This window comes from Rhipicephalus microplus, chromosome 1 (genome assembly GCF_043290135.1).
Source record: "Rhipicephalus microplus isolate Deutch F79 chromosome 1, USDA_Rmic, whole genome shotgun sequence".
Taxonomy (NCBI): Eukaryota; Metazoa; Arthropoda; class Arachnida; order Ixodida; family Ixodidae; genus Rhipicephalus; species Rhipicephalus microplus.
Genome location: NC_134700.1, coordinates 280,705,419 through 280,849,597, shown reverse-complemented (window position 1 = coordinate 280,849,597; position 144,179 = coordinate 280,705,419). Strand labels below are relative to the sequence as shown.

At 45.3% G+C, this 144,179-nt stretch overlaps 5 protein-coding genes across 13 annotated transcripts; 3 read left to right on the top strand and 2 right to left on the bottom strand.

Moving 5' to 3' along the window:
* Positions 1–43,769: 43,769 nt before the first annotated feature.
* Positions 43,770–95,735, bottom strand: LOC142817950 (major facilitator superfamily domain-containing protein 12-like). Of its 2 annotated transcripts, XM_075896016.1 has the most exons (13): positions 95,342–95,734; positions 94,185–94,347; positions 74,199–74,336; positions 71,589–71,830; positions 69,715–69,922; positions 67,272–67,407; positions 65,546–65,722; positions 58,670–58,762; positions 54,101–54,193; positions 52,442–52,624; positions 49,356–49,450; positions 46,970–47,118; positions 43,770–46,263 (listed from the first exon to the last, which is right to left on the bottom strand). In XM_075896016.1, exons 3-13 carry the CDS (start codon positions 74,261–74,263, stop codon positions 46,139–46,141), a joined length of 1,566 nt encoding a protein of 521 aa, XP_075752131.1. In that variant the 5' UTR covers positions 74,264–74,336; positions 94,185–94,347; positions 95,342–95,734; the 3' UTR covers positions 43,770–46,138. The 2 variants fall into 2 exon arrangements, with proteins under 2 accessions (XP_075752131.1, XP_075752136.1); XM_075896021.1 differs by lacking the exon at positions 94,185–94,347 and having other exon boundaries at positions 95,342–95,735.
* Positions 75,522–79,630, top strand: LOC142817945 (uncharacterized). Its single transcript, XM_075895968.1, has 3 exons — positions 75,522–77,054; positions 78,032–78,418; positions 78,905–79,630. The coding sequence occupies exons 1-3, from the start codon at positions 76,821–76,823 to the stop codon at positions 79,304–79,306; spliced, it is 1,023 nt and encodes a 340-aa protein (XP_075752083.1). The 5' UTR covers positions 75,522–76,820; the 3' UTR covers positions 79,307–79,630.
* Positions 95,736–96,972: 1,237 nt separating the features above from the next.
* On the top strand, positions 96,973–99,831 carry LOC142817949 (polyubiquitin-C). Its single transcript, XM_075896006.1, has 2 exons — positions 96,973–97,129; positions 98,098–99,831. The coding sequence occupies exon 2, from the start codon at positions 98,108–98,110 to the stop codon at positions 99,707–99,709; it is 1,602 nt and encodes a 533-aa protein (XP_075752121.1). The 5' UTR covers positions 96,973–97,129; positions 98,098–98,107; the 3' UTR covers positions 99,710–99,831.
* An 854-nt stretch (positions 99,832–100,685) lies between these two features.
* Positions 100,686–110,432, bottom strand: LOC119188267 (DNA repair protein complementing XP-A cells homolog Xpac). Of its 5 annotated transcripts, none has more exons than XM_037436227.2 (6): positions 110,285–110,432; positions 108,926–109,059; positions 107,942–108,151; positions 105,230–105,392; positions 103,703–103,820; positions 100,686–100,907 (listed from the first exon to the last, which is right to left on the bottom strand). In XM_037436227.2, the coding sequence occupies exons 2-6, from the start codon at positions 109,054–109,056 to the stop codon at positions 100,756–100,758; spliced, it is 774 nt and encodes a 257-aa protein (XP_037292124.1). In that variant the 5' UTR covers positions 109,057–109,059; positions 110,285–110,432; the 3' UTR covers positions 100,686–100,755. The 5 variants fall into 5 exon arrangements, with proteins under 5 accessions (XP_037292124.1, XP_037292123.1, XP_037292122.1 ...); XM_037436226.2 differs by having other exon boundaries at positions 110,214–110,414; XM_037436225.2 differs by having other exon boundaries at positions 110,064–110,412.
* On the top strand, positions 109,407–141,090 carry LOC119160140 (zinc finger protein 532). 4 transcript variants are annotated; one of them, XM_075895984.1, is made up of 12 exons: positions 109,407–109,567; positions 109,669–109,824; positions 109,891–109,948; positions 110,015–110,119; positions 112,110–112,154; positions 113,212–113,541; positions 115,735–115,869; positions 118,666–118,875; positions 121,132–121,237; positions 126,278–126,672; positions 137,576–137,797; positions 140,621–141,090. In XM_075895984.1, the coding sequence occupies exons 1-12, from the start codon at positions 109,407–109,409 to the stop codon at positions 141,005–141,007; spliced, it is 2,310 nt and encodes a 769-aa protein (XP_075752099.1). In that variant the 3' UTR covers positions 141,008–141,090. The 4 variants fall into 4 exon arrangements, with proteins under 4 accessions (XP_075752099.1, XP_075752105.1, XP_075752109.1 ...); XM_075895990.1 differs by lacking the exon at positions 112,110–112,154; XM_075895994.1 differs by lacking the exons at positions 109,407–109,567; positions 109,669–109,824; positions 109,891–109,948; positions 110,015–110,119 and adding an exon at positions 110,702–111,211.
* Positions 141,091–144,179: the final 3,089 nt, after the last annotated feature.

Below are 144,179 nucleotides of genomic sequence, written 5' to 3'. Positions count from 1 at the left end.
TCTCCAGAAGTGACCAAGCTTTGTGGCGCAGACTTCAAACGGCCACAGTAACGACTCCTTTTCTTCTCTCCCTTTTTACACATGGCGAAACCTCGCCTCATTGCAACTTATGTCCTAGCACCAGAGCCGACTTCCAGCACATATTTCTGAATTGCCCAAACAAACCCAAGCCTCCGTGGCAAGGGTCAGAACACCAGGAGCGATGGGAGGCTGCTCTGCGCAGCTCGCAACCGGGTTTACAGCTCCGGACAGTGAGCTGGGCCAGAAGGGTCGCCGAAGCACAGCAGTGTCCGGCCACCTAGAGCGGCCCGAGGGCTCGTCGTCATCCGATCCCACTTCCCCAACCACACCCCCTCCTCAAATTATTCCTTCGTGAATCAATAAAGTTGATTACCTACCTACCTTGATGAGAGACGGGAGACAGCGGGCCGAAGTGTCGGACGCAGGCGAGCCAGGTTCCGGCCAGGGAACGCGGCCGTCCACGCTGCTGCCGTCCAACCACCGGCTGGGGCGGCATTACCGGCACGAGTACTGCATCTCGGGGCGCGGCCTGGCCTGCTGTTCTCTTCCTTGCCGAGGGCATCGCGGATCTCGGCGAGGCGTCTCCACGGTCAGCCGTTCGACACAGCGATGAACGTGGCCTGGCTAATGGTCACGGCTGCGTCGAGCATCGCGTCTCGGCGCACGCTCTTCGCTGGACGGGCTGGCTATCCCCCCCCCCCCCCCCCGCATGGAGCATTGCGTCTCCGATGCGGGTTGACTGCTCCGTAATCGCACCCACGCCATCAAGCGCCGGTGTCACCAGAGCGTCGCACATCGGCAAGGGACGAGCGAGACGTTCTGCCGGGCGAGACGCGGGAGTGCGCACAGAGGAGCACGGAACCGGGCGAGGTCCAGGGTGGCCGAGGATCCAGGTGCCAGGGAAGTTGCTGGCTGAATCGAGGATCGCAGAGCGGTGCCGAGTGACGCGCCAGACTCGGACGTTGGCCGCGAGCTCATGAGCTGCAGTGTGCACCCAAGGGTACCTGGCGGTGCCCTGGCCAAGAAGAAGGAACGTGCGGAAAAGAGAGCTCGAGGGTTGAGGCCACGAAGGCAGAGGAAGCGGTGTGCCGCTCGAGAGGACGAGTTCCTGGCAGCGTTCCTGAGCCGGACGTGAGACCCGTACGTGTCGGCCAGGTCGAGCTCCGGTGTGTCTGTTCAAGGTCCAAAGCCGAGACCTGCTGAACGGCTCCTGCCTGGGTGCAGTGGCCGGGAGCAGGTTCGTGGACGAGGCCTACCGGGTGTGGTCGTCGTGAGCCGTGGCCTGATCCTGGACCTCCGGAGTTGCGACCCTGACTGATGGGTTGACCGCGACGTCCGACTCAACGGCGCTGCACACGGTAGCGTATCCGTGCGCCGTCAGCCGTTCCACCCATGCCATGAAATAAAAAGTTCATGTTAATCCTTTCCCGTCCGCTATCAACAAACATGATGACGAACGTTCGTTAACCATCACAATAGATGGCGAGCCTGCCATTCTGTTTGGAAAACAGGTGGAGACATGCCAGTGCTTCAAACTGTTGCGTAAAGAAAAAAACTATAAGAATGTGATGTAGCGAGAGCTCGGGTCTCCTTTTAACGCAGGTAATACTGAGAGGCAGGGTCATAGAATCACACCAGCCGTCAATCGTGCAAATCGCGTAACCAGCAAATCGCGCAACAAGCATGCAAGCAGTTTGAAACTACCCACCATTACAAAGTGTGCAGCCGCACATGTGTGTGTGGCACCTTACAGGCACGCAACGAGTACTTTCCTCATTAAAAAAAAGAAAGAATTATGGCGTTGGAGGCATTTTGCAAATGCACTTGCAGTAGGCACTCTCCGATCGCCTGAAACAAACATTTCTGCTGATGGTCTCTGTCCTTTGCCCTCTGCTATTTCTAACGTACATTAATGACCTTCCCTCTGTTGTTTCCTCGCACATTTTTCTTCCGGGGGACGATTGCGTAATTTTATACGAAATTAAGGCAAATAGCGATGCTAACGTTCTCTGATCAGATCTATATGCTATATGTAATTAGCGCCATCGATGACGAAGTATTATTATTATTATTATTATTATTATTATTATTATTATTATTATTATTATTATTATTATTATTATTATTATTATTATTATTATTATTATTATTATATTAACCCCATAAGAAACACAAACCTAAGGTCGAAGGGTTAGTAAGCAAGAGAAAAATATAATAAACACTAAAATCAAGAGTCTACCGGGATTGATTGATTGATTGATTGATTTGTGGGGTTTAACGTCCCAAAACCACCATATGATTATGAGAGACGCTGTAGTGGAGGGCTCCGGAAATTTTTGATCACCTGGGGTTCTTTAACGTGCCCCCAAATCTGAAGAGTACCGGGAAAGAAAACTACAAACAAAAACACGAACATGTAGAGAGAACATGCCAGAACACTGCAAAATGTTCTAATTGTACATGGAATGTGAAGAATATATATATATATATATATATATATATATATATATATATATATATATATATATATATATATATATATATATATATATATATATATATATATATATATATATATATATATATATATATATATATATATATAGTCAAGTAGATCCTCCGTGAGTGGTCACAACGTGGTTTATTTCGACGTTTCAGCCTAGAGTCTGGTCTTGATCAGGACTCTAGGCCGAAACGTCCAAATAAACGACGTTGTGGTGACCGCTCACGGAGGATTTACTTGAATATATGCAACGCTACGGCCACTCAACCACCATGCCTGCATATATAACAGAGAGAAAGATAATTGTAATGATATATTAAATCGAACACATGAAAGCATGAAAGCAATAACTGTGAGCCGAGTACAGATATCGAGATCAGGAAAGTAAGAATAATAAAGACTCTGCATCCTCGTGGTTCAGAGTTCACGGAGGTGGGCGTGCACACGTAATGTTCTGATCGTACACGGAATTAAAAACTAATACAAATTAGCAGCTCAGGGCACATTATGACACCATAAAGGAGCTTAAAAAGAAATAGCAAGTCATCACAGTTTTTTTTTACAGAGAAGTTATCGCAACGACAGTATACCAACAGTCCTAAAACGACATTCGCAGTTATTAGTAGTAATGCGGTGGTTGCATCTGCATTAGGATTTTTTTGTTTGTTTCTGGAACCCCTCTAATGTGTTACTGTTGTATTCTAAAGTCTCATCACACATCACTGATGCATATTCAAGTTGGAGAAGACAAAGTGTTGTGTATAATTTGCGGTAGGGTGTAGGATACAACTGAATTCTCTTTATTTTCCGCAGAAGGAGCCGTCAGAACGAAAACGCGCTTTGTGTGGGCAAAAAAGTGTATGTTTTCGTACCCGCCTCCATGGTCTAGTGGCAGTCGCGCTCGACTCGGCCGACTCGAACGTCGAGGTGTCAATATCCGAACGCGCCGGCCACATTTCGGTGATGGCAAAACGCCAGAGTCCCATGCACCTATAAAGTCACGTGCACGCTGATAAACACCAGGTGGCCGAAGTTTCCATTACGTCGTTCCTTGGAATAATATAACAGTGAAAGACAAAAAAAACGTCAAATAAAATTTGTCAAAGACTGTCGCAATCATTGGTCTCACAAAGCTTGCACAACAACACGTAAATAACAGGATAGCAAAATGTCGCACCAGATTTACGATTGGTAGGTAGGTAATCAACTTTATTGATTCACGAAGGAATCATTTGAGGGGGGGGGGGGGAAGTGGAATCAGGATGACGATAAGCCCTCGGGCGGCTCTAGGTGGCCGGACACTGCTGTGCTTCGGCGACCCTTCTGGCCCAGCTCACTTTCCGGAGCTGTAAACCCGGTTGCGAGCTGCGCAGTTGAAACTGATGACTTTGGCTTCACCGGGACAAATCTGACTGCGGCATACATGCGACAGTCTTAGCTCCCAGTAATATATTGATGTCTTTGACACATAAAAGGACAGAAGAAACCCGAATGGCGAAAGAAACGTCATAAACGAAAATTTCAAAAAGTAGTTATCCTAATATGAAACCTTGAAGTACCCGTTATAGCTGCCCACTACAAAGAGGTTTGTCCACAGGGTCACCAACCGTCCCTAATTTTCCGGGAACAAGCCACATCTTTATGTGGAGTTTCGCACTCCGACTTGAACGGGTCGGGACAGTGATATGACCCGAACTGAATGAAGTCTGGATTAGTTCCGCAGATTATAGCGCGGCGCGGCGAAAATCGCTCGCACTCTGAACCAAACGCGCTGGTCGTGATGTGCAAGTTCATTGGGCAAATCGTGTAGCTTAGCACAAGTACCACAGGCCATAACATGGCATGGCGCGACACCTCTTGAAGCTCTTTGCATTTGTTTTTTTATCCCAGTCATTAACGTCGGGGTGGAAAGGGTATTATTTGTAATCAAGAGTTTGCAGAAAAAAAGAACAACAGGATGCACGTTATTGAGCTTGTGAAGACAGAGCTACAGATGAAGCTTAACTTCGACATGAAGTGCAAAAAACTTGTACGAATACACCTGAAAGTTCTAGAAGCCACGAGACGTCAGCTGCAGTTGTTTTGAGAGGTCGTATAGGACAGCCTAGCTGTGATTAGAAAAATGAAAGTTAGCTGCTTTACCTAGCCCCCCTCCCTCTTTTCTGTCTTGACTTCGTAGATTTGGGATTTGGTAACCCTATTTGGTAATTTACGCTTTTATGACATAACTCGTCAAGAAGATCCATTTGTCCAGTTTAATCGAAAGACTTGCTAATGTCACAGTGAAAATTGTATTATTCTGTTTTCTCTGAAACACAGGCTTGGAGATATACGTCACGAAACTAGCGAAATGTGGGTAAGTTGAGTAGTCACTGAGAAACCAATGTTGATTAGGGATCGATGAGTTCATCACAACAGAAATAAAGCAATATTTGGTGATAAGCCAGCTCAAAGACGCTTGGTGCAGCGCAGTGAAGAGAGACCTAAATGCAGAAAAAAAACAAGAGCATTTTTTTACATGCTCGGAAATGTGGAGGTATATATATATATTTCTGCTATATAGTTTTCGGCGTATGAGAGAAATGTATCAAAATAAGCTCTTATAATGGCAGTTGGGTTAGCAGCAGTGTCTTCATGTTGTATGGTACATTGAATTACTGTAACCTACCTACCAGAGCTGTAATATTTCGTGACAAATTGTCACGTGGTCTAAAGTAGCTCACAAGTTAATATAATTAAAGAATGAATGCTGTAAGCCCGTGTGCTCAGATTTAGGTGCCCGTTAAAGAACCCCAGGTGGTTGACATTTCCGGAGCCCTCCACTACGGCGTCTCTCAACTGTTACATGGTCACCTAAACATAGACAAGTCCCGCTACATAAAGCTACCCGCAGTTAGAACTACCCGCCACAAATACTCTCATACCCTTGCCCCTTACAGATTTCACACAGACGCCTTCAAATTCTCGTTCTTCCCGCTTGCGATCAGAGAATGGAATAACCTGTCCCCCTCCATTACAAGTAGCACACCCATAGCTACATTCACAAATCTAGTAGAAAGCGACTTGATAGCCTCGCAAACAAAATATGGTGCTATGTGATCTTTCTTGTTATTTAAGTAAAGTGCCAATATGACTGTACTTTGACAAGTGTGCTTATATGTTTTCTTTTTTTGTTGTTGTTTTGTTAATTTTTTCTTTTAATTTTTCCCTTTCTACTCACTGTACTTAATCACTGCCTTAGATTGTCCACCTGTTATAATCCCTCTGGGATTGACAGTATGTATAAATATTAATAATAACAATAGTCATATGGTGGTTTTGAACGTTAAACTCCACCCATCAATCATCATGAATTCAAGAATGTAAGAGTTTGTCGTGAATTTAACTACAACACTAGAACTGTAAGATTCCACCTCGCTTTCAACAGACAGTCATTCCCAGCTAGGCCAGATAGGCACATCATCCGCACATCGCGAAGCCATACCAACCCCACATAGCAATCATCATGAATTCAAGAATGTACGAGTTTGCCGTAAATTTAACTACAACACTAGAACTATAGGATTACATTGCGCTTTCAACAGACATTCCCAGCTAGGCCAGATAGGCACGTCGTCCGCACATCACGAAGCCATACAAACACTGCAGCGGCTTCTGACATCGCGTACTTCGATGACGACATCATTCAATCATTTTCACGTCACATGCCTACGTCCCTCTGTACGGGCCGTCTCGGACCCTCCAACACCCGCGCATGCGAGGCACCGCTAGAGGGTGAATAGTGGGTTGGTGCACTCGATATCCGGCCGCGCCCCGTTCCGAGCACCGCTAATCACCCCTAATCCCCGCGCGTAAATCGCGCCGCAAACAGGACCGGCAAACAGCAGCTCTCGCGCGTCGCCCGCGCAGGGTGGCCAGAGCAGGCGCGCCAATCGAGCCGCCTAATAAAAACGCGGCCGCGAGCCACGCGAGAGGGCGCGCGTCCTGCGCTTCAACAACCGATCGGCGGCGAGCTGCGCACGCTCAAACAGTGGCTCTTTCAGCGTCGCCGGCAACTCTACAGCCCTCCTTTTCTCGGCCTCAGCCACTTGTGCGCGCGTTGTCTCCTTCGGCAGCCCCACCGGCGCCTCTTCTACCCCACGGCGTCGACCCGGCAGAGTTGGGCAATAGTGGCGGAAGGACCGCGCAGTCCAAAAACCCTCCGAAATTATGTTTACACAGTGCATTCGCCACCGCCGCTCAACGCCACCGCGATGCGGGGAAGAGGAGAGCGCGCGGGTGGTGGGGAAAGCGGCGCACGCGAACCCCGAGTGCGTAGTGGAGGGATCACAATGCTCGAGGGGAGAAGTTGGCTAGAACGCCCGGGCCGGAAAAGAGGGGGGCAGCGCGGGAGGAAGGGCACTAAAGCCGGTTTGAGAAGGCCAATTTCAATATCTGCAGCCCTTTTGGCTATACCACCGCACACGGCGTGGCATGCTCCGCGTAGGCGAAGCAATGTAGCGCCACAGTATAGAGTATAAGGCGCCGCGCGCTCAGCACACACACACAGAAGCTCGTCCTTTTTCGCCCGAAGCTTGTGCTCGACTCGGCTTCAGCGTGAAGAAGGGGAGGGGGGAGCAAGCGGCCCCATTTTTATTAGGCGATTGACCAGTTAGATACACAAATGCGCGCGCAGGTTAGGAGGTGCTTGGACTGGGCCCGGGCCGCTGCCTACCTCCCCCCCCCCAAGTGCGTAGGGGACGGAGAGTCGCGGCCGGCCCGGATTGAGATACGTTGCCCTCGGGGCGGTTTGTTCGCTGCCGCTCGACGCCGGGGTTGTTTGGGCCGGTGTGCGCTGAGAGCAAGGAGCAACACCTCCCCCTCCTCCTCTTTTTGCGACGCTGAATTGACGGGAGAGGAAACGCTTATACGGAGCGACCGCCGAGCGCCACATTCACTCTACTTCGCTTCTCAGTATACTCACTGAACTGCGGAGATATTTGGACATTTTTTTTTTTTTTTAATGCAGCCGTTTTTTATGTCTCCCATCTTCTCCGGTCGTGGCTGTGTGGCGGTGATGCTCTGCTACTGAGCACGAGTTTGTAGGTCCAGTACCTCGTCGAAAGATCCTTAGGAATGGAACAAAACGTTGAAAAAAAAACAAAAATTCAAGCTTATATAAATTTAACATCAAAGTAAAGGAGGGTCCAACTTATGGCCGCATTCCTCCGCGATGCCGATAGCAATGACCTCGTGGTCTCGCTGCCGGGAGACGCACCTACACGTTTCGGGAGAACTGACGCCACAAACCGGAGGCGGACGTGTGAAATGTGGGAGATGTCAGGGCGGTTTGCTGACGTCAGCACTTCGTATTACATGCGGAGTGTTACTTTCACGTGAAATTAACATCATCACACGGGGACTTCTATAGTCCTCACGAGAGTTATTTGAGCATCCATAGATGATTTCTCTTCATAGGCGTCCAGAATTCAGTCGTCTCGATATTTAGAGGAAAAAAATACTTCCTGTGTTTGGACAAACCGTTCGACTTGGAGTACATGCACCTTACTATGGGAGATCGTGCTGTTTGGAAAAAGTTGTTAACGATTCAGAGTACCTGGTACTCTACTATGGGAGAGCAAAGAGCCGTCCCGTGGACCCCACCCACAACCGCTGCCGCCGGCGTCGGCCTCGTTGGTCGGAGACCGAGCTGGGGGGGGGGGGGGGGGGGGGGGTAGAAAAATGGGTAACAATTTAGAGTACAGGGTACTCTACTATGGGACAGTCTCGCCAAAACGTGCACCAAGCAGCCGATTTGGCTGCTTTGGATCGAACTCACTGTTCAACGAGGATGTACTTCGATGGAGCTGAGCCAACTGGTAGGCGGCGCAGGAAACATGTCTTTTTTAAAAGCCTCCGTGCTAGCTCTAGTTATGTTTCAGAGTTTGACCACCTGTCCGAAAAACTTTGCTCGTAATCTACACAATAAAATGTATTCCAGATTACAATTTAGGTTTCAGTTCCACCCTTAAAACGAATGTAAGATACAGAAAATCCTTTGACGAGCGCACTCTCGTTAAAAAATAAGAAAAAAAATGGCGGCATATCCACGGAGTGAATGATGGATAGAGAGGCGAAGCATCCGTCCGTCCATTCATTCTTGCTTCCGTCCATTCATGCGTGCGTCCAGCCCGTGCGTCCATCTGCCCGTCCGTGCGTGCGTCTGTTCGTGCGTCTGTTCGTGCGTCCGCACGTTCATCTGTACGTCCGTCCTGTTTTCGTCCATGCATCCGCTCCTGCGTCCGTCCATGCGTCCATTCGTCCGCGCAGCCATCCATGCGTTCGTCCATGCAGCCATGCATGTGTCCGTCCATGCATATGTCCTTGTGTCTGTTCGTCCACCTGTTCAACACTTTAAGTACCACCATCTCGCATCTTTTCATCATATATTCCTCATATAGAAGCACCACCATCCAGCGGACATTCCAAGGACTGAACGAGAGGAGGTACACGCACACTTTCTTACGGCTTGCGCTTCGTGTCTACTTCCCACCTTTAATCACATCGAGTTCATGGTATATACTAGTTCACTGTACTCATGGCACTGCGGCCCAGCGCTCGCTAAACCTTTCTAAAACCTAGGAGGTTACGCCCAGCGAGTATAACGTAGCAACCCTTTCTTGTCTTCTGTGCGTTGTGGAACAATAAAAATTCGCAGTGTGCGCTTTAACTAAAAGCCGAATTCTCCTATCTCTCATTCTCCCTTAGCAGTCATTGGCATGTACATTGAGCACTATCTTTTATTGTTCAACGAAGCACAGAAGAAATCTCTCACCGGCACCACCTTGGAGGTCAGAATGTTGTACTTGTTACGCACTACTACAACGGCTACGAGGGACGAACGGGTGCCGCTATAAGAAGCTTTAGCCCCTAAAACTGTAGCGTGCATGTCGAAGATGCGGCTCAGGGGACCATCTACGAGCCCAGTGCACAACACCGTATTGTGGTCACTGCGGTGTGCACGGTAACGTTAGTGAAGGATGTGACCGCCCGTGTCGACGCTGCGGGGACGGCCACCCAACTGTGGTTTGCCCTGTCCGCCGCTCTTACTCAGACGCTGCCGCTGGTGCCTTTCCACCACTGACACCGGCAACGGAACCAACTACCGACTCGGGGGACGCAGAGGAGGTCACCGACGCTGTGCTGGCCTCACCCCTACAAGTTCCTTCAAACGAAGCGCACAACGAAAGCACGATTGTCGATGCGACGCTTGGCGCGTCGGCCTCCCCGCTGGTGCAGGAACCGTGCGCTTCGAAAGACGCAACGCACTGCCCTGAAAACGGCGTCGGCGTCTCTTCTCTGACGCCACTTGATGTTCAGTGAGCAAATGACCCCAGTTCTCAGGCTGCTGCTGTTGGAGTTGACCCTACGACCCCTGTTATTTCGCAGAACAGTGGCGAAAATACCACAGGATCTTCTGTTGCGGCCGCTCCGGCCATTTCGACATCGCGTCGTACACGTAAAAGATCGCCCACACAAAGGGCACCTACACCGGCCTGCCGAGACGTGGACAGTGCTGCCAGCATCGAGGATGTGAATCCAAGCTTGCCGGCGGCTCAGTCCCTGCCTCCACAAAACACGTCTTCGGAAGACGTCTTCAGCCTGGGACTAGATAGTAGCATCGGACTGTCTAGCCTTGCCGATTTTGATGCCGACATGGGAGCTCCACGTGAAACAAAGCGAGGGCACACTTCCAGCTCTTACTCCGATGAACGCAGTGATGGCCGTGGTAAATCCCAACGGTCCAAAAAACCTCGACCCTCTTCTGGAGGGTAGAACAGTGCGTTGTAATTTGGTTGAAGAAGTGTCCCCTGGACACTTTCCAGGACACCGTCTAGAACTATGCGTTCAGGTTAGTCTTTACTTTTTATTATGGCTACTACACTGCATGTTATTTCAATGAACGTTCAGGGTTTTCGCAGTCCGGCAAAGCAGGCTGAGGTGATTAGTGTCGCCCACGCTGCACTGCAAATTGTGATGTTTTGTGCCTCCAGGAAACAAATTTCTTCTCGCTATCCGACGTGCTTGCTTTTAAACAAAACTTCAACCTAAATTGGGATTTCTCTTTCGCTATATCTCGTTTTACGGAAGTGGATATTATTATTTTTAATCGAGCTCTATTGAAGGATCATCAGGCTTTTTACGACGGCGTGGGCAGGGTTTTGGCTTCAGACTGTAGCTACTTTTCTTTCAGATTACGGATACTGTGTCTGTATGGGCCAGCTCAAGCTGGACAGTCTAATGACTTTTTAGAGACCTGGATGTGTTTTTTTCTTGGCGGTGGTGATGTCATTCTGATTGGCGACTTCAACTGCGTTCTAAATACCGATGTACAAGGTCTGATGTACAAATACCGATGTACAAGGTCCGGTCCGGTGGGGTCGATGTACAAGGTCCGGTCTGCTTTGAATTCATGCGAGCTGCGACGCCTTGTCCACCACTTTTCATCACTGGACGCGCACAATGTAGTGCACGGAAATACCTTTGTTTGGACATGGCGACGTGGACGATCCTCCAGCAGGCTCGACCGGGCTTATATCCCACGAGCGTTAGAGGCGTTCGTCTCCGATTTAATAATCGTCCTTATCACCTTCTCCTGTGTACGTATCCGATCATCGGCCTATTATCTTGAAGCTCGAAGTTCCATTTTCTTTTTCAAAAAAGCCATGGCGTCTTGATGTTCGCGTCACTCACGGCGTCTGGTCCTGAAGATCGGGATGCGCTTAAAACACAGTGGCGCCTGCGCTGCATGCGCAGTGGAGGGGCGTTCGCTTCGTCGACGCGTTTCTGAAGAGCTTGCTGCTACTGCGATGAAGTTACGCATTACTTTGCGCGCCGAGACGCCTTCTCCTCTGATGTGAGTGTGGCAGCGTGAACTGCGTGAACGCTTTCAGCGCTTGACTGCTGCTTCTTCCCTGGCGGCAGCAGCATGGCAGCAGCATGACACAACCCATGTGCACATCCCGAGGTGCTGCGCTACGCGAGACATTCGTTTTTTTTGGGCAATCACAGCCATCTGTCTCTATGACAGCACAAATACCACCTGCACAGCGGCTTCCTACGCGTGATCGATTTGTTTTCTTGGCGCATTTTGAAGCAATGTCATGTTCGGCGATGCGGACTAACTGCGATGAAACACCGCCACTGCTTCGAAGTTTGCCCCGTATTCCTCAAGAAGCTGCGGATTGTCTGCACATCCCTCTGTCGGCTGAAGAGGTAAGAGGGGCACTGAAATCTATGAAACGTGGAACGGCCCCTGGGCCAGACGGTTTTCCTGATGAGTTTTACTTGACATTTTGAGATGAGATTGGTGCTACCATTACCGCGGTTATCTGGCAATGCTACGAGGACGGTGTCTTTCCATCAAGCTTTTGAGATGGACGCATTGTGCTTATTTCAAAGGGTGCATGATGCATCCTCTGTTAATCCTGAAGATTGGAGACCTATCACGCTCCTCAACGTTGACCATAAGATATTCGCGGCGGTAGCCGTTTAACGTTTGAGGGGTCTGTTGAACACCCTGGTAGGTCATCACCAGACTCATCAGTGCTTGGACGAGAAATACACAGCTTGTCATTCACCACACGGGATATCATAGCCTACTCTCTGTCGCGATGCTGCGCGTGGAATCCTTGTGTCTTTGTACCAGGAAAAAGCGTTTGACCAAATAGAGCACGCGTATATCCTTAATGTGCTCACAGCCTTCGGCTTTTCTCATTCGTTTGTGGAAATGATTAAAAACACATACACTGGCCTGAAAAGCACACTAGTTCTGGCTGGGAAAGTGCCGCCTTTTCCATAACACGTCGGGTCCGTCAGGGATGTCTATTGTCTCCTGTGCTATTTGTCCTCAGCCTTGAGCCATACTTGCGTGCTCTTGACGCGGATTCACGTGTCCGGGGTCTTGCGCTTCCTGGTATCGGTGTCGTGAAAGTCACAGCTTTCGCTGATGATATAACCTTGTACCTTTCAGATGAAGATAGCCTTTCACGCAGCCTGCGTGTATTTTCCCAGTATGGCGACATTTCAGGTGCCGCGTTGAACATTTCCAAATCCTGGTATTTCTTCATTGGCTCTCCAAGCTCCAGGCTTGGCGCCGGTTTTCCTATTCAGCCGGCCGCGTCCCTTCGCATTTTAGGTATTTTATACAACCACTACGGCATTTGCGAATCCGTTTGGTTAAACGCTCTCGAAGAAGTCAGGATGCACGGGATTTTGACTTCCCGCTTCTTGAGCGGAGGTACCTTGCGCAGACTGCATTTTGCGGTCGCTATTGGTACCTTTCTCACGTCATGCAACCATCTTTACGTATCGTGCGATCACTGCAGTCTGCTTTGTGTTCCTTTTTTTTTTTGGTCAGGCGGCACTGAGTTGGTCTCTCGCGCGGCACTGGGACAGCAGCGTTCTCAGGGCGACTTTGCTTTCCCTTCAGTGTCCATGGAAGGAATTCAGTGTCCAGGGAAGGAATCTCCCGCACGAACGCTTGCATATTACTTTCTGGGTACTCACCTTGGGCATTTGATGCCTAATGCGCAACTTAACAGGCGGCCGCAGTCAATAACACTTCCTGCGTTTTATGCAACAACTGTTGCTTTTTTTCGCCATGTCAGGTCGAGCTGTCCTGGCATAGATGTTTTGAACAACCACATAGTTGAGACAACTGCTGCTTTGTTGCTTCCGTTGGTCCCGCCAGCCCGCCATGCTCGCTCTAGACGGGTGTCTTGGAGCACGTTAACGGCTTCTTTTTTGCCTGGACACCTCCGGGACTTCATGTGGCGCCTGGGTTGGGGTGTGCATCCCACTCTCGACCACCTCGAATGGTGGAGAATGGTCCAGTCAGCAACATGTCCGAACTGCTCCCTTCGGGAAACAAATCACCATTTTCTGAGGCATTGTGTCATTTGGAGAGCCGTACATGCCGGATTTCGCTGCCTCAGAGTAAATCGCTTCGTTTCTTCTGGGCGTTGTTCGCGAGGCCGCTTCGCTTGTCTTCTCATTGTTGCCAGCTCTTTCTGCCTCTGGCGCAACCGCTGCGAGGCGGTTGCAGCGGGCCGCAGCCGCCGCGCGCTCTACCCGATCCTAGAACGATTGTACTCGGAGCTGCTGTCTGTTTTGTCGGAGGAGCTCTTCTTCCTTGGTGAAGAGGAATTTCTTCGGCACTGTTCTTGCCATTTGTGTCGGTCTGTGACGGACGAGTTAAACTTGTCTTTCGGCCGGCCTGGTATTGGTAGGCTCATGTGTCGATGCGCCGGCAGAAATGGCAGGCCAACATGTAAATATGCAAAATGTACATATTTATGTTTTATTAGGGGCGAAGCTCCTTATGGCGTGGCTTGGGCGTCCCTCGTATGTAACCACCAGTGGCACATACCCGAAATAGGTATAACACTTGACCTCCAAGGTGGTGCCAGTGAGAGATTTCTTCTGTGCGTTGTTTAACAATAAAAAATAGTGCTCAATGTACATGCCAATGGCTGCTAATGGGGAATGAGAGACATGAGCATTCGGCTTTTAGTCAACGCGCACGCTGCGATCCCCATTAGCAGCCATTGGCATGTACATTGAGAACTATAAGACAAGAAAGGGATGCTACATTATACTCGCTGGGTGTAACCTCCTTAGCTTTAGAAAGGTTTAGCGAGCGTTGAGCCGCAGTGCCATGAGAGAGAGAGAGAAAATTTATTGCGGAAAGGCAGGGAGGTTAACCAGAAAACATATCCGGTTTGCTACCCTGCACTGGGGAAAGGGTAAGGGGAAAGGGAGGAAGAGAAGCACAAACACACATACACACACTCGCACACAGTAGTGTCACAATCGTTCAACGAGGCGGGTCGCTCGCAGAAACTTCATCAGCGCCTTCGTTGCTTTCTGGCGTGAAGCTCGATCTTTCCGACATTCCAAGATTGACTGCTCAGAAAATGGCTGGTCGTCGAGGCGAGCAAACACTGCTGAGAGGGACTGTCGCTGAGAGCTGTACTGGGGGCACTGACATAAAATATGTTCAATTGTTTCGTCATTGTCGCAATGATCGCATATAGCGCTGTCTCTCATTCCGATGCGGCAGGCAAAAGCGTTCGTGAAAGACACCCCAAGCCACATACGGCAGAGAAGGGTCGTCTCGGATCGGGGTAGGCCAGATGGAATAGTAAGTCGTAGGCATGGGTCCAGGCGGTGAAGACGGGTGTGGAGAAAACCGGGCGTATTCCGCATAGACCTTGCGACATCCTGCGCAAGCGTATTAATCTTTGCTGCTGCGTCGCTTCTTGATAGTGGAATAGGTTCCATCACTCCATTTTCGTGAGCATTCTTAGCTGCATTGTCGGCATGCTCGTTACCGATGATGCCGCAATGGCCTGGTAACCACTGAAAAGATATGTCATGTCCTTCGTCTATTAGGTGATGGTACAGTTGTATTTCGAGCGCCAATTGATCTTGAGGTCCACGACGTAGAGTATTGTGTAGACATTGGAGAGCTGGTTTCGAATCAGTAAAAATGCTCCATTTTTGTGGTGTCTCTTGGTCAATCCTGCGGAGTGCGCTGCGGAGTGCCGCGAGCTCCACGGCTGTCGATGTCGTCTTGTGTGACGTTCTGAACTGGATGGTTTCGGCTCTTGCTGGGAAGATCACAGCTCCTGCAGATCCTCCAACAGTTGTCGAGCCATCCGTGTAAAGTTTGACATGATCTTTGTATTCTTCGTGTAGCATGAGTAGAATCATCTGCTTTAAAGCTGGCGCCGAGAGCTCCGCCTTCTTGCGAATCCCCGGCACTGTCAAGCGCAGTTTTGGTCGGTCCAAGCACCAAGGAGGTGTTAGTATCCGTTCCGGAGGTGTGTAGACTGTTGGAAGGCACTCACGGAAAGTCAATACTCTCTTACAGAAGGAGGCACTCGGTCGATCTTCTGGAAGCGAAGCTAGGTGGTGGGCAGGGGCGCGAGCAAGGTGTCTAATATGAGCTCTAAGCACCTCCAAAGTAATGTGCACAGTGGCCGGATGATCTTTGGCGATTGCGATGGTTTCCGCTGTTGATGTACAGCGTGGTAATCCAAGACAAACTCTGAGTGCCTGGCCCTGGGCGTTTTCTATTGTGCGTATACTGCTTTTGCAAGCGTTCGTCAGAACCGGCAAGCTATACCGCAGGTACCCCAGAAACAGCGTTTTGTACAAATGCAACATCGCGTGCACTGATGTGCCCCACGTTTTGCCTCCGAGGAACTTGAAAAGTTGTGCGATGGCCGTTAGGCGCTTCTTTAGAGTGGCCACATGGGGACTCCAGCAGAGATTTCGATCGATCGTGACCCCCAAAAACCTGTGGGTCCTGGCGTAGCAGACACTGTGTCCATTGATGGCGATGGGATATGACGTCATTGCCTTCCGCGTGAACGCGACCAGCGCCGATTTCTCAGGAGAAATCTCGAGGCCTTGTTCTCTAAGGTACGCCGATATTGAATTCGCTGCTTTCTGGAGTCTCGCACGTACCTGAGGACGTGTTACACCTGATGTCCAGGCACAAATATCATCTGCATAGAGAGATATCTGCACGGAATCTGGTATGCGTTCAACGAGACCGATCAGAACCAGGTTGAACAGTGTGGGGCTCAATACACCACCTTGAGGAACACCACGGTGTGTATAATGTTCAGAAGTCGGCCCATCATCAGTTTGCATAAACAATGATCTCATATGTAGGTAGCATTGGATCCAGCGGTACACTCGCCCACCCAAACCAACTGACTCGAGGGCGTCAAGTATGGCTTCGTGAGAAACATTGTCATATGCTCCTTTGACATCTAAAAATAGTGCGACAGATAACCGTCTGCTCATTTTCTGGTGTTGTACGTAGGTCACCAGGTCAATGACATTGTCAATGGAGCTCCGAAGACGACGAAAACCGGCCATGGCGTCTGGATATATTCTATGGCGTTCTAGGAACCACTCGAGTCTGGCAAGGATCATTCGCTCCATCAGCTTCCCTACGCAACTAGCCAGCGCTATTGGGCGGTATGATGTCAGCTCTAGAGGCGATTTTCCAGGTTTGAGAAGTGCAACCAACCGGCTTGTTTTCCACTCTCTGGGGACCGTTCCATCTCTCCAAGACTCATTGAATACTTCCAGCAAAGCATTTCGTGCTCGATCACCGAGATTGCATAATAGGCGGTATGATATGCCATCCGGCCCAGGCGATGACGATCGATTGCATGAAGCAAGAGCCACATTCAGTTCTTCCATTGAAAAAGGCAGGTCCAGGTGCGGGTCAAGTGAATGTGGCGTGTAATCAGCAGTAAGGGCTTCTGTGCAATTTGGTGGGCCCGCAATCTTCCTACAAAAATCTTCCGCTACCTCGATATCCCTTCTATTTTGGAAAAGGGCCAAGGCTTTAAACGGAAAACGTTGTTGGGGAAATGTGCGTAGGCCTCGCACGGTTCGCCATATTTGAGAAAGCGGTTTGCGAGGGTCTAGACTCGCGCAAAATTTCGCCCACCGTTGAAACTCCAGTTTGTCTATACGACGCTGGATCTTCTTTTGCATGCGCCTGGCCATCCGTAGATCTTGAATGGATTTTGTGCGTCGATATCTACGCTCCGCACGCCGACGAGTCGCACGGAGTCGCTCTAACTCCATGTCCGTTTCTGAGGGCCTTGAAGAATATGCCAGCGTGCGCATCGCACTCTGCGCTGCTTGTTTGATCGCTTGCTCAATGCCAGAGGTTAAGCCTTTTTCACAAGCGTGTTCAATGTTGGTTGTGAATGCTGAAAGATCGATCCTCCGTACGGTTTTCGGCGGGTGGTCGCTAGCAAAGCCTTCGATGGTGAGATAACTGGGGATGTGATCGCTACCATGTGTCTCGATGTCTAAAAACCACTTAACGCTTGTGGCGAAGCGACGTGACACGAACGTCAAGTCCAAACAGCTGCTGTACGTTGATCCTCGCAGAAATGTAGGGCTCCCATCATTAAGTAGAGACAGTTCATGAGTCGATACAAATGAAGCCAGCCTCCGGCCCGTGGTATTGACTTTTGAACTTCCCCAGATTGGGTGGTGGGCGTTGAAGTCCCCTATAATTATCCACGGATCCGGGACGCTCGAAAGAATGTCATCCAGTCTTTGGCAATCAAAACGGGCTGAGGGAGATAAGTAGACACCTATTAATGTGAAGGTGAGGGTTTTCTGCTTCACAGTCAGGCAAACATATTGGTTCTCATCATGAGGCGACACAGGTTGAATGATGTAGGTAAGCTCCCGACGAATATACACAATGACCTTGCTGCTTTCGTTTCGGGTTTTGGACGGGATTGATTCGTAGCCAGATAGCCTGATCGGGTTTGATAATTTCGGTTCACATATTACGATGATTGGGAAAAGGTTAGAAGACACGTACTGACGAAAATCGGAAATCCGTGATCTAAGTCCTCTTGCGTTCCACTGGATGACTGATGCTTCTCTGACGTCTTTTGCGGAACGATTGTTGATCTCCTGCCATGACTCTACGCGAGGGAGGCGAGGACTGGGCTCAGCGCGTCCAACACCTGTAACCCGCTTCGAGCGGTTGGAGTTCCCAGGCTTCTTAGTATGTCTGCCATGACAGCGACGAGGGATCGTAACATCGGGATGATCTGTCGATCGACCCTTGACACATCCTCAACGGAAGTAGACTCGGTGGAAGGTGTAGGGCGGCGAGGCCTCGCAGGAGGCTCCTTTGCAGGCTGTGTACGCGGAAGCGTAGGCCACTCATCCGCAGCTGTGAGCTTCTCCACTTCTTTTCGCTTCGTGCTTACTACTTCACTCGTGCTCGGAGGAAATGGGTTATGCGCAACACTCTGTCCTACACGCCTCCGTCGGCGACTACGTCGCCGCCGTACCCTTTCAGCAGCCTCTCTGTGGGTTGAATTGTCCCTAACCATTTGTTTGATAATGGCGATTTCCTTCTTAATCCGAGGGCATTCCTTGGATGCAGCATCATGCGGACCATCACAGTTTCTGCACTTCAGACTTGTTGCCCGACATGCGTCTGCAGTGTGCGGCTCAGCGCATCGGGGGCATACTGTGGTGTTTGTACATACACTCTTGATGTGACCAATTTTCATGCAGTTATGGCACTGGAGTGGTTTAGGGACAAATGGTCGAACAGGATGTCGGAAGTGTCCCACTTTGACATGCGACGGAATGGAATCTCCTTTGAACATTATCTTTACACATCGGGTGTTTCCGAGGCGAAGTACATTCGCGATGAGAACTCCTTCGTTCGCTGGTTTTATGAGAGTTGGGAGGTCCGAGTTTGCTATGGCCAAATCAATGTCGTAGATTACTCCCGCCGTGCAGGCACCGTCCATTGGAATAACCGGTCGTACTTTGATGCCTCCCAAATCTGATACTCTGCGAAGCTTGTCTATGGCGCTGCCAGTCATTGTGTCCACAGCTAGAATATTCTTCCGCGTGTTCACCCGGATATCCTTAATGTCGTTTGGTGCTACCCCCTCAAAGTACATAGAGAGAGCTTGCCTGTTTACTGCTCGAAGGCTGATGGTGGAGTCCTCGGGCATGAAGAGGATGGTGTGCGGCCAGCATTCTCCTTTTGACTGAGACGTTAATGTCCCTGCTGGTGAAGACGACTTGATACTTCTTCTTTTGGCCTTCCTGCTTCTCACGGTCTCGAAGTCGTCATCCGACGAGTCGTCGCCAGTGGCCGAGTACAGTTCCGTGTCCTCGCTGGTGCTCGAACAGGTGCTTCGTTTCCGCGACGAGCTTGCCAAAGGTGGTCTGTGGTCGGACATAGCCGCAGAAGGCTCCACGTCCACAGCCATGATGCAGTGACTATCACCGTTGGCCTCACTGGTTCTGGGCCAGGCGCGCTGATTTACCGAGGTGCTCGCCATAGCAGACCTCTGGCTGGGCGGACCAGTGGATGACTCCGCGTCCGTCGCCTTGGGGCAGGGAGCAGCGTCTCCCGTAGAAAGCGAAAAACTTGATAACAATGCTCGGAGCCGAAAGCAGAAGCGTTCTATGAAGAGACACTTCGTCGTCGTCCTCCGCAGTGCCATGAATACAATGAACTTGTATATACCATGAATGAACTCAAGGTGGTTAAAAATGAGAAGTAGATACGAAGCGCAAGCCGTAAGAAAGTAAAAGCCGAATTCTCCTGTCTCTCATTTCTCATTAGCAGCCATTGGCATGTAAATTGAGCCCTATCTGACAGGGAAAGGTTGCTACGTTATACTCGCTGGGCGTAACCTCCTTGGTTTTCGAAAGGTTTAGCGAGCGTTTGGTCGCAGTGCCATGAATACAGTGAACTAGAATATACCATGAACTCGAGGTGGTTAAAGGTGGGAAGTGGACCCAAAGCGCAGGCCGTAAGAAAGTGTGCGTGTGCCACCTCTCGTTTAGTCCTTGGAATGTCCGCTGGATGGCGGTGCTTCTATATGGGGAATATATGATAAAAAGATGCGAGATGGTGGGACTTGGAGTGTTGAATAGATGAACAAACGGACACACAAACAGATGCATGGATGGACGCAGGAACGGACGCAGGGGCGGATGCATGAAAGAACGCAGGGATGGGCGCACAAACAGACGCATGGACGGTCACACAGACGGACGCATGGACGGACGAATGCTTCGCCCCACTCTCTATCATTCACTCCGTGGATATGCTGCCATTTTTTGGGTCTCTTGTTTACCTTGAAGTATTTTTTGTGGTTGTGCTTGGGTGAACCATCGAATGTACATGTTCTTTTAACGTCATCTCATATCCATGTTCATGTAAATGACGTCTGTTTTGTCATCATCGTTAGAGTATGTCTAAGAAGGAAATGTTCTGTTGAGCGTTATTGACGTTTGTGGCAATAATTTTTTTCTAAACAAAACTGTGGTTGATCCTTCCTTCTTAAGAATCGGTATAACACGAAAATATAACGTTTCTTTACAGAAGTGGTTTAGTGCTTGCTGTACATTCATATAAGAGAGGGGTCTGTTGGTGTTTGACAGCTGAATTTAAGCACCATTTTTTGTAATTGCATCCACGTTGACGCTTAACAAAACATCTTCATCCCGACGACTAGCATCCATGATTACTGACTGATTAATGATTAAACATGCTTTTTGGTCATGGATGCCTGTGGTAGCAGTAGTAGCAGAACCAAAGAAAATAGAGTGAGAGCCTCATTTTGTGCCAAACTTGGGCTATAAGGTCACTTACTTACGGCATGTTGGAGTTGTTGAACACCACTGCTCGATTAGAGGGAGACGCAACGCCCGTCGTGCCTTCCCTCTTGGCGAGCCACGACTTATCATGCCGCGAGCGTAAGCGGGGAACACGAAGTTACATCCAGGAGAATTAACTGTGTTGCTTTGTGTGCTGCAAAACTAATGTTGGTATGGTTGAATGCCATAACCCACGCCGACGCTTTGGGTAAGGTCACCACCTGGCAGTGTGCTAAGCCGTTGACGAAATTGCGCTTCTAAAGACAAATTCCACCGGACTTACGTCATGAAAAGGCGGTGGCGCTGTCTTGGTAGGCAAAAGACGCTCTGCCTACCACAGTTTCTGCTGGCTTTTCAACGGTGCATGTGGCGTTCTCAGTCAAGCAACAAGAAAAAAAAAAGCACGCCAACGAGCTGCGTCGTGGTTGGATGCGAGTCGCGTCTCACAACTTAGTTTTGTTTGTTGGCGCACATCACAACCCTCAGCGCTTATGGCGGAAGTTACGTGCGGACGTCGCTATAGTTTTATCCATAATGGCGACGTCGGCCTACCTGTGCTTGCAAACATGGAATGAGTCTATTGCGGAGGCATCGAGTAGAACAGACGCGTAGAAACGACGCGCTGAAGAAACCAATAATCTATTCAACGGTGAGATGCATTATTACATTTTACCAAGAGAACGGTGAGGGGGCAGTGGTAGGTATGACAGGCGTTTTTCATAGCCCTTAAAATATATGCGACCGTTGTGCAGTGCATAGCGAGCTCGGCAACTGTTGTCGCCGACCGATTGTTCGTGGATTCGACTCCTGTTGGCGGAACATTTTTCTTTGCCTTCTAAAAGTTATTTTTAAGAAAAATGGTGATTTGGGCTAGTTGGTTTGAATTCATGATAATGAGGGTTGCAGCGCGAGCACGAATGTGCTAGAAGAAACAGTCGAAAGTCGAGGTACGGAAAGCACCTTCCTCGACTTTCGTACCTCGACTTTCGTCTGTTTCTTCTTGCACATTCGTGCTCGCGCTGCAACCCTTATTATCATGAAGTTATTTTTAGACACCATTTCCGTGACGGAAGTACGTCACTGAAATCTTGGTGGACCCCGGCATAAAATACTTTCGTGTTTAAGAAAAGTAATTTCAATGAGCTATGCAGCTGTGCATCTAGTAAAGTTGGCATTACACAAGGGGGTATCACCGCTACGTAGGAACAAAACCCGGCGGGAAGATATTATCGGAAACATCTTATAGCTCTCTGAAAGGCTGCTGCTCGAAAGCCGCGACGGGAAGCGAAGCTGGTATCGATTAAGCAGTCAAAAGAAGCTTCAGCCATGCCATAAGTCGGAGGGCAATACGCTATCTCAGGTGTCAGCAATATTTTCTCGTGGAAGGTCAAGTTGCACGAAGCCGACACAGCGGGACCGGATGGCAAATCGAGGGGAGTAGAGGGGTGGTGTAGGAGAACCTGCAGGCGAAGAGGGAAAATTTGGCGAATCGACAATATTTTACAAAGCTGAATTAAAAATCTCGTTTATTTTCAGAACGCATGTGACAAATTTGCAATCAAACATACGTAAGCAGCAAATATGCCATTTTAGGTCATAACTGCCATGTCATGTGGTGTTTCATGTGGTAGGAAAGGGGGAAGTGGTAAGGGAAGGTGGGAGGGGTTGATTGATATGTGGAGTTTAACGTCCCAAAACCTCCCTATAATTATGAGAAACGCCGTAGCGGAGGGCTCTAGAAATTTCAACCACCTGGGTTTTTTTTTAACGGGCATCTAAATCTGAACACACAAGCCTACAAAGGTGGGTGGGGTTGTACATCATGCCGAGGGCCCGTAATACTGCCCCGTGGGCCGCACGTTTCCGACCATTGCGCTATCTTATATGCAGAATTGCCGATTACGAATTTCCTGCATTATCCCTTCGAAACGACGTAGGCCTACTTACACTTCATGCACATTTTCAACGAAGACGTTCCTGGTGCTGCCTCAATCACTTCCGGGATGAGATAAATATGCGTGACCCCCCAAAATACGTTTCCGAGGCAGTGACGTCACCGTTTGTACTCCCGTGGCACAGTTCAGTGAGGATGTGATCCTCCACTCAGTTTAAACGGTCCATACGTCCACTTAGTCATTTAATCGACAGTCCTCAAAACGTTTCTCGTACCGCTTTAGCCAGACCCTGCTCCGTGCGTTCGACAAATCTAAGTACAAGGCATGCAGATAATCATCTGATAAACACTTTCAACATGGACATTAGGCAACCCATAAAGATACAGAAAGTGCCTTCCGCACTCGAGAAAAGTGCTGCTGAACTGTCGAATGCGTCGCTATGTCATTGCATAGCGCTGAGCTTTGTCGTTGTTAATTGAACAGGTAGTAAACGTACAAACCAATAAATAAGTGGTGCATTCACTTCTTGGTAGAATCAATCAACAATGATAATGGCGTCGCACCACATGATCTATAGTGTGTAATCGCAGCCATGAACGTGCTTTGCGGCCAGTTGCAGTTCTTCATGGCGCTGATGCCACAAACTACATCATAAGCTGCCCATGAAATAGCGCAAAGCACAACGTGTTTTTGTCATCACAAGGCAGTGGTGTGGCCAGAAGGTGGCATCCAGGCAGTACCCTGGATGCCACCTTCTGCCACCCCCCCCCCCCATCCAGCCCCCCCCCCCCAATGTATTTCGCCTCACCATACAAAAGAAAAAAATTAACATTTTATAGTAATTTTCACCCCCATAAAGTGACCATTTTATGCCCCTTCCCCCCCCCCCCTGAAATCAAGGGGGTGCCCCCCTCCGAAAAAATTTCTAGCTACGTGCCTACCTCAAGCAGACCAACTGCTGTTTAGAATACAGCAATGCAGAGTTTTCTACATCGGTCTATACTTGTCCGATACTTCGTTGAAAGAACAATCCCGGGTGCTGCACTGCAGCTGCCGCCAGCGTAAAGAAGGAGAAAGATTGGGTGACCAGCGCGAATAAAGAGAATGCCGATCCCGTGACCCGCGAGTCTGAATTCCGCCCGAGCCAGAGTCGTAGGTTTCGGGCGACGGCTAACAAGCGCAAGTGCGTCCAACAAGAGGTCTTAATTGGAGGCACCGACTAGGCTTGCGGCGGCACACGTCGGGAGCGCACGAAACGTACACAGTGCGCAGACGCTGTGCATACGCACGCACGCACAGAGAAAAGGGCGCGCGTCGGGAACAGACGACAAGTTTCCTCCGCGCCGGAGTCGCCACCTGTCGAGAGCACGGCCAACCTTTCAATTACGAAGAACGGGTGACGGGGGGGGGGGGGGCAAACTCGCTAACGAGACTGCTTCTTGGTGCACAGTGTGCGGCAAAGGCAGACTACGGGGGAAGGGGCGTAATTTCCCGAGCATAACAACGATAAAAATCAGGCTGAATACCGGTATAATTAGGGTCTGGGTACATTGAATTGGTGGGTAGTGCGGCGGCACGACCGTTTTGGCCCCCCAACGGGAGAGAACGCGGCTGGAAGAAAACGTCAAGCGCAGGCGACGGCCTAGGTGGCCTGTGATTGGTTCAATTAGGGCGCCCCAGGAGGGAAAAAACGAGGGGAAAAGAGGAAGGACGGGAGGAGAGCCCCCTGCCGTCTCATTAGACTTCAATTTTGGTTCTCCGCTAAACTTGGAGAACCGGCTCAAAGGAGGCACAGAAAACTCTGTTGCCGCTTACTGTCGTCAAAGCGCGCTGCGGGAGTGTTTTCTTAGGAGGAAGAGACGTCTCAACGAGTCTTAAGCAAACGACCTATCAAACAACCAGCGCGCTTAATGGCGATACACACACAGTGTGGCGTGCAGCGGAGTGAAAGAAATAACCCCCGATGCTTCCCTTTTGAATAGGAAGGAACGAGTCCAGCGGTTCGCGAATACTCGCGCAAGAATGTAAAGGAAATCGGGCACTCTGAGCCGACTCGAGAAGGGAGCGAAGTAATTTTCTTTTTAGCGCTGCAAAAATCAAGAAGACAAAGAATAAAGCGAGCAATGAAGTTTCTTTTGCCCTTAATGACTGCGAAAGCAGCTTGAACTTATTGCGTTGGTCGCAAGGCGATTTAATTATTTGACGATGCTTTGTGTAGTTTAGTTCACAGAGTTCTTCGTAATTTCGCCTGAAAAATGAACTGGAATCTCATTACACGTCTCGAAACTTGAGTTAACTAATTTCATTGAACCGCGGAAATGTTTGTATGAATAGCGAGGGGTACAAGAATGTTGCCAAAGCTATTGCACCACTTATTATATACGTGCTAGACGAACATTGATATATTGTTCTTTCTGTGCAGATAGATAGCGCTCAAACGTGTATTTTACACAGAAGGACTAAACTTTGTAACGCGATATTGGTGTTCCCTATAGATTTATTCTCGACACATTTATCATGAACAAAAAGGCGAGTGAGTTCAATGCTCAGCAAAGGGTCGGAGCTAGAAATAAGCTTCCTAAAAACATAAAAATAGCGCTTCATTGTTAAAGTTCCACCTATTTATACGCTTATATTACATTTTATATTATACGTTATAACAAAAGTGATACTGTTGATGATAACCGTCAAGAAACATGTACGATGAATATGCACCACCCAGTTTGCGCGGGAACACGTGAAGTTTGCCGCGCAATTCCTTAAGAACGTGTCGTATTCAAAGCTGTGCACTTGCGCTCAGACTATCGGGTCACCCTGTGTTTATACACTGTATAATATTTTCTCAACTTTATTTAGCTATCCAGTATGTCATCATGTTATAATAGCTGAAATAACTGTCAGCTATACGTCGTTTGAAATTAAGTTTTATTTTGTCCTGTAAAGCGTGCTCTACTATTAACGGCCCTATACTGCGGCAGAGCCCACTTCACACAAACACACACACACACACGCACACACGCGCGCACACACACACACACACACACACACACACACACACACACACACACACAAAGAAACGCAATTTTGAAGGGTAACTTTATAGATTACGGCATGTGAACTCAGAACCACATGGCCATATAAAACACTCGTACATAGAAGATGATTTCTCAATACTATATGTGCAATTCGTTCAACAAGATACATTATTTCGAGAGCTCCAAGTTAATGCGAATTGACAAATTGATTATATCGGCAAACACAGCCCAGAACTTAATGACTGACAATATCGTCTTGCCACGATGTGACAAATGTCACATTCAAAACAGCGACTACGTAGAGTGGTTACTGGTATATATTACCTAAATGTTCCAACTAAAGCAGTTATAATCTTGACCCCGATTTCAATTTCGTGACTGATCGGGTGCTGAAAGAAAAATCGTACGTGCAGGTCGGCGCACATCATTTTGAAAGACACATGCAACACTTTTTGACCATGTTCAGAAAACGCTGTCAATCGCTGGTCGTAATTCCCGAAAACAGACGAGCCAAATAATGTTCGCTATGCCCACGTCCTATAGGTGGCGCGCCGTGCAATCCAAGATGGCTGCGGTGGGATTATCAACCCGTGAACTCGCATAGGAAAAGATAGAAAGCACGGACGTAATCCCCGTGCCGCCTTCACCGGAGGAACTCTTGATCGTCAAATGAATGTATATCGGACCAAAGTACTTTCCCAAACGATAGAAACTGCTGAATGTCCGCTACCTCATTTCTTGCCGCAGTGCGAAGGGTGGTGGTATCAGCTCATCGACCGGGCATCAACGATGCTTTGCGTAATCCTGTGCGTGCTACAGAAAACTGCGCGAATTTTAATTCACGTGTGAACTGAACGGCACTCTGATATAGTTTATGCAGTGCCTGCCTATGACGCAGGCACTGCATAAACTGTTTATGCAGTGCCTGATATGACGCAGTAGTGTACGTCACTAGCGTGCCGTCGCGGTTGCACAGAACCGAATGTTTAATGTAACGATGGTTTGCAAACACATTACGCCATCGTCATTACTTGCGCTGTAAGCAGCATGCTGATCAGTCTTCTTTAACGGAACACAGACGTTTAACTTCCCATTAGGTAGCGATTGTGTCACAGCCACGATCAGACTCAATCAGCAGAACAGTGCGGAATTCACTGCACTCAGTTGCAGGTTCTATAAGCGCGATCGAAACAAGGATATCGAAACGAATACACGCGTACACTTTTTCGCAACGTCAAAATTGTGAACATTCGTTGAACAGCAACGTCGTTCGCACGGCACCAGTGAAGTGACGGGGAAGTTAGCGTGAACTGTTCTCGTAACTGCATATTTCATTGCTCTAATCATTTGAGTTAGCCGGTCGAGCTCGAGCGTGTTGGCGGCATGCGGCGCTTTGTAATATTCTTTGTAATTGGGATACATGCAATGCACAAGAAAAACTACGCCTTTGTTTGGAGCTCGCTGAAGGATACTATATAAAAAATATAATGAAAGTGACTTGCGAGCGTGAAAAAAAAATGGCAGCATATCCACGGAGTGAATGATGGAGAGTGGGACGAAGCGTTCGTCCGTCCATTCGTTCTTGCTTCCGTCCGTCCATGCGTCCGTCTGTGTGACCGTCCATCCGCCCGTCCGTGCGTGCGTCTGTTCGTGCGTCCGTCCCTGCGTTCGTCCATGCATCCGCCCCTGCGTCCGTTCATGCGTCCATCCATGCATCTGTATGTGTGTCCGTTCGTCCATCTATTCAACACACCAAGCACCCCCATCTCGCATCTTTTCATCATATATTCCCCATATAGAAGCACCGCCATCCAGCGGACGTTCCAAGAACTAAACGAGAGGTGGCACACGCACACTTTCTTACGGCTTGCGCTTCGGGTCTACTTCCCACCTTCAACCACCTCGAGTTCATGGTATATACTAGTTCACTGTATTCATGACACTGCGGCCCAACGCTCGCTAAACCTTTCTAAAACCAAGGAGGTTACGCCCAGCGAGTATAACGTAGCAACCTTTTCCTGTCAGATAGTGCTCAATGTACATGCCAATGGCTGCTAATGGGAAATGAGAGACAGTAGAATTCGGCTTTTACTTTCTTACGGCTTGCACTTCGTCTCTACTTCCCACCTTTAACCACCTCGAGTTCATGGTATATACTAGTTCATTGTATTCATGGCACTGCGGCTCAACGCTCGCTAAACCTTTCTAAAACAAAGGAGGTTACACCCAGCGAGTATAACGTAGCAACCCTTTCTTGTCAGATAGTGCTCAATGTACATGCCAATGGCTGCTAATGGCAATCGCAGCGTGCGCGTTAACTAAAAGCCGAATGCTCCTGTCTCTCATTTCCCATTGGCAGCCATTAGCATGCAGATTGAGCATTATTTTATATTGTTCAACAACGCACAGAAGAAATCTCTCACCGGCACCAGCTTGGAGGTCAAAATGTTATTTGTTACACACTACAACGGCTAAGAGGGACGAACGGGTGCCGCTATAAAAAGCTTTGCCCCTAAAACTTTGTCTAATTTTCTTTGGGTGGCGTTATTTCAGCACCCTCACTGCTACGAAAGGAGAAAGAAAGCGCTTCAAGCGCGCAACAATTCCCGCAACTACGCTCGTACTGCACGGATTCTAAAAACGCCAGGACTGCGCGGTATAGGCGCAGCACAGTCACAGCGAAGGCTAGAAGAGTAGCCTTTCAGAGCCTTTTCAAAGCACTCATTCGATAACTGCTGCAAGCACACTTGCTTGATACTCACTACGGCATGTTTATTATAATTTTTTGGTAGTATGCCGGCATTCGCTATGCTACCTTTTGTTGTTCTTCTAAGAAGCGTGGTATTCGCTAAATGCTTGCAAGGAATTTTGTGCTAATTGTTCATGCAGTGCCTGACGACGACGAGGAACTTTGCCTGAAGTGTGTATGCGCCACAGTTAATTGGTGAACAAGAACAAACATTTGTATTAAGTTGGAGCATTGGACGGCCCACTTGTTACGCTATTCGCATTATGCGACGACTGCTTGTTCTTTTGTTGTTTTAAAACGCTTTATAAGTCGTATTAACGCGATTGCTTTACCGCCACCAAACCTGCATAAGACAAGTTTGCCAACAGGCCCGGTTTGCAACCTTCTGGCTACGCCACTGCACGCGTGACCCAAGTGTGTGCAGGCACCGGCAAAAGTGACGAAGTCAAATTGCTATCATGCCGGAAATCAGCCATAGTAAACAGGTGTCCCATCTCGTAGCGACGAGGGTACCGCTCACCCACCACTCACCTGAACCTTCTGAAGCCAGGACAGGGTTCCAGGCTATAGGTTCCCGCTTCATGAATTGTCTCCATGATAACTTTGCACTTCGGGGTGTGCACACTGTCAGAGTCAACCGAAATGAGAGTAAACGTATAAGATTGTTTTAGCACTGGGAAAAGTAAAACAGAAAATTCAAGCTTTCTCACCCGTCTTACACTGCAACACCTGCAGGTGTGCGGCGCCGGTCACGCTCTTGCCGATGTTCATCATGCCAGCGTTGTGGCACGCTTTCCAGCTGATAGCATGCTGATTAGTCTGCGCAGCAGCAGTTAGTCGTCTCGTGACTAGCTCGATAGCAACGCTAAAATGTGTTATCGTTATCGCGACTTGGTGTCGGCTAAAACTGCTACATACAAGTGCGTAGAACAGGGGCGAAACTCCTTAACACCCGTTCGTCCCTCGTCGTAGTTGTAGTACGTAACCAGTCTTACGTTTTGACCTGCAAGGTGGTGCCGGTGGGAGATTTATCCTGTGCGTTGTTGAACAATAAAAAGTTCGCAGCGTGGGCGTTAACTAAAAGCAGAATTCTCCTGTCTCTCATTCCCCATTTGCAGCTATCGGCATGTACATTGAGCCCTATCTGACAAGAAAGGGTTGCTACGTTATACTCGCTAGACATAAACTCCTTGCTTTTAGAAAGGTTTAGCGAGCGTTGGGCCGCAGTGGCATGAATACGGTGAACTAGTATATACCATGAACTCGAGGTGGTTGAAGGTGGGAAGTAGACCCGAAGCGCAAGCCGTAAGAAATTGTGCGTGTGCCACCTCTCGTTTAGTCATTGGAATGTCCGCTGGATGGCGGTATATTGCTACCTGTAGGCTGCCACAAACCATAGTGCGAATGCGCGTGTGCGCCCGACGAGGAAGATGAGGGCTCGCTGGCTGCTCGAGCTCGGAGCCAGACTGGCCAGTGCTGCAACCGCTCTTGCAAATATATTTTTCGAATATATTCGCAATACTTTGTCTCGTTACTCACGTAACATATTTGGTGGAGGTGGAACGATCCCCGTCCTCACCACGCAGCTCCGCAGTGGCCGCATCCTCCAGCTTTCCGCCATGGCTTCCAGTGACAACGCGTCCGCTTCATCATCTGCGGCTTCTCCGACAACCTTTGTCGCCGTCCAAACACCACGTGATCCCGGGACATTTTCTGCGCAACCTGGCCTCGACGTCGACAAATGGCTTCGCCTTTATGAACGGGTCAGTCAAACTCACCGTTGGGACCCTACCATGATGCTCGCTAACGTTCTCTTCTACTTGGACGGAACCCCGCGTGTCTGGTACGAGACAAATGAGTCCGAACTCACCAGCTGGGACACGTTCAAGGAGAAGCTACGTGACATCTTTGGGGACCCGACCGGTCGCCACGCAGCTGCACGACAGGAGCTGGCTACCCGTGTCCAGTCGCCAACTGAATCGTATGTGTCATACATCCAAGAAGTTCTCGCTCTTTGCCGAAAAGTGGACGAGGCGATGTCTGAGGCTGAAAAGGTTGGACACGTTTTGAAGGGGATCGCGGACGACGCCTTCAATTTGCTGGTGTACACTAACGTCTCGACCATCGACCGTGTAATTCAAGAATGCCGCCGTTTCGAAACAGCAAAAAGCCGTCGGGTGCGCCCTCCTTTTTCTCGGTTGCCAAACACGGCGGCTACGTCCACCTGCTCCGATTCTACCGTCACACCGCCCTTTGAGCAGAGTGTAACGCGTATCGTTCGACGGGAACTTGAAGCAGCAAGTCCAGCGCCGCTTCAGCCCACTTCTTTCGAACATACGATACCGACAACCCCCGCGATCTCCGTTATTCAGGCGGTCGTACGACAAGAATTCGCCAACCGCGGGTTCCCTGATGCTTGCCCCATCTCTTGCCCCTCCTCCAGACCAATTCCCACTAATGCACCTCGACGTGACCCATTTGTTGCTCCACGATCTCGCAACCCGGCGGAATGGCGAACTCCTGACGACAAACCGATCTGCTTCCGGTGCCACCGCGTTGGACATGTCTCCCGCTACTGCCGTGCCTCCTGGACGCCGCCACATAGGAGCCAGTTTTTCGCACCTTATAGCCCATATGAAGATCTTCGCCGGTATTCGTCCAGCCGTACCGCCCCTGCTTTCGACACGTCTAACAGCCGCCTTCCTGCTCGTTCTCCGTCCCCTCAACGCCGTCGTTCCCCGTCGCCCCAGCCACGCCGCCATCACTCGCCGCCTAACTTTTCATCGTACCCGACGGAAAACTAGACAGTGCAGCCCCTGGAGGTAGTGCTGCATCATCCCTGTCTGAACCAAACCCTCCATTGACGCTTCATACGAACAAAAATCTTGTCGATGTACACGTGGACGGTATTTCTCTGTCGGCACTAGTCGATACTGGCGCTCATGTGTCCATCATCAGCGTTCATCTTTGTCGCCGCTTAAGAAAAGTACTCACGCCCCCTGCTACCGAAGCTGTACGTGTGGCCGATGGCGGCACTGTTCCTGTCATTGGCATGTGTACGGCTCGCATACGCATCGCCGACCGTTACATCCCTGTTCTATTCACGGTGCTCCAGAACTGTCCTCATGACCTCATCTTAGGGATGGACTTCCTGTCGACCCATTCTGCTCTCATCGACTGTTCCGCTGGTACTCTTTGCTTAGACCTTCCTCTTCAGCCGGATATTCACCCTGAACCTCAACACGGCCTTTCTGCCACAGACTTCCTCCGCTTACCGCCTAAAGCCCTCACATTCACCGAATTTGCCACGACCTCACCCGTATTGGATGGGAATTACATCGTCACGCCGATTCCTGATGTCCTACTGGCACGTGACGTCACCGTCCCTCACTGCATCGTAACTGTAGCCTCCAACCGGACCCGTCTACCCGTCATAAATTTCGGCTTCACAAAGCAAGTCCTCCCTGAAGGCATCCTAATTGCCACGTTGCGGTCCTTAGCCGATGATCACGTCACCACTTTCGCAGCCGACGCATGCCCCAATTTTCCTTGTCGCCCACTCGATGCCACATGCCTCGACATGTCAATACGTCCCATGATCGACCCTGACCTTCCCCCAGCGCAATCAGCCGCTCTCGCACGCCTTCTAGCTTCCTACCGTGACATCTTCGACCTTGACGACCGCCCACTCGGCCAAACTTCTCTTGTAAAGCACCGCATCAACACCGGTGATGCTGCTCCCATTCACCGTCGACCGTATCGCGTGTCCGCGTCGGAGCGCCAGATTATTCAAGCTGAAGTGAATAAGATGTTAACTAAAGGCATTATTGAGCCCTCATCAAGCCCATGGGCGTCACCCGTCGTCCTGGTTAAAAAGAAGGACAACACATGGCGTTTTTGCATCGATTACCGGCATCTAAATCGAATCACCAAAAAGGACGTGTATCCTTTACCACGTATTGATGACGCCCTCGATTGTCTCCACGGCGCACGCTACTTTTCATCCATCGACCTTCGTTCTGGTTATTGGCAGATTGCCGTAGACGAGAAAGACCAAGAAAAGACCGCCTTCATCACTCCAGATGGCCTATACCAATTCAAGGTTATGCCCTTCGGTCTATGCAATGCCCCCGCCACGTTCGAACGTATGATGGACTCTCTGCTACACGGGTTCAAATGGTCAACATGCCTGTGTTACCTAGACGACGTCCTCGTATTTGCACCTACGTTTGAGACCCACCTTGAGCGTCTGTCGGCCATTCTCGACGTCTTCCGCAAAGCTGGCCTCCAGTTGAACTCCTCGAAGTGTCACTTCGGCCGCCGACAGATTACCGTGCTGGGCCACCTTGTCGATGCTTCTGGTGTGAGACCGGACCCTGAGAAAATTCGTGCCGTCACGAGTTTCCCAGTACCCCAATCCGCCAAAGATGTCCGGAGCTTTGTGGGACTTTGCTCCTACTTTAGGCGGTTCGTGAAAGATTTTGCGGCAATCGCCCAACCACTTACCGATCTTTTGAAGAAAGGCGTTCCATTTTCGTGGGGGTCCACTCAAGCTGCCGCCTTCTCTCACCTCATAACACTTTTGACGACGCCCCCTATCCTCGCCCACTTTGACCCATCTGCCCGAACTGAGGTCCGAACTGATGCCAGTGGTCACGGTATCGGAGCCGTTCTCGCCCAATGCCAACAGGGACACGACCGCGTTATCGCGTATGCTAGCCGCCTCCTTACACCTGCAGAGCGTAACTATTCGATCACGGAGCGAGAATGCCTTGCTCTTGTCTGGGCGGTCTCAAAATTCCGTCCATATTTATATGGCACTCACTTTTCCGTCGTCACCGACCACCACGCGCTCTGCTGGCTTTCATCCTTAAGAGATCCTACAGGTCGACTTGGTCGCTGGGCTCTGCGACTGCAAGAATACACCTTTTCTGTGATATACAAGTCTGGACGCCTGCACCAGGACGCCGATTGCCTTTCTCGCTATCCAGTTGACCCATCGGCCACCATACCTGACAACGACGCCTGCGTGTGCTCCGTTTCTCAACTGAACCACATAGCCGACGAGCAACGCCGTGATGCAGCCCTACGAGCTATCATTGAGCGCCTCGACTCCTCCCCATCGAACCGATCCTATCGCTCGTTCGTACTCCAGAATGGCACATTATACCGGCATAACTTCCATCCAGACGGCCCATCTCTGCTGCTTGCCATACCCAAACACCTCCGCTTGGCTGTACTCCACGAACTTCATGACGTTCCTACTGCCGGTCACCTGGGTGTGTCCCGCACATACGACCGGATTCGCCGTCGCTTCTATTGGCCAGGTCTGGCACGGTCCGTCAGAAGATACGTCGCGGCGTGTGAGGAATGTCAGCGCCGCAAAACACCATCGACGCTTCCGGCTGGGCGCCTTCAACCACTCGATATTTCTACGGAACCTTTCTTTCGCGTCGGCTTGGACTTACTCGGCCCTTTTCCTCTGTCTTCTGCTGGCAACAGGTGGATAGCTGTGGCCACAGACTACGCCACACGCTACGCAATCACACGCGCCCTTCCAACAAGTTGCGCCACTGACGTCGCCGATTTTCTTCTACACGACGTGATCTTGCAACATGGTGCTCCACGCCAGCTGCTCACGGACCGAGGCCGCACATTTCTATCGAAAGTCATAGCGGACATCCTACGCTCTTGTGCAACACGCCACAAGCTCACTACGTCGTACCATCCGCAAACAAATGGCCTCACAGAACGCCTGAACCGAACCCTAACTGACATGCTTGCAAAGTACGTTTCCTCAGATCACTCTGACTGGGACATCGCTTTACCATACGTGACATTTGCCTACAATTCTTCGCGCCACGACACGGCTGGTTACTCCCCTTTTTTCTTGCTGTTCGGCCGCGAACCCACATTACCCCTCGATACGACGATTCCGTTACCAGCAGCTCCAACTTCACAATATGCTCTGGACGCCATCAGCCGGGCCGCCCACGCACGCGAAACCGCTCGTGCTCGCCTTCTGACCTCTCAAGCAAACCAACGGCGTCGGTACGACCAACGACACCGCGATGTGCACTTTTCGCCCGGTTCGTTGGTTCTGCTGTGGTCTCCGACCAGGCACGTTGGCCTGTCTGACAAGCTGCTCTCTCGGTACACAGGGCCCTACAGAGTGCTTCGTGAGGTGACTCCCGTCACTTATGAAATCACTCCTGCTGCCTCGCCGTCTTCATCCACCCCTAGGGCCACCGACATCGTACACGTCGCACGCCTGAAGCAGTACCACTCGCCCAATGATCTTGACATCTAGATGCGCCGAGACGGCGCCTTTGCCGACGGGGGTTATGCTACCTGTAGGCTGCCACAAACCATAGTGCGAATGCGCGTGTGCGCCCGACGAGGAAGATGAGGGCTCGCTGGCTGCTCGAGCTCGGAGCCAGACTGGCCAGTGCTGCAACCGCTCTTGCAAATATATTTTTCGAATATATTCGCAATACTTTGTCTCGTTACTCACGTAACAATATCATTAAAATATGCGAGATGGTGGTACTTGGAGTGTTGAATAGGTGGACGAACGGACACACAGACAGATGTATGGACGGACGCATGGATGGACGCATGAACAGACGCAGTGACGGATCGACGTGCGGACGCACGAACAGATGCACGGACGGGCGGACGTACGCATGGACGGTCACACAGACGGACGCATGCTTCGCCACCCCTCTCTCCATCATTCATCCCGTGAATATGCTGCCATTTTTTTAGGGGGGGGGGTCGCTTGATGTAACACCGGAGAGGGGATGAGGTTGTAACTTCTTTTTGTTTTTACTAGCATAAAAACCCCAATGATAACATAAATACTGTTAATGTGAGCTCACTATGTTAGTCCTAATCGGTGATGGGAAGCGAACAGCAAGAACTGCAGAGGGGGTGGGTGATGACACGGGCTTCAGGGGGTGGGGGCTCATCACCCCTACCGCTCCCTCTGGAGCCGCCACTGCCATAGAATTCATTAGCGCTCATGATTTGTATGCGAGCTTTGAACGAAATGTATATCATCCGAAAATTTCAACCCTTTGTGTCATACTACTTCTTCATGCTTAGAAAGCATTTCCGCAGTTTTTTTTTTTTCCTTTCACTGTAGTACTATTGTATTGCAGTGCTGAAAGATCGAAAAAAAAACGACATTATTCGACCAGTCTTGGTGTCCAGCGCTTCATGCACTACCGAAAAGCGTCGTGTGATCGATGATGGGGAATTCACAGTGCGCCATAAAAATGTTGCTAATTCATATCGGTTTCCACAACAATGTCCCTACCATTTAGTCTTGTTTGCGGTGATTATTTCAAAATATATGTCTCAAACTACGTTGAATATTCGCAAACACGAGCTACCCGGCACCAACATACAAATACTCTATTAGAATATAAATGTAACAATGATGCGTTTAAATACTCTTTTTTTTCCAGTTGCCATCCACGAATGGAATTTGTTAACCCCTTTAACCACTAATGCCCAGTCATTGTGCGATTTCTTATCAAGAATTAAAAAATAACGTCTTTTAGCGTCCTTGATATGTCTGCTTTTCTGTGACATGCAAACCAGCATTCACTTGTATTTTGTGTGTATGGTGTGCATAAGTGCTGATTGTATGCTTCAAGGTTGCTGAATTGTATTTTTACACATTATTTACCAATTTACGATCCTGAAAGTGTTAAGTGCTCTTTGTAACTGTGTACTGTAGTGCCCACCTGCTATGGTCTCTTTGGAGACTGGCAGTATTGTGAATAAATAAATAAATAAATAAATAAATAAATAAATAAATAAATAAATAAAATGCGGCACTTAAACCACCAGCAGCCATATGCGCTTATATCGTTTTAATCGCCGAGCACTGTACTCCGAGGTGCCTTGGCCGGGCTCGGCCCGTTGCAGTCGCCAACATGTTGTAATAGCGCTGCGAAAGTGCAGTGCTGTAGCACTCGTCATCATCTCGAAGTAAAAAAACGGTAAAATAAGCAGTTTACTTCATTGCAATGAAACTTCTTTAGGTCGAAAGTCAATCAATTTTCCCGTACCTGAGATCCGGCGACCATGGCTCAATGATGCGCCGGCAAATGAGCGACATTCACAGCGGCCGAACGTCACGAGTGAACTGGAAAGAAATCCAGGACCGACGAACTGTGGGAATCGGATGAGTATACTTGGGCGATACGCAACACAAAAGCGCTGCTGGCGTTGTGTATAAGGTACTATCGGCGTCAAATGAAACCCGAACAGCGGAGCGCGTGTTTCAAGCATTAGAAACAGTATAGTGTTGGCCCTCCAGTCATCACCACTGACAAACGTGCACATCCGGTTTGGAAGCACTGCCCGATCCCCCTACAGTGCGTTATCTCCGTTTCTGCTCTACTTTTTGTATGATGGTAATGGTGGCCGTCGAGGGCGTGCCAAGTGCTTTTGATCGTATCACTCGCAATTCCTTGCTCTTACTTCAGCGTCGCAGTGCAATCGGTGACTTGACACGACAAAACAAAAATATAATCAGTTTGCGGTTGATTTTCAAACGATCGTCATATCTCGTTCACCAGCGCTGCTTCCCCTGCACCCTTCTTTCAGAGTCCTACCCCGAAATGCATCACTTTAACTGGAAATGCCGAGCGCTTCTTCGGAAGAGAGAGCGCAAAAATTGTTTCGCTTTACCGGCACGAAGTGAAACAGCGTGAAATCGCCAGCATTATGAACCGACCTTTGTCTACTATAAATAGCATTAGCCAGGCATCCCATGATAATGGACTTTGTGATGACAAACCATGCTACAATACTCGCCTTTGGCTGCAGTAGTTTAACGTCTGTTTTTTTTTTTTGTTCCTTTCAAATACCATACCTGGAACACAAGCAGAAATATTGCACTATAAGGGGGATTGCGCAGTGCTGCCACACCGGATGTGCGGCCCTGTCTGTGCCAATAGAGAGTTTTAGTGCTGCGTACGTGGCGGCGTTGCGTATGTAAGGACGCTACGTTCTGCGTAGTGCGCATGCGCAGACCACAACGCACACGTATCGCATTACGTACGCAGCCGCTACGTACGCACGCATGAGGTGCGTGCGTGCGTACGTATGAGGTGATCGCGCCGCTCTCGAACAAGTTCGCGAAAGCGCGAGACTTCGTTTTGCAAAATGGCGGCATCGAAGGCAAGCACCGACCGGCTCTGTGGCTTAAAATATGGCCATAATCTGGCTATAACACTTGGATTGGCTCACATTGGCTGTCAACAACACGTGCTTCTATTTTGATCTTCAAGATGACGCAACACGCTTGACGCTCGTTACGTACGCGGGTACTACGGCGTACTAAAAGTCGATCTGTGGCAAACGACGCCACGTAACGCAAGACGCTTGCGTGATGCGTACGTAGCACCATTCCGCAGTACTAAAACTCTCTAATGACTGGTCGACGGCACGCACTGTGCCATTGATAAGGCCTGGGCCACGCGCTCCGCTGTTCGCGTTTCACTTGATGCCGATAGTACATATATTGTGAGTGTGCAGTACTCATTGAAATAGGGCAGTGTATACGGCTAGGTAACACAGATACAGGCGTCAGCATAAGTGTAAGTGCGCAGACCACGGGATCGCGTGGATGGATGGATGGATGGATGCTATGAGCGTCCCCTTTATAACGGGGTGGTGACAAATATGCCACCAGGCTCGACAAAAAAAAAAAACCCTTTTTTCTTTTTTTTATGTTGGCCTAATGCCTCTACTTCGATAAATTCTATCTTAATGGAAAAAAAGGTAAATTTTCAGCTTAAGTTCTCTGCCATTTACGGCACACTGTCCATATTTTATTTTTCCAATATTTACTTTTGTCCTTTCTCTCTAATTTTCTGCCACCAATACTCTAACCGTCTCTTACTTATTTCAATCGCGGGTGTGTTCAGCTTTCCATTGTTGTCCCTAAAACCCAAGGCTTCCTGTAGGCTCGTGCCCAAACGTACACCTGGGTGGATATCTCCACATTCAATCAGAACATGCTCCGCCGTTTCCTTATCTTTCCCGCAGCATGTGCATTGTTCTTCTTCTTTACTGAATCTTGCTTTATAACTACAACCCGATCTCGCTTCAAACAGTAAAGCGCTTCCCCTTGAATTATCGTAAAATGCCTCCCTCCTTATTTCATTTTTGCCCTTTCGGTAGTTACTCAAAGCCGGTTTTTTCTCCATAGCTGCCATCCAGTAAATCCTCTCCGCCTCCCTGACTTTTCCCTTAACGCTCTTTGTTGACATATGGCTCACAGGCATCGATACGCCATCTAGCGACGAGATGGTGGTGGTGGTGGTAGTGGTTAGAATGAAGAGGAAAAAGGCACCTAATTTCTGTCTGCCTTCAGGCGACACGGCGCAGTGCCTTATAGGGTTGGGGGAAGGAGGGATAAAAAGAATAGAAGGAAAATAGACGAAGAAGTAGACAGGCAAACGACGGAAAAAAGAAGGAGATAGGAAAGTGGGGATCCGGTCGAAGCAGTCCAAGGGCGGGGCGCCACAATGCGAGAGCTGCACGGCGCCAGGAGACCTCGGAGGGCGAACCAGTCGGCGGGAGCTACGCTGAAGTCGGAGATCGCGAGGGCACGACCGTCCAGCTTGAAATCCTGCGAGCGAATCCGATGCCTGCTGCGGTGCGCGTCGCGTCACATCACTTCGCCTCTCTTGTCGCTCTCTCCGATGCGCTAGTAGCCAAAACAACACCTAGGTGTCGCTGTCCTTGCTCCATCAAATTTGTGACAGTTTTTTCTTCTTTTTTTAAACGTAGAGGCTGCGACGGTGCCGGTCCCAGCACCGGGATCACGTAGTTATTTATGCCGCATAACTAAGCGTAGCCAGCCTTGCAAAGCCTGATGAAGCCAAGCACACAAAATTAAATTTGCTCGGCTCAGCTTGCTTTTGTCGCGTTAGGCCAAGTTGAACTTAAATTAGCCTTGTTAAGTGAATGTAATTGTAGCCGAATCTAATTCAGGCTATATAGATTAGCGTGGTATCACGTGATAAATTCGGGCGTATGAAAGCTAAGGCCAAGTCCAGGTCACTGTTTTTATGTTAAGCGTAGTAAAGCTTCGATGCGCTCAGATGGGTCGAGGAAAGCACACGTTCAGCCAAATCTAATTATGCATAGCTGCTCATGCTATCATTTCATTTAGCCGAGCAAAATTAGCCCAAATAAGGCAAACTTTATCGTGGTCAAGTCGACTTTCTCATCAGCTTAGAGGCGTCAGATCATAGAAGATACTAATTACTCGATCCTTACTGACACAATACGGATCAAGCTCCTTTATGTATGAATATTGTTAATTAAGACGTGTTCAAGTCATGCTTGATTAGTCTCATATCCAATCACACACGAAACATACTGGAATTTCACGTGGCATAACTATCTATGCATAACTAAGCTAATGAGGCAGCGCCAAGGTAAGCACAGAAAAATCTGATCAAGTGCCGTTTATCATGGCATCATCAAACTCGTCTGATTATATTGAAGTGTAATTGAACAAGTTCTAATAAAACACAGTAAAGTAATTGAACTTAAATTTTATGAGCTCAGAGAATTCAAGCTGAGGAAGATACTAATTACTAATCATCGAATACAGTGCCATTAAGCTAAATTGAATATATTTAGTCTTAAAACTAATTTTAATTACGTATTCGTACTTATTGCGCCTGTTTCACCATAACTAGCCTCAGTCAGGTTCATTTTGGCCTAACGCACAACAAAGGCAATTGCTGAGCTGAGAAAACTCCGCAGGTCGCGGGTTCAAATCCCGGCTGCGGCGGCTGCATTTCCGATGGAGGCAGAAATGTTGTAGGCCCATGTACTCAGATTTGGGTGCACGTTAAAGAACCCCAGGTGGTCGAAATTTCCGGAGCCCTCCACTACGGCGTCTCTCATAATCATATGGTGGTTTTGGGACGTTAAACCCCACAAATCTAATTTGAGAAAACTTAATTTTGCGTGCTTGGCTTGATAAGCCTTCGTGACGGTCCTCATCATCTGGCGAGAACACGCGCCTACCCCTCGTCGATTGCTTATTACACTTCTTCATATTGAAATCAGCGCTAGTACGCTTCTCTTTACAGTGGAATCTTCTTAATCAAACTATGCGTGTTACGTTCTCCGGCCTAACGGTTTCGTTTTTTAGGGGCGAAGCTACTTATGCGTGGGTCGTTCGCTCGTTCTGCTTGTTCTTTGTAAGAGTCCAGAAAGTTTAGGTAATCATTATACTAGCAGTAGCGTATGCTGCAGTCTTTTGAGATATGTATGTATGTATGTATGTATGTATGTATGTATGTATGTATGTATGTATGTATGTATGTATGTGTGTATGTAGAGAGAGAGAGAGATAAGTTTATTTACGGAAAGGCAAAGAGGTCGGCCTGAGCGATAGCTTGCTCTATGTATGTATTATGTATATATCTAAGTATGTAGCCACCAGTGGCACATACCCGCTCTAGAGCGGGAATGTGCCACAGGGGTTGCGAGATGAGAGATGGCGGTACTTGGAGTGTTCACTAGGCGGACGCAAGGACGGATGGACAGACAGACTAGCAGACGGACGTACGGAAGAATGGACGGATGCACGGACAGACGGACGGACGCATGGATTGACGCCGAAATCAACTAAGACCAGTTCCCTTTTCTCGCACACGTTACGGAGAATGCCTTCTACACCACCAGATACCAACAATATTGAACAAATTCTTAACCATTATCGACTTCGAACTGCCTGAACGTATATTCAAGAAACATGTACGAAGTATGTTGTTACACGCATAGGAATTGCTCAAACAGCACTAGCTATCTTTCGTTATCATGTTTTTTACATGTTTTCTTTCCTTTTTGTATAAAAATTGTTGTTTTGCGCATGTGCATACAAGATTTATGCGACCTACGTGAAATTATGTATGTATTTTGTTCACTAAAAGGAAAAAGTACTAAGCTCTCATTTTGGCTTATGCATGTACAGTGAATTACGCGATATTTTGTAAAATGCCTGCTGCTCTGGAACGGGTTCTTGGGCTCTCTCAAGATGTCTCCGACATCTTTTCGCCTAAGGACCTCCGACTTGATGTTGTTGGAAATAAACTTGACTTGACTTGACTTGACTTGACGCGCGGATTGTCGCGCGGACGGACGGAAGCAAGAACAAACAGACGGACGGAAGCATTGACGGGCTGACGCCCCCCTCATCATTCATTCACTTGCTGGATATGCTGTGATTTTTTTCTTCTTTTATTCCCGGTCAACGTCCCTTAGAAGTAATGCTTTTCGTGTGGTTGACACGGTCATATTTTGTCTAATATTGGTAAACGAGATTACATGAGAGATCTTGACCGATATTTATAGAAATCCTACATTTTCGGTAAACTAGCTTCAACCTATTATTATTATTATTTCTTCAATGTTGCTCAGGAAAAGTGATGGGATGACAAAATATCCACAATTTCCTCCTATATACTGTTACAGTTAAAGTCGAAGGGTGTTTATCAGCAGAGCGAGGTTGTTGGTCGGGTAATAATGGCGTTGGTATCTGCACCAGTACACGTCTTCCTCCCCTTCACCTCTCTCTATATATATATACGGGTAAGAATGCGCTGGGAATCCAGTTAGTTACCCTTAATGACCAGCGGTTATCCTGTCTACGCGCTACATGCCCGGCCCATGTTCATTTCCTCTTCTTGATTTCAACTACGATATCCTTAACCCCCGTTTGTTTCCTAATCCAATCTGCTCTCTTCCTGTCTCTTAAGGTTACACCTACCATTTTTCTTTCCACTGCTCGCTGCGTTGTCCTCAATTTAGGCTGAACCCTTTTTTTAAGTCTCCAGGTTTCTACTCCGTAGCTAAGTACCGGCAAGATACAGCTGTTATATACCTTCTTCTTGTGGGATAGTGGCAATCTACCGGTCATAATTTGAGAGCGCTCGCCAAATGTGCTCCACCTCATTTTTATTCTTCTAGTTGGTTCAATATCGTGGTTCGGCTCCGCAGTTATTACCTGTCCTAAGTAGACACAGTCTTTTACAACTTGAAGTGCACTATTACCTATCTCGAAGCGCTGCTCCTTTCCAAGACTGTTGTACATTACTTTCGTTTTCTGCAGATTAATTTTAATACCCACCTTTCCGCTCTCCTTATCTAACTCCATAATCATGAGTTGCAATTCGTCCCCCGAGTTACTCAGCAATGCAATGTCATCGGCGAAGCGCAGGTTACTAAGGTACTCTCTATTAACTCTTATCCCGAACTGTTCCCATTCTAGGATTCTGAAAACCTCCTGTAAGCACGCGGTAAATAGCATTGGGGACATTGTATCTCCCTGCCTTAAACCCTTCTTGATTGGTATTCTTTTGCTTTCTTTATGAAGCACTATGATAGCAGTTGATCCCCTGTAGATTTCTTTCAGGATGTGTATATATACTTCATCGACGCCCTAATTCCACAGTGCATGCACGACTGCTGATGTTTCTACTGAAACGTAGAAACTACTGAAACATTTCTACTGAAACATCAAACGCCTTCTCCTAATCAGTGAAGGCTATGTATAGTGGTTGGCTATATATTAGCGGGTTAGGGGGAGACAGAAGGTTAGGTGGGCAGATGAGATTAAGAAGTTTACGAGTATAAATTGGCAGCAGCAAGCATAGGACCAAGTTAACTGGCGGAACATGGGAGAGGCTTTTGTCCTGCAGTGGACATAGTCAGGCTGATGATGATGACGATGATGAAGAATGCGCTAGCCATCTCTTTCTGCAGAGCGAACATCGCCTTTATGGCCGGGGCCGTCTGCATGCGCGCTTATCTCGCGAGCGAACAGGGGAGGGGGCGCTTATGGTTGCGCGACTATGATTGCTTCACCTTTCAGCTAAAACTGAGAAGTACACTCAAAACTAAACGGAAGCTATGAGTAGACGAACCAAAATTACAAAGTTTCTGGAAGTCTGCGAAATCTGCCTTTTTTCACGGGGCTACGGCACATGTGTCCTTCCCCTAGTGAAAAAGTCGCAAAAAGTTTTGGTATGGTCTCTGGTTTTTACAGTGGAGGTCAATGGTCTCTGTTCGCATATCAATCTCCGAGATTTTCATTCTGGCGATTCCTTTAGTCCCGTATCACAACGCAAATTTCCCCCCTCTCCCCACCCTTTGCCACAATGGCAGAAGGCAGCACAGGAACATGAGAAATGCATATTGAAGCTCTTCCGAAGCAATAATGTAAGTGTCGTACCAAAGCTTGGTGAAAACCATCACTGGATGGTTGCATATGAGCAACGAAATTCACGAAGTACCTATGTTTATTATTCCGAAATTCGAGTAAATAATCTGTATATGTATACATATCAACATATTTATATAAGTGCATTCTATAAATATACACATCACATATTCAACTATAAACAGCAAAAACACTTTCGACCCAAAACAATTGCATGCTAAGGGAGTAAATAAACCAGGAAATATCGGAATGCCTAAAAAAAACAAACAAAGCAAGTGAGAGAATTTAGCAGGAAAAAGAGGCCCCTCACTTCAACTTCAGAGCAATGCTGCAATTAAAAATGATGCAAGATGTATGTAACACACAATGTCTGGGACAATATTAGTCAATCTTTGTACTTTTCATACTTTTGTATCACTGTGAAACAACAGTCACAATAATCTCATTAGCAGTGAATGTAGAAACTAGTTTCTTGTCATGCACCCTAATTCCACAAACACAGCAATAAAGCTTGACCGACTCATAAAGATAGTCATAATTAACCAAAGGAGAAAGGCTTGCAAGTTCATAAATCAAGGCCTGCTTGAAGAGTTTTCCATGCGTAAGATAAGCACACGCTCCACAGTTTTCACATGCACTTCCAAGAAAGAACAAGACAAAGCCTCTTATGACTTCCACTTGGGCAGGAAAGGTTAACCTCCATATTGCCGATAGATTACACAATCTTTAAATATAGAGCATGCAAACCCCGTCAAACTTTAAAAAACAATAAATACAAAACCCAATGATACGTCTTGCAAGTTCTTATTTTGTGTGAACGGTTTACCATTTGAATTACAGTAAAAAATTATCAATTATATAATTAAAATAAGACTGACCCATGAAGCCAGTTTCGGCTGACAATTGCAAGTGCTGGCAGTGTCCTCAAATATGTTTTTGTGAACCACGGCGGCCAACAAACAGCAATGGTGTGTTATACAAATTTGGAGGTGATAGTCGTGGAACATGCACCACTGCCCCAATTCCAGTGGGTCTCAAAGCTTCTTGGTCGAACTTTGCGAGAAAAAAAATAAGACCTTGACAGTGCACTTTCTTTCTAAATTGGTAAATATTAACTTGTTCTACACCAGATTAAGAAACATTTAGACAAATTTCAAGGCTTTTAGCAGATTTCTGGAACACGAGATTTTCGGAGCAAGTGTGTTTCACAACGCTGACAGCTTGTCGATGTGTTTTTTTTAAAAACTTCTGCAAAGCATATAATTTCATAAATATACGTGTTTTTTTTTTAAGACAATAAGCACCTGGTTGCCAATCTAAACAGGAACCATATGACAGAAGTCTCATGTTAAACATGGCCTTCTTTAAAACGGCTACATGGCTTTCAATCAACACCACTGGTATGCAGAATTGTTGGCCTATACACTTCGGTGCAAATTTTTTAAAAACTGCCAAGAATACCTAGAGAGCTGAAGTGGATTCCAAGTGCTGCTTAAACAGAATGATTGCAAAAAAGAAAAAAAATAGTGACAGTGGCAAACAGCATTCATGCAATCGTTGGTAATCATTCACTGGTAATTGTTGGCAAGAGAGTGTAGAGGTGGCCAGAAAAGTGAAAATGTGTCACCCAAACCACAAGTCATCTTGATCACAAATACCAGAACTGCCCATTTGAAAATTAATAAAATGTGTATAATAGTTATCATAAAAGCATTTCTACTAAAATGGGCAGGTAATAACAATGTACTAAAGCTATAAAACATGGCAACAGGTAGAGATTATTACCGTTGTCTCTAACAATAATAATAAATGAAGATTCAATAAAAATACTTATAGTACTATGCATACCCACTTAATGACAGTGCACAAGCACTGAGATATGCCTGTTACTTGGAAGGTAGGCTGTGAAAAAGAGACATTAAACGTTCTGCAGTTCTCCATGAAAATATGTGTTGTAGAAGTAGAAGGACATACCAAATGTTCTAAAGAAATAACATGTGGCAGACATTAACACTTCTAAATGCACCTTTCTTTTTCCGAATGCTAAGAAACAAAAGTTTACGTGCACAGCAAAGTGATGCACGTAATGTGTACATGACTACGTGAATGCAAATGCTTGAAGATGTGTTGGCATAAATCAAAACTAGCTTAGAAAAAGAAAAGCTGGAGAAAAAGCAATGCAGGCCGTTTCATGCTTTGCATAATGTCCGGACCAACAAGCTGAATGTGCGAGTAACCCTGTCAAATCTTGTTTTCTGGCTCTTCCCCATCCCACCTGGGGTTCGCAACCCTCTGGGCACAACAGACGTCACCGAAACGCAGTGATGGAAGACGACGAGTAAAATGTCTCTAGGAATGTCTCACACACAAGTGCGTCCTTGAACGAACAAATCTCCCACGCGCACCATGCGAACCACACACTCGACGGATCTATGCACTTGACGCTGATCCTAGGAGTGGTGACGTTGGCAAGTAATTTCCAATGCTCTCTTCATATTCGGCTGGACTAGAGGACCGAACGTCAACAATATCCCCAGGCCTGGTATTCGTTGACACTGGAACAAAAAAAAAAAAAAAGAGAATGCAAGTTTCAGCTGCACAAGAGATCTTTTTGCAGCATGCTACAACAGTACTCACACAACTCATCGCTGTTACATTGAGACCCATGAGACATTTTTGTGCACACCATGTAATGCAAGCTGTGTACACAAGCTACACCACTTTGCTATGGTCAGGCATTGATATTCACTACTACCAATGCATCTTAAAGAAAAGAACAAAAATCTCTAGCCATTTTACTTTGCATATCCCTGGCTAGTGCTAATAATGACTGAATAAAGGAGCTCCATCGTAAAGCAGCTGTGTATCGTAAAGTGACGTAGCGATGCAGTAGAGGAGTATTGTAAACTGGTTTTGCAGAAGTAACATCATGACCAATACAATAATCAGCTAGAATGGCCTTTTATCTGTAATCTCAAAATTGCCATTAGCATGTAACTATCTTTATGCAGTAAAACTTCTGTTTTAACAAAGCATTTTTAAACAGTTGTACTATTTAAAAATAGAGTACATGTGCATTCACTTCTGTTCAAAGCCCCTTCGAGGCCCGTAACCTTGTACAACCATACAATAGCGCCTTTTTTAGCTCGCTTATATTACGAAGAGGCTGGCTTCTTATCGTAAACAAAAAAACTCAGCGGCATTTTGATGAACTGTTCATTGTCAAAGTCTGAACATATGAAATGACAGTGCCTCTCTTACCTCCGTTGCTACCATTCCTGGTATTTAGTGAGCTGTCATGGTTGATGGCAAAGAGTGAAAGAGCAAAGAGTATTCCCCCAACAGCAGCTCCACCGCACACATACACCATTATTTTCTGGTAGTAGTTGTCTCGTACACCTATGCACGCACTAGAATGAGAAAAGAAAGCACAGTATCGCACATCAGGCAACTGAGGAACAATGTTTGCCCAAATGTAAGCCAATGTGTAGATATAGGAGTAAGATATGCATTCTGCTAGCACAACAAGATTCTGGTAATTTGTTTTTTCAGTAACTTCAACCTAAACAGCTGGTCTGCATTGATGCCAGATACATATCTATGGGATCATCCTTCATTCGATCTTGAAATCAGCTTTTGCCAGATAACTCAAACTTGGCTGGTCATTTTACGAGCGCCTGTCTTTAATGGTAAGCGCAGTAATGGTTACAATAGCAGTATCCGGCTTCATGATGCTTCAGGTACAGCAAATGTGATGAGCTTATGTTTACAATTGAATGATCTGCTCCTAGAAGATCTTAATGTGTAAACGGTACCTCGCAATAGCTTACTACATCATATGCAGCTGGGGAAAACACTGCAAAATCAGTTAGCAGTGTGGGTTATTCTTGCTGCCCCTTACCAAATTCAGCCTGGCAGATTATTCAACCAATTCAGGTGGTCCCTTAAGGGTAAAATCAATGAGACACGCCCGTACCCAAGTGTTCGGAAGACTGGTGTTCGGACATGGTCGGAAGACTGAAGGTAAGCACAGCACAACAAGCTTTGAAATGAACTGTTGTTGGCTAGATGTTATATGATAAAACAACAGCACCCCAAAATTTTTTTTTAAAAACAGACATAACCGATATTCCCATCAAGATTAAGAAAAATAGTGATTGGCCAGATAACCAACTGCCAGCCTGTTGTATTTATGAAATGGGAGCAAGCAAAGAAAAGCAATTTAGGAAACGGCAGAAAGCTATGAGGTATGATAATTAATAAATTCACAAGGTTAATTGGGCACAACTGGCACAGACCTTCTGTCCTGTGGTAGGTAATGATAGATGTCAATTATTGAGGCACAATGAATGAATGATGTCGGTGATGTAAGAATGGTGTTAGAATGGTGTAACAGTGGCAAGGTTACATGAAGCAAACGCAGCGATGAGAACCTTAGCGGCTTTCAACGGACTAGTAAACACGTGTAATGGTATGGTGAAACTTCGCTTGAATGAACTTCAGGAGACCCAAGGAAAAAGCATGCTAAAGTGAGAGTTTGCTGGAATGAAACAGGTATGTTGCAACTTGTTATCAGGAAATAAAGAAAACATTAGTTGTTGAAAAGGGATCTGAAAATTTTATATGCAATGCTGCTTATCGGAATGTTAATTTCTACCAATCCAGCATGTTTTGAGGAGAGCGGTACTTTTTTGGCGCATTTGTGTCCTTCAGACTGCAGTGGTGACGGATAGTGTCACTGTGCCGAAGCTCTCGTGAACCTTCTCTGGCACAACAGTCTCTAGGGCAGTGAAGGGCTTCTTTTTTTTTTTTTTTTTGGTACATCAGTGCTTGCTTAGATGAAATACTTTGTGCTTCCTTTACAGGGTTACTTCTTCTTCCTCCTCTTCTTATTTTTGAAGTAGGATGCAGGGGCGTAACCAGAAATTTCTTTGAGGGTGTTACAAACGTCAGCTTTTTTCTGTGTGATGTGATCAATATTATAGCTTGTGTGGACTTCATACACATACAAATCAAAAACATGCACCCCTCCCCCCCTTCCTTGCGTGTGTGAAAGTAAAAAGTAAAGTAAGTGCAATAATATACAGCAAGCACGACAGGTACAGCAGGTGTTTGGAGCAACGGCCTCTCGTGGTGCCACTGGATGCTTGATTGGAGGGAGAAGACATTGTTAATCATTAATTTCTATTAAATGTCGAATAATAGTTGGATTTAATGTCCCAAAACCACCATCATCGACCTTGTCAGGACGAAGTGCGTGACACAAGTCAAAGAAGGCTGAGTTTGAACAAAGTGGAATGAGAGGTATACGCCCAATGTTTTTGTTTTTTCTACGCTCCTGGTGGGAATCCCGTTACCTCTTCTATAGACAGAGAGGTGAATGTCTTAACGTAAGAGTCACAGGTGATGTAGTCCTTAAAAACCAAAGTGCTGTGTGTACCCAGTCTTTCAAGCAATTTATGATCAATGTCATGTGAGAGGCAATGGATGTTGTCAATGTGATGTGAGAGGCAATGGAAGGCAATGGAACTGAAATGCGTTAGCGTTGGGTCCAACAGAACTTTGGTGAGAGATTCAAAAGAATTTCGTACAAGTGAATAGTTCATTTAACTCACGTTGGTTGAAATGGAAATTTTACTGTACTTACGTGCATTTATGTGCATCCTGAATAATGATCACAGCAATACCATTGGCCATCTTGTCCATAAAGCTCATTGCTCCAAAGACAAATGCACCACTTGTCTGCAAAACAAAAAAAGGCAACAAAGTAAGACCTTGACATTTATAGCAACCTTAAAATATTAACATGGATGGCACGTGCGTAGTCGACTCACACCCCGCAGTTTCGCACCCTGTGCGCTTAAGCACTATCCCATGGGAAATAATTCGTGCCTTAGTTCGGATTTCGTGGGTGATGTGCGACATATTTCACAGCATTTCAGCATTTATTTCCTTGAAATACACTTCTGAATTCCCGTAAGAATATACAAAATATGAGGAGCACACTTGTCACTGATGTCATTTTTTCTAACTAGAAACTGTCCCCAAGTTCAGTTTATGTGTAGCCCATTACAAAAAAAAAAGAACCTCAGAGAAGACAGACGAGAAACTGCGCTGAAACTCTATTTTTTCCCCTATTTTTGCTAACACTGTAAAAACGGTTTACTCATTTTAATAGGACTAAAAGTGAAATTCAAATTTCTTTTAGTTTTGGGCTACAAACTCTGCACTGCTATATCAGTGGGACGGAAGAAATTTCGGAGTATTTCCTTGTATTTGGGATGCTGTGGCATAGTGGACGCTCTTGCAACTTGCTACGCTCAGTTTATAGATCACTTAGAGTACTAGGTAGTCTGTCTTTCTTAAAAATAAAGGAGAAAAAAAAGTGGGTGAACCACACCCAAGCAAATGCTGTCAGAGTGAATGATGTCACGGTGAACTGTTATAGGAACCCCAAGGTGACACTTCCATCCATATTTGATGGCACGTCTAGAGAAGCAAGCCTGATGCGAACCACAAAAGAGCTTCGTTGTAAAGATAATAAAAAAAAAACATAAAAACATTTTCACCTTAAGGTTATCTGAAAGCTCTGCATGTCTCTGACAATATCTTGAGATTGCAAAAAACTAATGCGTTAATTTGTCACTAAAGAGCTGTATTGAAACACAAAAGGTAATGATGTCCTTCATCAGCACACTTTCTTGAGGGATGCACGTCAAGCCAGGCATCCTTTAGTACTCTCGAAGCAGTGCAACAGACCTCTATTCACAAATCAATGGCTGGAGGCAGCGTGCTTCACTGCAAACAGGTTAATTGACTCTGCTCTATTGCTTCAGTACATCACACAACTGCAAGACAGTGGCGCTTATTAAAATGATTCCATTATTATAGAGAGCAATAAAATCCCCGATGTGCAAGCTACTCTTATTTTTGACACACACAGGCACAAACACAGGTACACACACACAGACAATCTTCCTACATGGCCTACACAACCCTTCCAATTTAGCATCCTGTTCCACAGCCCCTGTCAAGCAGTGCCATTTTATGTAATGCGAGAGGTGATCTCATTCTAATAAAAGTTCTCACAAGGGCAGCGTGCGGCATTCTGCATATTGAATGTGGAAGTGAACAGTAGTTTGATACACCCATTGTACATGCACACACACACATATTACTTGCAACTCATCGACATATACACAGCATTTGCATGAGATTTACAAGGTTGGTTGGATAGTTTGTTTGGTTTATTGGCACATAAGAAACTAGGTCTATCATGTTCTAAACACGACGTATAAACTGTGTGATAAAAAAATGAGCCACATCGATGACTCCTTGCCTGAGCAGGTGGTGTCTACTGATTGAACGAAATCTCATCCCTATTTTAAAAGATGAGAAAGTGGATGAAGTAAGTAACAATGTTTAGCTAGCCAACTAAAAAGTGAGACTTCAAAGTTTCTGTAAAAATCCTGCTGCCCTTAAAAAGCTTGAAAACATACGTGTATGCAAAAGTTCTCAACGTATAATAAATTCTAAGCGAATAGAAATATGCTCATCTTAAAGTTCAGTAAAATGATTTTTTTCGGTGTTTCAATTCTGAGCAAATTAAGATGTGGCTTATTGTTATCTCATCTTGACAAGCTTCACATTTGGTTTGTCTCCCATTGTCAGTATAAAGCTGTGTGAAGTAACAATTTACAAGGAGATTCTAGAACTGTTCACTATAAAAAATATTTCAGTATAGCCAGGTTTCATATGTCTGTATTCCACTGTACTACTGCCAAAGCTATGCCCAACGACCAGAGAAGACCACATCACACCAGAACCTACAGGAGACATCATTGAATTCCTTTTTTTTTTTTAGCACAAGAAGCTTCTTAAACAGAGACAAAAAGAAGCACCATTACATTAATTTTACCCGACTTCACTAGGCATCGGCGTAGCTTAAAACTATGAAACAAGTAAACTAAGATTACGCAATAGACGCTTTTCACAAGCCACAAGCACGCTTCCCTGCACTGCATATTTGCCCAATTAATGGCTGTACCTGCCATCCTACGAGTGAAGATGAAGTCTTAGCTGTGCGTGCTGGGGCTCGTTTATAATTAGTGTCTCTATTATGAGACCTGAGCCCCCATTTTCCGTGACATAGTGAAGTAAACTGCTCTTAGCACACTCTTTTCAGAGGTGACTATAGTCGTTTAGAATGCAAGAATAAATGTAAGCTCCACTTGCAAAAGTGCCTCTCCCACCCCAAGGAAATTTGCATAAAATCCTGTTTCTCCATATCTGTGACACGAAGAACCATTCACGCAGTTTAGATCAGTGCTTTCTTAATAAAGATACACGGTGCCTCTGATTTTCATCAAAACACATTGGCTTTTTGTGCAATTTCTACAAAGATTTCGACAACACTCTCCTTCAAACGGTGTAATGTTTCAAGCAGGGACGTTGAACTTTTGTTTATTATTGCACCTAGCATTTGTGTTAGCAGCGAAGAAATACTTATAGTTGCAACAAAAACCACCTAGCACGGCTCTCTCGTACAGATGAATGGCTGGGGAGCTGCAGTTTTAGGGGCGGCGCTTTTATTTCCAATTTGACTTTTATTCTTAGGTTGCAACCGACTATAGCTGCCATTGATTGAGCTAGCTTTAAAACTATGGAAAATGTCTGTTAGGTGTTTGCTCTCTGCCATGCAACGCAAAACGGGCAGTCAAGGGCAGCACTCACCGTGTGGCCACCAATGAGTTCATTTGTGATGGCAAGACTGGCAAGCAGCATGGTCGTGCTTGCAGCCCCCACAACAGCGGCGACACCGTATATTTGATAATCTTTGTACATGGGAGTCATCTGACCAAAAAGAATCCACAGGGAGCCACCGATTCCCAGCGCACCGCCGAGGAGGTGCACATTCTGCGAGGGAGAAATAATTAGTGTGGAGATAACTGTTGGGTAAACAAATTACAAAGCTTTCTTTTTCTAGTCAACAAGTTCGTAATCAGCCCTTTCTGTCAAAACTATGACAGTCGATGGGGACTACGAATGTGGAGTAGACACCACTATAGCTACAAGTGCCATTAAAGCCACTAAACCACTACATCATTAGATGCATCAACCATTAAAGTTGGCCGATGTGATCAACAATGTCTCTACTGCTGTAATAGAAACCAGTAGGACATCCCACATAAATGGCTCTCTCAAATGTCAGCTGTTGCTTACTGCCAGCCAGTCATCTCTCCTTCATTTGCAGGGCACTGCCACGAGGGCCATAGTTATGTACACAATTTCACGTGACTTCATTGGCATAGTTAGCTTTCAACTGCTTAGCTTCCTGATTTTGTTACTGAGGCTGTTCATTCAGACTAACGTTTATTAAGAATACTTGTCTAAAAAGAGAAATGATCAACTTGCCTTTACTACATCACTGATATGAAAGATGCTAATAGTTGGACTCAATTGCAAATCTTGCACCTAAATTCATCAGTGGATCAGGTGTTGCATGCTTTTACTACTAGATATACACTGATACCTCGATATAATGAATCCAGATATAATGAGATATTGGTTATAACAAAGTAAATGAAGAATAGTCTTGTAATAGAGCAGGATTAGGAATATACACTTAGAATGAATTTTCAAATATAACCAACTTATTTTTGTGTCAGATGCAACTTCCTTATATTGAAATTAAAGTGAAACAGAGATAACAGTACAGCCCCATTTAGCAGCACCCTTGGTCAGGCCTAATAAACATTCAATGCAGGAACAAAATAAAGCAAGTAAAGTTTTCATTACATTTGCACAGCTTCATTTCAGTAACAAAACAGATCGCAGAACACACAGCCAGTTGAAATTTTAAAAATCTCAATAGCCACCAAAATCACTGAAACTTGACAGAAAGGCCAGAAAGTCAAGTATTTTTTTCTTTTCCTGGAGCGAACTCAAAAGCACAATGAAGTAATGTAACCATAATATTGTAAGAAAAATGCTGCTTTCTCAAAACCCACAAACTGTTAATAATTAATAATAATATTTCTTTGGATTTTATGTTTCAAATCTACCATATTTTCATGAGGAATTCTGTAGTACAGGACTCCTGAAACTTTGGCCATCTAGTGTTGTTTAACGTGCACCCAAGACCAGGTACACAGGCCTCTAGCATAACGCCTCCGTCCAAATGTGGCCGCAGCAGCCGGTATTTAGTCCAGTTACTCTCGGCTGAGCAGTTGAGCACCACAGCCGTTAGACCACCATGAAAGGTCGGCAAGCTGTTGCTTTCTGCTAATTTTCAAGCAATTGCTCAGATTTTCAACACTGCTGCCGGCAAGAAAAGTATAAACAAATAAAACAAATGCTAAATGGTTTCAGAACTACGAAACGACTGCTTACCTTTGTTCCAATGTGTTTCGCTGCAAGCTTAATGGGTAGCGATGCGATGAGGCCACTCACATACATGACAAGAGGAATGATTGCTATGCTTTCCTGCAAACATTAAGTGTGTATTATCACTACAGGAATGAAGAAGAGCCAAGTATTAAGGTTTAACATAACTGATCTGGCATAACTTACATTGGCACAGAACCTTGAACAAAGAAAATAAAGGTGAGAGAGAGTAAGGAAAACATAGATGTAGCAGAAAAGCAAATTCTTTAACAATGCTGGAACATTACGTCAGCTTCAGTTAGACACATATTTGACAGGTCAAAATACAATAGCGTTGTAAAATACAAAGCAAATGAGCAAGTCAGGAGATTGGACCAGTGATTTGGCTACCTTGCGGTGCATTTGGCATGTCTAATAGCATCTCTCAGCAATAAGTTGCATCAAACTATTCACAGTAGCCTATTCGTTGCTCCTCTTTCTTGCTCCCTTTCTAAGATACCTTCTTTTTTTTTCTGTTCACACTGACTGTTACCACTGAATAAGCACGCTGCTATGAGGACAAGATGGCGAGAAAAAGAACTGGCATGTGAGCAAGAACAGTGCTCATTTAGCCTTGGCGGAATGGTGGAACATGGCAGCATTCTTGTGAACTTCACAATTTTCACAGAGAGTTCTCTAATTATTTGCACACAAAAAGGAAGCTCACCCTAAGCTGACTCCACACTAGGCTTGTGCAAATATTCGAGCACTAAAGTCACTTCAATCTGAATTAAAATTATTGAAAATTTTGAAGTATTCGAAATGAACAAATGAAATAGATGCAGATTATTCCGCGTGTAAACCCCTGTAAAGAATGTTTCACTGCAATGTAGTGGTACTATGCCTTGAATACATTTAAAAAAAAAAAAACTCCTTGCCGAAAAGCCTCACTTTAAGGTTAAATAAACATGTTACCCTCACACCAATTCTTCCTTTTTTTAAATCCAAAAGCTTTAGTGCCAACTTATATGCTCTAATTAAAGTAAATTTTAAAATGTAACATATTTTACACGCTATTACTTGCTCTTCGAAGTTGCTCCCTTTGAACCAAAAAGAATGACATTGAGCGAGTATGACATTGGGCGAGTTTGTGCATTGCTTAATAAAATATTTGTAGCCCAACTGAGACAAGCAAAGAAAAAAGGAGGAGACAGGATAGGGTGCCCTATTCTGTTTCCTCCTTTTTTTTTCCTTGCTTGTCTCAGTTGCGCCACAAATATTTTATTAAGCAATGATATTTAGACATGCCTTGATTCAATTTTAGAAAATATAGTGCAGGATAGATGAGTCGTGAAAATTATGCCCATTTTGCTTCATAATATGTGATGTACACTATTTGAATTCGGTTCAAAATTATTAAAACCATATCACTGTTTGCTTCAACTTAACTTTGGACCTAATATTTACTATTCGCACGAGCCTAGTCTAAACATGTATGCACTGATGGAAGCGCCATAGGTGGCGAACTTGCTCATTACTCTCGGGAAGGTAAGCAGAAAGCCGCCGTAGTTACAAACACCGTGGTGGATGTGCTTCCAAGCTGCCCACATTTTCGTAGTGAAATGTGGACCGTAGTGAAACGTTCGTAGTAGGTGTGGTGTTCCAACACTTATATTAACTCGCCTGCAACACAGTTCAACTAATTTACCACACAGCCTTATGAACGAAAGCAATGAAAGCAATGAATCACCACTGTTTGTTGGGAAAGACGAGCCACTCTGTCATTGTGTTAGCTAATGAGTCGCTTGTTGTTCTCGTACTTTTATTCTGCCATATCCATGCTCATTCGTTGCAGTCAATCATGTTGACACTGGTAGGAGGCAAAAGTTATCACAACCTGAGCCTGTGTAGGTTCGGTTATACCGCCGTGCATGGGCACTTCACTTCAAAGTTCAGTATTTTTTTTTTTTTTAGAGAACAACAATGCAGCAATGGTCGACTTCAGGAAGAACAAGGAGTTATCGGGACATCACAATGGTAAACAAAATAAAGTGGATGTCCTCCATGAGCTATACTTCACAATTGGGCCTTTTACACTGGTCTGCGAGACACACCTTTTTTTATTCACCAACTTGAAAACTCACTCCACTTAGGCAGCCGACTTCTCAGTCGATCATCACGCGTCTCCTTGGAGACCCTTTTCAAAATTTGTCAGCGCTCCCACGGTGTCATCTCTTGAGTCTGACTGGCCACGCTACATCATCAAACAACTCTCCTTATTCACAAAACCTCCGTCGCCGTGCACTCAGACTGGCTCGCGCCTGGTTTAGAGAAACTTCTACATAACTTGTCTGTGTGTATCACAGCAGAAGCTAGAAAAGGGGCTAGACCCTTCTCACAGATTCGTCTGCGAAATTGGACAGCACTGCTTTAATTTCTCGAATTCGCCCAATCTTATGCAGATGTTAGGCTGTCTCGGCAGCGTTCTTCATTAGATAGGGTAAGAGGCGTACTTTTGGCACTTTTTATACCTTTTTTTCAATGCGCAAGAACTATACTTTTATACTTGTTTTTTCTGCTGTGCAAACCGTCGGCGTCGGGTTTTCATGCAGTCATTTCAAATCAGTGATGTGCACTTAGTAAAGAGCTCATTTGTGACAAACAGCATGCACAAGTCCACTTTCATAGAGGTTTGCGCTTTTCTTGCAGCTGCTATCTCAAAATTAGTTGTCCGGCACTTGAACAAAGAGAAAACTGTAGCAACGAACTTCATCCATCCTCTCTGAGCAAAGCTATGCAAAGAGTTGCCTGCTCAGCTTCCTGTGCATAATGTCACCGACACCCACTAGATGGCTATCAGCGATGCCTTTATAGGCAGCACACTATGTGCATATTACAGTGTATTACCGTGCTGTTTAGTGTATATAGTGAACAGCACTGTAACACGTTCTTTGTTTACATCCTGGCGAAGTTCCACCTGGAGTAGTTTACGTGCGCTTCGGCAACAGTTTGTAAAAGAATGCAGCCTCGTCCAAGTTCAAGTGTCTCCATCTTCGTACTGCTGAAATAGGGCACTCAGCCGATTACGCCATCTGTCCACGACGTTGCAGTCGACGGCTGCAGTGTCAACAACAATCGAATTTTGAAGACACCCTGTGCTGTGTATTGAAGCGTTCAAGCCAGCTGTTACTGCACTTAAAATCTTGCTTGCCCATTTGGGTGGCTAGGGCTTCGGCTTTTGCAGTCAATGCAGGCCCATTTATAGGAATGTTTGCCTTTCTAGCATTTTTCATCCATTTGAGAAGCGCTCTTTCTACTTCATGATACATAGAATCATGGTAGCACTTTCATTTGGCTGAGAAAATGTTCCCGAAGCCACCCAGTATGGCATTATTATTCTTCAGAACAGTTGATAATGTTGACAATAGTATTTAGAATTGTCTTGCAATTTCAGACTTCTGCCAGCCTTTTTCCACCTCCCGTATCAGTTCAAGTTCCTGCTCCAGTGTCAAACACTTCCGTGTGAGCACCAGTGGCGCCACTTTCTCTCGACGGTCACTAAAGGCGCATGATGCTCACACACAACATCAAGGGTTCACACAGACCTCGCACAATACACTTGAACATGCGTCTTCCAAACGCAAAATGAAAAAAAGTCCGATGGCCAGGGAGCACACCAAGGCACCGTACTTGTGACGTGACACCACCGGCATAGCCCGTAACATAGTGGTAGTGGTTCGCCTCCGCGCGCATCGAGGCACTCTACAGCCGACATGATAGCGAGCGCCTCCAACGGTAGCCCTTGTACCCAAGTAGGGCGTGGACAGAGAGGGTAAAATGCGCGGCGCGGAAACTCTCACGCCGTCTGCGCCAGTCTGCACTGGGGTGCTTTATTTAGCCTGGTGACGCTAGCGGCTTGCTCAGCACAAAAAAGGCCACTCGGCCCAGCTCGTGGATGAAAAAAGCGTGCAGCACTTCAGCAGCGTGGGCCCAATCCACGACTTGTTATTTCGCTCTATGCAGAGCAAGCTATCGACACGCTTCAAGTAATGTAGTCTAAAATACATGTATTGGGGTCGGGACTGTGTGAAACTTCGAAAAAAGTGATAATTTGAATAAAGTGACTTTGTTGTAACGAGGGCTTAGTGTACATACTGAATTATAAAAACTGCAGTGCTTATTACGCTGCGCTGACAATGCGACGCTATGAACAAAAATGCGGGTGTTTTCTACGCTTCACTAAAACTACATGTTGCTGCCGCCTACCAGTGTCTTTGCATTTTAGAAAAACTCTCTTTCTTGAAATTACTGCTTGATGGCGTCCACATCTCACGCAGTGCCTACTCGCCGATCTTCACGTGCATAACGTGAAATAAATGTTCGATTCTCTCTCTCTCTAGACACAAGACTATCATATTTCGACGATCTTGCCAGCGAAGCACGCAGATATGCCGCAAATTTTTTCCCTTTCATGTTATATACCAATTCCTGGAGGGATCAGCCCTGTTTTTTTCCACACTGGTGGGGCCATGCAGTCTTGAAGCCCTACTGCCCATGGTCTCACACTGAACGTGATCATGCACCAGTTACACTTACCCTTCGTAGCAAAAGCGTGTCCTGAATGTAGATGGAGATGTAAACCTGGTTTAGGTTGACGTACAGGCGAGTGAACATGTATAGAAGGGCCACCTGGAATGACATCAGTGCATCAGCCAAACCCCAGCCCCTAAATATACACTCATATTTCTCACTTGATGACATTTTCCTGCGATAAAACTCATAGCCTTTAGTCTAATCTACAACCTTAAGTCTGTCTTATCTTTTTTGTTATTTTTACAGTGATATTTTTCAAAGTACAGTAGACTTTCGTAAAATGTAACCTGAAGGGACCAGGAAAACATAATTCATATAACAGGGGTGCTGTTTACTGAGAGATGAATAGGTGTGAGCAATTTAAGTGCTCAATTGATCATGTTAGAGGCAGTTATTCCATTTTAGTAGTAGTTCCACTCAAGAGGTTTCCGCTTACCTAGAGTTTACTGTACCCTTACTAGTCCGATCTGTCCAGTTTCGAACATGAAATGCCAAGGTGAAAAACTAGGTAATTGATATGTACATTAAACTGCAATATTACAAACATCCTGAATATCTGGCTTATCAATTTTTAAAAGACAGCATGCAAATGATCAGTCACAATTTTCAATACACTCACACCTCAATATAACGAACTCAGATATAACTAAATATCGGTTATAACAAAGTAAATTAAAAATAGTCATGCAATAGATATTGTAATAGGAATACACCTTTATAACAAATTTTGAGATATATAACAAACTCATTTTCAAATAAGATGCAACTTTGCTATAATGAGGTTTGAGTGTACACTAAAGTCCTGTTTCAGTATACACTACACAAGACATGCCTCTAATATACTCTACATGTATTTTTTCACATATAACTAAGCACGTGCACATATTCAAGCTCTTTGAATGTTCAAATTATATTATACTATTCAAATTTACTTCAACATGAATTCTAATTACTGTAAATTTTACAGTATTCGAAATGAACAAATAGATGCATAAACCACATTTAACCCCTTGTAGAAGCGGTTTTACATACAGTGAAGGGGCACTATACCTAGAATACCCCTATTCAAAGAAAATCAGCACTGCATTGTGTATGCCTTGTTTCAATTTTAAATAATATTGTGTAGTTAATTGAGTCATGATGAATATGCTCATATTGTGAGCACGACAAGCGAATGACTCTTCCTTCTCTTTAGATATCATCATCACCTGTACATCTTCATCATCTGTAAATATCATCACCGGTGTGATTTAGCTCGAGCCTGGCTGAATAAACCAGTTCCTCACAAGTGGTGGACGGTGCTTTTCGTTCCCTCAAGTCCTCTCGCTCGTTCTCGCTGGAGCTCTGCTCGGGTCGTCGCATACAACTCCCAGCCATGGCGGCCCAAGAAAACCCTGGCCCACCCAACGTCGCCGTCCTACTTCAGCCACCGCCACTCGCTCCGCCCAACAACATTCGCTTGCGTGATCCACCTGTGTTTTCCGGTCACCGAGACAATGATGTCGAAGACTGGATCAAGAACTACGACCTCGTCAGCAATTTGAACAGGTGGGACAATCCACAGAAGTTGCGCAGCATCCCATTTTACTTGTCCGATGTTACGAAAACTTGATTCTGGAACCACCACCCGGATCTTCCCGACTGGGACACTTTCGAGCAGCAAATTCGTCAAATATTTGGTGCCCCTACAGTTCGCACTGAGGTAGCAAAGAAGAAGCTCGCTGAACGCACGCAGCTGCCGGGTGAATCTTACACCTCTTATATTGAGGACGTCCTTGCCCTATGCAAGCGCGTTAACACCGGCATGTCTCAGAACGACCAAATACGCTACATTTAATTATTAAATGCCTTAACACCGTCGCCTTTAACGCCCTCGCCACCCAAAATCCTGCCACCACCCAGGACGTGATAACCATCTGTCAGCGACCTGACGAGCTTCAGTCTCTTCGGCTCTGCTACGATGCCACCGACATTCGTTGGCCTGCAGCCCTCGACTTGCGTGCGCTTATTCACGACATCGTTCGTGAAGAGCTTCACGGGCCCTGCTCTTCCTGCACTGCGGAAGTTACTCTCCCTTATGAAAAAGATAGCTTGCGAGACTTGATTAAACAAGAGATTGCGTCCGACGTGTTCCAACCGTCCCTACGTGCGCCAGACACGCACGTACGCCAAAGTTGCCACGCTCTCTGCCGCACCCACCGTTTCTGTGCCTACACCAGCAGACCATACGCCTGTGGCTTCGTTGTCACCGCCAGTGCGTGCACCGCCTTACTACGCACCTCAGCGCCCACTTCGACCAATATGTTATTACTGCGGCTATCGAGGACATATCGCTCGGTTTTGTCAAATGCGCCAACAAGACGAGCAACGTGGCTACGCTCCTGAAGAACATCGAAGCTTCTGTCTGACCATGAACTACCTACGACAACCCTCCCGATCACTCTATTATCAATCACTGTCTCCTACCTACCATACTGACATGCCTGGGAATTCCCGTACGTCTTGCCACAGGTCGCCTTCACCAGGTCACCGTTCAGTGTCGCCTCTGCGGCCCGCCTCCCATTCCACGAATGCCCACGCGGAAAACTCCTCAATGCAGTTTTAGGAGGGGAAACTGCATCCACCGGGCAGCTAACAATTCCTCCAAAGCGGTCATCGAACTTGATAGTAGTGTTTGTAGAAGGTGTACGCGTTGAGGCCCTTGTAGACACTGGCGCTGCCATTTCGATTATTCGTGCCAATTTTTGTTCCCGCCTTCGAAAAGTCACCACGCCTTATGGCGGCCCTCCTCTCCGTGCGGCGACCAACGCTCTCATTCGTCCACTTGCACAGTGTACTGTTCATGTCTGCATCGAAGGCATTCGTCATCACATCGTTTTCGCGATATTTCGTGAGTGCACCCTTGCTCTCATTCTGGGGTGAGATTTCTTGGCTTCTGCGTCCGCTTTCATATCTTGTCATCAGCGCCTCCTGCATCTAAATGCCACTGACTCTTCTCCGCTTGAACACGATAGATGCATCCGCCTTGTCACCACGTAAGATTATGTACTTCGGCCATACATCGAAGAAATTATAAGTGTTAATTGCACCGACATTGTGGATCGTGACGTACTAATGCTCCCTTACGGCCATACCCTACATAGCGGCATTGTGATCACACCAGGGCTTATTCGCTTCTTCGATGGGTCTACCTACCTAACCGCCATAAATCAAACACTCGAGTGTGTAGTGCTCCCCTGTGGCTCAACAGTATTTTGCGCGGCCGACAGTGAGCCTGTTGCGATTGTTACTCTTTCGAACAACAACCACAACGATGTCCCAAAGTCACAATCACTGCCATTCAATGCCTCTTCCACACCTGTGTCGGCAACCATAAGCACTGACTTAACACCTGATCAAACTGAAGATTTGCTCGCCCTGTTGAATAGACACCGTTCTCTATTTGACGTGAACTCGCTCGCCCTCAGCATGACTACCACCGCTACTCACAGCATCCAGACTGACGGCTCTCATATTGTACATCGGCGTCCATATCGCGTGTCTCAGGCAGAACGCAAGATTATCGAGGAAAACGTCTCAGACATGCTACCACGCAACATCATACATCCTTCCTCGAGTCCCTGGTCATCCCCAGTTGTTCTCGTTCAAAGAAAGATCGGACATTGCGTTTCTGCGTCGATCACCGAGTGCTAAACAAAATAACACGCAAGGATGTTTATCCTCTCCCTCAGATCGACGATGCACAGGATTCATCACAGGGCGCAGAGTATTTTTCTAGCCTCGACCTTAGGTCAGGCTACTGGCAGATACCAATGTCGGAGTCTGATAAAGAGAAGACCGCCTTTTGAACGCCAGGTGGGTTGTACGAGTTTAATGTGGTGCCTTTTGGACTCTGTAATGCGCCCACCACCTTCGAACGCATGATAGACGCCGTACTGCTTGGTTTGAAATAGAAAATGTGTCTGTGCTATCTCGATGACATAGTAGTGTTTTCATCCACGTTCTCGCAGCATCTACAACGTCTTGACGAAGTCCTCACATGCCTTGCAAAAGCCGATCTACAGCTTAACACCAAGAAATGTACCTTTGCTAGCAAGACAATCAAGGTTCTTGGCCACCTCGTCAGCAAAGAAGGAATTCGGCCGGACCTCGAGAAGCTTGCCGCCATCCTCGTTTTTCCTCGTCCACTACGTCAAAAGGACCTGCGCAGCTTTCTTGGTTTATCTTCTTACTTCCGGCGCTTCATACGTGGCTTCGCGGAACTTGCGTCTCCGCTCCATCAACTCCTCGCACGCAACATCCCCTTCATTTGGTCCGAAGACTGCGAAAGCACTTTCACGGCACTGAAGCAAGCCCTCACGTTGGATCCGGTACTGTGCCACTTCGATTCCACCGCACCCACCATCCTTCACACCGACGCAAGTAGTCATGGTCTAGGTGCGGTACTCTTGCAGCGTGACAAAAACTCACGCGAACGTGTCGTTGCTTACGCAAGTCGCGCTCTTACCGCTCCAGGAAAGATCTACACTATCACCAAGCAGGAGTGCCTTGCTGTTGTTTGGGCAGTGCAAAGATTCTGACCATATCTTCACGGCCGTCATTTTACCGTCGTTACAGACCATAACGCCCTATGCTGGCTTTCATCGCTGAAAAACTTATTGGATCGCCTCGGTCGCTGGTCCCTTCGCTTGCAGTAGTATGACTTCGATGTCGCCTACAGATCTGGAAAGAAGCATCAAGATGCTGATGCTCTATCGCGCTGTCCTTTGCCCAGCGGAAGCCACTCACCATCAATACTCCAAAACGAGAGCAGCCCTCTAATCGTAGTGCTAAGTTCATCACCTGCCACCCTATCCGTCCTTGTTTCACAACGTGTCGACCCATACTGCCGCACCACTGTTGACCGCTTGACCGGCTCTACTACTCCTCCAAACGCCAGACTCCGTCGACAACTTAAACAATTTAAGTTTGTCGGTGGTGCTTTATACTGCTATATTTACCATATCGATGGCAACAAGTGGGTACCCGTCATCCCACGTTCTCTGCAAAGTGAAGTTCTGGAAGCCTTTCATGATGATCCAACTGCCGCTCATCTAGGCTATCACAAGACTTATGACAAAATATGAAGTCGTTGTTTTTGGCCTGGCCTCTCTTCAGCCGTCACTAAGTACGTTGCCTCATCTGTCCATTGCCAACAACGAAAACGACCGACAACTGCTTCGACTGGCTTAATGCAATCTCTTCCTTGTCCCGCCTCGCCTTTTGAAGTCGTTGGAATCGACTTGTATGGCCCTCTTCCTATATCATTCAATGGGAATCGCTGGATTGTCACGGCCGTTGACCACCTTACCCGCTACGCAGAAACAGCTTCTATACTATCTGGGACTGCCACTGAGGTCGCCGATTTCTTTCTTCGCCACATCTTTTTGCGCAGGAGCTCCACGCATTCTCCTGAGTGATCGTGGCAAAGTCTTTCTCTCTTCCATTGTCGAGCAAGTTTTGCGTGCCTCCAACACTGTTCACAAGACCACTTCTAGCTACCACCCGCAGACCAACGGATTGACTGAACGGTTTCATCGGACCCTATCGGACATGATCGCCATGTACATTCACCCCAACCACACGAACTGGGATGTAATTCTACCCTTCGTGACATTTGCCTATAATACGGCTGCTCAACGCACTACCGGCTTTTCTCCATTTTTTTTCTCGTCCATGGTCGCTCGATCAGTTTCGCTCTGGATGTCTCTTTCCTTTCGGCCCTTGCACCCTCGATCGCTCCTTTCTCTGAAGAATTTCTATCTCGTCTCGCACACTGCCGTCACCAGGCCCATGTTAACACCGGCCTCTCTCAAGACACTTGAAAATCTCGCTACGACTCGTCTCGCCGTGTTGCGAGTTTTTCCCCTGGTGACGAAGTTCTTCTATGGACTCCATTACGCGTCCCCGGCTTATGCGACAAATTCATCAGTCGCTTCATTGGGCCGCATACGGTGGTCGAACAGACATCTGTCAATTACCGCGTTTCTCCTCTTAGCCCTAATCCTGATCATCGTTGCCGAGGAACAGAGACAGTGCACGTATCTCGTTTAAAGCCTTATGCGCGAAGCATTTCATAATACTGTCAAGCGACCAGGCGGCCGCTTTCACAGCGCGGGGAAATTAGTGTGAGCGCGACAAGCGAATGACTCTTCCTTCTCTTTAGATATCATCATCACCTGTACATCTTCATCATCTGTAAATATCATCACCAGTGTGATTTAGCTCGAGCCTGGCTGAATAAACAGGTTCCTCACAACATTCCTTTCTAATTTGTGATATATAGTACTATTCAAATTCATTTCGAAATTATTTGACCAAATCACCATTTGCCACAATTCGCTTTAAACCAAAACATTACTATTCGCACATGCCCACAGATAAACTGTGTTTCTAAGTCTACAAAACGAAAGAAAAAATATGCAGACAACTTGTGCATACAACTCACACTCCCACTCTTTAGGCATATTTTTCTGCGTGTTGGTGCAGGTTATAGGCAAGAAAATACGGTTTGTGTTCAAAGGCTAGGGGCACCACCTGATGTCTGGTTCTTGCACAGCATTCCAATATCTGACCTTAAAGTACTTGCCAAAACAAACGTCAGAAAAATACAACTAGTTTTCCAAAAAAATTAAGCTGTTGCCACTACAGGCCAAACCAAAATACATGTTTCCAGCAGTGGTGATCTGAGAAACAATTTATGAGGTTCTTAAAATTAGCCCATTAAATTTTAGGTGGTACCTATGCTTCACTGCATCACAGTAGGCTTCAGCCCACACAAAAAGGCTCCTTTACGGGCATACTAACGATAAATGTGGCTTATGCCAAACTTGCACGTACCAGGTAGAAGCCTTTCTCCCTGAACCAGTCCTTCCACACAAAGTGGTGGGAACGGTCAAGCATCAATGACCGGATGTACTCGTCCGTATGACGAGAGCGACTTTCCCGACGCCCACCTCGTGACGGATCGCGCACGACCAAGTGAAAGATGAAGGAGAAGAAGGCCCCAATGGCAACCTGCACTCGCACAAAATATGTTTTAAAATTTTAGAATGTCATAAACAGTGTGGCCACAAATATCCGTGCTGGGAAAATAGCTTCCGCGAAGATTGCACAGCTGAGAGCCTAAGCAGCAGCTTGATCCTTGATGGATCAACAAAGTGAACTGTTCACTTCAGCTTCCAATGATTGGCTGGAGCTCAGTGAGCAGCATTCCGGTTTTTCTTGTGCAACGTAACTTTGACGTCACAAAGCTTTCACAACTTTAGACACAAATGGGAAAGATGGGATGCTTTTTACCGCAACAAATGCTTCCCCCAGAGACCTGTTTTTCGATGCACATGTTGGAGGTCGTGAATATCTCTAATCATCATAAGCCCTTGAATTAGGTTTAACGCGGCCTGTCTGACACACCTGGAAGGTATGTACGCATTCTCTGCATCGTTTTGAAGCATCTGAACACGTTTATATGCAAAATCAGGCTTGTCAAGTTTAAGTATCCTGTTTACTGCACATTTCATCCACTTTATTTTTCTTTAAGTTGGGAATGTACTGGCGGTGGGTCAAAGCGACATGACGTCACGACTTGCTATTTTTTCGAATAATTCAATGTGCTTTGCCAAAGTGGACAGTCTACTAGGTGGACCCATCGAGAATTGCGCCCCAGGACAAGCCTCGGTTGCAATTCCAACTACTATATCTCTTTATTCAATCTAGCAGATCTGCTACTATCGTTTTGTTTTGACTAAGTATGCAGTTAAATACTGACACACCACGTCGTTCATACTTTCTAATACTGCCATGTCAACAACAAGACTGTAGATTCTCCGCTTTATTCATTGGGATACTATGTTTAATAGGTTCATACCAGCAATGTCTTGTATGAGAAAAAAAAGAAAGAATTGTGGAACTCAGCTACAATAGAATCTCGATGATACGATTACGGTTTATGCGAATTGCACAATAATAAGAATTTTAAGGTTGTTTTAGATGGACTACATCATACGAAATACGCCGGAATTCAGTGTTATATGAACAGTTTCCCCAGCGACCGCGGATGATACAGCTGTGCGATGGACCACTGCACGCCAGCGGCCCAATGCGGCTTCTCTGTGGGAGGGAGGTCCGTTCTCTCTTGGCCTCGAAGGAAGTGATTGTAGCAAAACTTACCAATTTTCACCTCGCTTTAGTGGCCAGAAAAACATGGCACGAGGCTGTCGCAAAAAAAAAAAAAAAATCAGCCCGAGACAAGTTTTCCCGCCAGCGATAGCAGATCGCCCTTTTGCTTCACAGCTTTGGCTACATCGGCTGCTCTAGCTATCAAACCACATGATAGTAACCATAGGAAACTCTACGATGTAAACAACCACCAGTTAATTAAACATGGCGGCAAAGGCGTCGGCAGTGGGTCGCCTCAGTGCCTTTTTCCAAATATTTTTCCCGCTGCTTCAAGTTGCACAAAGAATGAACTAACTCCCCAAAATCAACAAGCTCTTGCGACCATAATACTGGAAAGAAAAGACAAAATCAATGCACACACATCTAAAATAAAGAAGCCAGCACTGACCACAATGAGGACGATGTTTCTGAAGACGAAGCCATCGGTAGGCCCCACCTGTGCCTCATGATCTGCACCTGATACGCCCAATGCAGCCCAGGTAACCAAGTACACAATTATGTTGCTTGCCACCGTACAAGCATAGCTGCGAACCAAGAAACAGAACAGTCATCGTGTTGGCCAGAATATAGTGAAAGGGAACAAGTGACAAGCTGATATGGCAGAAAACCACCCTGCCATAAACCCACATCGTGAATCTAGTTCAGTGACTTAGCATATTGTTCCAATGAAGCAAAAAGGGGCTAACAGCTCCACCACAGTAGAGGGCTATGGACTAATTTTGATTGCTGCAGCCATTCAACATAAATGGGTGTTGTTGAATTTTGCAGTCATTAGAGTTATTAACAGATTAAGGAAACTAAACCCACAACATAGTGCTGGAGAGCATAGCATTTAGGTATAACTGATACATAAAACTGGTGGGCTTGCACACCTATTTTATAATTAGAAGAAGATAAACCACACATATATAGTTATACCTTGATATAACAAACGGACTTCAACTACTTTATGTGAATAATAGCCACTGAAGTATTGTTCTTTTTTTTTCATAATTGATGACAACAGACGTCCCGATAATAGGGCATCAAAATAACAATTCAAAGTGAAGAACCAATTTTTTCAAGCCTGGAAGCTAGTGACCACATTGACAGTTTGTTGCCATACAAAGGTCCTCGTCAGAATGGCTGCACGGCATGCAGAAAGCACAAACACTGAACCAACGGCCATCAGTGCAAGCGAAGTGATCCTTTCTGCTTTTCCAGCCCACCCAGTCCAACAAATACAAAGCATCAAAACCTGCCACACACTATTGGAAAGAAATATCTTCAATACAAAAACACATAAAAATGTGAAAAAAACCTCAATTATGGCACCTTTACTTATAGTGGCCATGTTTTTTGTTTTGCCACACCACATATATGCCTTATGTTGGAGGACACAAAAATTTCAGTCGCCACTCTGCACGGATTTAACAGAAGTCTTGGAAGTCACCCCATACATAAAATAAGCACAGTGCAAAGCTTACTACTGCTGCCTTTAATATTCCAATTATCATGTTTCCACAGCTTAGAGTAAACAGTCAGTCTAAGAACTGCTTAACGTCTCTGTCTTTCCATTTATCCTCCTCCTTGCAAGCCAACTCCATAACCAAGCATGCATGTCTTCTCACAGAATTTATAGGGGTTTATTATACTGAGGTTCATTATACTATTTCCAACATTTACCTCCTCGCATACAGGCAAGCACAATTAGATATAGTATGCCCGAAAAACAAACTTCAATCCCTAAATTCACTTTAAGCACAAAGAAAACACTCGCTCCACTAACAAGAAGTTACATTGCCCTGTTGGCAATGTCTTGCATAGGATTAGACCCTGATGCAACCCGCTACGTTTGTGTTTTTATCGACAGTTTCATTGCTCGCATTTCAGCACTCACATCCTCAACTTAATGAAGGCACCGTATTTGATCCTCAGTACGGACTTGGGGTAACCAATATGTCCAATATGTCTCTTGGCAAGGTTTTCAAAGCACTCATCGTATTCGGCCCCCTTAACAGATGACGTGTCTACAGCTAGTCACTGGAAAAACATGACTGGCTGCTCTTCGCATGCCAAGGTTTTTTTTATTGCGTCAGTGCTAACAGATCATGCAAACAACAGCTTAGACGCATTCACGTAAGAAACACATGCAGTGCATCGTGCGGGCACACACTGATAAAAAAAGGGCTGTCATTTCCAAACAAATAAAAGAGAACAGTCAACATCACAGACATCATGGCTGACAAGTGCAGCAGCGTCAGCAGAGAAAATATTAAACCAGAATGAAAAATGACTGCAAAAACAGCGAGATGTGTGCGCTTTGCACCAGGCTTCTACGAGCAGCACGCATCTACTTTTCAGCAACAATCTCTCAGTGTGGTGCCACCTCTACAGCTCAGAACATTAGCGCGTGAGGCAGATAGCGGCTAAAAAGCCTGAATGAGTTTGCAGCCAGCTACATTACAGTGCTGCCGAACCTATACAAGTTCTATTAATAATGTGAAAACCAAGGTGGTCGGGACTTGTTTTAGGCACATGCATTTGATTCCGCAAATAAACACTTAATACTTTTTTTCACAGCTGTGTCTTTGGTAATTGTGCTGGGTTTCAATGTATATTAGCTCTTGATGCCAGCGCCAGAACAATAGCCAAAAAGTAGCCAAGTAGCCAATGTCATTGTTTTGTCGTCGTGTCCTCTTGAAAGTAGTCGAATCTGGCAACCCTGACCAGACCTTCTCACAACTGTTTATTTCTGTCTTTCATAGCTTCAGCAGAAAACAATAGGGAAATGTTAATTACACAGTAAAGCAGTCGTGCCACTGCACTGGAGGTAGTAGGTGTGTCCTCACCGCATGGCATTAAGCTCAACCCTCTCATGAGGGATAGGCGTGATGTCCGGGATAAGAGACAGATGGGAAATTTGGGTGGACGCCCACCCAAACTGGAAGATGATGATGAAGGCCGCATAGTAGACAAACTCAGCCTCCTGGCTGCTCTGATGCCTGCCCAAGGGCTCGGAGAACAGGAATGGGAAACTTCCCACTACACACAACGTACCTGCGTTACAAAGAGATGGTATAATTTACAAACTGTCAGCCCCCAATACTGTGAAGCTGTAATAGCTCGAAAGTGATGCCAACAGGACAGCTAGCTACCACATTTGAAAACAAAATTAAACAGTGGAATACATCATGCAGCCCCGCTAGATAGTGGTCCAACAATCCACAAAAAATCATAGTGTAGGCTCTCTATACTTCCCTCCTCTACAGAATTTTAAACCATTCTCTGGGAAACTTCTCAGACAACTGGCCACAGCATTTGACAAGTGGCCCCGGCAACTGGCCACAGCATTTTGAGTGGTGAGCAAAATTTGCACCTGTCACAATTGTCTGGCAATCTTGCCCCTTATGCCCCTTCGTATTGGAAAGAAACTTCCGGCAACAATATACTTACGAACGGCGCTGCCGGGTCTTGCCTACACCTGCAGCAAAGGGGGCACGTATGTGTTCAGAAAAATCCTCTCAAAGGGGCATGCGTACGCACCGAAGAGAAATCGCATACGCGCCGAAGAGAAGAGAGAGAGAGAGAGCAGTTGACGTTTAACCAGCAAAGAGAGCTGTCATCGGTGCCACGAGTCTCGCGCAGGCAGCAAGTACAGAGTGTCCCTCACAACGAATTGAGTCGGCTGCAACATCAGGCACCCTTATCGTCTACCGAAGCTGGCAAGAGCTTCAGCGGCACCCCGTCAACTCCCTTACGTACACCACGAGCTGCCATGGTTTGTATAGAACTTTTTGTTTAGTATTATTTTTTTTCAACCATTATTTTATTGTGAGCAGCTTGAAGCATTCAGTAGTGTGCGCTGCATAGCAGGAGCACAATTTTTATTATAATTTTTTCTTTGTGTTTGTTAGTTTCCATCATTTACAGTTACTTTATTAACTTACCCCGTTGTGTATATTTGTAACTGTTGTCTTCTTTTCGAGCATACTTTGTTTTGTAGCTGTTCTTTTCATCGTGTGCATTTGTGTTTTTCCAACAGTTGATATTGATTTTTAATTCATTTTTGTTAGCTCCTGCCATTGCCCCTGTTTTAATTAAATGCTTGTTTGTTTTTCATTAAATGTCCATGTCTACTCTATGAGTCTGTCAGTCAGACACAAACATCACTACACTAGCAACCCTACACAGGTCGACTGGCATACAAAAAAAATTGTAATGTACCACTTGGAGGCCCTTTGGGCGTCGCAGGCCGAAGCGTAAAGTGGAAGCCTGCGAGTCTGCCGCACGCCGCTGTTAGATAGACAGGGCCTCGCCCAAAGTATGCGACAGCACCTGCACTGTTTCATTCCTCTTCACTACAATCTTAATACACATAGGTTGCTTTAACTATATCAAACACAATTTTTATGGCGAGAAAGCGTCCCACATAAATGTTGAGCTACAGTGTCAAGAAAAAAATAGGCAGAAGTTCAGAAGGTGGAAGCTTGAAGCGATGAAAAATCCCTGAACAAGAAAAAATACAGGGGCTAAATTTCCCACAAGCAAACTTGTTTTCTTCAAGGTTGCAACTGCAATCTTGAAGAAGACGTCCACTTGTCAAAATGTTGTCTCCCATAACACCTTGTGTTCAAGAATTTTTTACCACACTAAAAAAAAAAAGAAAAACAAGAACAAGAAAGAGGAGATGGTAAGGAAACAATGATAGGAAATGAGAATTAACCTATGAGATGCCATGTTTTCCGTCGTCCATAACGACAGAGCCAGAAGTCGTCATCCCTGTCGGACTCGATCCCGACAAATGGAGTAGACACTGCATCTGCCACCTGGCCAACCAGCAGAAGTGCACCAGCGAGCGTTGGACGCAGTTGTCGCACGAACGTGAGGTACACCAGCAGGTAGGTGAACCACATCGAGGCGCACAGGTCGTTGAGCACATGGCCGACGCTGTAAGCTATTCGAACCCTGCAGATTTAGAAAAGAAACCAGGAAAAGTGAGAGCTAGTCTACTGTGGCACTCAGTGACGAGCCAAGATTGCCAGTGGCAGACATCTCTCAAGAAAACATGCCACCATCTACCAGCCAATCACCTCATTCGTTAGGTTGGTCAGTTTACTTTCTTAGATGGCCACCTGTGATGGTCGCCTAGGGGTTATGATGCTTGACTGGGGACCCAATAGTTGTGGGTTCGAATCCTGGCTGCAATTACATGGAAGCAACATGCTCGAGGCCTGTGCACTTAGATTTAGGTGCACGTCAAAGAACACCAGATGATTTTCAATACAGCATTCCTCATAATAATGTCAATGTTTTGAAACGTAAAGTAGCCCACACCCCTTTGCCTAGTTCTTGCATTTCACTGTCATCCTAACCCTTGCTGGGCACAGGGAGCATCTTCACTCAAGTTGCGATTTGACCTTTAACAAATGAGTTCCTCTCTCTATAGTGTGCTGTTCTGATAGGTACAAATGCCTTTCCATGCAACCAGAATACCCTTACCTAGGTATCCTGCTGTATTAATGTGCCTATATTTGTAGAGCGAATTGTCTCTTTTTTGGTCTCCCCCAGGGGCGGATTATCCCGGGTTGAAAGGGTCCAAATGAACCGGACTCTCCGGTTTTAGGGGGCCCCGGTGGGCCAGAAAAAATGGCAGACTTTGCTGTTTTGTTCGAAAAAGTTTAACCCTCTTGCTTGCTTTTGCTGATAGAAACATATTGTCTATTTCAATAATCAATATACATGCTTCTAAAAGGTTTTTCGTTGCTTAACGTGCATAATCTCGTAGTCAGCTCACAGTTGTGCAGCCTGTGGTAAAAACATCTTAAATGCCCAAGACCATGCGTCGTGTAGAGGGAAGGAGCTGATCCAATGGATGGACACATACAGGAGCCTGACGAGGATTATAGCAGCTGCTGTACAACACGCAATGCGAAGGCGCATAGAAAGTGGTTCCTGTTTGAAATATCGTTTAATGCGCTGCATGAAAATAACCGGTATAGAGCTGACGCTGGTATGCTATAGCATGCTTTCGTTATAGTGTAAACAACATGCCATTTAATATCTGTAGGTATGGAACTTCCTTGTTAAGCAAGGACTCTGAAGGAGTAATGGTTTTATTCTTCGCTTCTACCATTGCCCATTGCCATTCTGTCTTAATACTATTCCTGCTTGGTGGTTATATAGAAAAACTCAAAAGAACATCACTTGTTAAAGGTTCTGCACAGGAAATATCTACAACACATATCAACTATCTGGCCTCGAGCAGACCATCACCGCCATTGCTTGGCGTTGTGGCGGGGGTCTTCAACCGACCACCACTTTTGAACTTCTTTTACGCAATTTCATTATGTGTTTTTTTTTTTCATTTATTATGACGAATGGAAGAAACATACATGGTGCTTGGACTGAACTTCTAAGTGTTGCATACATTCCTTCTTTTCATCTTAACTTCCCACACAGTTTAGTCTTCTTTCAGTACGATGCAACGAACCAGACAAATCTTAATGCTGTTCATGTGTCTTCGTCTCCTGATATAGTTAGTTGTTACGATGACAATCTCTCCACGTGCTGCGAGAGATGGAAAACCACCAGGTGATATTAAACACTGCAGAGAGGCCTAGAATAAATATGACTTGCATTCTTTGCAGCTAAATTTAGGAAGCGTCAAGTCTCGAGCATGAGCAGATGACAAAGCGGTAAATAAAGGGGGCAAGGGGAGGAGGCCCCCACACCCCCCCTTTTTTTTTAACCGGGCCCTACGCACTGTAAATCCGGCCCTGGTCTCCACTACAAATGTTCGAGCCTGTTGATGTGCACTGCGTGTCACTGCAACATTTTTACTGTAGCTGACTGTGTTAACCTTATGCCACTGGCAGAAACAAACTCCAATAAGACTGCTTGCTGTGCACTGGTTTATACCAATTTCGCAACAGCGAGACATTTCCCAAAACCACTAGTCAAATTAGTGCAAGCTTGCTGGTCAAACTGGCTTTTATTTCCAGCAACACTGATCCCAAGTTAATCTTAGAACAATTTTAATTAGACCTTCCTTAGTTTCACAGCATTCTTTGATCACAGTGCTAAATGAGGTTCACTCAGATTAAACTAAAATGCAGACAGAAAGTCTATTAGCACGTTTGTCCCACAGTTACACGAGGGTGCTCCGATCAGCCACATGGTGGTCGATTGGTAATCATAACATAATTCCAAATATACATATTAGAGCCACAAATGCAATAGCACGTAAAACTAGAAACATATTCTGATAGCACATGGATACTGCACAATGTTCTCAGGCAACCTCTGTACGACGAAGTAAATGTGAGAGCCTTACCTAAGAGGCAGGAGATGGGTTCGTGGTGTAGGGACTCCGGCATTTGTCCCTGATTCGTCCCCCATACTTCACCAATGGGGCAGCACTTCACTGCGTGCTTTGCTTTCCCTCTGATTCAACACGTAGCATTGGCAAGTACTGCGTAAAACATTAAGTATAGATACTTAGCGACTCGCTATCTCAAGTAACAAAGAGTCTTTCAGAAAAACCTTTACAACTCGTGGTCATAAGATTTGTCAGTTTAGCAATGAATAAATCATGCTGAATAATGAAAAATGCATGCAAGCTTGCAGTAACTATATAACACAACAACATTCATACGGTTAATAAGGCATATAAAAAGGCCAAGGAAAACACATTAATATAGGAATACATAATGATGTCACAATCATTTTCTTTAACTATGGCCAAAGGAATTTGTTATACACTACGGGACAGAATATGAACACAGAGGCATCATAAAGAGAATCCCGACTATGCACCTGCGCTATCACGCCTTATTCATACATGCTATGATTGATTAATTTAACATGAAACAATTTCACTGAAATGCACCAAATAGATGCAAGCTACACAGAAATATATGCTTTGTGCCTGAAAACCCGGTTTGTAAAAGGGCGAACTATATATATATATATATATATATATATATATATATATATATATATATATATATATATATATATATATATATATATATATATATATATATTGTTAACGTCCGGTACTGCAGTAACCAGGTTATCTTTTTAATCCAGATGCACGAGCCAGAGACCCAGCCCGCGTGACATATGATGATGATCACTACAATGGTTTGGTCATACAGATGAAGATGAAGTGCATAGTCAGCGCTCGCAATATATATATATATATCGCATTGGGAGTCGGCGTGACGTGGTCACAGTTGTTCATCAACACGGTTGCCACACAACGTCCGTACTTTCAATCGCGATCGAACAGCCTTACTGGGATCGAGTTTCTATTCTAGTCTCATCGGTTTATTTCAGCGAGACAGGAAAGGGTGCTCGCCGCGATAGAAAAATTCGATCCCGTCGGGTCTCAATCTCGATCGAAAAGTGCCGCGCGTACGCCCCTCACGCCACATATGACAAGCTTTCTCAGTCGCACCATTACGATGTCACTGTCTAGTAGCCCCTTGATGCAACATTCGGAAAATTAAACATACAAGTAAAAAAGCAAGTGCAGCAGCCTAAAGTCGCTCGAGGCGAAGCGGCCCGTCGATCAAACGCAGCTGCAGCGACCTCCGGCATTCGTCGGCTCCTGTAGCGACAACCGTGTTGTGCGGGAAAGGTGACTCAACATTTTCGCATTGGTGCAATGGAGTCGTGCTGGCAGCCGTTCTGCGCGACAAATGCGGAAGAAAGACGGGCAAAAATGAAAACCGCTACCGGAAACGCATGCCTGTAGCGCGACGAAAATTTCGCGCGGCGCGTCTGTGCAGGAAAAGAAAACTGGCTGTCAAGAACAGGTGCACATGAATGATATCCGAACCTTCCCGAGCGTGCAACCGAGACGGAACACGGACACGTCTGAAGGGAAAATTAGGACCACTGCTCGTACTGCAGTCTGACGGCAACTTGTACGGAAAACAGGCTATTTCAGCACCGAAACGGAATCACGAAAGACGCAGAGCTCGCGAGGCCCGAAACGCCGGCACACAGATTGCGTACAGCTGTAGGAATGCATCAACGCGTGTTTTCATACGATGGGCGAGGGCACAATGGCGAGGTCCGAGGCAACGTTTTCAAATTCAACTGGCGCGAGATCGCGTGCCTCAGCAATCAGCCTTCAAACATCAAAAGGCCGAAGGTCGCGCTATTATTCGTTTAAGTGCACCAGCTCGCCCAACTGTCCCGTCTGGTGCCATTACCCCATAAGCAAGAAAGCGCACATTCTTTTTTTTTTTTTTTTTTCAGGCAGGCTTCAGCCGTTCGAGTGCCGCGGGTGTCGTGTTGCGGTGTCATACGGTGCATGTGGCGCATCGCCAACAGGCCAAAGGAGTCAATCCCAAACAATCGATTCGATCTGGATCAGGCCCGATAGATATCAGAAGTGACCGTGTAGCGTATCATCCACGCTGCGATTTATATATGCTAATCGCGCGCGATCCCGGGTCGAGTTTCTCGATTGCGATTGGAAAGTCCGGCTCGAACACGATGGAAAGTGCACCCTGTAATTTTTTTTTTTCAACCTCATAATATTTCGATGTGGCCGGTTCGGCACACTGCACCAGCAGCTGATGCAGACGACGACGACTACGATTCCAAACCTGCGCGAACCACGCGCGGGGCTCGAGCTCGTGTTCCAACCTGATCCGCGCGACGGCCGAGCGCCAGCGTGCCGTGCTCTCGCTTGCCAGGCGAAAAAGAAGCGGAGCCGGAGTTCGTTCGAAGCGCGGTTCACTTTCACCTGGCCAAGGCATCCCTGTCGGGGCCGTCGCGCGATTATCGTCCCCTGTTTTCCCGGTCGTGATATTTAGCGTATGGGAACGCCGTGACTGCCGTGATCGTGGTCCCGATCGACCTGCGGCGACAGCTCACGACAGTCCAGCCTTTCGCCTGGCACTACTAGCACCCCTCGGTCCCTGGTCTTGAGACCGCGATGATGTCCAGTATCGAGATCGTCCTGTTCCTGCTGGCGCTCCTGATGGGCCTGATGCTGCGGCGAGCCGCTCAGGTGCCAGAAATCGGCGTGATCGAGCAGCTCGAGCGCAAGATCAACAGCCTGGAGAACAAGAAGCGCAAGCTCAAGCGACAGCTGGCCGACTTCAGGGCGCGAGCTGGCAAGAGCGAAACCAGGCTGCTCGAGGACACGTCGGCGACGCGCGAGGGTCAGGTAAGCGGCGACCGCAAATCGCAGCCGGGTCCCGAAACTCGGGTTCGGAGTTTTGTCGTTGAAATGCACTGTAAGGCGATGACACGGTGTGGTTCCTCGGCTCCGTAATGCAGGGTCAAAAAATGAGGTTGGAATAAAGCTCGGTCTCCACCGCCTTCGAGTTCCTTAATTCTTCCAAGTTTAACTCTTTCGACTGCACAAGGGCCATTGCAGATTTACAAGTGAAGCATTGGTAGAACGGGAAAAAAATGATTATTTGTTATTACGATTTGTATTATTTGGATTACAATGCATGAGCTGCATAGCACTCTGTTCATCTTGTAATCAAAACTTCTGCTCGCTTTACTACTCCACAGAATCAAGCGACAGTTCCTGAGATGCCTTTCTCCGGGGATACGGTTGGCAGAATGGTTAAAGAGATAAACAGATAGTGGATGCTCGCCATTTTTTTTGCATTTGCTTGAGGTCTCTGTGCATGCTAAACAGCAAAGATCAGCCTCGATCTATCACTTCCAGCAGAGTGTCAAAAAGCACATCAGAGTACAAGTAACACAATAGAAGCAAGAGCACTGGATTTGAATACACTACCTCATTACACGCTCGTGGCACACATGCAGTTCCTGTTATTTTCTCTGATCCCCATACGAGTTGTCTTCGGCAATCCCATGTGTTGGCCTGCCATGGCTACAGCTCTGTGGCAGCATACCCGCTTTCCATGTAGACAATACGATAATGATGTACTGATTTTACACTTCTTTAGTGTACAAATGAGCTGTGTGCAATATAAGTGGAGCTACATGCTGCAAAGCTGCACGAATCAGGTACAAGCACAAAAGCAGTGCAACAGCACTAAGCACAGCACAGTGCATTTCAACAGCTTTGGTTGGATGCCACATATGACCTACTTCTCTGTTATTCACACTAAACAGTGTAGCAAGCATTGTAGAGCTGCTTGTATTTTTCTTTTTCTTTTTCAGATGTACGTAGATCTTGACAAAGATCCTTCTGACCTTGAGGATGCATCCCATGAGCTGGAAGCATGTGCACACAATCATGAAGAGGCAGTGAGGCTTCTCCACTTTTGTCGCTCCACAATACTTGAGAACCTTTCCAGTGCCATCGACCTTGCTGAGAGGCGCAATGCTGCAGTGTCAAAGCTGTACTTCGACGTATTTGGCCAGACCAACGGCAAAGTTCAGCTGCTCAGTCAGCTCACCGATCCTTGGAGGCGATGGGCTGAACTGCTGGCTCTGCAGAGGGACCGCGCAGAATGTGTCTTCACCCGCTGCCTTGAGAGGGCAAGCCGCCACAAGAAAATAGAAGTTGAAGACCTGCCACCTTCCGCAGGCTTTAAGCTGTCGTGGGTATGTCCTCTTATTTTCACTGCATGCAGCTATAGTTGGTTGTTCTTACAGCTGTTGTGGCTTGTTAACTTAGCCAATTTAAGTTATGGAAGCATGCTTTCATCGGACATGCTTGTCTTTGCAGATGCTCCTGTCGTTAGGATGCGACCTTCAGCAGTAAAGATGCTTTGTATGCAGGGTACATGGTACTAAAGTTTTCAAATAAGACAGTTTTTGTCACATAGATTCATATTTATGGAGCACACAGCACCAACTAGCTCCACATCACTTACTGCTTTACAAATAAAAAGTCTGAAAAACATGGTAAGCAGAAGGTACAAATATGCTCGCTTTCGGCTGAAGCTGTGAAAGGAATAGCTTTTTTTTTAAAGATGTCCATTGTTAAGCCTTGTTAAGTTTTAGGAGCTTGGCTATACCATTGTCATTTACTATCTCCTTTTTGAAATGACTTGCTTTTTCTTCTTTGACCACCACTGCCACCTACAGCAGGAACCTGACTACGGCTTTGACCGCATCCTCAACTTGGTGCGGACGCGGCTGTCTTCTCGCATCTCGCGGTCGGAGAGTGTGGCAGACTTTGACTACCTGCGCAGTTCCAGCAACTCGTCTCCAACGAGCACCATCTGTGGCGGTGGCAGTGGTAATAGCGGTGGAGGTGGCGGCTCTGGGAGCAAAACCAACTGCTTCGGCACGGTGCGCAAGTCTGGTTACCTGCGCCTCGCACGCACACTGCACAAGCGCATGCCCGATGTGCCCGAGGAGAGGCTGGTGGCCTGTCTGGAGATGCTGCGCTCGCAGAACGGTGGCCTCACAGGTCTCCGCGTCAGCGAGATCCGCGAGGAAGTGTCGCGCCTCATCCACGAGTGGCCTTCTTCAGCGGTGCGGTGATGCAGCCCCGCCTCCTTCCCTGTCATCTCACCCTCATCATCAGGCGAGTGTGCTAATTCAACCATGCATGCACAAAACATTACGATAAGCCACCACTCCAGACCGTTACCCTTCACTCTCTCCACACTCTTTTCTTTGCATGCCCCCAACTATGACTAGTTGTGGTCATATGACCAAAGATATGAGCAAAATCATGCATGTAGCTCTTTTTTTTCATTTGCAAATGTTTTTATAATACTTTACTATCTTGCATTACACTATTATGAAAGGATCGATTGAGGTCGACGCAGAGAGCGATGGGAAGGAAAATCATAGGTGTAACCTTACAAGACGGGAAGAGAGCCGAGTGGGTCAGAAAAGAAACTTGAGGATAAAGTTCAGTAACCCAGGTTTCGACGAAACAACGTTTCTTGCATACATTTCTTGTAAATAAACACCCGCCCAAGTTGTAACGAAAAAAATTTATGACTTTTCGAGACCCCTACGAGTCTCTTGCTCACATACAAGCGAAAGAAGTTGGACCGTGCCTTTATATCCATACTAGATAACGCAATGATTTGGTGCAAGTATTGAGTAAATTTCCACGTGTCCGATTAACTGTACGGGTGTCGACTGAATTAATAATGATTCCAAAAGAAGCAGGATGACAGTGATCTTTCCCTGCCAATGACAGTCGTAGAATTACAATCAATGCTGTGTCCTGTGTTAAAATGATGTTCAGATAGTGCGTTGGTGGTGTTACCGTCCCTTAGCTACGTCAATTTGGTACTGCTCAATGCATCATTTCAAGTTGCCTGTCTCTCCTTTGTAGGATGAGTGGCAGTTTTGATGAGGAATTTTATATACCACTTTAAGATAGTGCTCACAATTTAATAAGTCTTTATTGCGGACCAGCTGGTTTCTAAACTTGTGCGATGGCACGTGTGCTACTTGTACGTCTTAGCCCCTAAAAATTCTTGCGAGGGCTTCGCTTACGCCGGAAGCATAAGGAATCGGCGCAGTCTTCTTGCGTTTGGTTGTTTTGTTCCTAGGAAGATCTCTGCTGCGGCGTTCCTGTCAGCATTCCTGTCGGTCAGCGGGAGAGACTAAAGCTGTGATAGGAAAATGAAGCACCCGACTTTCTTTCAGTAACTTTTATATGTAATCCTCGCAGAGCATACATGGATGGTGAACTTCTCCCGACTTTCTATAAACAGAAGTAAGTGGCGGTAGTGCCATAAAAAGACAAACGTTTATTTCTGTGAAATAAGGCCTAGAGTGTAGCAAAAGAATCTCGGCATATCCACAGGGTGAAATGACGAGTGGGCAGGCAAAGCTCTAGAGCGAATCATCGGTAAATCCATGAATCTCCGGTGTGTAATTCGCCCAATCGATCATGATCTAAAAACATCATGAGAAGCACAATAGAAATCAACTTTTATTTGTTCTTAGAGACAATGGATGGCTTGTGATGTCCTTTCATTATGACGGCTTTATGGTCTGCGAAATAAAGGGTGAGTGATTCCTGTACAGGTTGCAGTGGGAAATTTGCGAATACTACGTTGATGCATGTACCTCGGATCGTGGTTGGTTTCATATGGTCATAGGGTATACATCTGAGTGGATATCTTGAAGCCAAATGTTGGATAAGCCAATTATTGGTCGTGTCTGTGATATCAACGTTGAAATCACCAACTAGTATCAACAATGCATTTTTGTACTATGTTTAAATTTTATCCCATACAAGCATCAACTACAAGTACCATAGTATGTGCCATCGCGGGTATGTGCCACCGGTGGCTACGTACATCACCAACAACAAACCCCATGGGCTGTACAGACCTGCGCCCATAGCAGCTTTTCCTCCAGAAAATGGTGCTGTAGGAGAAGGCATGGAAATTTACTGGTAGAGCACAGATGTTCTGAAGAAAGTTTTTACCATCGGACTTTGGAAAGACTAACACAGATTTTCTGTCAGCACATGTGTGTATATTTGCAGGTGACATTCTTTTGCACACCTAGAGTTTCAGCACTCACAAAGTACATTGAATAATCTAGTTGCAGTGTGTACATGGCACACTGACGATATACTGCAAGTGCATCTGTTTGTATGCATCCTTTGTCACTGTGCTACAAAGGTGCTAATATGTTGCTTTGAGATAGAGTACCAATAAATCCACATTGCCATATAAATGCAATGTTTTCATTACCTTTTCTGTGTAGGTACGTGCTCCTCCCCCCCACCCACCCTCGAAAAAAAAAAAAGGAAGCCAAAAAACAGTGGCAGGACCTGGTCTACCACTGCCAAAGACCCTGCCTGTCAAGAGCTGCCACCCCGCCGTCAGTGATGAATAATGTGTGTAAATAAAGTTACTTTCGAGTTATCCTGCTGTTTGTGATGTCACAATCTGCCTGCATGATATGTGTAGTGTGTGGTTTCCAGATAGCATCACTTGGAATGCAGCAGATATCTGCCCAGTCAAAGGGTATGGTTCGGACCTTGAAAGTCACAGATGCGAGGCAATACATAAAAAGTGTAGCTTGCAGTGAAGGCTCAAGAGTGAATAGACAGTGCAGCTGATTTTGAAGCACCTAAGATTTGCCAATTATTTTTTTAGTTTCATTTCAGCTGAAGTACCTGAAATAAATATGGGTCCCAGGTCACTGTGGGTTAACATTAAATGAAATGGCCAACGCCTTAGCCGCTTATTGCTAGTTCTCCCAATAGTTCAGGTTGTCCCAGTGGTAGAATACTTCACCGCAATCAGGTATAGAAGATTAGTTATTCACACAAGTAGGATGCAAGCAATAACCACAAGGACGGAATATAAGCACCTAAAATATCTATGGAAGTCTCAGTGGAGCCAATCTCGACAATCAGAAGAGACGACCACCAGCTTTAGATGCTGTGTCCCCCCATTTAAACTTCCGCCTGCACAGGTCTAGTCCGAATATATCACTCCTCCGCCAACTCTGCTGAGAACTAAAAAATATTGCACATTACCTTTTGTCATGTCCAAAATATTCTTGTATTAGAACTTGACTTCCGATTACTCCTCTTTCAAAAATGGGCTTAACCTTATCGGCGGAACATGTTTTAAGCTTCGGTGCCTGAGGCTTGGTATACTGCCTCAGGGATGCCTTTGATGTCGTATGTAATTTCATTATAACTACTCAACGAGTACATTTTAATCTGGTATTTAAGATTCTTTGTCATTTCAACAAAGTAAAGCCTAACTAAGTTTTCGAAAAGGCCCCCTAGGTCGGCAAACAAGCTCACGAGTCAAATCAGACCCCGATAAAGCCACGAGTCTCGGCGAGTTCGAGTGATTAGTATTTTGACGAGTGTAAGTACAACTGAGAAAAACTTTCATGAGGTTGGATCCGAGAGAGCCCTAAGGGCGAGGCATATTTGATGAGCAAGCTCCACATTGTTTTGCCAACCTCTCGTCCAATCTAGTCAATTGAAGTATTACCATCAGCTTTATGTCCGCTCACATTTCCTTATGTCTATTCGCACATCAATTCAGTAGCTTTCACACGCCAGCTCGATACTAATTGAACAGACACGTGATCTACAAAAGAACAGGTGGCTTGATTCCCTCCATTATTTTCCAAGGTAGGCCTCGTTAAGGACATCTCATGTGAGTCATCGCTTTCCATAAAAATGTTCTTAGTAGATTACGACCACTGATAACTCGTATTCAAAGATATGAGAACAAAAGCACCAGAGCTCCAATTATGCGAGATATCCGTTTTAAAAAGCATTGATACCTTGAACAAAACAGCTGATGGACTCGTGAGTCGACTCACTCGGACTCAAGTAGACCCATGAGTCCGAGTCCAATTGAGTAATATTTTGGTGAATTTGAGTCTGAGCGAGACTAATTGAGAAATATTTTAGTGGCAACATCGCTCAAGAAGCAGCCCACATTCTACAAACATGCAAAAGCATGGGCTTGCACTACCTCTCTTGCTTTCCAGACCACATGGGCAAAGAGGTCCACCCACAGCAACCCAACCTCAATGAAAAGGCTCATAATAGAGTGCGAGAACTGACCCGCTGTGGCGATCAATCAGCCACCAAAGAGCTGGGCACAGACGTACTGTTTAATGATCCTTTCCTCATCTTTCAAGAAATTACCTCCTACTACCAAAACGATAGAAGCCAATACCACATGCAAAGCTCGAACGCGCACAAGAGGTACCTTTTCACATGCTACAAACGAGATCGTACCCATGACGGGGCCGACTCAGTCGTTACAACTCGGACATAAGATTCACAATGCCCAGACTGCTCAGAAGTGTACTGTTCACTCGAACACATGCTATGGCAATGTCCCGCGTTACCTCGAAGACCTCTCACCAGTGAGTCCGACTGGGAGGAGGCACTCAGGAGCCCCAGTCTCAGAAACCAACAAAAGGCAGTCCAGAGGGCCCAAGAACTGGCGGAACGCCGCCACGTTCCCGTCTTGACTCAGACGCCGCCTACAGTAGCGGCTGCTAGAGTGTCCCTTGTGGACACCCTGGTGGCTTAAATTTCTCAGGACCATTTAGTAAAGTTCTTGACTGACTGAGTCCCAAGTCCGAGCGAGTTCGGTTAGAGAAAACATTGGTGAGTGTGAGCCCAATAAAATGAGCCCCAAGTGTAAGGCATGTTTCATGAGCGAGTCTGAGGGAGCTCTAAATTATCTGCAGGCCTATGACTTCAAGCAGGAGTATCAAAAGCATATTAAATGTATTTCAAAGCACCATGATGCACTACTTATGGTTATCGATACCGCTGTTTTTATTCAGAGCAACAATATAAAAATGTCTGAAATTCATGTCAGCCCTCTTTTTAACATGCTATTAAAACTCCTCCTTACATATTCAAGTGAACAGTTCAGTGTACATCGCAAATTATGCAGTGAGAAATGCAGTAATGGAGAGTTTGAGATTAAGTTTGACTTCCTGGATTTCTTTGACACACATTTAAAGATAAACATAAGAGCAGCTTTGATGTAATCTGATCACTGACACTACCTAAAGTGAGATAAAAAAAAAGTCATGTTTTGGTATGCTCTAGGTTGCAATCAGTAAGAAAGCAAGACTGTAAGCTGTTTCTATTCCACATGAAACGTTCACAGCAGCATCGCCTATGGATTAAGAATGATCATGCCAAAGATAAAACGTTTCACTGCCTCATGACAGGGCAAAATACCAGCACGGTGCTCTGATGGTAAAAAATGTGAATAACTGTCTTTGCCTGGGAACCAAACACTTTAGTCTACTTCCGTCTGTTAATGGCACTTTTTGGGCAAAAGACAAAAGCCAAGATATGACACAGAGATAACATTGTCCGAGGCATGCACAAACACAGCTTTTGCACTTCCGCAATATGCTTCCTAAACATGTGTACAAAGAAGACGAAACACTGGAGTTAGGCTCTTAGGCGGCAACAAACAATAGCCAAGCAACGACGTGTTCTTCTGTCAGCCTGTGTTGAGCAGGGTAGCAGCACAATGTGAAAACAAGTCATTTCCACATTGTGTCATGGATTCTTCAGAAGCCTCTCACACTACCTGTATCTTTGCAGAGGAGTTGTTCGACAAGGCTTGGGTCAAATACACAGATAAAGAGGTGCGCCTAAGCCCTAAGAAACCATAATCTGCACCATTGGCTTCCAATTTGGCTAAGAACATATTTCGATTAAATGTTTGTTTGCATCAATGCTTGTGTATCCCACTTGAATTTATTAACCCGATGTGGTGTTGAAGAGTTCGTTCTCAAAAATTCTGGCATTGGTGTCTGTGTCGTTTATTGTGAGCGAAAAATCATCATCTTTGCGTGACCAAATGATTGAGAAAGATGCAAATAAAATAAATAATAAAAAATTCTGGGTCTGAGCGCGCATCGAATTTGGTTTGTTTGCATCACCCTCTACAAAAGGCACACTGCTACTGCACCCAGATAGTGCGGGCATAGCAATTTTTTAAAAATTTCATATAGTACTAAGAGTTTGAAGTACGCTCTAGGAACAGAATATCACTATTGCATTCAACTCTTAAAGATGAAGCTTAGGGGTCCCCCAATTGTTTTTCACATGCATCAAAACGTTATACTGTGACATATTTTCATGTGTCATCGCACCTTTCATGATACCAATTTGCCAGATCAAGAGTCAAGTGCACAGCCACATACACAATTATAATGCAAACAAAATTAATAGCAAAGCTGCACAGTACAATGGCATAGCCACTGAAATGCAGTGATAATAACCATAATAAGCTATACATTACTACTGTAATGCTAAACATTACCATTTGATACTTATACTACACCACAAGAAGCACAATCTTTGCAATACCTGTCAGTATTGCATCGGACGATAATTAGGAAATCGGGCCCACAACAGTTTTTAGTGCAGAAAAGAAAGTGGCCAAAGTTATTAAAGCACAAGACACTTTTATGAACCGTCTTCCAGTACATTTTGCAAGATATCGTTACAGAAAAGATAGACTTGAAAGTGTAAATACAGATGCACTTACAATTGGTTAAGTGAGCAGCACTGCTGATATAATCAGCTTGTGCCAGTATTTTCTCTGTCATGCTCCTTTTCATCTGTTGGGCTGCTATGCCACTGGCCCGTAGCATTACCACGAACGATGGAAGTACCGTACAGGATATTCAAAAGTCGTTTTCACAAGCGGTGTTGTAGGGTTCGAGTCGTGTCACGTGAACATCAACAATGAACAGAGCGGATTACGAGGGAGAGATGAGGCCAATCTTGAAGGTAACAGCTACTGCTTCATGAAAATCCCGTGTAAGGAGACTAAAGTTTTTCGGATAGGCCCACCCATCAATGAGCGGACCAGAGTAGCACAAGGGTACTGAGACTGAAATGTACGTCTTAATGTGAAGCCTCGTACTGAGGACATTGGTCGGTCTGCGATGCTGTCAGCCGAGCACAGGTGAGCTGATGGAATCACAGACCAACCAATGTTGTCGCGGGCGTAATTACTAGTGGATGACGTATGGGATGAGATGACTATGTCCAATGGTAAAGTCTGCTCATTTCCGTACAGTATGAAGAGGGGTAAAAAGCCTGCTGTGTCTATACATAATGAATTATTTGCGAAAGATGTGTACGGTAGGGCAAGATTCCAGTATTGGTGGTCCGGTGACAAGCACAAAGCGAGCATATCTGTGAGAGTACAATTAAGGGGCTCCGTGAGGCCGTTGGTTTGAAAATGGTAAGCAGTCGTTCATTTGTGTTGCATGGAACATGAACGCAGGAAGTCGGTGATGACTTGGGACAGAAATGTATGGCCTCGGTATTGGAGCAGTTGTCTTGGGGCACCATGAACCAATGTAGGATCTCCATAACAGGAAGTCAGCAACGTTAGTTGCACAGCTTGTCGCGAGAGCCTGCATATTAGCATAGCGTGTAGTGTAATCTGTAGCCATGGCTATCTATTTGTTTATCAACATCGATGTGAAAAAATAACGAAGCAGGTCTAACCCAACAAAGTAAGATGGTTCCGTGAGTATGTCAACTGGTTTCAGATGGGCGGTGAGTAGTAATGACGTATTGGCATACTAAGCGATCAAGGCATGGTCAAAAGAAACGGTACCCTGTGCACTCATACGTGCGAGATATGCCAAGGTGTCCAGCTGTGGGTGCATCATGAAGTTCAGCCAGGATACAGCGCCGTGAACGTCGAGGCACAAGAATAAGAAAACCAGGGCCATCTGGGTGGAAATCGCAGCTGTTAGACACCCTTTTGAAGCACAAAGTGATGGGCAGGGGCATCATTTGGGGTGTACTCTGTGCAGCTGATGATATCTAGCAGCACTGGATCCCCTTTCTTTTCTTCCTCGATGTGAACCAATTCGGTCACAGAAAACATGGAGTGCACCGCATTTGCACTGTGTTTGCACCATGTTCATGCCGGTGTCATGAGAAACGTCGGCAGGTTACCGGGAGAGATAATTGGCATCCAGGTGCAGGCGACCCGATTTCTAGACGACTGAGTAGGAAAATTCCTGCAGGCACGAAGCCCAGCGACCAAGCTGCCCTGAGCAATACTTAAGAGAGTTCAGCCAGCAGAGCGCGTGGTGGTTGGTAACTACAGAAAATGGGGGTCCATATAAAAAAGGCCTGTATTTCGCAACCACCAAAACAATGGCCAAGCACTCGCCCTCTGTGATGGAATGATTGCGCTCAGAGACATATAGGAGACAACTGGTATATGCGATAATGCAGTCATGGCCATGTTGACATTGACGTAGCACTGCACTGACGCCATGGCCAGTTGCATTGGTATGGATGCAAGTGACCATGCAAGTGACTGCATTGCTTTATCACAGTTAGAATGTGATTACCAGGCTGGGCTTTAAGGCAATGAGGACCCTTCACATGTGTCTTAATACTGACACATTGATTAGGCTTGTTCCTGTTCTGTATCATTCTTTTTTGGACCAATATATTTTTCTACTCTAAAATATAAAGTTAGTAGGAAGTCAGCATTTTTTCTGTCTACCCTGTCCTTTTACCTATGTTCGCATGCTGAAAAACTTGCAAATATGACTACGCAACAACTAGCCCAAACTTCCACTCTGGTAAGAATAGCAGACAACGTTAAGGCAATCAAGGGTATCTATTCCTGCCAGAGGGACGTCCTTGTAATTGTGCTTAGGTGTCTATAGTACACACAGAAATGCCATGTGCAGTCTTTCTTGTGGACTAGTACAACAGGGAATGCCCAAGGACTGCAGGATGGCTCAATGAAGTGTTTGGCGAGCATTTTCTCGACGTCACTTTGAATAATTTGACGCTGTTGTCGACACGCAATATGAACGGCTATGAATCGAATGCTCATCAGCAGTGATGATGCAGTGGGTCACACCAGTTGCTTTTCTCAATGGACAGACACTGATATAGAAAATGTCGCTGTAGGACTGCAGAAACTGGTGGAGCCCCTTTGTGTGCTACGGTATTCAAATGGAAACAATTGTCAACTTGATAGCACTGTCCAGGCAAGTACTGGATCGGTGCGGAGCCTGGAGATCAAAAGGAGCAGCCACCATGAAAGCATCATCAGCCAGCAGAGCGCGTGGTCGTTGGTAACTACAGAAAATGGGCGTCCATATAAAAAAGGCCTGTATTTCGCGACCGCCAAAACAATAGTTAAGCACTCGCCCTCTGTGATGGAATGATTGCGCTCAGAGGCATATAGGAGACAACTGGTATAATGCAGTTATGGCCATGTTGACATTGACGTAGCACTGCGCTGACGCCATGGCCAGTTGCATTCGTATGGATGCAAGTGACCATGCAAGTGACTGCATTGCTTTATCACAGTTAGAATGTGATTACCAGGCTGGTGGGCAATGAGGACCCTTCACATGTGTCTTAATACTGACACATTGATTAGGCTTGTTCCTGTTCTGTATCATTCCTTTTTGGACCAATATATTTTTCTACTCTGCAAAATAAAGTTAGTAGGAAGTCAGCATTTTTTCTGTCTACCCTGTCCTTTTACCTATGTTTGCAAGCTGAAAAACTTGCAAATATGACTACGCAACAACTAGCCCAAACTTCCACTCTGGTAAGAAAAACAGACAACGTGGAGGCAATCAAGGGTATCTATTCCTGCCAGAGGACGTCCTTGTAATTGTGCTTAGGTGTCTATAGTAGACACAGAAATGCCATGTGCAGTCTTTCTTGTGGACTAGTACAACAGGGGATGCCCAAGGACTGCAGGATGGCTCAATGAAGTGTTTGGCGAGCATTTTCTCGACTTCAGTTTGAATAATTTGACGCTGTTGCCGACACGCAATATGAACGGCTATGAATCGAATGCTCATCAGCAGTGATGATGCAGTGGGTCACACCAGTTGCTTTTCTCAATGGATAGACACTGATATAGAAAATGTCGATGTAGGACTGCAGAAACTGGTGGAGCCCCTTTGTCTGCTACGGTATTCAAATGGAAACAATTGTCAACTTGATAGCACTGTCCAGGCAAGTACTGGATCGGCGTGGAGCCTGGAGATCAAAAGGAGCAACCACCATGAAAGCATCATTTGCATTGTCTTCTAAGGTAGGAAGCAATGCCAAAGAGATGCCTTGTCGCAGCACTTGAAGTGTCAAACTGAAATTCACTACCAGAAGGCACGTAGAATTCCCTGGGAGAGTCAAAGTGGTGTGTGGTAACATAACGTCGCAGTCAGCTGCAGTTAATGAGGACATATGTGATAGGTGCCAGTATTTTGTCGCCATCAAAACTGGTGGTATCACAAATACAAACCTCACGTAGGTCAGTCTTTGGGGCAGCAGGTGAGCATATCTGGAAGTGCAGAGGAGACTCAGCCGTAGTGTAGGAGGGTCTGTTATGGGCAAGTGGAGATGAAGCGTACTGTCCAAACAGTCAATGAGTGCACAGGCAGTCGAGGCCTAGAATTATGTTTTGCGAATATTTTTTTAAGATGGTGAAAAGAAAAACTGTGTGGCGATCAGCAGTGCTTACATGAGCAGAGCGAATTCCAACGGCAGATGTTGTACCGCCGTCAGCAGCAACACCGATGAACGGAGATGTTACAGGTGTGAGAACTTTCTTGAGCTTGCTGCGCAAATAAGTCGTCATAACAGAAAGCTGAGCACCAGTGTCAACAAGTGCAGTCACATGCACACCATCGAATTGTACGTAGATAAGGTTCCGTTTCACCGGTGTCCAAATGATATGCAGTGTCCTGGGCTGGTTTTATGACGATAAAAGACACGAGCATTGACAGAATGCGGGAAAGTTGGTGTGGTAGGACGCTAGTGATTTCGGCAATGGCGATAAATGTAGCAATGTATATCCCACTTTAAATGTATGTCACAAACCTAAGTTGGGAAATGTCTTGCAATTTTCTTCTTCCATAAACTTGACCTTTCTTGCCTTGCCTATCCAGGTGTCGTCGTATGCATAGTCTGCTCAGACAAACATTCAGCGTAATAATTTGCTATCTGGTGCCACTGCAGTAAGGCTCATCCTTCGTGCAATTGAAACTTGTTTCTTTATGTACGTTTAACGACTTTCCATTGACTGTAATTTTGTAAACGGTTGAAAAGAGAAGATAATCACCAGCAGAGTTCAAAGTGCAGGGGAGACTCACCTAAACTACGTGATGCTGTGCGATTCCAAAAACAGTATTGTGTGTGCTTTTTGCGTGTATCAGGACACTGAATATGTTTAGGCAATGAAAGCTTTAAAACTTGGATGGGTATTTTCGTTTAGCTTGGGCTAGGAAAAACAATGGGCCCACCTGAGAAGTGCAGGCCTACAAAAGAAGCCCCACACAGTGTTAAATCTTTTGTGAACTGTGTTTTGCTTAGGAGAATTGACTGATTTATATGTGCAGTTTAACGTCCCAAAACCACCATATGATTATAAGAAGCATCATAGTAGAGGGCTCCCGGAAATTTCGACCCCCCGGGGTTCTTTAATGTGCACCCAAATCTGAGCACATGGGCCTACAAAATTTTCGCCTCCATCGAAAGATGCAGCCGCTGCAGCCGGGATTCGATAACGCGACCTGCGGGTCAGCAGCAGAGTACCTTAGCCACTAAACTACCGCGGCAGGGCACTTAGAAGAATCTGTACAAATTTGTTTTGCAGTAGCATTGTGCTTCTGCTGAATGGATAATAATTGTCCTTTTAAAGGGCCAGTACACCGGCTTCAACTTTTTTTTTATATACCTTGCAAACAAGCTGTGACCGAGAAAGTGCGGCAGCGAAACGGCATCTAGAGAGTTTGCTGAGCACATCCTATAGCCAGATGAGATGAGCTTGAAAAGTGCCCCTTTCTACTCCTTCGCATAGCTTGGATAATTAGGGACTGTTAAAGCTTACCTATCCTTACTTTTCTATCATACAACTCAACAGGAAAGGCTCTAACCCATACTATTGAACAGACGCATGCACCTGAGCAGAGAATTACACAGAGTGCAACTGCATGAGGCACAAAAAACTCGTGGCTATTTCTCTGTCATTCGCTGCATTCTCCCAGGGTTTATGCTAGCATGGATTCTAGCAGCTGCATTTTTCCCAAGGTTTATGGTAACATGCATCCTAGAAAGTTTTATGCCAAACATGGCGACCAGCCACACCAAGACAGATGTGTTTGCAGTGATCAAGCCAGCCAACACAGATGCCTCCACCTTGTCAGTGCCCAAAGATTTCTGGTTGTTCGAACACCATATCCTTTTAGCTTAGGCACAGCATAAGCTGTTGCGATAGCCGCTTGCACAAGCCGACTACCTGCTCTAGCAGATGAACTTCAAGTATTTGATGTGGCTTTTTCTGTAGTACAACTCAAAAGTGCCCTCAAACCCCTTGGTGGAAAAGCTTTTGAATGTTTCCAACGTACTGCTCCCCAAAAAATGAGGTCACCTGCCACTGCCAAAGCGCAACTCTTGTAGAGTTCTAATATGAGACTTTATTAAGTTGATAATATGTATCCTCTCAACAATTTCCTGCTCCTGTCCTTTGTTTTTTTTTCTTCCCTTTCCTCTTGTTTCCTATTCCCCTTCCCCAATCCCCCAGTATAGGACAAACAACTGGAAACTTTTCAGGTTAATTTCCCTGCCTTTTAGTTTCCTCCTTTCCTTTCTTTCTTTTTTTTTCTTCCAGAAAATAGTACTGTGATATCAAATCGGCATTCAATAAATGAATATGTATTGTTTCTGTTGATGTAGTTAATCAAGCAAGACATTTTTCATTGATGCATCTAAGTAGCTTCCCATATTTGTATTTTTGAAGCATGTATCCTGAAAGCACATCTGAAGACCAAGCTGAAAGAGCATATGAGCCCTTGCTTCCTGAAAAAAATTGCCTAGGCGAGTTTTCTAACAGTCTTTTTTTACCTCCAAGTCATCTGCCGACTACAATGCTCCTACTCGTATGATATACATTGTTCAATATGATTAAGTTAATAGCTTGACATTGCCTCAGGAGAGCCCGACAATATACCATACTTTAAAAACAAAGATGTAGTGGTAAAGTAATTAATGCTCCAACGTTAAAAAATAACTCGAATGCCTTGCTTTCTCATTAAAGGAACTTGCAATGGAAATACATGGCGATATTGGGGAAGAACAAAAAATGAATTTTTGTTCACAGCTGATGTATACACAGAGAAAATAGGGAGGAAACAGGCCGACAACTGCCACATATAGGGGCACCACACTTGCAGCATGTTAGCACTCACCTCCCACGCAGCTAATTCCACGATTATTCATTTCCTACAAAACATCCACTCTTAATGACGTTCTTCAACAATTGCACTTCATATCAAGAACCTGTGATAATCAGTACATAGCTTGTAAAACACTGACTTGCGCTGAACACCATCAGGAGCACGTCCTGGACGTTACATGAATCGTAATTTGGCAGCACCATTCGCAAAACTATCAGTAAACCAATTTCATTTAATGTATGCCCCTCTGAGGCAGTGGGTAACAACAGTATAAAAACCGAAAATAAAAAAATTTTGACAGGGATGAAAACGTTATCATTTGGCTCAAGAGTGAAACCAAAAGTCGGCTATATGGAATGACCAAGGAGGTGCAATGTGAGCATTAATGCACACCTCAGGAAACAGTATCAACACACATTTCAGGCAGAGATTCTAAAGTGAAAATGTGATTGATATATATGTGGGGTATAACGTCCCAAAAAACAGCATATGATTATGAGAGATGCCGTAGTGGAGGGCTCCGGAAATTTCAACCACCTGGGGTTCTTTAACATGCACTCAAATCTGAGCACACGGGCCTACAGCCTTTTTGCTTTTATTGAAAATGCAGCCACCGCTGCCGGGATTCGATTCCGCGACCTGCAGGTCAGCAACCGAGTATTTTAGCCACTAGACCGCCGTGGCGGGGCCAAAGTAAAGATGGACTGAAATTTTGTGAAAAATGAAGAGAGGCAACCGGAGCTGTTAATATTAATGCAAGTGGTCCTTGGTGTGCCAGTCACACAAGCCAACATAAAGAGGACATTCTCAGAACTGAATAATAATAATAATAATAATAATAATAATAATAATAATAATTTTTAATACCAATTTAAATCTTAAGGTTTTTTTCTGAGGACAGCCCTCATGGATATTTCAGACTACACTCGCTGACGTGCTGCTTCTGACCAAGATCATGCTCAATCTCCCGACAAAAAGAATTTAACCTACTGAGAGAATTCGCGGTTCACTTTTATGTAAGCAAATGAAATAGTATGTCTTTATTATAACTTTTAAACTTGAATTTTGCCCACAAGTAAGCATAGTTGCCAACCATCACGAAACTTACTTTCATTCCAGAACAGAAACAGGACTGAAGTTTTAAGTGGAACTGCACTAAAATGGAAGTGAAAAGCATTTCGTTCGAACCACTAGCTCTCGGCATGTGTCTGTGCTAAAAATGAAACAGCCGACGAAATTCTTTAGGATGGCCTTCACTACGTAAGTGCACGTTAGCCGCTGCCTGCTCTCGAAACGAAAAACCGAAATTGGTACGTAACTCAATATTTACTACTGGCACTTACCACCTCAATTAGTCGGAATTGCAGCTTCAACTTAAACGAATCGTGATTTAGCTACACTTATTCCTTTCATAAGCTGCTTATCATCATGCTTCGTGCCTGGCTAGCTCATTTGGCAAGTACATTAATATGTAGCAAGCATTAATATGTAGCATGGCTTGGGAGAGCGCATTAGTAGCACATAATCCAACCTCAAGGCTGATTAGTTAAATTTTTGACCCTTCTCCTTGAAGACAGTAGTTGAACTATCAGTTTGCTTGTTTTGGGCCAAAAACTGTAGCATCTGCAATGAGATATGTTAATTTAAAAAAGAAATGAAAAGACACGCTTACCACAGTCGCATGTTATGCAAGCATTCAGAACTTCACTGCCCCAACTGCGGCGCCCGTTGCTGCACGGATGGACGGTCCATGTGCACAGTCAAGACCGAGGCACATGACTGCTGACGTCTCCCCCTATCAGCAATTGATATAGTGTCTGCCGACTTCCTGCAATCTAAGGGGGAGGACTTCCGATGAGAATCGTATATCGCAGAAAAGACAAAGCGCATGGTGTTCACATAAAGCACGGCGCTCGTGATGCTGCACGCGACGGCGGGCACTTCCCCAAGGATCGCGTCGCAGCAGATTAGAAGAACAAATGCGAGCAGATATCGAAGCTGACCGAGCTACGCCAGCAAGAGCTGAAGACTTGCGCGATAACGCTGGCAAACACGTACAAAAGTCACTCTGGGAACTGCAGCAATCAATTAAAAGCGGACGACATTGTGCTTACACGCAGGCATGTATTTTGCGTCACCCGGAGGAATTCATACATCGGCTACAAATGACACCTTCGATTGCGATTGAGCCCGATCGCGAATCAAGTTTTCGATCCCTCCTGCAGCGTGCTCAAGAAAAGCAGCCAATAGAGAAATTGCCTCTTTGCGTGACTAAATTGCGATCGAAAGCGCCTTGTGTAAAAGAGGTAGACGAATAGCCGAATTGTCGTTGATTTTCGCACGCGATAAGATTATGCTAGCGAACGTCGATTCGGATAGCGAAGTGTAAACAAAGCAAATAGTCGCTTGCGCAACTTTTATTGCCTTTATCTTTACAGCGATCCAAAGGAGGTATTCTCACGAAGTGCCGGCTAGCGACTGAGTCAAGATTTGCGACACCCCAGGCGATCCGCAGAACTGTGCGCTAAACGTTTGTCTGTAGGTTCATGCACCAATGCATTATGTTTGTACTCACGCAACGGTTCAAAAAATAAATAAATAATTGCAAGGACGCACGCCTGCGTTTGCTGATCTCTGTGCCACTCTGAGCAAGGCACTGAGCGAGTAATTTTTTTTTTAGGCTTCAACGTGTCACGTAAAAACGGCACCAGGAACACTGCTTTAGAACGAATGACGACGTTGCCACCGGCATAGGCATGGGGAACTATTAGCGGTACACATTTCTAGTACGCGTAGCGTAAGAATACTTTCTTGGTTCAGGGTACTCACTCATTCAAAGACATAGCAGACGATTTGGTAGGAAGGGGCGGAAAAATGTATGCATGAGGTGACGTACTACGCCGCTCCAGGCGCTGCTTAGAAAATTGAATGCAGTTTCGGTTTCGGAAAAAATGTTCACATATTACTATAATTGGTAAGTTTAATCTATTTCATAAAATTCAATTCGCCTGTCCATATTCTACACGTACGGCATTCACCGCAATTGAAGGGCTTCGGACACGGAGGCTACTGACACTGCACGCGTATGAGTCACACTGGTCACGCCGAGATGAGCTTGGCAGCATGACGCGTTACACCTGTCTGCCTGTGCAACGCCTCGTCGGCCTGTGTCACGTTTATCACAGGACCCCGCGTTTGCACGCCTATGTTCGAATGTTTTCGCCCGGCGTTTTAAATAGTACTTGTTCACTCAGAGTACAACACTTGTGTGACGCAAACACGATCACAGTGTAATTTGTGCGCGTTTCCTTGTATTACATTGAGTTGTAAGCCATCAGAAATGTTGTTTTTCTGTGGCGTTCTGTGGTACGGCAGAGCAAACATATGACATGACAAACGCTACTGATCCGAGCAACTAAAGCTGGATGCGTAGCACAAGTACTGCTTGACGCTTTTACCGGTGTCACACGCGGTCGATTTCGATTGGGCCTGATACGGATGGGATTTCTCATTCGTAATTGGTTTTCTTTTTGCAAGCTGCAAAAGATCACCAAAATCTTTTAATTTGATTCCGATTGGGCTTAATCGTGAAAGACAACGCCCTGTATGGCGCCAATTATGTGCGTATTCTTCTTCCGTGAACCGAAGGCTCTCTAGCCTGCGAGCCATTTGAACGCTGCCAAGCTTTCGCCAGTATAAGAGAAAGAACACAGGCTTCCGTATTTTCTATCTGCAAAGCGCATTTCCCAATCACGTTTCTATTTTGAACTTCCCCCATCGTGCGAATTGCAGGAAACTACACGCGTGAGGCCACTGACGCTTCGTCGTTTCAAGAGAATGGTGGTTGCAATTTGACCAATTCAAAGAATGACAAAAAGAGTGCTTGCGCAGCGCATCAGCGCCCTAGACACCAAAGTAACGTTGCTAGACACAGCAGACACTCAGTGGTGTCGACAAAAATGATTCATCGCACGAAGCTTTTGTTTTTGTGTCACGTTCGAGACCACGCAGGTTGCAAGTGCTCTTAAGCGCGGTAGCAACGTAACACAATCTTAAAGCTTCCGTTACAAAATACCTCAAATGACACCGTTCCTCGACCTAATACAATCATAGCTGCAATTGTAACGCAACAGCAGGAAAAGAACGGTTTAAAACGGTTTTATGGAACGCCGCCATTGCGCGATAAAAAAAAAAAAGACCCTAGTAGCGCCCCCTAAGTAAACACATAAGCAATAAAAACGTATTTAGTAAGAACTTAACAATAATATTACAAAAAAACACTGTTCAAATAAAACTTGTAATATAATAACGTAATGTCTAACTTTCTTGGAGCAATTTAAGCTTATTTTGAAAACGCAGGAGATGGCGCGCAAGCAACTAACTGACGTCATTGAAATTGCTAGATCTTTCTCGAAAACGAATACGCAAACAAACTTGCGTCAGCTTCGGCCTCTGATTGGCGGATGTTGGCAGAAGTTGGTTGTTGCCGGCCTTGTCTGACCAATCGCAGGCTGCGACGTACTCCTTCTCGGCGTATTTAGCCTTTGTGCCCAAAGGAAACGAGCTATTGCAAGTGAAACTGCGCTCGTGAATACTGTGTTGTGCTGCCGCAAAGAGGTAAGGCGATTCCTTTGTGTCCGTTGATGCCTAAGTCTTCATCGACGAAATTGACGTAGCTGTTCGTCGCGAGGCTCGCACCTAGCGCGTAGTGCGTGCTGTTAGAACGAGCGGTCGAAATTCCGCCATTCCGCTGCATCGGTTGCTCGGTGCAGATCGAGTTCAGGCTTGTGTGGTTGCTGGCGGTAGGCGAATTAGACGCAGCCTCGCAGTAGCTTCGAAATTTCTCATCGGTTCGCTTTCTTCGTATTTCCTCCGCGCTCTTTCTACGATTCGCGACTTGCTGCGCGATAGATTGGGTGCGCCTGGTCGTTGTAGCTTTTTTAGTTAGGCCTATTGAGTTCAGGCTTGTGTGGTTGCTGGCGGTAGGCGAATTAGACGCAGCCTCGCAGTAGCTTCGAAATTTCTCATCGGTTCGCCTTCTTCGTGTTTCCTCCGCGCTCTTTCTACGATTCGCGACGTGCTGCGCGATAGATTGGGTGCGCCTGGTCGTTGTAGCTTTTTTAGTTAGGCCTATTGAGTTCAGGCTTGTGTGGTTGCTGGCGGTAGGCGAATTAGACGCAGCCTCGCAGTAGCTTCGAAATTTCTCATCGGTTCGCTTTCTTCGTGTTTCCTCCGCGCTCTTTCTACGATTCGCGACGTGCTGCGCGATAGATTGAGTGCGCCTGGTCGTTGTAGCTTTATTTTAGTTAGGCCTATTGCGCTGTTCGGGCGCGTTTTCGAAGTAGTAGGTTAAGGCTCAGCAGTACCTTGTTTAAGCACATTTGCGTGTTCTCAGGTTTGGCGTGAACCTTTTTTGGCTAGTTGTTTACGTGTTGTTAATGGTTTCTACGAGCTCAAGCGAATTATACCGTCGAGACCCTCTTGGCCTACTTCGACGCGGTTAGGCCTAAGCGCCATATTTGCCTGTGCCGACACCCATTTGTTACGCATCGTTATTTGACATTGCCTCTTCGTTCTCTTTACAGATCAACCACCATGCAGATCTTCGTGAAGACGCTCACGGGAAAAACTATTACGCTCGAAGTTGAGCCGAGTGACACCATTGAAAATGTCAAGGCGAAAATTCAGGATAAGGAGGGAATTCCGCCTGACCAGCAGCGTCTGATCTTCGCCGGCAAGCAGCTCGAGGACGGCCGCACGCTGTCCGATTACAACATTCAAAAGGAAAGCACCCTGCACCTTGTGCTGCGGCTTCGTGGAGGCATGCAGATCTTTGTGAAGACGCTGACTGGCAAGACAATCACGCTGGAAGTTGAACCCAGCGACACCATCGAGAACGTGAAGGCAAAGATCCAAGACAAGGAGGGAATCCCACCAGACCAGCAGCGTCTGATCTTCGCCGGCAAGCAGTTGGAAGACGGCCGCACACTGTCGGACTACAACATTCAGAAAGAGTCCACCCTTCACTTGGTGCTGAGGCTTCGTGGTGGGATGCAGATCTTCGTCAAGACGCTGACAGGCAAGACGATCACGCTGGAAGTTGAACCCAGCGACACGATCGAAAACGTGAAAGCCAAGATCCAAGACAAGGAGGGAATCCCACCAGACCAGCAGCGTCTAATCTTCGCCGGCAAGCAGTTGGAAGACGGCCGCACACTGTCGGACTACAACATTCAGAAAGAGTCCACCCTTCACTTAGTGCTGCGGCTCCGTGGTGGCATGCAGATTTTTGTCAAGACGCTCACCGGGAAAACCATCACGCTCGAAGTCGAGCCCAGCGACACTATCGAAAATGTCAAGGCGAAAATTCAGGACAAGGAAGGCATCCCTCCCGATCAGCAGCGTCTCATATTCGCCGGAAAACAGCTCGAGGACGGGCGCACACTGTCCGACTACAACATCCAGAAGGAGTCCACCCTTCATCTCGTCTTGCGACTCCGCGGTGGTATGCAAATTTTTGTCAAGACTCTGACGGGCAAGACGATCACTCTCGAGGTCGAGCCGAGCGACACTATTGAGAACGTCAAGGCGAAGATTCAGGACAAGGAAGGGATCCCGCCCGATCAGCAGCGTCTTATTTTTGCCGGCAAACAGCTTGAAGACGGCCGCACATTGTCCGATTACAACATCCAGAAGGAGTCGACGTTGCACTTGGTCCTGCGGCTCCGCGGAGGTATGCAAATCTTTGTGAAGACACTTACCGGCAAGACCATCACCCTTGAGGTCGAGCCTAGCGACACCATTGAAAACGTGAAGGCCAAAATTCAGGACAAAGAGGGCATTCCTCCGGACCAGCAGCGTCTTATTTTCGCCGGTAAGCAGCTCGAAGACGGCCGCACCCTCTCGGACTACAACATTCAAAAGGAGTCTACCCTTCACCTCGTCCTCCGGCTGCGCGGAGGCATGCAAATCTTCGTTAAGACCCTCACCGGCAAGACCATAACCCTGGAGGTCGAGCCCAGCGACACCATCGAAAATGTGAAGGCTAAAATCCAGGACAAGGAGGGCATTCCACCAGACCAACAGCGTCTCATCTTTGCAGGCAAGCAGTTGGAGGACGGCCGCACTCTCTCCGATTACAACATTCAGAAGGAATCGACCCTCCACCTTGTCCTGCGGCTCCGTGGTGGCCAGTAGAACTTTTTTTTTTATTCCTAGCTGGGCTGGTCCAGTGACTTTAATTGGTTTGTGTTGACCAGCCTTCGGGCTTTCACACATAACGGGACGTGAAGTCTCAATAAAAATTTTTTTCCTGGTTATTTTGACTTTTCTTTTTAATTGCCATGTTCGCTGAGCCATTTATGGTCCAGCTTGAGCAACGGGCATTAGTCGTATGTAGTGCCGTGAGCAGCATCGTTTGGAAAGCGAAGCAGTCGACCTCGTAGTGAAGAAAGCTAGTACTATAAGCTCCTGCTTTATGGCAACCCGACATGCCTCAACAACGAAAATTTTAATGAAGACGCTAGGTGCAAGCCGAAAACTCTTGGTTGATCTTGCCACAGTGCACTCTACTGCTAGTTTAACTGTATCAAAGCCAATTGCTTACTTCCATAGGCAGTGCTCCAGTACCTACAAGCCAGCAGATAACTTAAATATATGCACAGCTGATCACCTGCAGGCCACTGCGAAGGTGGGGTAATACTTCTTATGGGCTTTAAGTGTCTGCATGTCTTGCTGTGATTCGGGGAGGTCAGTGTCAGCTCCCTGAAAGGTCTCGGTCATCACTTCGTTATAATCGTAGGCTCAAAATTAAAACAAGGGCTAAGTAAACAAAATGTAGGCTGCTGTGTAAATAAGTTTTGCTTGTAAGGCATAAAGTGTAAGCATCTACTGCAAGAAGTCTGGATAGCCTCCATTGTGCTGCATCTGATACATGACAGCGAGTACAAGAGGTTCACATGCTCCAAGATGCCTGAGAACCAGAGTCGAGGTTTCATACTAGTCGTTACTGAACAGAGTTGTGTTCAATGGCACCACTGCTTACTTCCTTTCACATTTGGTGCTGTATCATCCTGTAGGAATGCACAGTATATGAAATGCTGGACTATTATGACACACAAAGGCAACTAACTCACTAAAGAGTGCATGGAAAAAGATTAATGGTGACACTTGCTTGTGACCAGTGATGCAACTTTTACTTTGTTAAAATTATGTACAGCTATAAAGTTTATTGGAAAAAAGAATCACATCTTCTCGTAGCTCATTCGGTGCCCACAGGTGGTGCAAATCTTGAAGTATTCGTCGTTATCAGAGTCATGCGACTCGGGCCCATAGCTGTGCTCGTGGTTCTGCCCAAGTGGACGGTATAAACTGCTCCTCACAGTCATCCTCAGCTCTGCAATGCAAACCAATTAAAAAGCCCCATAAACCAAACACATAAATGCCTGCTGAAACCAAACACATAAATGCCTTATTCTGCATTTTCCACTCCTATACTATATCACACTCGCAATACAAACGTCACTTTTTTTTTACTGCTGTTGCCTTTTTGTGTGGACTGTGGCAACAGTGGTGTGTAATCTAATGACAGCTTCACATCCAATATGGCAGTTATTTTTTTTTTAAGACAAAATGTAATGATGCTCTAAAACTGATTTACCCATCCAAGACTGAGGACGCCCTCCATTACATCATTCAACATATGCCACTGCAGAGTATAATAGCAAGGGCCTTTTCTTTTTTTGTGTTTTGGCATCAAAAAAAACATGCAATTAGCAGCACATGAGGAAATTGCTCTATATTGAAGACATAAAAGAACCCGCTAAGTCAGTTTAAACCAGCAAATCAAAGAAACTGGCTTGATTTGCACTACAACATTACGACTGCCCTGTCTCTTTTAGATTGTCACCACGCTATCCATGATGCCACGTTGCAGCAAATTTTGCCTGATGTTTTCATCAGTATTCATCAGTAAAGATATTATGACAGTGCAACCCTAAACAAAAGCGAATCTCGGCAACTGCTGACGGTTCCTCGTGCAGAAAATAACTGTAGCACACAGCCTTTTATTGTGTGCGTCTGTATTAACCATGCAGCCAATTTAAGTAGGCAGGCATGTGTAAAGTTATATTGCAAGTAGGGCCTCACTGTTGAACAGTGCTCTCTGGTGCTGCTCTTTTTTTCATCTAAAAAAAGAGATACTCTACAAAGCTAAAGCCTACAACCCCTGGCTCACAGGTTGTTTTCAAACAATAGCATTCTATTTTGCTAGCATTTACTTTTTTGAAAACTAACTACATTCCTGTAAGCAATCTGACAAAGTGCATTCTGTTCCTGAAATGGAAGCACTGGGAGGGCTGCACATAATAAGGGAAGGCATGTAAGATTGACGAGTAACGAGCTCTTTTTGGATTGAACATGTAAACAAAGTGCCCGAATTCCTTACAGTTCTTGTCCCGTTTTAGGTATGACGACCATTCTTTTGGCTTATATGGTAGTTCTCACAGAAACAGCAATATCTGCTGCGGAGAATGAACTCTTCTCTTTTTGTTCTGTTTCTCTTAAGCGTTCTTGAGGACCATCATTACTTGTGCTGTGTACTTCTTGAGCTAGTGGCTCTTCTCTGCATATGCCATTCTGTCATACATCGAATATCATATTGCTATAGCGCAGCTCAGTTTGAGCGCGATGAAACTGAGCTGCACTACAGCAAAATGATAATATAATGCACCAACTTCAACAATCTGTAGTACTTGTCATCCATCGAGTTGCCGCTAGAATTTCACTGAGGTGTTGGAAAGCCACTGGTTGCGGCGCGGAAGTAGTACCTACGCCTCATATATGCTCGGTACTTTGTCACATTATGGCGCTTTACTTCTCCAGAATTTTTTTTCAGTTCCAGCAGAGTAAACTTGTCGGCACGCTTCTTAATCACGAAACATCTCGATTCTTCCTTCACTGCCAAGTACCAATACAGTGAGGAGGTGGCTAACACCTACCACACTCTGAATCAAATAGTCAATTTCGCACAAAATTCACAACCACACAGAAGAAGAAGGCGCATAGACAGGACGGGATGAGTGCCCGTTCTGTCTATGTGTTTTTTCTTCTGTGTGGTTGCGATTTTGGCACAAAATTCACGATTTAATTCAAACATGAATCGACGAGCCCAACAGCGAGTTCTAGCTACCACATTGTTCGGGCTTGCTAGCTTAACTGAGCCCTTCTCCCCAACCCAAGAAGAGTGGAAGGTGGCCCTATTTAGCTGTTCGGACCATCAGGCACAAAGGACCTTGGTTCGGAGGGCTAAGCTAGAGACTGATGCCAATACGGTCCCGAATAGGGACTTCATCCAGCGCAGAGCCTCTTAACTGCAACTCTCTTTTGTTTTCAAATAAATGTTTTCAATCAATCAATCTGAATTCGACAAACACCTTTTCTTGTGCCCTCTACGGATAATGCAGCCAGACAATAAAAATTTTAGTTAAATTTTGCTGGGTAAATGCAGATCACTGTTTTGCCTATCAGTTTTATCGCCACTGCTGCATTTTTTGTTTATCTGAAATAATTCCCAAAAGAGTGCAAATTTTTGCACGAAATGTATGTACTGCGTAGCTGCATTAGGGTGCAGGAGGGAGGTGTTTCTTTCATCTTTTTAATAATGCCCTTTCTCTCAATCAATGTTGCAACAACCAATCTTTTAGAGCAAATCTTGCTGCTCACAGGGAGCCAATTTAGTGCTGTGGTAAGCACTTATTGCATCAGATGCACTTCAACACACCGTAGTACCTTAATATTAAGTGGAATAACCAACAGTAGAGCAGGGTTGTCTTTTTGCTTATTTACGCAGCATGCAGGATGAAAATTAGGCAAGCTTTAAGAGGTTTTGGTGTAATGTAATGTCTTGTGAGGTAATCGAGTATGAAGCAACATCTACACTTTTGGCTAACAAAAGCCCAGCCAGAAAAAAAAGAACTGAAAAAATCCCACACCACATCTTATAGAACGTGCACAACTACACGAAGATTATAGTGAGGAAATCGTGTTATCTTTTATTGCCTTTTTTTCTACTGTACAATTGACATGCATGCCACATACTATAGAAGCACGTGGCACTGAATGCGGGCAGAAAAGCCCAAATGTGCATGAAGATTAAGAGAAAGTTCTGAAGAACACCAGCATGCTTCCTACCTTTGACGCGTTTATTAAATGCCTTTCGCTTCCTCTTGGACCTCTCCTCGTCCCTTTTCTCTAGCTGCTCGTCTAAAGCTTCTAGGGATCCCCAGACCACTATCGCTCTCTCTTCAACCTGAAAAGCCACAGAATGTGATTATTTCAGTTCAGCATGATACATATACAGTCTACACTGAGTGGTTTTGAACTCGTAAAGCTGGCCTAGTGAGAAAAGTTCATGCAGGTAAGCCACTAGTAACATGCAGATGAGAATCTTACACCAGTGTTGAATGATCATTTCTGATCGCCATTAGTTTTGACCTGACTGTATTTCTCGATTAAAATTGATTGACTTGCAGAAGCTGTGGAAGAGAGCTAATTACAGCCATAAAAAGCTACTGCCATTGGTCTTAATCTAGATTAAAAGTGTACCGCAAGATGCTGGCATCATGCCACAGAACAATTATGGTACATGAGTAAGAGCACAAGCTCACAAACTTGAAAGAATGCAACACTGAAGATGGTGGTAACGCATAGCATTCAGCTCACCAGCATCCGGTCTGAAAGGGCGAAGACAACCGATAGGGACTGATTAATGTCGCTCAGCAAAGGTTTTACTTTAATCCCACACACTCACAGTAAACGGAAACTGAAGGGACTGGAAAAATATGTCCCGTTGAGCAGGTGTTCTGTAGCATTGCAGAAGCAATAGCTCCAATTAAGCAGTAGGTCCGTTTAACAGATTTCCGTTTACTGAGAGTCTACTGTACATATGCGACACAGTTATTCACTGTGCTAATGCAATGGGCCACATGTATAAAAAAGAACTAATGAATGCTACCTGAGAAAATTCTCAGACATGAAAAAGAAAGGAGAGCCAGCATAAAAGGTATAGATTTTTTCTTCTTTTTTCATATTTATTTATTTATTATTGATGTAAATATAAGGCCATTTTTAGCTGCATTAATAATACTCCTTGATTAAAATCGTATTTAACTCTGATCAAGTATTTGGCCTGTCACAAATTAAATGAATAGCTTTTTAGTACAAACTACAGCTTTTTAAAGTAGTGCTTTTAGAAATATTGTGATTAAAAGAGCATACAGTTATTCATGCCACACTGGAATATGACCAATTACACATTTCCCTTCTCCAAGTTGGGGTAAAGCCACTGCTCACTATGAAAGCACATATTGAACATGAGTGGACAAAAGAAAATGCAAACACGAGCACACGTCCTTTTCACATGTTCGATCCATTCATGACAAAAGCCCATTGTTTCTTACAGTGAATTTCTAACAATCTTCCAAACTTTCAGCCTTGTTAAAGAAGCGATGTCTATTGTGTGAATGTTGCATACACAGCTCCGATGAATACTGACACCATTAACAGGTTTCATCACTGTCCAAGTTTGACTTTCAAGACGCAGTGTACTAAGGCTTTCAGTTGAAAGAAGCCTAGGTGGTTTTCTAACTTCTGTATCTCACCAGTGATAATTAAATGAGACACAAATTTTCACTCTCATCTATTTCAAGCAAGCTATACCTGACACTTCAGATAGAGCTTCATGTTGCCATGAGCGTGGTGTGGGTTAGGCTTGAGGATGTACTTCAACGGTGGCTCCCGCAAATCAAGGTCGCAATCTTTGAGCAGATATTCGTTCTTGCAGTCTGTTCGGGTGACAAGCTTGTGCTTGTCATCCTTGTCTCTGCAAGAGATGACACATCGCATTAATGAGGCTCTGATGTCAAACTGATGTCGTCAGCTCACCATCCCTAGCTATCAAAGACATTGCAATAGAGCTGGTGGTATCCTTCAACACCCACCATTGAGGCTGTCTCTTAGACATGCGAATGAAAAATCAGCTGGTAATAGTAAATCTGTGTAACCGCAGTGATAGTCAGTAAACTGCAAGAAAATGATCGGCGAGAAAAGTGGAAAATGCACGTGACGAAGCTGAATCAAAGTTCGCGCCCATAGTTGCCATGATGTTGGGAATTTGAAGGGCATATGCGAAGACCTACATAATATTTTCATTGGTACAAATTAATTACATTGCATTCTAAGGAGGGAAGACACATTATGGTAGACAGTCTCACGAATTTTCATTGGGCAATAAGTAGAAAAAAAAAGTCAAAGCTAGGACGTGACACTGACATTAATGTGCTAATGTTTTGGTGCAAAAGTCAGAAGTGAAACCTTGGCCTTTTCTCTTTATTACCGAACCTGCTACAGTGACAGGATATTAATAACTGATATTCTTGAATAACAATCTATAAGCATATGCTGACTTACTGTTTCCATTTAGTATACAATTAAGCGGAAGTTTTAGCTGGAGCCCAACTCCATTTTTCCCATTTAAGTACATACTACCCACAGAAAGCATTTATGAAGCAATCACTTGATTGATTTGATTAAATTTATTAGTTAGTTACAGAGAAAGTTGAATTATCGAGCATGTAGGAAGCAGAATATTGACTTTGGGGATGGTATTTCTCATAGAAACATTTCCAGGAATCGGTAACTTATAAAACCTTCTTTGGGTAAAATTTACAATTTGCAAACCTGAATGCGAAACTGACATCGCAGCTCTGCACAGAATCCGCTTGAACATCTCAGGCACACAAATTGAATACATAAACTGAGTTTACATCAAGGTGTTACAATAATTATGAGAGATTTGAAAAAACTGTACTCCCGAGTTAGTTATACATGTGAATGTTGGATTTAACATCAAATGTGTCTATGTTTAATGTATATTGATATGTGCACTTTACACAATTAAGGTGCTGGCATGTGTGTATGCTGACAGTGCATATATGTTACATATATATGTATACACAAATAATGAATATGTAAAGAGAGCCCATGACATAGCCAGTCAAATAGCCAAAGTAATCATTTATAGGGTTTTGCATGATTATAAGCATCATATTATTATGCTGGACACCATAACACGGGAGGGGGGGGTCTCCTGATTAACTCAGACCACTTAATTTTTTTTACATGTACAAGCATATTGGTACACAAGTGTTTTTGCCTCCACTTAAATATGATTGACATGGTCATCAGCGTGCACAGGGCCCATCATAAGGAAAATGAAAGTTCATCGCAGTGCCACCTTGTCCGTACTACGTCAACGTAAGGGCCGAATTTCACACCTTTCCCTCTTTAGGTAAGAAGAGCAGCTGCCCCACCCACACACCACCCGTGCGCTCGTCCGACAACTATGGCTGGGAACTGAATCCATGTTTTTGTGCTAAGTAGTGTGACATCTTACCTCATAATTCAATGCTTAAATCAAATTACTTCTTACTCTAACTCTAAGCTACCACTGCAGTTCATCGAAAAAGTAGTACAGCCTATAAAATTGGTACCTGTAATTTTCAATTGATACCGGTGCTAAAAGTGGATTTAAGCTTGAAATGGATATGTTCACTGCAAGATACTTGCATGATGAGTCAGTTTATAAGGGCAATTTAACTTTTCTCATTAACCAATCCTGTGATTTTGATTCTTTTATTGTAACAATACTAAACATTTCATTTTGAGCTAACATGCAATTATCACACATAGCCATGACTGATGCAGTTGATACAGGTATTACATGCACATCATATTTTATCTAGCCTCTGTTCCCTTTACAATACTAACAATCAGGAGTAAACATTCATCGTGCCTTTAAAACCCCATATATAAACAGATCACCTACCATTAGTCTAGCCTGTGTGCTACATTTGTAACACTTGTTCATCTTAGAAAATGCAGACATCATAAAGCTGACACTTCATGAAGCTAAAGCAAAGATTTAGTTATACAAAGTGCATTAATGAGATGTTGAATCGCCATAATGCTTCATGGTACAAGATCAAATTAAGACACTGCAAAATGATAAACCTGCTTCTTCTCACCCATTCGTCTATAATGTTTTCACTAATAGCACTGCATGAAAGCTATCAATATATCACTGCAAACCTTGTGCTTGTAAGCATGATGTGCAAGAGAACCCACAGAACTTTGTCTTCCATTGCAAGACAGTGATATAGTGGGAACACTATTTTCTATTGCTTGTTCAGGCTCTCGAAAGATTGCAAATGGGTAAAGGCAAGTTTGCAAGCACTAGACAGATTTCCTGAAGACAAGTTTGCCTGGTTTGCGATATTCATGCAGCTTTATAAAGCTCTAAACAGCGTTTACACATAAGGTTTGTCTGGTTCACTGTGTTAGGCAACACAACTATAAAAAACAGACTATCACCTGCACTTATCGCATATTTCCAAGGCAAACTTTTCCAAGAGGAATGACATCAGGAACTCCTTGCCACAGGAATCACATGTAGAGTGCTCTGCAGGCATCTCCACTGTTGTCGGTGTTGGCACCGTTTGTGAGCTTGGAGTACCATCATCGAGTAGAAAGCCACCACCTGTGTCAACAACTCGTTGCTGCTTCGTTGGAGAACCACCGGTACTGCAAGGACAGAACAGAACACTGTCACAAGGGTGTATAAATAATGGTGATGTTCTGGACAGAACAGAAAACAAGTTTAATAGATTATGAACTTTAACTAGCAAGGGCCAAACCTAGATTGCAAAACAAGCGAAGGTAGAAGGCCTCAGACTATTTGTGAATACCAAAAATCGGATCATGAGCATTTTTCGATACCTTTCAAGTCTGTATAAGGTTCCTGAGAACCAGAAAAAAAGAGTGGAACCAATTTATGGCTTCGTATCTCATGGTGCTGGAAGATATGCGCCACATCTACAAGCTCATGTCCAGATGACAAAGAACAAAGCTTGGCATTAACAGTAACTTCAATGTCACATGGCAGAGGATAAATTAAAAGACACAAGAAAGCTCGCTCACCTCGTGATACACATTCAATGGCATACTAGAGACAAATCAACCAGCGAGTGTAGAAGCATAAGCCTACTTGTTGGACTTTGACAGGGCAATGTATGCATTCTCTTTACTCACGAGCAGAATCCCTTCCAGCTGTTGTTGCTTTAGGTAACCAGTAAAGCAGAGGGAAACTGCCACTGAGGTGACTGTAGCACTAGTTCTCACATTAGAAACCTTACTTCATCATTTGTTATTGCTATTCATAAAAATGTCCCCCCAATCAAAGCCCAATAACTTATCAGGATAGTTGCACCACATGCACAGCATGATGTTGTTTCCCTTATTTATATGACATATGCAATAAGCCTGTTTGATAAATCACAAATAAGAAAAGGGTCTCACCTTTCAGTAATACTTCTCAATGCCAACTTGGCCTTTCTTATCTGAATGGCACGATCGCGTTTTTCAGCTATCGCCTTCTTTTGCTCCTCTGTAAGCTCGGGCATGGCTGTGTTACCACTGGCTGTGTCCATAACCTGCGTGGAGTCAACCGCAAAAGGACAAGAAAACAGTCATCCTTGAACACTGCAAAAGGTGACGTACACTGTCAACACGAAATTGAGACGCCACACGAAAACGTGCTATAACGCACTAACGAGTCACCATCGTCAACGCGGAGAGCACTCACGGGACTTCTGCAGCCCAGTGGCACAAATGAATAAAGAAAAGCGTGCACGCAGGAAGGCGACGATGGCGCAGTCTAGCGGCATGGGTGGGTACTTTCCGTAGGACATCACTTGTATGCAGCCGTGGTGATGTGAGCGAGCGCGTGATAGCGTGGCACGTTAGCTACAGGCGGTTCTATTCTGCCGAGCGTTTGCCGATGTCATGGGCAAGTCGCATACGGTGCTGCGTACTTGGATGCTCGGCCTCTTACGAAAGCACCGATGAATCCGGAGAAAAAGTGCGCTTCTACGCATTTCCCGCAAAGCATTACGATGCTGAACGTAAAAACAAGTGGATCGACAACATTAGACTAGCCAGGTGAGCGTTTTCGTTTGCATGCAGTCACAGCCTACACTCTCACATAACGAGAGTCGCCAGCAAGCGAGGCAGCATCTAATGACTCGTCACCATTTGTGCAGAAACGACGTGAACGGAGTCTGGTCGCCCTCGAAGAACTCAAGGGTCTGCTCGAAGCACTTCGTTGGTAATGTTAAGGGAGAAGATCCGAGGGAACTGAACTACATCCCCACCATCTTCCCTGTTGTGAGCGCAAAGACCGCAGAGAAGTACAACAGGTAATTGCGCATCTCGATTCTCCTGCACGTATCGCTACTCCCCTGACTTTTGCCTCGATAATGCAGGCGCCTCAAGACGAAGCAAAACTCAATACCGAACCTGACTGAACAATCGCAGCGAAAGGTGAATGACGCCTGGTTGTAAGTACAGCGTCACTATACGGTAACGTGGTTTGGTCTGCATTTACAGCTTCCTGAAGCGAGCCGTCTGGGCGCTGGAGGAACGAAGATTTCCTTACCGTCCGCCAAGGCAGTTACTAGAGAAGACGCCGCTGGAACTACAATGGAAGGACAGGTTCGCTCATTTTTTTCGGTGACTTCCTTTATTTCATGGCCTTTAGCGGTACGAAAGTACACGGAACACAGGGATTTTCTTGCGTTAACCGCACCTGCGATTACGGCGTGGTTGGCCGGTCTAGCATTAGTGTTCTCTGGAAACCGGTAGCCTGGTGGTACTAACGTAAGACAACCAGTTGGCACTGCCAAGACCACGGCAACAACGGTAAGTGGTGAGCTAAGTTGAGTGGCGTGGCGAGGCCGACAAATGGCAAAGGCTGAACCGAGGCCTGAGTGCGCATGTGCGCAGAGAACAGGAAAGGAGGAAAATGCAAAAAATACAATTAATACTTGCGACAGCGCAACTGCGCTTGTCTCGATCGGCAGTGTTTTAGTAGTGGCTTAACGCAATTTTAAAAAGACAACGCCGCACCGACGTGTAACTTCAGTAATCAAGTTCAAAACTATTTGTCGTTCCGACCTACTATTTTTCTGTAAGTTATACCCATATATTCGCTAACGTTCATTCTCATTCGACCGACTAGTTGCGCCATCTGGCTCGTTATGGAGGAGACGAAGTATCGAGACCACTTGCAAGGCTCTCACAGTAGCGGAACGCGCATGGCAGCACGCGCGGTCAGAAATGGTCATGTCGTTAAGTGCGCGAATTTTTGCCGCGTTTTCACGCACACAGTAGTAGCCCGCTGTCATTTGGTGCTTCTTTCCCCTTACTCCGGATCGCATGCATTACGGCATGACAATTCCGCGATCAGTCCTGTACACGCCGCTGTTTCGCGCCTTGACTGCATCTCGCTTATAGTGAACTACAACCTTACTCGAACACTCTGCAGCAAAAGGAAACCATGCTGTTGCTCATCCGATCCTACTCGATTCTTTGACACCACTGTCGACGTACCAGCTGTTGCAACTGAATTCGGTGATCAACCGTAGCGTACACCTTGGTAAAAGATTTCGGATAGAGCCGACAGTAACAGCAATCGCTATGGAAAAACAGAGCTCAGTTCCCGTTGCCGTCATAAAGAATAGCAACGTCGTCAAAGTGATATCTGTGCCAAGATCGAACGCCCGATTGAATAATCCCTCGTGCAAGGTTAGTTCAAAATAAAGTACCTGTTGCGTTGCATTTCTACTCATGCTATAGTTCTTAATTGGAAGCGTTTAGTTAAATATCTAATGCATGATCACAATGTGCACTTTAGGGCAGTGGAATAGCTCGGGCAGTAACATCCTAAAGTTGCCACCGCGACAAACTTCCTTATGGTCGGCAAAATTACCGTTTTAAACCTGTACGATTGGTTCATGTGGCGATTTGCCGCTGTTCAGTTTCCTACAGATACCGTTGCATGTTGTCGAAAAGGAACATTCTGATATTGTTGTAGAAAATAAATGTTCAGCGCTGTTAGAATATAAAACCCGTGTAAGCAAATGTAAAAAAGCATGAGAATTTTCTGGGCATTCGCGGTAGAACTTGCTGCATAAAGTCGCACAAGGTCGACTTACGTGCGCACAATCATTTATGCTATCTAATGCGCATCTTGATCGGCAATTTCAATCTTGGCCGTAAAATGACCATAACATAGAAGTTGAAAAAATGAAAACGTTTGATAACATCGGCTGCGTGCTCGTGTAGATGTTTCGATAAGTAAACATGTCTTTTTCAAGGCTGGAACAGTTCCAGCCTTAAAGACGGCTAATGCACTTGTGAAAATGTCGACTCTAGCACGCACACTCTGTTTACGAATTTTATCTTAAGCTTCCTGCCGTTCTTTAGAAGTGGAAAAGAGATGACGAAGAGAAATGTATCGGCGAGTTTGTGAAGCAAGAGATGAGTGAACAATCAAAGTAAAAGAGCACTTAACGAACCTGCATTATGTGAACAGCACAGTAGTTGGTTTGCAGCTTTGGTATTTTGGCTCACCTTTGAGATTTCAATTCTCCCAAGCAGTTTGAATGTGTGCCAGCAGTAACGTAAGTCACTCTTCTTGCAGGAAATTGGTGGAAGCCTAGCCAAGGACACTTCTGGTTTGAACAAGGTCTGGATCTCTGACCTTGTTTTGGTAACTTTGGTAACCATAGTCAGATACTTTAATTGTCCTTGGAATACTTCAGAAGTCAGCGTTTCTTGCTCAAAAACAGCCTGCACTAATGGGCGCTGCCTTCTTGACTGACATAATGAGCCGAACAGCTGGTGATCGCATCTTTAGAGAACAAAGCCCAGAGCATGAGAGAGACTGTTTCTTCAGATATAGAGGCAATCGGCTGCTGTGTATCAGTCATTTGGGCAGGGCCTCTCCGGACTTCTTCAACTGTATCTGACTAAAGATTTACTGAAGCCGATTTTCGGCGTGTCACCTTCATCAAAGAATTTCACAAAACTCTGTAGCTTGTTCTAATAGTGTGGAAGCAGCAACTCGAACGTTCTGTCTAGTTGGGCAGTAAAAATGAAGTACAACAGCTTTCATTGCATTTGTACACGTGAAACAATCGTACAGGTTGTGAGATCACTAAAATACAGTGCACAACCAGGGAAAAAGTGATATCACAATAATTGTAATGACACTGTGCTTGTCACAAAACTTTGTGGAAAGCATAATGTGCCCCCTTGCTTTCGTTGCTTCACCAGTACTGTGCACTCGGTATAAGAATATCACAGTTGCTAGTTGTTATGTATGCATCGTTTTTTGCTACCTTGTGTTCTAATGGCTTTCTAGCCAATCAATCTCAATTCGCTTTAGATGTTCGTGCTCATTTGGGCCAATGTATGTTTTAGTCAATTGGTCATCATTATTACATGCTGCAACAAATGCACAGACATGAGAAAGCACCAAGGCATGATCTGTTCAGCAAAATCTGTGTGTCTAATACTTGTGTAACCTTATGATAGATGCAAACTTTTCTTTATGAGTAAATCACTTGAACTCGATATATGAAGACTACTTAGAAATGCTGAACAGCTCCTTTGTTCAATTTTTTTTTTAAGATTATTTGAAATTTGATTAGCTTCTAGTACTAATTAACACATCTATGGTGATGCCAACTACGATTTTCCTTTTTTGTGCTTTTGCAAGCTACCGTTTGATCTAATTTCAGAGGACTGTGCATCTGGCTTCTGTGGTTGAAGGAGATGGATCTCTGGACAGCGGTGTTCATGTCACACTGGACGACTTTCTTCGCGAATGGTCGACAGATCCGCACCCAAGATACGTTGCCGCAAAGCGTGAAGAGAATGGACCTGCCACTTCGGGCGACGGGAGCGGAGGCAACAGCTTTGATTGCCCCATCTGTGCGGACTCCTACTCAACCTCGCGTAGCCTTCGACGTCACCTGTCTCGTCGTTCATTCCTGGCACGGCTGCCGTGCCGCAAATGTAGTTCCTGCCATCTGGCATTCAACCGCTGCACTCTCATAATGCGAGCACAGGTGTGTTGTAAGCATTGTCTCTAAGCTTGATGTTCATACAAATTACTGGAAAGAGCAAGGTAGGTTTTCGTTTCTAGTAGTGACTGTTTGTAATTCTTGCTACTAAATGCAGTATTTCAGTTTTCATTATTTTCGCTCCATTAGGACTTGTGTTCCACTATTTCTTCTACATGGTAACTAGTTACCACAATGAATTGCAATGCCGAATTGCTGAAGGGTATCTTGAAAGGCCACTTGGTGCACGTTACATAGTCGGCACTTGTTGCATGCTTCTTCCTCTCTGTTCCATTTTCACATGTTTTTTCATTGACATAGCAGTACTACAGAAGTGACATGCCTAAAAGACCCTCTATGGTAAAGTGCTACTGCATCGCCAAGCCTTCAACTTGCTAGTTCCTTTTCGCAGATGATTCGCCAGTAGAAAAAAAATCTGTTCAATCGTCATGGTCAAATTTCTCTTTTTGACATTACTCGTTCTTGTTGCCACAAGATTGTTGTAACATTTAATGGCGGTTATATCAAGTTGTGCTGAACTAGTAATGTGAAAAATATGGCAGATTTTCTTTCTAATTAGTTGCGTTGTTTGTTTGCATGGAATAAAGAGCCAACGCTGGAAGCGTCGAGACGTCGCTTTTGCGCACCAGCAAGTCTAAAAGCAGCTGGCAAGCACTGGAGCTTAAGCTGCCCCTGGAAACGTTATTAATATGCCTAATCATTGTGATTGTTTATAGTTTAGTTGATCATAACATAAATGGTAAGCTATGGCAAACTTTGTCTAGCAGCAATGCTATATTGATTGACAATTAGCACATGTTAGGTACAAAGGTGTGACTGGCATCATATTGTTTGTGAAGGAGACTGGTAGTGATACTATTGTAAACATGCACAATATTTTTGTGTTGTAGACACTGAAATATTCTTCATCCTGCTCCTTGTTAATTTGAAACTGTGGGTTAACAAGGCAACAAAGTTAACAAGGCAGCCTCATCCACATTTATTTAGAGGTTCCTGCTATCCAGGCAAAAGGGGCTAACAAACACATCAGCTCCGCCTTAAAGAGTCGGGAATGTTCTATGCATGTAGTCGGGTCATCTTCATTCTCTTTGGACTGACATACTTGAAGTTACTGCCGCTTTCAGTTAAGGTGATTGAGATTCTGCAGAATACATGGATGTCTTTTCCAGCATGCTTCTCATGTTTAGGGCTATGAATTTGCTCTTTCGGTTGAAGGTTTGCTTGGCGTCAGCCCAAGAATATTGGATATGCATGTTTGAAAACAAGGAAAAGTTAAATGTAAAAGCTTTCGTTGCATATTATCAACGAACTAGAGAAATGTCGAGACCTCTTGCGAACACTTCAGGAATCAAAAGCCACTGTTCGCATTTTGTCTTCTTTTTGTTGTCCAATCTTTCTTGATAGTAAGTATTTACCAAGCATGATAGCCTTGTTACTCCATTAACAGCATTAATGTTTTGACCATGGACACTTAGTGGGAAGTTGTGAAGCTGTACTTTTTATCGTTAATATGCTTATTCATGTGTGCTAAGGCACATTATTTGTCTATTTATTGGCTATTAGCTATTATATCAAGTAGAGCTCTGCAAATAGGAAAATCCTGGGTGCAAAGCGAATTTGAATATTGAGGTGTGATAGCAAATAAAATATTTTGTGACTATCTTCTAAATATTTCGGAAATATTTATTCCATACTTTAAAATGAAATTGCAGACAAGAAAAAGTTGGGGAGGATTCTTAAGCATACTGTTACGAGCTAGCAATGGGAAAGTGATTCTTTTGACTAGGCTGATGAAGTGCTGGCGGGGTTGTGTTTCATAGTTCTCTTATCAAGAATGAGGCAATGCAGTGGCAGAATCGTATTTACGTACACTATTTGCTGCTACCAAAGTGCTGCCAATAAAACGCTACTGTGAAAGGCAACGATGCGATTTCCTCAGCCTCTCCTCCTCTTTCAAGTTCGGTGGAAGCCCAGCCGATGTGGTGAACGGGGGTGTGCTCCTTTCAAGTCCGGAGTTCCGAATCTGCCTCATAGACGTCAATACACATAGGTGTTCGTGTCAATACATAGGCATGGCCAACAAATGTGAAGGAGATGCAAATGTGGCCTGAAATACTATTGCATTTTCACTCTTGAATGCAAAGCTTATGCATCTTCCAATTTTTTTTTTTTTACCAGGGTTGTCGTATTGCTGCCTCTAATGCCACCCTGTCAGCACTGCCACCTAAAGAAACATTGGTTCCCGTAGAACTTCCCGATGAGTCTGAAAACACAAGCTCTCAGCCTGATGTGCCAATGACTGTCCTTGAAAAGGTAAGTGCAGTGCTGTATAAATGCGTTGTGATGATGAACTTCTGTATAATGTGGGAGAAAAAATGCAGGCTTGTGCGCATATACATAAAGGCAAGCAAACATATACACTTACGATTTCACTTCACAAAAAAATCTTTCAGTTTAATTTTTAGGAAAGCTTATTTTCTGTTTACATAAATTGTGTGCAGTCATAATGTGAGAAAATTTGTAGACTTAAGCTAAAGTGGTAATCACTCTGTCACACCTTCAAGCTATGAGAATAATTATTTGTCCGAGTGGTGTTTCTGGCATGTTAGGCAGTTTTTTCAGTGCAGCCCTGTTTCAAGTGCACTCGTTTCATATCAGAGATACCGCTATTCACATTCTTGATGCACCATAAATTTTATTAGCTCGCTATTTAAAGGGGCCCTGCAGCACTTTTGCAGCTGCCTTATTTAGCATCGGAACGCTTGCATTAATGATTGATGAGATGAATGCTACAAGAATAATGCAAATCGCTGCGCAAAAAGTGAAGTTGTGAGTCCTCAAAGTTTAAAACTCGAGCAGACGACAACGAGAAACGTTTCCTTTCACATTTAACTCCCCTGCTGATGTCAAAGATTGCTTTCAATCACCGTGCACGTCTAATAAAGACATAGTGGAAATGTCACCTCATAGTGGCCTCCCCACAGCACCTCATTACGGTTCTTTTTGACGGCATTGTTAAGATGGTTACGAAGAACCACATGCGTCGGGTAGCAGATGCTCTCATGGTCCCACTGTGTAAAATCACACATACCGTAATTACTCGAATCTAACGCGCACCTTTTTTCCGGTTAAGCGAGTTCATAAATCGCATGCGCGTTAGAATCGAGTTCGAACAAAAAAATTACGGTCAATCTATTGCCATCGGCAAATCCAAAATGGCCGCCCCCTACGTGCGTCGGCATGGCGCGTCGGCCATTTCTGCCTATGTGTTTCCCATGTGCGGCACTTCGCACGTGTGCTGAGGAGTTTTTCATCTAGTAGTGCATTACCATCGACGGCGTGGAAGGGCCGACTCCAAAAACTCGAGTGCACCACGATGCCGCTTTTAAAAGAAAAGTCATCGCGTGTGCAGAAACGGACGGAAATCGGGCCGCATCGCGGTCATTCGGAGTTCCCGAAACGTGCGTGCGGGACCCGTGGAAAGAAAAGCAGAAGATTGTCGACAGCAAAGCTTCACGCAAAGGCCTCAGTGGACGGCAGCAGGGTCGGTTTCTGCAAATTAAAGAGCTGCTCGGCGAGTATGTGCTTGAGCAGCGAGCAGCACAGCGGCCCGTGACGACAGAACTGCTCCAAGTGCGGGCTATGCAATTAGTCTTAGAAAAAGGTCTAATGCGGAGCCAGTTTAAAGTGAGCAGGTGCTGGCTAACCAACTTTATGAAGAGGAAAGGCTTTTTCCTCCGAAGGGGCACATGCATATGCGAAAAGTTTTGTGGAGGAGTACGATGAAAAGCTTCAAAGTTTTCAGAGGTTCGTCCTAAACTTTCGGCGCAACAACGGCTACCTGCTTGGGCAAATCGGGAATGCCGATCAGACGCCTCTTTACTTCGACATGCCTGGCACCACAACCGTCGAGAAGAAAGGGGCGAAGCAAGTTCGCGTGCTGACATCGGTCCACGGTAAAACTACAGTGACGGCAATGCTCTGTTACACGTCAGATGGGCACAAGCTTCGCCCGTGCCTCAAATTTAAATGGAAGACGCTCGCGAAAGGAGTCGTTTTTTCGAGTGGTGTGATCATGCGGGCCAGCGAGAAAAATGGGTGCGCGTTGCAATCGATGTCTTACGTTTTTTTTTTTTTTTCGCGGTGGAAATCGGGTGCGCGTTACATTCGAGAGCGCGGTAGAATCGAGTAGATACGGTAATAGTTAGGTGGGGACATTTCTAGGCTTGCATGCAAGACATGTTCTACGGCAACGCCTATGTCCGCTGCATGTCACATTTTTGGCTCACTAAAAATGCAGCAATTGTTTTCACTTGCTGGCGTACTTCAGCTGCATTCGCAGACTAAATTTTGTGTTCATCGTTCTAAAATATACATCATTTAGAAACAAATTATTTCTTTCTGAGAAGGTATAAAAAGGGTTTTTACTGTTTTTAGCATTCGCTCGTATGGCCTAGCTACTCCCTTATGAATATTGCACTCTACTTGCCACGTTAGGCAAATTAAAAAAAAAGAGTGGCCTCTCGTCGCAAGACATGACGTCACTTCCGATGACAAAATTAGTTGATGCGTGTTGCCATAGTTTGAAAACAAGGTAGTTTGTCCCGTGAATTAAAATTGTTACAGCTTTGATTGCGGCCTTCCCGCTTGCGCAACTATATCGGCGCATTCCATAGAACCAGACGAATTCATGAGAAAGACATGTTCAAATTGTGTTGCGGGCCCCTTTAAATGTAATGCTCGCTATTTAGAAAACTTTCTCTCTTCAATGGTGGCTCTATTGTTCTTGAATGAACTGTTGATCTGTCTGTGGTCTGATTGAAGAATTTAATTTGCACGAAGAACAGAGGTACAAGAATTGAGCACTCTGTTTTCACGCACATCCTTCATAGAAGAGTGTGGGTGTAAGCCAGTCAGGGATTCACTATTAGCGAAGGTAAGGGCATGCCGGACACAGAAAGAGACGACGCGAAGCATTTTGTGTTGTCCATTTCAGTGTTCCGGTGTGCCCTGGCAGTTGCCTTTTGTTAACTACGTCTTTCTTCTTTTCTTGTTCTTGGCATGTAACCTCATTAGGATTTGTTCCCTTTTTTGTTTCTTGGGGTACAGGTCCTTCAGAGCGTGATCTGCTCCGAATGCTATACGAACCTTGAGGACGAGTCCTCCCGAGAGGCCCACTTTCACCCGTCACGAGGCAACCTCATCCGCTGCGCAAGCTGCCCAATGCTGTGCACTTCAGAGTGTGCTCTGCGTGCACACCGAAGGCTACATAACCAGCGACGCCCCTTCGTCTGTCCCGAGTGCGGCCTGCGTTGCGAGGTGAGCAGCGTGTGATCACTCGGTGAGGAGAAAAAGGGGCGGGGGGTCTTGAAATTCCTTTAAAGTACTTTTTTTCTTAGGATGTTTGCCATGCTTCTTCACTAAACATGATATGCAGAAGTATCGAACAGCAAAAATCAGACAAGGTATTGCTGCAAAGCACCCAGAATCTTCTAAATATAATGCTGGGCTGGGGCAGACGGCAGCTTTGAATTATGCTGACAAATTTACATAAAAAAATGCGGTGCCATGGAATTTCTTCATATTATGTGAAATTTCAAATTTATTAATTTTGATTATACTGTTGAATCCACCTATATTGAATCTTAAGGAGTTCCTAAAAAAGTTCTGCATATAGGTCATTCAAGTATGAAAAGTTTTTATATATATATAGAAGATATATTCAAGGGGATTTACCAACTGTTTGAAATACTTGATAATTTATTGTATAAGTGTGTTTGATATGCATGTTTGTCTGTAAAGGCTTTTTTGTATATTCAAGAGTAGCACAGTGTGAGGTGTCCAGGTCACTGAGATATTTTCCAAGTAGCAGTCTGAGGGTTATTGACACTTCTAAATCAGATGCAATGATTTTCGTTGATACCTAATTTGGTAATTCATCATAGAAGGCCTGTCAATTCAAGATGCCTACCCCATGAAGCACACTGGTGCACTCAGCATTAGGCTTGTGCGAATAGTGAATTTTAGGTTTGAAGCTAATTCGAAGTGGACAGTGATTTTGGTAAAATAATTTCGAATCGAATTCGAATAGTATATATATAGCACATATTATTAAGAAAGATGTGTGTATTTGTCATGACCTAACCAACAGACGCAATACAGTTAAAACCTTTTATAATAGGCATGCTGTGGGCAGCAGCTCTTGTCTTTTATATGAGATGTTTCTCATAAGCAGTCTATATCATATGCATTTTCTTGTCGTCTCATTTAGTAGGCACACTGGTGCCTTATATATTCATATGTCTCTTATATCAGTGTGACATATAAAGGAGTTTGGCTGTAATACAGTATTTACTCGCATAAAGACCGCACTTTTTTCCTCGTAAAATTGCAGCAAAGTTGGGGGTGCATTTATTATACAGGGCCAATTTTATGAAAACTTTTTCAGAATGATCAAAAAATGCGGTAATGTGAAAAAAAAAAAGTTAAGTCACTTAGCCTTTAACAATCGACATGCGCGTACACTGTTGGGAAACAGCTTCTTTGCTGCACTCCATTAATCTTCAGTCGTTGAAGCCCCTATCCTCTGCACGCTGTCCCTGTGCCTCCTGCGCACACCATAAAGGCATTTCACTAATTTATTTTGTCGCGATCGCTTAGCCGCAACGGTGGTATCTGGTGTGATATCTGGTGAGGTGGCCGAAGGGGGTCGGCACAATCATAAAAAACGAAAGAGATCCAACGGGCATGGAAGCGCCAGGTGTCAGTTAGCGGGACGACAGAGAACGAATGCAGGGGGTGCGTTATTATGCGGGTGCGTTCATTATGCGAGTAAATACGGAATTTTTAAATGAGAACAAGGCCTGTAAAAATGCCATTTTTTTGCTTAAAGGGAAGTAGAAATCATTTTGAATAGCAGCAGGATTTGAGTTTGGGTAGAATGCAAGTGACAGCTTGTAAATTATGTTATGCTTTAAAATTTGACATACTTAGAGTATGTAAGCCTGTGTAACAAGCTTTCAAACTTAAAAAGATGAATCAGTGTGAGTGTAGTACCTTCATTTAACCCCGAAAAGGGGCTTCACGGCAGTTTGTATTTGCCCCAAGTACTTTCATGGCTTAACACTTCTTCATTGGTGTGCAACCCCCGTTAGAGGGGATTAGATGCTGACTAATATACATTTAAACAGGTGTTTTCATAGCTTAGCATCTCTGAACTGCAGTGAAACTAGATTTACTGGGGGTTACCTGCGGACTAACATACACCTGTTCGTTCATTCGGAATACTTCGAAATTTTTCATAATATAAATTCGATTCAAAGCAAATTCAAGTACTGTATTAATCATACGAATATTTAAAGCATTCAAATATTTTCACAAGCCTACTCAGAATGGCTAATACTTCTACCCATTTTTCTCAACAAGTTTCAAAGTTTCAAGACATTGAAGTATTCTCTCTACTTTAGTTTTTTGAAAAACAGCTGATTAGTCATGTTTTGCAGAACAGGGCATCCAATTTATTGCTTGTAATGTGATGTTCATTATGTGCAACACCATTTTCTTGTTGTCCTACAGGGTGAATGGAACATGTTCCACCGGCATGTGACCAATCATTGCCATCATTATGAGCGAATTGTGGGCTACCACTGCCAGCTGTGCCCTGCCCTGCTGCTTGATCAAGGTCAGCCTGGTCTTTATGCCATCCGTGCATGAGCACTTTCAGGTCTAGTTGAGCTCAGTCACGATAGAAGCAGGTGTGGAACAGCTGCGCCATTGTGCGCCAAACTTGCTCACCTCGGCTATCCTTTGCCGAACGACCCCAGCTGCGCCAAACTCTCCGATCAGTGCCGCACTGCACCGCAACACCAAAATTTAGCCGCAAAGTGCAAAAGCCATCAAGCACAGTGCCCGGAAACGTTGCTGAAACATTGTCTTGTTGTTTTCATCGAAACTGTTATAGTTTCGGTTTCGTAAAGCTGTGATTACTCCAGGAGCAGCCGTCAATTTTTATCCTAAAAGCGTGGTTGTGATCACTATGCGAGTGCGATACCGGCAGGCATCAGCGCGAATAGCTTGTGAACGCTTTTACATGCCGCGCTCATAACGCAAAAACACTGCGAGAACATCGTTCTCTGGCAGAGCTATATTCTTTTGCAGCAGAGTTTTGTACAGATACACGACAATGGATCGAAAAGAGCTGCCAGTTTTACAATTGGTTGCTATCGCATTCATTGCTATTCCATTCTAGTGAAACTGTTTTTTCTAACATGTAGGCAGCGTCCAGAAAAGAAATAAAGGATGGCAGTAATGGTGCTCAAAGGAAGGGGGTGGTGCCTAGTTATAGGCGCACATGACTGCTCATCGAGCGCTTGCCCATATTCTCGTTCATTTGGCCGTCGTGCTTCGTGCTTATCGACTTCGTGGTTGACGCTTGCACGTTCAAGTTAAAAAAAAAGGGGAGTGGGGTCGGCCTGTCAAAACTAAATAAAGTCACAGTAGCACCGCAAGGGGGAAGCAATGAATGCAACAGCAACAAATTGTAACATTTACGAAGTGAGGCTGGCAGCTAATTCTTCTTACAAAACGCTGGTGTGGGACAGTACGGCCACTTTAAGGAGAGCAGAACTTTTCGCGCAGTCTCCTCACAGTGACAGTGCAGCACGTAGAACTGTGCGTGAGCTGCCCGCTGATGGCTGCCGAGCTGCGCCAGCAATCGCAGCCACATCTTAGAGGCAAAGCTCTTGCTCGAGTGACATCTGCCCCCTACCCCTTTGTTTTTTTTCATGCTCTCTCAAGATGGGCGCAGTGCTTTGTCTCTGCTTAGACTGCAGGCCTTCCAAGGGGGGGTATTGGGTGTTACCACACGTGCCCTCCGAGCCGCAGAGATGGTCCAAATCGTTTTATCTCTGCTTCAACCACGTTCATTGCCCCCGTTCGGGCGCTTTTACACGCGGATAGACCATACAATGCGCCAAGGATGTTATCAATTTGTAATTTGTACGGGACATGACGGCAACAGCAATAACCTGTTGGGAGTGTCCATATAATTTCTATTGCAATCAAGGCTATTGCACAATTTAGCAGAGTGCTGCTTCACAAGTTATTTGAACGAGGCAAAATCTGCTCTGAATATTCTTACTGCTCTAGACTTGCTCGAAAGGGCTCTTTTGGCAGCTCCAAGCCTGCTCCAAAATGTCTTTCTGGCTGCACCAAGCCTGCTCCAAAACATCTGTCTGGCTGCTCCTAGGACTGTTCCCAAAGCCATGCACCCTGTTCCACCCCTGTAGAAGTTACTGGTCATAAATGACTCATTTGTGCAAGTTTGCAAAACAGAGCTAATGTCTACATTGTGGTAGGGCGTTCCTGCGTGACACTAGTATTATGTGCGAATATATATATTTGCAAGTTTGGGCTGTTGAAGCATTACTAGTATATACACTTAAGCATCAGTGTAATGAATTCAGTAGAATTGGCAATTCTCTCTGTTACAGTCGACTCCCGTTAATCCAAAGTTTACAGAAACCACAAAAACTTCGAATTAAACTAACTTCCAACTAAGCAAAATGCACAAAAAAACTGCACATTTATTGCTTCAAAACTGACAGTTCTCTAAGAAAATAGTCTGTCATCTTCTATTGGGGAACCTGGCTGCAGCGAGAGTGTTTTTCGAGCACTACACATGTGGTTTTTTTCAACAAAACATAAAAACTGCCACGGGAAAGCAAGACCCGAAGCAACATCGGTAATCCTGAATGGCGGTTCGTTTCTACAACCTGGACCGTATGTATCGACGTTGCTGTCCACGGCAGCGAATTTTATTGCGATAGCAATTATATGGACAATCCCGGCTGGTTTATTGTCGTCGCCGCTGCCTCCATTCATCATATATGTATACCTATCTATATATATGAAAACTCAAGGAAGAAAAAAAAAAAAGCCACCAGCACTCGTGCCCAGCTCGTCACGATGTGCCGATATGCACTTATCTCCCTCGCGTACTTTTCCCCCCGAATTCTTGTTTGCAGAATTGCTGCTCAGAGCATGCCTCTTATAAAGGGGTCTAACTGTATATTGAAACATCTTTCATGCTAAAACCCACCCAACAATGTATCATTGCAGACATTCTTTTTTCACACAGGAGGATCACAAAATATATGTAGGCACAAAAATGCAACAATTAGATGGAATAAAACACTAAACAAATGATAAAAAGAAATAAATTTTCGTGAACATCATTCGATAGCCACATTTATAGTCCGATGCTGTGCCAACGAAGTCATCCTTCTAGTGGCTGTACGACACACGGACTGCTCAAATGAACACAGGCCCTAGATACGGCCTTAGCAGTTGTGTTGCCACGGCTTGCCAAGAAAACCTCAGTGAGGTGCTACCCAGAGTGGTACAGCACCAAACGATGTAACTCACTGAACTGAAATTCTGTTCTCCACCCAGTCTGATAAATGCACAGCACTGAAACACGTAACACAGCACAGCACTAAAACAAGTGCTTTGCTTTAAAGCATGTGAAAGCATGATAGCTATCAAAGTTATGGCAAGCTTGTTTGCTGTAGCCACATTTTTTAATTGTGGCATTGCATGCACGCAACGCATTGTAAGTGAAGCTGTAGTATGGCATGTCAAACTCTGGTTGCCACTATGCGTTGGTTGAATGGATGACTTGTAAGATAAATGGTCCTTGAACAACCGCGTGATTTAAAGAAGGGAGCGGTGCCATTGGTAAATGCTAACAGCTCTAAAGAAGCAGTTACAGTGGAACGCCAATCACATGACTTTGAGGGGACCATGCAAAACCTTCATTTAATCTAGGCATTGTATTGTTACGAGGAATGTATAATTGAAAAACAAAGCATGTCAGCAGCCACCCCCCCCCCCCCCCCCCCCCTTGAGCACCCATCCCGTGGGAAATTGGCGGCATGGGACTCCCAGACCAAAAATTAAGGTCATCCTCTTTTGACCACAGGGCTGACTACATGGTCAGAACGTTTGCTTCCAATGCGGAAGGTACTTACTGGGTTCGATTCCCACTGCCGACTAAGAATTTCCCCAATGGGTTGAGGAGTACACCGACCTGGCACTTTGTTGTTTCTGGGTGCTCATCTCGAAAGGTAGCACCATAATGCTCTGGGAAGGCCCCTGGGCATAGCTTAATCCACCACATCCTTGGTGAAATGGTTGAGCATCTGCCTCTGCTGTGAGGGGCAGAGAGTTGCTGCTGCCAGGTCATCATGATCATCATCATCAGCCTGGCTGCGTCCACAGCAGGACAAAGGCCTCTCCCATGTTCGTTCCGCCAGTTAACCCGGTCCTGTGCTTGCTGCTGCCAATTTATACCCGCAAACTTCTTAATCTCATCTGCCCACCTAATTTTCTGTCTCCCTTTAACCCGCTTGCCTTCTCTGGGAATCCGGTTAGTTACCCTTAATGACCAGCAGTTATCCTGTCTACACGCTACATGCCCGGCCCTTGTCCATTTCTTCTTCTTGTTTTCAACTATGATATCCTTAACCCCCGTTTTTTCCCTAATCCACTCTGCTCTCCTCTTGTCTCTCAAAATTAAACCTATCATTTTTCTTTCCATTGCTCGCTGCATCGTCCTCAATTTAGTAAGCTGAACCCTCTTTGCAAGTCTCCAGGTTTCTGCTTCGTAGCTAAGTACTGGTGAGATACAGCTGTTATATACCTTCCTCTTGAGGGATAGTGGCAATCTACCTGTCATAATTTGAGAGTGCTTGCAAAATGTGCTCCACCCACTTCTTATTCTTCTAGTTATTTGAATCTCGTGGTTCGGCTCCGCGGTTATTACCTCCCCTAAGTAGACATAGTCTTTTACAACTTGAAGTGCACTATTACCTATCTTGAAGCACTGCTCTCTTCCGAGGTTGTTGTACATAACTTTCGTTTTATGCAGATTAATTTTAAGACCCACCTTTCTGCTCTCCTTGTCTAACTCCGTAATCATGAGTTGCAATTCGTCCCCCGAGTTATTCGGCAATGCAATGTCATCGGCGAAGCGCAGGCTACTAAGGTACTCTCCATTAACTCTTATCCCTAACTGTTCCCATTCTAGGCTTCTGAAAACCTCCTGTAAGCACGCGGTAAATAGCATTGGCGACATTGTGTCCCCCTGCCTTACACCCTTCTTGATTGGTATTCTGTTGCTTTCTTTATGAAGCACTATGGTAGCAGTTGATCCCCTGTAGATTTCATCCAGGTTGTTTATATATACTGCCAGGTACTTGCTGGTTAAATAGGCACAAGCGAACTTCTGGCCTAGTTCTCGGCAGAATGACTTTCATACGTAGTAGCTTGGAAGGGCACCAACCTTCTGGGGAATCGGCGGCGTGGGACTGCGAGACCTAAAATTAAGGTCATCCTCCTTTTTAATATAATTTTGTATATTTTGAGATAATATTTTGTATAAAACTCATAAGTTTATGTAATATGACAATATTTTTGTTGTGATAGAATAACGAGTTGGAAATGAGAGTGCACTACGTAGACGCGGACGGAATAGACGGGGACAAGCACTTCTGTCTGCGTCTACCTAGTGCGCTCTCATTTCAAACAATTTTGTATCACCAACTCGCCATCATATGGAATATCGAGTGCCTTGCAGTAATGTAGTGTAATCTCCTCATAGGTTGCGTCTAAAAAGTTCGAGCTTAATTAAACTACTTGTTCATTTTGCTTCATTTTACAGCTGAACTTGCCAGCCACATAGTGGACACGCACAGCAGTGCCTTGCACAAGTGCCAGATGTGTCCGATGGCCTTCATAAATTTAGAGGGATTCCACACGCACCGGCTGACAATGCACCCCAAGATGCGCAGCCAGTGCTGGGTGATCCTCAAGTGCCCCCTATGCGAAGCCGTCTTTGCATCGGCCGAGCAGCTTACCAACCACACGATAAGCCACCTGGACAAATGCGGACGGTCCTTGTTCAAGTGCGGCACATGCGACTCCCTTCACCCCACGCGTGCGGACCTGGTGGCTCATGTGCGCAAGCTGCACCCCGCCATGCACCAAGAATCGCTCTGGGGCAGGGAAGAGGACCCGACCATGGCCTTCATCTCGGGACAGAGCAAGAATACAAAGGTATGGTGCAAGTTTGCCAGGCACAGGGGGGTTGCAGCCCAACCTAAGTTGACTCAAAATATGCAACCTTTTTTTTTTTTCAAAATTAAATTCTTGTTTTTAACTGTGTTCACAAGTTTTGCTTCTCTACATTACAAAAAAAAAATCAATGTAGTGTTCGAAGTATGCTAACATTGCCTTTGAAGAGCACAAGGTGGCTATAAAAAAAACTAAAAAGAGCTCATTGTTTAGACTCCCTTGGAAATTGTCCCATGGCTGCTTGCCATTGTATTTCACATGAGGAGTTCACCAAAGCTACATGCTGTTGCGGATCCCGGCGCTGTTCACCAGTTGTTGCAGATCGGGGGCTGCCCGGTCTTTTGTGGTAGCGTGGTGTAGCTTCGGGTTGAGGAAACGGACGCTGACAAGGGCAATTTGTGGCGGCGGCCGCTGTTTCTTCCAAGGAAGATGCTGTCTTTGTTGTCCTCTCTGGAACAGCGTCATGGCGACACGACGTCTCATCCTCCGGCTAGCAGGGACAATACCTGGCGGGCATAGGCAGCCGGCCAGTCGGCTACTTGTGTTTGAGGATCAAAAAGAGCGCCGCTCCCCCGTCAGCTCTGGACGCTGGTTCCGAGAAAACTGGGGTTCCAGGCGTGGGAGCGCTGCCTGGCTACGCTTCTCAGCGACAGCATGGCGCCTACTGACGACGGTCATAACAGTTTCCCCCTCGCCAGATGAGTCACGGAGGGCAGCAGTCACCGCTGCTGCTCGCAGGGACGACGAGAGGGTCCGTAGTTGAATGCCAGGAACTGGTCTTCGCTTGTGGCATGGTCTGGGTATTTGCCGAATCTTCGACACCGTTTCTGAAACTCGACCACATGCACAAGCAAGCACTCGGCCTCCTTCGAACAAACCAATCAAAAGAGGGATGGCAAACCAATTTTCTTCACTAGCTTTAACAAAAAGCTCACATTCAAAACTATCAGGACTCACTCGCGCTGAGAAACCAAACGTGCTACCTTAACCATTCTCATAATAAGATGCACGAAAAAAAAAAACTAAAAAAACTCCCAAGCATTTCTCCGAGGGTGAACATGGTTAAGTGCGAATACACGGGGTGATGCAATGAGGGGTATTTATTAATTCGCACTATTATGTTTATTAATCACACTATGGTGCCTTTATGATGTAATGGTTCCTGGGAATCGCAATTTGATCACACGGGGAGTTTACGTTAACTCACTGGCGAATGCCAACGGATTTTAACTTTACTCCCCCTCACGACCCGCTCTCGACGGGAGACTGAGAGAGAAGGCGGGTGCGCGAGAGAGAGGAGTGCGCGCGCAGCCGCAGCAAGCGAGGAGAGCGGAGGAGCGAGCGAAGGGGGAGGGGGTATAGGGCGCGTTACTGACACCGATATCAGCGTCGCGTCCGTGGCTTATTCGGTAGAGCGTCGCGCTGCGGCCCGCCAAGTCCTCTTTCTTTTAAAGATAGAGAGAAGACTGCGGACACCGCCGACGGCGGTGGATGGTTTGGGGTCGTTTATAAAGTGTATTCACACTTACTATCAATTTTGAGCACCCCAGAATGACTTAGAAAGAGCGGCTGAGCGCGTCAACGTTTCCATTCAATTTGCCCTTTACCTAATGCCAAAATTATATTTTCAAAGAATCAAGCTCTGCCTCACAAGGCGACTGTTCTTTGATGTCACGGTTTGCAGCCAAGTAAGGGGAAAATGGTCTGTCCCTACTTTAAATTGAGCACCTCTGAGATAACACTGCAACTGATGAATGGCCTACTCAATGCAAGCGCACTCCTTTCCTGAAGCGCAGTATGTTATCTCACGAGAGCCCAAATTCTGGCGCAAGTAAAGCGCAGCTTTGCTTGATACCACGGTCGTCCTGATATAAAACAGCAGGCTCCTTCTTTTCATCGCTGACTACTTTCATCAGTTCTGTCCCACTGAGAGCATCAGTCCGGAAATCGTATTAAGCGAGCGCTAAGATTGTTCTAACGTCAGTCTTTGTTTACGGCTGCCACTACTTGTCGACAACGGAGACATTAAGCTATCTAGCTTTTCTGAATTTTTGGCCTACACTGTGGCCAAAATGCTATTCGTTTGCTCAACATTAGCAAAAGCTTACTGTTCTGCTCATATGATCACTTGATCAATCGTCTTCAAAAAAAACGAACTACACTTGCACTGGTTTATGCTAAAACCGTGCCCCAATGACTCTCAATTCTCAATGCGCGCAACGACAACTGTACCGTGTCATGCCAATCTTAATCAATTTACGAAATCATTTGGTTTATGCTAACATCTTCCTCAAATGCTCATTCACGCCACATCCCCATAGCAGTGAAGGCATACGATGCCACACTAAACCTTTGAAAAAACTAGAAAAATGACAAATTTTCTCGGTTTTTACCTTATGCAAATTTTCGCACTCATGATTGAACTGATTCGATGCTAACTTTCAGCCTTTGGCTCAACGGTTTTCCTTCTGAACAATTTACACCGCATCATTTAACTTGCAAAAATTATGACTGAAGTCTGCATCTGCAAAGCAATTCTAAGTAACCACACTTAGCACGCACGTGCAACAATTCTTCAAACTGACCGCCCCCTTTTCTCAATTAGATTCGCTTGAATCGCACACAATGGGGTCGCATTCCCGGCGGCTTTCGAGCCCGCCAGAGGTTACAAAAAGCACGAACGCTAGACTGTGTCCTGCTGTCACGCCTCATTCTGCATTTCGGCCGGCTCCCCTCAGGAATGTGCAAGGGACGCCAGAAACAGGGGGGAAGCCTGGGTAATAGTGTCTTTGTGGTCGCCCCCACGCAGTACTTAGCCGTTGTGCCTTTTTGACTTTGACCCTTCTGGCAAGGCCGCTTTCCCGAAGTCTTCGAAATGAACCGCGCGTTTCGTTGGGGAGACGCACCTCCCTTTTTCCTTCCACACCTGGCTTGCCGTTTCGTCTCTGTCGGGAAGGAGTGGGACCAGCCCTAGGCTCACTTCCGCTTCTTTCTTTTTCGGCGATGTTTGCGTACCTCCTTTCTCTCGATGTCATCATCATGTCGCGTCAAGACCTCAGAAGTTGGGAAGCTCGTTGGAGCTGGTGCCAGGTCTTCTCTCCTGATAACGTTTTTTGAACTCTGCGTCACGACGGACTGTCGGGCCAAATTAGCTTTGTCAACACTGATGAAGCCATTAACTGGGCCCTCTCCGTTGACATCGCTGCATTCCTGAAGCGTCGCGTCCTCGCTCTGATTCGCCACTGTGCTAATCATGCCTACATTTGACGATGTCCAAACGTACTCTTGGGGCACGAAGGAGGTTTCCAGCATCTTACTGGGCCCATTAGGGCTGCTGGCCCCCACCTCCTCCTCGCAAGTACCGTTTTTTGAACCGGTCTCTACGTCCAGACCGGCCAAGGCCTCGCTCTCGACATGCTCTGCGATTTCCTGAATGGCGGTATCCTCCTCCAACTGCTCAGTAGCCAAGCTACCCCAGTTCCCATTTAGAAGCAAAGCGAACCTGTCTGATGCTGGCGGAAGTAACGCATACTCGCGAGATTCCTTCTCTGAGTGACGGATCTCAAGTGTCTCGCTATCACGTTTGTCTGAACTGATTTTCTTCATTTTCACCACTTTTGTATCACGCACTTCCTCTATAGCATTTTTCTCGGACGTTAAATGAGTTGCCAATTTTCGTGTTTTTGAACGGGTTAACGCTTGTACTACCCTGTCACCGAAAATAATGTCCTTCTCTCGCAATAATATATCCGACTTGTTTGAGAACAAGTACGGATAAGATTTAGGGAGTTTTTCTGAAACTGCAGCCTCTGTTGTTAGTTTACCAAAGGGGCCCTCAATTACAACGGTTGCGACGGGCAAGCATACGCTCTGCTCTTCCACCACATGGCGGATCCACGAGCACTGTCCTGTGTAGTCGGATGGTGACACATACGACGGGTGGACAACATCTATTGTTGCTGCCGAGTCGCGCAGCACTTTGCATGGCTTTCCATTCACTACCAGGTCATGCATGTAAGGCTCCAGTAACGTCATGTTTTCTTCGCAGTCCCTGACAAATGAAAATGCCATCTTTTCTTTTTGGCAGTTCGCTGCTATGTGACCCGTCTCATTACATCCGAAGCAAGTGAATGGTTTCTTAACTTTAAAAGCATTCTTCGCTTTTCCCGCGTTTTGCACCTCCTCACTTGGTTCACTATCCTCCTTCTTTTGAAATTTGCCAGACGGGACCTTTCTTTTCCTTTTCTCATTTTGAAAACTCGAAAAATGTTTCCCATAACCTTTATTCGAGTTTGATTTGGAATTATAATTTCTATCGACTCCCTGGTTGCTGCTATAATATCTGCGTGATGTGTACTCTTCGACAAGTTCAGCCGCTGTAGTCGCAGAACTTATCTCACCCCGGTCCAGTAACCAGTTTTTATCCTGCTCTGGGAGACAGTTCAAAAACTGTTCTAATAGAATCCTCTCCACTACGGCGTTCCTGTCACTGTATGACTCGGTGCTTTTTAGCCATTCTGTCAAATTTGCTCTCATTTTGTACAGAAAGTCAGGACAGCTCTCGCTCTTAGACTTTTTAGCGCCCCGAAATCTTTGTCTAAAGGCCTCTGTGCAAAGTCTATACTTTCTTAGAAGGCAAGCCTTGACCTTCGCATAGTTGTCTGCGTCCTCCTTGCTGAGTCGCGCAACAACCTCCGCTACCTCGCAGGGCAGAACCGTGAGTAACCTTTGTGACCAGGTGTCTTGCTCGAATGACATTTTCTCGCACATCCATTCGAAATTTACCAGGTACAGACCAATATCCCCTGATACCACGTATGGCTGGATGTACCGGGACATCTTGAACTCTGCCACCTTGTTGGGGTAAGGTACCACTTGCTGGGGACCACTGCCCAACCTTTCCCTCAACTCAAGTTCTCGTTTGCGGATCTCGATCTCGTGCGCCTGTCTTTCTGCTTCACGTTCGCATTATAAGTGACGCTCCTCTCTTTCGCGCTCATGCCTCTCTTCCTCCTCTTTCTGCTGTCTCTTTCTTTGACTGATGAGGTCCCATGCTTCACAGAGCTCCTCATCATCAGCCCCCATATCATTAATCACTTGAATGATTATGGGTTTTCGTGCCAAACCCTTTGTATTGGTCCCCAATTCCTCACACAACAGCAACAAGTCTGACTTCTGCAGCTCCCGCAAGTCCATGATCGTACTGAGTGCTCGCTACTTCCAAAATAACTTTCCCATACGGCGAAACTGAGTCTTTCGGCAACATTAACTACCAGTTCTAAAATTTACCCTCTTTTAGAACCTGGTTCACTCAAAGGAAAAGCCAAGCACTCACCCATACGTGATCCAAGTCTCGAGCCAGCTGCTTTCCTTGGGCCGACTGTTGTTGTCCCTTGTAGCTTGGTATCCGACCGCTGCCCACCAGTTGTTGCCGATCCCGGCGCTGTTCACCAGTTGTTGCAGATCGGGGGCTGCCCGCTCTTTTGTGGTAGCGTGGTGTAGCTTCAGGTTGAGGAAACGAACGCTGACAAGATGGGGATACGAAAAACAAACAGGTTCATGGCACTATTTACACTTATTTACAGCATAGAGAGGTTGAGAGTTCACAAACCACAAACGTGGTGGTTGAACCGTTACACAGTTCAGAGCGATGTCCCGCACTCTGCGGCGTCGTTATAAGCCCTGTCGGGCTCCTCCTCCTTGAGTGAAACACCAATCACACACACACAACAGGCGAGGGGTACGAGCATGCACGGCCCGCGTGAACATCCAATATTGAGTCGCGATCACCGCACTGCAAGGTGGCGCCAGAGGGGCTCTTCCTCGTCGTGTGTGTGCCGCTAGTCGAGGGGTCCCAAGCTTCTGACAGCAGACATCAAACGGTCCGCCAATCTGTTCGCTCAATTAGCAGGGCAATTTGTGGCGGCGGCCGCGGTTTCTTCCAAGGAAGATGCTGTCTTTGTTGTCCTCTCTGGAACGGCTTACGGCGTCGTGGCGACACGACGTCTCATCCTCCGGCTAGTAGGGACAATACCTGGCGGGCATAGGCAGCCGGCCAGTCGGCTACCTGTTTGAGGATTAAAAAGAGTGCCGCTCCCCCGTCAGCTCTGGACGCTGGTTCCGAGAAAACTGGGGTTCCAGGCGTGGGAGCGCTGCCCGGCTATGCTTCTCAGCGACAGCATGGCGCCTACTGATGGCGGTCATAACAATGCCTAAGATAACCCACGATTCTGAAGCTCTCTTAATGGAAGAAATCATTTTACAGAGCTTACCGTTGCCATACAAATGAGCTTTTATTTCTACATTTAAAATGTGTTTTTCTCTAGATGCCATTTTGGGCTACTTGCTGAGTTTGTCACAGTTTTGGCACTTCTGTGGCCAGATCAAAATGAGATGTTTGCCACATATTTTCCAGCTTGTGCAGAGCGCAATTATCTCTTTCAATGCACAATATCCAGGCTTTGGCAATTATTGGAATGCTTTGATAATTTTGATAAATGATGCAGTATTCAAATTTGCTTTGAATTGAATCTAAATTATTTAAAATTCCAAATTATTTGAGATGGAACAAATAAATGCATATTAATCTGCATTTAGCATTTTGTAAAGGAGGTTTCACTGCAGCAGAGGAGTGCTAAGCCGTGAAAACACATATCCAAAAAATTCTCACTGCCGCGAAGTCTTATTTCAGGTTAAATGAAAAAATTATCCTAACATTGATTTCTTGCCTAAAATCTTCCTATTCTGGCTTATATGCTCTAATTATATCAAATTTTAAAATGTAACATACTTTACAGGCCATCAGTTGCATTATGCAGTAAGTCAGATCCTGCTAAAAAAATTTCAAAGATGTTTCCACTCCCTCTGATGCAAAAAAAAAAGGGCATTTGCATAGGCCTCATTTCAGTTTTAAAAAATATTGTGCAGGTTAGTTAGGTGATGACAAATATGCCCGATTTTCTTTATAATGTGATATAAACACTGCTTGGATTCAATTATAAATCGTTCGATCAAAATCACTATGTGCATCAAACCCAAAGTTCACTATTTGCACAAGCCTAATGATATCATTTATATACACTCAAACTTCAACATAAATTAGGATATAATGAAATATTGGTTATATCGAAGTAAATGAAAAATAGTCTTGCAATAGATACAGCATTAAGAATAACCTTTATAACAAATTTTCGAACATAACAAACTTATTTCTTGTACGGTGTAACTTTGTTACTGTGAGCTTGGAGTGTAATTATTATGAACATAAAGTAAGCAGTTAGTATGGTCTGAGCATTTAACACTGTTCATATTAATTGTTTTCATGTTTATTTAAATATATTATACACAATTTCTTGTTATTTGCATTTACAAATAATATGGAGCAAGATGAGCCAATAATGACACATAATTATGAAAGTTTAGTGGCAAAAAAGTTAGTCTGAAAAGAGCTATATTTTACACATTGTCATAGTACCAAACAAAAACTATGCGATCTACTATAAAATGAATTTTGTACTTGAAATCACTGTGAAAGCCTGTGTTGATGGCAGAAATTTTAATAAAATTTTGTCTCAATAAAGCTTTTATGTTACAAATCGCATCTCTTCTTAAGAACTAGCTAATTGTAGGTGCTCTTTTCTAAAAAAATTCTGGTATTGCCCCTGATGGTCACCAACTTTCAGATGTATCTGTAGTCAACTCGAGGGACACAATACACAAGCAATAGATGGGGGCTTCACAACCACGATCAAGATCACAAGAGTTGACCAACTAACACCCTACTCTGTCTCTTCTAATCTGTTGCTTTGTAGCCTTAGAAAAATAGCCAGAATGGGGTGAGCTGGAGTGTGCCAGGCACAAGGATGTGTACATATGCAGGGGTCGGGAAGTTTGCCGCCGTGTTGAATGTAAATCAGCAATAAAAAAATTGGCCCCGTATCTGCATGTGACACCGCAGATGTCGTCAAAAGACGATAGTCTTGCGTCTGGAGAGAGTGAACAAAACGTTTATTTGATGTTCTGCGCAAGAAAATAGGTGAATGGTATTCTGGAGGTGCTGCGTTAGGGTGCCTCGAGCGTGCAGTGGAGGCAAACGAGTGCATCAAGTCACGTCAGACGTGAGACATGAGTGCTGTCTGGCAGTTATCTTGGAAAACGAAGTGCGCGCGCCCTGCGCGCCCCTCTTGGAGGTGATAAGGTGTAGAACTTAAGGCAACGGGTAGGTGCCACCACCTTGTCGTCTTAGCAAAGCGTTGGAAACACTTCCCTTCTTGCAAGCGTTGCATGGTCAGCGCAACATGATAAACGCTACGGTCCTTAGAATTATTTATGCGTGCCTTTTCTAGTAAGAGACACGCACAATATTGACGTGTTGTTATGGTGCCTCAGATATGTGCAATAATTGCTTTTTAATTGACAATCGCACAAGTATGAACGCTGAATCTTGAGCAATATTGGTGGGTGCTGCGGATGGGGTTGGCGGTATAGAGTATCGTTTGGCCACTTTAGTGCCATTTAGGGTACCTTTAAGGGTGTACAAACCGACAAATGTACAGACAGACAGATAAAAATTTTTGCGTTGAAGGTTCCTAAGAAAGACTATAGTCTTTAAAAGTAGACCCTGGCGGGTTCCATTTGGTGTGAAAATTCTACCCTCAATGGTTTAAAAGAAATGGGATAAGTGGCGAAATTGTGGATGGCTTAATACAACACGTCTTTTATATGGGAGGTTGTACCATTACATGCAAGTTTCAGTTGAGGCTGACCACCACAATAAATTTACATGGCCGTTTTTATGATTAAGAACTCGTAAGCAGAAACATGTATGGTACCATAAGTATTGCAAAATGTGACAGGAAATTTTTTTAAAGAAGAAGAAGGAGGTTAGGAGATATAAGCTTGGAGAGAAAAAATATTCGTGAATACAGTGCATCTCTGAAGCTGTTTCAACAAGTGAAATTGTCTTCTTCAAAGCTACAACTTCTGCAACTGCTTTGCAGTTGCAGCCTTTACATGACACTTCGTGTCGATGAATATTTCATCTTTTCAAAATTTCGTGGGGTGTGACATGGCCTGATATTTATTCTAAAAGACTGGCCATTCAAACACACAAACACAGGAAAGAGGTCAAGACGACACAAACTCTGGAGTGGAGTAACCAGGCCGGATAGAGCGATCTGCATTTGAGTAGTAGCAACTTCTTTCACGTGTTCGTGTTGGCATGCCCATTCTTTTCAAAATACTGAACAACTAGCTCGGCTCGGTTATTCTGGCCTAATATCTGTGATGAAAGAGATGCATGGAGAGAATATGACTATGTATGAGGTTAGGATAGGTGACATCAAAAACCGTAATCAGTGTATCGTAACAAGCTTACCCATTTCTCTTTAAGGTATCAAGTGATGAAGGAATGTGTCATTCATCATTTTGCACCAATATGGGGCTGTCAAGACATAAAGAGCTTCCTACGTTTTCAAAGAGTGGCTTGGTGTTGTGTCAGTTTGGGGTGGAAGTGCAGCGTCCTTCGGACCATGCTGCATCAGCTTGATCCTGCTGAGTCATTCTGCTCCAAAACGCATTACTGCATTGAAAGTTCTTCCAGGTGGTCCGTAATGCATTCATGCGCCATTGTCTGTCATTTGCGACATGGTGGCCAAGTGAGCTCCCATCATCGTCCCCTGACGTGCCTTGTGACTTGGTGACAGTGCGATATCATCATAGTTTCACTGCAAGGGCGAAGCAATGAATGCGATTGCAATGACCCGAAGTGTTGTGCGAAGGGCTAGCTGATAATTCTGTTGGATCTGATCTCACCAACTCTTCAAGACATAAGGAGCAAAACGGTTGTCTGTCACCTCACTGCAAAGTAAGCAGGCCATTAGCTGATGTCTGCCGAGATAGTGACCATGCTCGTATGGTCAAAGTTACTTCTGGAGCCCTTCTCTTCACCCTCTCAACACTTCTTTTCCTGACAAAAGATGGCCAGGACGTTGCTTGAAGAAGAGCCATCGACTGCAGACCTCGCACATGGGGAGGTGTCGCATACACCTTTCATGCGATGAAGATATGGCCAGCCTATGTCACCTCTACGTCAGCCGTGTTCGTTCCCAACAATTGCATGTTTTTACTCATGCGGGGGTGATGTCATCAGTTTGAACTTCATTTCAAGCATGATGGTGACGAAAAAAAACCTCACCGAGCATGTCCATTTTCTCGTCTTCTCACTTGCGCATGTGAGCAGTTGTTTAGCCACTGTGAGTATTTAACGAAAATCATTTCCATTCGATGCAATAGAAGGGGCATGTTTACTGGCCACTATCAGTTTTGATTCAACCCTTAGAATTTGATTATATATATCTCTAATTGCATGCAACTTAGGTGATTTCTAAAAATTAGTTTGTGATAAATTACCATGCACTGCAACTATCCAAGATAAACCAGTGCACTCTAGTACAGAGATTTTGTTAATTAGTCTCAGCAATGTCATTTCAGTAGTGGCCAGCTACTTCTGCTTCAACATACAGTACATGTACAAAATATTTTATGAAAATTATATTTGATAAAATATTGCATTGTCTACAAAAGGAATTGGTTTATTGATTTCTGGGAAACCTTGTCGGGTCATTGTTTTAATGTTGAATAAAAAGTGCTGGAAAACACTGAAATAAGTAAAAAAAAGTATAATTCGCAATGATCTTTGCAAAGCTGCTCCAAAACTCCCTTTTTACCACTCCATTGCTGTTCCAAAACAGCATTATTCCTGCTCTCTAAGCTGCTCCAGAAAACTGAAACCCGCTGCCACCCCTACCCATTGTTTTTTACTTTTGCCCCATTGCCCCTTTTTTACCCATTGTTTTTTACATTGTTTTTACTTTTGCCTTTGCAGGCAAAAGCGCCCACTGAAATTATCAACCTGGATGATGATGAAATGGCCAGCTCTAAAGACAAGGCAATGGATACTTCTGCACCATTATCGCAAAAGCCGAAGAAAAGGAGTATTACAGGGAAGCCATCACCTGCCCCAAGTGCTACCTCTGACCAAGCAAAGAAAAACAAGCAAGATACTCCTAAGAAAGCTAATCAGCAGTCTACCGATGATAGCGAGCAGGTAAGACAAATAGAGGACGGTATTGTAGCAGTTTTATTAAATAGCTGTTTAATATCTGTCTTGTCAAGCTGCTTCACGTAAATCTCTTGTGCAAAGATTACTTTGTATAGTTGGTTATAACGTAAGAAAAAATGCAAGCTCCAGCCTGTGCTTCTTGCCATTCATCTTTGCAAAAGAGTGGTGCTCTGTGCTTTTTATTCTAGTTATGCATAGTTTTTTATTACTAATGTAAATACTGTGCATACTAAAAATTAAGAGTTTGAGTTCCTGTCTTGAAGGAGCCCTGCAACACTTTTTGAGCATGGTCAGGAAATGTTGCTGATCAGTAGTGGAGGTTCCCATGAACACATGAGCCAAATATTATAGCGCAGCTTGTGGACTAGAATTTACAATTCGTTTGCTGAGTCGGCTAGAAATCGCTCCATCGTCTCTCTAGAAATGATGTCACATACCCAGATTTCTGCAGCATATGCCCACGTTCATGGCAGTCGATTTATTTCAGTGTCGGGAGCTGCGTAGTTAGCATGGCTACCACGAGATGCCATCGTGTGCCGGCCTGCACGCTCGCAGTCACCCTGGAATTAAGCTGCGCATTTGGAGAAAAACACGAAAAGAAAGTGCTGAAGGTCATGACCCGCACTGATTAAAGGACGCGTCTTTTACCCTCTTGCCATCCCCCTCGCTGTGTAACTTTCAGCCTCCTCGCTTGCACAAAAGGGGAAAGCGCTAGAAACATGCGACAAGTGTACCTGTAACTTCGCTCCTACTTGATGAATTCTATAAATTTTTGAGGCATCCGATTCGTGAAGCGTCTTGCGATAATAGTATTGAGACTATTCCATTATAACTTGGAAAAGTGTTGCAGAGCTTCTTTAAAATACTAAGTTTGGCTCTGCACATATGTCTGAACCTTTGTTGGAATTTCCTCAGGAAATTCAAGTTGCTAACCGAAAGCCAGCAACGCGAACATAAGTCTTCATGAAAAAGTCACCTGCACAAAACATGCGAGAGTTGGTTGACGTCACATAAATGAGGAAATGCAATCGCATGAGGGCATGTATGCGAATTTTTTCAGGGTAGACAGCGATGGCTGGGGGCCTAGACTTCTAGTGCGATAGCATTAAAGAGGTATTTTCGTACAAACTTCAGTGTTGGCGGCAACGTTTAGTTGTGAGCTATGAAGCAGCGCTAGCCATCAACAAAAATTGAACAAATAAATAAAGGAGCCATAGAGCATTTTCGCTTTGGCTTTTCTTGGGCCAGAGTGTACACGTCTCCACCGAGAAACGAAGGCAAGCTAGCAAATGGGAATGTGACACGAGTGCAAATATTGCTTTTGTGTTCATCTCTTAAAGGGGAAGCTTAAGAGTCGCTCAACTCTTTCTAGGTTATATATCGCTACAGTTTTTTTATATGATTAAAAACTCTTTGCGAAGGTGTACTAAATATTTTTTGCTCCTCTGTATAGGAGTAAGTCATACTCTCGAGGTAAACATTTACAAGTGGGCAAGCACTTTTCTTATTCATCGTTTCAGCTTACAGTGTAGACAGGCATTCATTTTGATTAGGAATTTGTCTGCATACTACTGGTTTGCATGCATCTCTTGCAAAAAGTTCAAGAACCAATAAAATCTCATCCAGACATATAACTAATGGTTACTGCACCTTCCTCCCTTGCCGAGTTTTTCTGGTCATGCCTGACACAGCACAGCTTGCCCATGTTATTGCTGTGAAGCCATATTCTGTATCAGTCCTTTGCATGTTTTCGTTTTTTTAGATCATGGTTGCGATGTGGCACACAGGCCACTGCACCTTTGTCTCTTAGGATTGTGCTCTCGGTGCAATACTTGATACACGTCTCTTATTTTTGTAACTTAGACTATGCACCTTATTTTGTAGCAGTTCAATTTTGAACGCATTTTAATATTTTCGATTTGTTGTCTGCGGCTGATAACCCCGGAGCTGCACTGAAAAATCCCGTTAGGATCGGTGAAAAGAATAAGAAGTAGAATGAACCGTTGTTAGAATGGCACCTCTAGTCATCAAGACTGATACGATTAATAGTAATATGTGTTATCATTGTGATAAATGTTTTGAATTTTCGTAAGCAAGTTTGACTGCAACACTAGCATTGATAGGCCAATGTCACATACTTGTGACGGGCAGTGCGTGGACAGGGGAAGCTCGAGTCCATAACAATCATTTTAACGTAGAGTGCAACCTTAATCTGTACTGAACCAGTTGGTTCCCTTAGAAAAAATGCTTTGCTGTGAGCAGTATTTTCAACAGTGGTTAGTCAGAACAGCTTTGGAGTCTATTGTCTGATACAGCTTAAAAATTCCGGGGAGGCCCTACTCAGACAACCAAAGCACACCAGCCAATCACCTCTGCGACCAAAGAAATAGTCCCGCTCACGCACTCTGAAATGTTCTCCAAAGTATTTATCAGCCGCTGGCTGATGACGTCAGTCTAGAGTCTGCACCGATTGGGCAGGCTCGTATACATTTGTCTTTGAGGAGGAAATACCGCAGAATTCTCAAGTTGTATCTGACTATATGTCTAGGTCAAAACTATATGTCCACGTCAAAAGACTATTTTCTGTACCATTTCTGTCATGCTTGCAAAACCCTCTTCATTTCAACATGGCGACGTGTTTTTATTAGACTGCTCCCCTTTTCAACATGCTAGCAGTGGACTGATGCTTTCCGCCTCATGATGTTTACTTCAAGTTAATCAGTTGTAGTATCTATCTTCGCACGACTTTGTCTTGTTTCAGCATTCAATATGAAACCTTACAGTGTGCCCTTTCATTTCAATTGACAGACGACTGTCGAGCAGGAAGAGAAGCCGCCAAACAACACCAAAGCGTGTGCGAAGTGCGACTTCCAAAGCAGTGACTTGTCCGTTTTCCGCGAGCACATCAAAGTGCACCGGCCGCCAAATCAAGAAACATTCCAGTGCCACGAGTGTGGTCTGTGTTATGTGGTGGAGCCCTCATTGAGGAAGCACCTTCGAGGAGTGCACGGGGTGGAGGAGAAGAAGGCCGCCGACAGCCTCGCGGAAGCAGACCCCAACGGTGCTGCTGTCAGTGGGCTTCGCTGCTCCGTGTGTTTGGCAACATTCGACACTGAACGAGAACTCAAAAGCCACACGCGTAGCCACGGCATGGCATTCCTGAAGAAAGTGAAGGCTAAAGACGGCACTGTTTGATCTGCAGTGTGTGAGTGTATGTGTGTGTGCGTGCTTTTCATTGAATGAGTGAATAAATTGATATAAGTGTGTTTTTACATTTACTTTGCTTTCCCTTTCTCTGTTTCATAAGCTGTAAGGTAAAAGTAAATGTCCGTAGCAATATGTACATTGAGTAAGTATTTAAGCACACAATTTAGTCTAATGTATGTCTATAGCTGATCTAGAATTGTGAAAGCAACTGGCTTTTCCGAAAAATTTTAAAATTTCCTTTGAATTAAGCAGACAGCAGACTATGGCCAAAGTTAGAGACTGTCGACATATTTGCATTTTTGTGGTACAAATGTAATGAGTATTTGGCAAGTATATTGTGCATATGGCTAATGGGCAATGCTAAAAGACGAGGCGTCCCAACGCAGATGCTAAAGAGCAGTCAAGACACCACAAACACAAGCATCTGCGACATTTTAACTTCTCTCCGCATTTGCACGCCGTCTTTTTTAACATGAGCAACTACCAAGCAGCTCAGCTCTCAGTTGTTTTAATCTAATGAACAACCCCAACTGATAAACTGTGCCTTGCTAGAGTTATCCACAACATGCCTTATATTAAACAGAGTTGCCCTCTTGACGTGTGACCCAACTTTAGCACTGGGTGTGGCAATTCACCAATGAACTTATCAGTGTGAGATGGGTAGAAGTCCTCTATCACCAGTTTCAGGCAGACCAAAGTCATAAAACAAGCTTTCAGATTAATGTTGAAGACAAATGTTTGTTTGTTGTAGAAATGGTGTAATTAGCCAGGCACCAGCATATTAAATTAACGGGTACGCTTTGCAAAGATGCACAGTACTAACACATGCTTCATAGCACTTTGGGGTGAGCCCACTTCACTGTCGATTTGCATACATATGGAACACAAAAGGCGAGGCCGTTTGTTCACATAAGGGGTATATATTTTGAAGATCATCTTTATAGCATTCATCATTCACTTGTGCAGAGCTATATAATATAGATTCCCTTCAAGGTGCATATATATATCTTGTCTTTGGACAATTATATACGTCTTGGCACTTTCACTGTTCTTATTTGTATTGTAGATATCAGTCATCCCCCCCCCGATTCCCTTTGTGCTTGACCCTAGGCACTGCCTGTGGAATGAACAGATCAGCATTGTCCAGTCATATTCTGCATTGCTTATATTTGTAAAGCCCCGCCGCTGTGGTCTAGTGGCTAAGGTACTTGGCTGCTGACCGGCAGGTCGCGGGATCGAATTCCGGCTGCGGCGGCTGCATTTCTGATGGAAGGGGAAATGCTGTAGGCCCGTGTGCTCAGATTTGGGTGCACGTTAAAAAACACCAGGTGGTCAAAATTTCCGGAGCCCTCCACTAGGGCGTCCGTTTCTCATAATCATATGGTGGTTTTAGGACGTTAAACCCCACGTATCAATCAATCAATATTTGTAAAGGAGCCATCATTGTAGGGCCGGAATACAGAGTGTCATAGTAGTCTTCAAGTCGGGAGACTTAAATAATAAATATCCTGTCAGCGACGATGGTGTGAAGAGTTCCAGTGGTTTATCAGATAGCCGAGTGGAAACGTTTGGCTAGGTACGTGGCATAAACTATGGTGGTTTGATAATGGCTTGGCGCGGAGAGGCCAAGAATAGCAGCTTGTATCTCGCGCTGTTCAGTGTCAGTATGAGTGAAGAACTAGCCAAATCAGCCACCCATAAAGTTTCATTTAATAATATCTAGAGAGGAAACTGATCCTGCGATTGCTGTACCCCCATGGAAATGTTGGAAAGTATACAGGCTTCAGATTAGATGGCGTCAACTAGCAAGCTGGGGACGAATCTTTTTCCGTAGTTTCAGTTATGTTCTTCGCGCAGCGTGTGTAGTGGAACGCGCTGCAAAGTACTGAAGCAGTGCCTTTATTGTTCAGAAATGCCGAAGACTGCTAGGTCTTTTGATTTGCTATGACGTTGGAGCTTTACAAGTCGTATTTGGCAGTTTAAGCGAAGCGTCGTCCACACACCGCTGCGCATAGATGTAGTGTCGCATGCCAGTGCAGGATATTGCACCGAGCTAATGTTGTTTCAATAGCGCGTCTTGCCAAAACTCGTTTAAATTGATAAAGTAAGGGCAGGGAGGTTAAGCATACGGGGCTGTAAAGGTGGGCTCGCCTGCACTTGGAAAAGGAAAAGAAAGCTGAGAGGATGATAGAAATACCACTGCTGCCACCCGTGGAGGGCATGCATACCTCAGAAAACCCCTATTCTCATCCTTTTTTCCCAGCCAATGCGGCAGATTTGTCACATACATGCATGTTGTTCTGGAAGCAAATATTAGTATGTCTGCACAGGCGTGCGAATTGAGAGGGGGGGGGGGGGGGGTGCAGGAGGCACCGATTCTGGCCCCTGACACCCGAGTGTCAGATAGAAAATTATTATCATCATAAAGTGGCACTCGCTATACAGCCCAGGCTTTCTGTATGGTTAGCAAGAGAAGCTGAAGCGTGCCCACCAACTCTGCTGTGTCCGAGTCTTGCGTAATTAACTTAGTGCACACTGCCCAACTTTTTAATGCTCAGGATTGGCAGGTCCTCGGGCTTACGGCTACACGTTTTTTTAGCAGAGGCCAAGAAGTCACGGTGAAGAAAAAAAAACACACTTCTGCATGTTATACCCTGGAAAGCAGGGGACCAGTGGCAGGCCGTCGTGAGAAGCACATCATCGCTTCCTTTTTTACTTTTGCATCCATTGTGAAGCTCGTTTCCTTTCGGACTCGACAAACTGGCGGGTTAGGGGGAATGTGACTGAGGCGAAACTCACCACCCTCCCTCACACACACTCAGGGAGAACCCTTCTATGTATACGTCTATATATATATAGACATAAACGAGCTTCACAATGGATGCAAAAGTAAAAAGTAAGCGATGATGTGCTTCTCACAACGGCCTGCCATTGGTCCCCTGCTCTTCAGAGTATAACACGCAGAAATGTTTTTTTCTTTTTTTTTTCATCATCATCATGACTTCTTGGCCGTCGTTATTGTTTACTTTTACTAACGAAATTTCACGCAGAAATCAAGCGCCTTGTTTCGCTCTTTCTGCTCGTTTATAACGTGCACACATGCATGCTGCAATATATAGCACAGTTCGATATATCGATAATGCGAAATTACCAGGCGTAT

Bases quoted from the DNA above. Each gene is read 5' to 3' on its own strand.
- LOC142817950 (XM_075896021.1), bottom strand. From the start codon at position 74,263: ATGGGGGACGAATCAGGGACAAATGCCGGAGTCCCTACACCACGAACC. The intron at 71,831-74,198 runs GTAAGGCTCTCA...CTAAATCTGCAG, and splicing joins ACCCATCTCCTGCCTCTTAG to GGTTCGAATAGCTTACAGCG. The intron at 46,264-46,969 runs GTAAGAGAGGCA...TTTTTGTTCCAG, and splicing joins CAGGAATGGTAGCAACGGAG to TGTCAACGAATACCAGGCCT.
- LOC142817945 (XM_075895968.1), top strand. From the start codon at position 76,821: ATGATGTCCAGTATCGAGATCGTCCTGTTCCTGCTGGCGCTCCTGATG. The intron at 77,055-78,031 runs GTAAGCGGCGAC...TTTCTTTTTCAG, and splicing joins CGGCGACGCGCGAGGGTCAG to ATGTACGTAGATCTTGACAA. The intron at 78,419-78,904 runs GTATGTCCTCTT...TGCCACCTACAG, and splicing joins CAGGCTTTAAGCTGTCGTGG to CAGGAACCTGACTACGGCTT.
- LOC142817949 (XM_075896006.1), top strand. From the start codon at position 98,108: ATGCAGATCTTCGTGAAGACGCTCACGGGAAAAACTATTACGCTCGAA.
- LOC119188267 (XM_037436224.2), bottom strand. The intron at 103,821-105,229 runs GTATAGCTTGCT...GTGGCTTTTCAG, and splicing joins AGCTCTATCTGAAGTGTCAG to GTTGAAGAGAGAGCGATAGT. The intron at 100,908-103,702 runs GTAGGAAGCATG...TTTGCATTGCAG, and splicing joins ATTTAATAAACGCGTCAAAG to AGCTGAGGATGACTGTGAGG.
- LOC119160140 (XM_075895984.1), top strand. From the start codon at position 109,407: ATGTCATGGGCAAGTCGCATACGGTGCTGCGTACTTGGATGCTCGGCC. The intron at 109,825-109,890 runs GTAATTGCGCAT...TCGATAATGCAG, and splicing joins ACCGCAGAGAAGTACAACAG to GCGCCTCAAGACGAAGCAAA. The intron at 113,542-115,734 runs GTGTGTTGTAAG...TTTTTTTACCAG, and splicing joins CTCTCATAATGCGAGCACAG to GGTTGTCGTATTGCTGCCTC.